The following is a 144,179-nucleotide window of genomic DNA, read 5'->3' as shown; positions in this document are numbered from 1 at the left end:
AGTATCCGAAAATAATGAAATGTGTTTGTATATAAATGATTTTGAGGTTTATGCTCAAAACACTTTGTTAACTGAAAGTGTGGTTTAGTTATTAAATAAATCTTTTGTTATGAAAAATAAAGAATCGGAACTTGATTTTATTAAAGAAAAAACAACGAAATAACAAACAAAAATTTCAACTAGAATTTGGTTTTAAGATCAGTTCCGAAACCACCCAAAAATACAAAATCGCACACACACACATAAATGCGACATAAACAATCGAACCGGCCCAAGACCCCTAGCCTAAACCGAGGGTTCGGATCATGGTTAGAATCAGGTTCTATTGGGCCACATAATTTATATATGTTTATATTTGTATTTGAATCCAATAATGGGCTTAATACAATTTTCATCGACCAAAATTTTGTAACACTTTTACTTTCTTGTTTGATTTCATTTATCTATGTTGTTATCATAAGGATAATCAAATTTTTTATCCTAAGTTTGTTACAATAGTATATATCATATATGTATATATAGGTAGGTCAAAAGGTAAATGGACGGTTGAGATCAAATCAAATCCCTTGATAAGGAGGTTGATATTCAATCTCGCGTGAATTGGGCCAAAGAGTATGGGCCATTGAATTTGGGTTGGACTTTTAAAAATGTGATTTGGGCTTCTATCAATTCATCAGCACCAAATTGAACATTGTTATCATAGAACATTACAAGTAGAACCCATCTTATAAAATTTTGAGGAAATAATTTAGATGAAAAAATTGGAAGTTTGTGAAAAAAATTACTGTTAATTATTAAAAATTATAAAATATTTTGGAAAATTATGATATTCTTAGGAATAAAGTAGTTTTAATTATTTTTGTAAATATTTTGAAAGAAAAACAGAAATATGGATGGAAAGATTTATTAGTAGTTTATAATATAAATGATAAAAGAACACATGTAATGTGTACTTAGTTTGGATGATAAATTTATTTTTAAAATAAATTTATTAAATGATATAAAAATTGTGATGTTTGGATTTAGCATAACAAAAAAGAGTCATTTAAAAAAAAAAAAAAACAAACAAAAGAATTCCGATAAATTTTTCAATGGAATATCATTATGTAGGTTTGATAGCAATTGTAGATTCTACATCATTTTTTTAAAAAAAAAAAAAAAAAAAAAAAAAAAAAAGAAGAAGAAGAAGAAGAAGAAAGAAAGATATATATATATATATAATCATTAATCAAAATAAATTTTATTAAATATTCTTCTATATATATTTCTTAAAACAAATATTTATAATTGATAAATTTACATAACTCTAATAAATGCTCCCAACTAAATAAAAATTAACGTACCAAATTTCATTCTCACCAAATTCAAAATTTTAAAAAATAGCCGTTAAATAATTTCTTCAGTTTTTCTCCCAAATTAAAATAGCAAATCAGTAATGAGCCTATCGAAATCAAGCAAAGCAAAGCAATGGAGCGGAGTGGAGAAAATGGCGAAGCGAGGAGGAAGATAAGCATTGAATTCGGCATGGCGGGTGACAAGTTTAATCTAATCGATATTCTATCAGAGGATGATGAGTTTCTATCTGCTTCGCCATTTGCGGTGGATTCTTTCAAAGGTAGTTTTGATCTCATTCTTTTTTTATTTCTTCTTTTGATTATCATCAACATGCACACCAATTGTTCGACAAAATTCCTTTATTGATTTTACCTTTTCTTTTTCGACACTTTTTTGATATTTTATATATTTGATTTGATATTCGTGAAATTATTTGACTATTTGATTTGATATTCAATTCATTTCGAAATTTAAAATGACATTTGTTTTCAATTCAAATTAATTTAAAATTACTCTGACTTTATTCAAGTATTTAAATTCGAATTTCTTAAATACAATTTTAACAATAATATTAAAATATTCGATTCATTATAATTTTAATTATATATATATAATTTTTGAAAAGTAATATAATAAATAAATTTGATTTTCTTTATTCAATTTGAAAAGATATATATTCTATATTTTATTATAGAACCAAATATTAAAATTTTGCATTTATATTCATTCAAATTAGAATTATACTACAATAAAGTTTTCAAATCGAATTTCGAATTAAATAAAATTTTAAATCGAATAAAATTATTTGATTCATTTAGAACTTTAATTACGCGAATACAGGCTTTAGGTTATCAGGGATAGGGAGTCATCAAGAACTAGAGCCAAATGACCAAAAAGAAGAGAATCTGTTACCTGTCGAATTTACGAAGCCATCAAGACCAAGTTTTTTGAGGAAAAGTTTAGCTTGGGACAGTGCATTCTTCGACAATGCCGGTATGTCCGATCAGCTCCTCGATTCAGACATTCTTACAACATCATATCTTCTTGTAATATTTCTTTCATCTGCAAATGCAATAGGTGTTCTTGATCCTGATGAGTTATCCTACATTAACAAGGGATTTAAAAAAGCTCCCGATGCGCGCGAACAAAGGTCCGAGTCGATCACAGCCACCGGCAGCAACAAGTCCTGTCGAGCGACGAATCCACAACATCGATTGCATCGCGCTCAAAGCTGTAAGAACAACAATGGCTCCAGTAAGTGTCAAATTTGAATATTGCATTTTACTCTGTCCGACTAGGCCAAAACTTTTTAAAAAATTAATTCTAGTTATATTTTGCGTAAACTTTTTTTAATTAAAAAATAAATTATATTAATTTAAATAAATAAATTATAGTAAAATAATTTTTTAATAATAATAAATAATTTGAACATTAAATATATAATTAATTTTGTTATTTTCATATGTCCCGTTGTAGATATTCGTTTCTTTTTTAAATAGAAAATATATTTTAATTAAAAAAGAAAATATTTGTCCTTATTTTTCTAATTCCACTAATAATACTCTATTATCATTCATATTTATAAATATTAATGTCCTCGAATCAGCGTGTACAAAAGTTAAATAACTATTTTAATATATTTTTTAATTTATTTATAACCTTAAATTTTTAGCGGTCTTGATCGAATTTTTTGCAAACTCTAGTTAAAAATTCTAAACATACATTCCGGAATTTCGGTTTCTTTCCTCTCCTATTCGCGCCTATCGTTTAACTATTTCTATACAGGTTTCAGAAAACTCGGAAGATCTTCGAGTAGCATGGTGAGTTTAAAAAAATAATTACCGCGCTCTCTTCGTAAACATTTTTTGAGCTTAGATCAAATCGTTTGTTTCATCTGATCAATACAGGTGAAATCCGATCAAGCGACACCGGCCGCAAAAGTGTTAATGTTCATAACAAAGAGAAGATGAAGGAGGTTTGTCACTTACCATTTTCGCCACAATTTTTTCGTAAGAAACTTATCGATTCCTCTGTTTTCTTTAAGACAACGCCGGCGAGGAGCAGCGCAACAGGGTCCAACATCGGCAGCTTGTCCGCGAAATCTAGTGTAAGAAAAGGAAGTCCGTCAGCTGCAGCCACAGCTGGTTTGGGACTTTCAGACAATACGAATATTGCCGACTCATCGCGGCTTCGCCTCCCATCGCCTCGGCTAAGGTTCTTCGACGAGGTTCGTTCTATTCCCATTTTTCTCTTTTCTTCTTTCTTTCTGTCTGAGAATGTTGTAAAACTTCGTTATCCACAGAATACCCCGTCAAGATCCAGCACGGCGTCTGAAAGAATTCCATTCGATCAATCAAGAACCTTAAAACAATCGAGGACTGTTGGTTCGAGTTCATTTCTTACAGCCGAGAAAGAAATTTTGTCAAAAAGCAAGAGCATTGTCGATCAAAGGTGTAGAAATTCAACGAACCAACTCAGCATCGTCAATTCGTGTCCTAAAGAAAGTGCGGCGAAAAGGGATGCACCGAGGGGCCGAATCGGCAATCTGAGCCAACAATTAATCGAACCCGTCGATCTGAAGAAACGAGAGAAGGTCGAAGAAATCAAGAAAGGGAAGACGTACAGAGCTTCTCCATTGTTCAAACAATTGAAGAAATTGTGTCCATCACTCGATAGTTCAAGAATGCCTCTTGCAGACAAGACAGGTAAGTACGACCTTAATGGAACGAAATCGACATCGTATGGATCCAAGAAAGACAAGTTGGGGAAGCTGCAGGCAATCATGAACCTGTAGTTTCTTCTTCCGGATCGAATGGTCTCAGCCAATTTTATATTTCATTTGATCACAAACTGTTACTATGCTAAATAAATATCAATGTTGGCAACATCTTAAATAAAAATTGACAAACACATAAATATAAAACTTTTTCAGTCGAAAATTTATGTTGATATAATATAAAATTGAATATTTATGTTGTAACGAAATAAGATTTAAACATACCAACAATTTTTATGTTGTAACGAAATAAGATTTAAACATACCAACAATTTATCTTATTATGTTTAAGTTAATATAATAGAAGAGGAAGATTAGGATTCTCCAAATCAGCACATATACAGTATAGAAACAAAGGGTAAACAAAAGGGTCTTTATTACATAGAGCATGTGTTTGTAATAAAAAAATATGTTTGTTAGTTCATAATTATAATGTAGTTTGATGTGCTAAAATATTATACGCAAGACTATATGATGCACTTAAAATATAAGCTATAATTAGATATATACTTGCTGATTATCCTTATACTATCGTATGTTAAATATAATATTCCAAATAACTATTTAAATATAAAATAATCGTTAGATAAATATATAGATTGGATAACTTCTATCGAATAAATAGCCTGTGAATCGATGATATAAATAACCTGTCTCACTAAAAAATTTAGATATCATTTATTTATTTAAGTTTTGTTCATCAAACATCGTATTATTAAGCTGCAGACCATCTTCAATCCCAAGAAATCAAATCAAAACTTAACAAAGTATAAAACTTATGAGAAAAAGATCAAAACAACAAGAAGAGCAGAATAATCTCTCTCTCTCCTCTCTCTCTCTCTACATAAATTCCAACTTGACAAACACAGAATATAATTCATAGCAAGTCATCATCTGCAGAACAGCCAGCCAGCCAAGAACAAACAAACAAACAAACCCTAATTTGGCCCTCTAAATAAAAATTATTAGCATTAATTAATGTGATAATTATTCATATTCGATGGATCGAATAGTACTTCTGCTGCATAAGATCGATCATCCCACCAAGACATAAAGAGCATATATAATCCCTGGAATATACCCCAAGATTGTCAGCAGCAAATCAATCCAGAACTCAACCTGCACACCAATCCAATCAAAAACCCCCCAAATCAATCATTCAAATAACACAAAACCCTAACCCTAATTATATATATACATATAATTAGCAACTGATTATATATATATTAATTAATTAATTAATTACCGACCCCACATCCGTATCTGAGAAAAACACCGACGGGAGGCAGCAGAATTGCCAGAATTACTTCAAGAAATGTTTCAGAACCCATTAATTCTTCTCTCGATCTCTCAACACTTTTTTTCTGGTTTTTATGGAGAAATTTACTTAAAACGGTGGAGACGACAAGAACATGAAGACGAGGGAGGGTGGGTGGTTGTTGGGAGGTGGGGGTGGGGTATGGGTGTCAAGTTTCGAAGAGATCAAGATTGGAGAAAAGCCCACGTGGCATCCCACGTAGCTACGTGGCCTCGATGTAGACATAACTATCATTAAAAAATAAAATAATAATAATAATAATAAAAAAAAAATGTAGACATATAAAACTATCTCTATGCATACATCACCTAAGGCCACGTTTGGTGTAAGAATCACGGATGAGAGTGACATTTCATAACATAGAAGAACATATATTTATATTATATTTATGCACATGAAATTATTAATTAAAAATAAATTTATAAATACATTTTAAAATAATATATATTAAAAAATAAAATATCATATATATTCAAACGAATTTAATCGAGTCGAATATCAACACAAGTTAGAACAATAAAATTATTAAAGAACCGAATTCGAACACTAAAATGAGTTTGGATGTTTAACGAATGACCACGAGTCTTATCTGCTAATGTTAAGAAATGAATCCAAATACTTAAAATTTTGTTCGATTTGACTCCATAACGCGATGATTCCGAATTGATCGAAACCCTAGGACCCCTATTCATTTAATTGGGTTTGATTAAATAAATATTGGGTTGATATAAATAGGGTATATATTACTCTTTGTATTGGATCCAAGGTGTAATAGTGGATTTGGACTTGCAATTGGATTCGACCTATTAACATATCTATGATATTTAAGGAAAAAAAACATTTTGTATTGATTCAATTATTTCTAAAATATTTTGGTTGAGCTTCAGTTATTTGTTTGTGACAATTTAATTATAATTTCTGAAATAAATATATAGAATTTGAAGTTGTTACTTAACATATTCGAACAGAACTTTAACGGCTTTCGATTTAATATTCGCGAATAAGACTTGTGCTGCTTCGTTAAGCATTCTATATTGATAACGTGAAAACACAGTATGTTTATTTGGTAAATGTTTAGGAAAATTAATTTGAATTTAATGTTAAATTAATAATTGATGGAATATTTTATTAGATATTTTTTTTCGGGAAATATAGAGTCAAAATAATAAAATGGGAGAAATTTTAGTTAAAAAAAATATTGAGTTTGATGACAATATATATCTTAGAGCTGTCAAAATTGGTTGAGTTTGATTCGCCTTATTTTTAAAGAGGACTGATATTTAATATTTTAGATCGGATAAAATGTGAGCCTAAATGAGTTAATTGACTAGGATTGCGGGTTAGAAGTGGGTTAGCCAGTTGGCTAAAAAAATATATGTATAATTATATTATATAGTTATTATTTCAAATAAATCTACCTATTTTGCCATTTTAATTTGTCCAATATTAAAAATTTATTTTATTTTAGTAATTTTACTTACTACATAACTTTAAAAAATTCTTATAACTTGCATATCATTACAACAAAAATCATCGTTACTGTATAATGCTAATATTTTATAATGGTTTTGAAAACATTTTATATTAAATTAAATCAAATAATTAAGTTATTAAAAACTTTGATATTATGTTAAACTAATTAATCAATATATATTGTGTGTGATATTACTCTCTTTAATAACTGTTTTAATCGATATCATTGTCTTCTTTATTTTAATTTTTTATTTGTTTTAGTCATTTTTCATTTTTTTGTAAATTTTTTTCTTCTAAAATTGATTGAAAAAATTATAAGAATAATACATATTTATTGTTTAAATATTTTTATTAATAAATTTTAAAAAAATAACGATCAATAATATTTAAAATTTTGAATCAATTTATGCTACATATTTATTTTTAAATATTTATTATTTAACCTCTAAAATATAATATTTTTTATATTAAATATATATATATAATATTTTTAAAAACTCGTGGGTTCATCCGCTTGGCTCGCCACCCTCGGGTGGGTTGGGTTTGGTTGCCTTTTTTAGCATGCTCTGCCGTGTTAGCCCACAAATAACCCGCTTATTTGCGGGTTATGGTGAGTTGTGGGCTAATTTGCCCGTCAATCCATTTTGACAACTCTAATATATATACATATAGGGTGTGTTTGTTTGGGGGATTGGATTTTTAATCCATTATTCATCCCATTTTTTTCCCCCAAAAAATATCAAATCAAACACCTATTTTTTATTTTTTATATTATATTAAAAATTAATTTTACATTCAAAATATTACATCAATACCTATTTATATCATAGCATATAACTATTCAAATTCAAAATTTTTACTATATAAATTTCAATTCAAAATCCAAACTCCCGAACAAACACATCATGTGTAATAGAAATAAGCCAACAACTTATAAAGGACCTACAGTCTAACTTGCATAAGACTTTGTTTAACCTAGTGTGTTTACTAAGGGTGCATTTCCTTTAAATGATTGTATTATAATACGAAAAATTATTTCAAGAAATTATATAATCATAAGATTAATTAATATAGTGTTTGCTTTGATTGATTAAACGTTGAATCAAATTGTATTATATATAAAAATTTCTACAAAAATAAATTTATATTTCAAAAAGTCAAATAAAAATACATTTTAAATAAATATTTAAAAAGTATATTATAATATTTATGTAAAATGATTCCAAATGTCTAAAAAGTTAGATAATTTCGAGATTTATTAGGTGAGATTAAATAATATTAGGGGAGAAATTGTACTAATAATTCTGTCAAATGTTACTATTGTATCTGGCCCGTAGTTATCTCGCGCTCCAATATATTAAAGTAAAAATGGGATTAAAGCGGATAAAATAATATTATTCACACCAATCATGTAGTAAACGCACCCTAAAAGCATTAAACTCTAATATATTTTCAAACTTTTTAAATTAAATAGAAGGCTTTGTAAAAAGTTTTTTTTTTTTTTTTTTTTTTTTTTTTTTTTGCCTTTCAGACCGGTCTGTTTATATATTTATAGATATCTATCTAATATATATAAATATTATATTTTAATTGTTTATTATTCATAAAATTTATGTTTGGTGATATTAAAAAATATAGAAATTAATTTATTTTAATTGACTTATTATATATAATAAATAATTGTATTTACTTTTTTACAAATATTAAGTTTGAAAAATTAAAAAATATATATATGTTGATGTAATTTTTCAACAAAAATAAAGTAAAATTCAAAGATATAGAAAATATCCTTAAACTTGATTAATTAGTGCCTGAGATTAGGAATCTCTAAACACTGTATGGTACAGAAAATAAACTGGAAAATAAAAGACTGAAATTTAAAGTGGTGATCCCCAAATCTGACTTTGCTTTGTTGAAGTTGATTGAAGATACCCTGCCAAATGATTATCCAAACCTTTAAATATTCTCTGGGAAACCGTACTGAAAACTGTCACCCGAACGGTTACAACGTCTCCTTTCCAACCGTCTTCCAATCCTTCTCCTGCTGACACGTGTCCTCAGCAGACCAAAATTATCCCTATATTCCACTCTTTGAGCTGGCCACAGACCTTCCGCCTTTTAGGCCCGACTGCCAAACTACAACAGTATGGGTCCGATTGCCAATCCTCCCGACTTGCAAACCATCTGACTTGTTTGGTTTAGCTACAGACATCCCGACCAACAAACCACCCGATTTGTTGGTTCTGCCGCAGAATTCCGTCCTGATAACTTCCCGACCTGAGGGCCCCCCGACTTGCGGACTTCCCGTCCTGAAGGCCCCCCGACCTGCAGACTTCCCGTCCTGAAGGCCTCCCGACCTGCGGACTTCCCGTCCTGATGACTTTCCATCTTGAGGACCTCCCGACCTGAAAACCTTCCGACCTGAGGTCTTTCCGTCTTGAGGACCTCCCGACCTGAAGACCTTCCGACCTGAGGTCTTTCCGTCTCGAGGACCTTCCGACCTGAGGTCCTTCCGTCCTGATGACTTCCCGCCTTGAGGACCTCCCGACCTGAAGACCTTCCGTCCTGAGGACCTACCGACCTGAGGTCCTTCCGTCCTGAGGACCTACCGACCTGAGGTCCTTCCGTCCTGAGGACCTTCCTTAGAAATAAACCTATTTTTCCTTGATTTCCTCACGGTGTCCTTCAGCCAGTTCAATCAACTCTATTGCCAGGCCCATTCTTCTTTTTACCTTGGGCTTTTAACCTAATTCTAAATTTCGTACGTAACAACTTGCCCGCCGCCAAGGGACTTTCAAACGCCAGTTAACAATCAATGTTTGGAAGTTCATACATCACTACCCTTTTGAAAAACTCCCTTAGCAACTGCAACACTCCTGATTAACTTCCTTCCCCGCAATACGAGCATTTGTGAATCACAATCCCAAAACACTCTAATCATGGCGAATCAATGCATTCCTGCCCTTCCTTTCGACGGAAACCTCCCAGAGGGCCCGTTTTCCGCCTCGAAAGTACTAACTCCGACGATCCGCCCATACTGCACGACTCCTGAAGACTCAAACCGGATGAGGGAAGTTTTGGAATCCCGAAATTCCTTGGCTATCAACAACCCTAACTACCAAGCAGTTCGCATTCGAGACAGCATCAAAACCCATCTCACAGACCCAAAAGATCCTTACCGCGCTTGGTATCGACGGGTAGCAGAACACTTCCAAACCCAATGGCGATCTCAAAAAATCGACCAGGCCATACTATTGTCCACCATGCCTATCAACCTGCATGAGAAGGTGCTGTTGGCCATGTCTGCCTTCTGGAATGCGGAAAATGGGACTTTCCTCTTACCATCGGGCCCCTTTGGTCCAACTCTTATGGATGTGGCAATGATCGCGCATCTCCCAGTCGTGGGTGAAGACCCTGTGATGGGAGCCCTAGATGGGCAGGAGCCATCAGAAGACCATCCAGGGTGGTCTTTACAAGGTGTGAAGGAATGGGGTTGGACAAAGTTCGCAACCGACCAACAAGGGGCTCCAGGGACCCCTGTAACCGACCGGGAGCATACTGCCTTTATCCTTTTCTGGCTTTGTAGATATGTTATTGTTTCCCCTTCCAAATGTGTTCTTCCTTCTCATCTCGACCTGGCCATTCATATCGCGTCAGGTCGGTTCTTTTCCCTTGGCACCCTGTTTTTAGCCAATCTGTTTGAAGGACTTACTAGAGTTAGCCTTCGTCTAACAGATAATGATAGTAGAAAATTAGACACTGCCGCGTCGGGTCCTTTTTGGTTTTTAGAACTTTGGTTCCGTCTTTACTTCCCCAACGCGTTTAACTTAGGATCTCCACCCACTATGCCGACATCTGAAAAACATTTGGGATTAGCCCTCAACCGACTCTGCTCAGGACGCAATAAACTCCAATCTTCCGATCCAATAATAACCGCAATTTTAACAGATACCCGCAGTAACTCTCGATTTTCTATGTATAAAAAGTATGCGGGTTATGCTCCCGACCATTTCTGGCCCTTTCCGGCACCAAATCCTCTTCCGACTCCTGAGCCTTGTCCTCATCCCACCTATTCTTTTGCCTGGGATGTTGCCCTCAAACCCAGGTCTCTTTTTAGTAGCAAAAAACTTGATAATAAGGGGCAGAAAACCTTTTACACTTTTAATTATGAACCTCAATTCATGGCGTGCCAGTTCGGCTGCTGCCAAGGTATCCCTGGACCCGTCGCTTGTCCGCATATAATTTTTCAAAGTCCTGACCGACGAGTCCTACCTAATTCAATCCCCTCTTATATCTCCCAGCTCACCACGTATATAGTTTCCAATTCTTATATTCCTTTCCGCTCCAACCCTGAGACTGTAGATACATTCAATGAATGGTGGTCGGTTGTATGGCCCCTGATTTCCCCTGATGAGGGTCGGTTACTGAACATACTCCTTCCCCCCCAAGGATTGGTTCTAGGGGCGGCTAGACATACTAGCACTCAACAACAAACAGCCGCCCCGGGAATCGGATCTAGTGTTCCCATGCGAAAAAGGAAGGCTTCCCAGCTGCAAACACCCCCGACCTCTGGGGCTGACCAGCAAGCACCAGCAGACCTTGGAACAACTAGGACGTCAGCAAGGACCCGACCCCGAATTGGTAATTTTTCTTAACACCGTGAACCAATTCACTATATCGTAACTTTGATTTTACTCATTTCATTCACCAGAACCAACCTTGGTGACACCGACCACACAACCGACGCCACTCCCAGCCGACCATTCAACCGGACCTTTGGTCCAGACCGATTTGCCAATGAGCAGTCGGGCGGAGGACCCGACAAAGAGGCAAACTCTTCCTCCCGTACCGAGGAGTGGTCGGGCCAGGCACCCGACCAGGAGGCAATCTTTATCAGCAGTGCCTATAGAACCAGTAAGTTTTCTCATAAGCAATACTTAGGATTCTAATGACCAACCTTGAAATATTTAACAACGACATTTCCATGATTTTTCACAGACACCTTCACCCATCGCATCAGCAGTAGGGGTCTCTTCTGACAGCGAGGGGACTACTTCCCAGATGGGTCGACCGCCATACATGGCATCAGACTCATCCATGTCGAAGGAAGGACCAACTGCCCCTGCCGAAGCAGACCCTCACAACAACATATCTGCTGCTGGTGATCTCGAAATAGTCCAATTGGATGCAGCCGCACTGGAAACCGAAAGTGTCCCGGCTGCGGCTATCCCAGATGCTCCAGAGATCCCGGCTGCAGTGGCTCTAGATGCAGCCGCCCAACCTGCAGCCGCCCAACCAGCAGCAGCGTTACTTCCAGCAATCGAGTGGCAGGCAGAAGAACCACCTGTGGCAGCCCAACCTCCAGAAATGGAAGAAGTTTCTTCATCCGATTCGGAGACTTCTGTGAATTTGGTAAGATTAAACCAATCCATGCCATAATTTTTCTTTCGAAAAACACTCACTGTTTCAAATACTACTTTCCATAGGGACCCAGGTCGGCACCTCAGCGACCATTCGCAGCAGCCGACGAGTCGGCTGCTATTATACCAGCTGTCTGCCCTACTCGACCGACCTCATTGCTGCCCCCCTCACTGACAGCAGTCCGCCCAGAGGTAACACATATCTTAGATGAATAAATTTGCACCTCCCTTGGAATACTTATTGACACTGTAAGACTTGCAGGGGCCTTCGGACTTAGCTATCCTTTCAACTGTTCGAGTTCCAGCGGAGGCTCAAACTATATTCACTGAGGCCATTAACCATCCTCTGTCAGAATTAAGATCCGATTTATTGGACAAACTCATTCAGACGGTTGGTGGCCTTCTTTTTTACATTCCGACGGAATCACCAGCCGTCTCCATTCTGCATCGGCTGATGGAAAGACTTACAGAGCTCAAAACTGAAGTGATAGTTATTGGACTCCTGTCAGCCGAAACCCCCCAGCCCGACTTCGATCAAACAACACTGGAGAATTCTTTGGCCAAGACCCGAGAATCCCTTCAGCAAACTACTGGACGGTTGGGCGGTCTCCTTAACACGAAGGCTCAAGTTGATGAAGCCATCCAGAAAAAGGAGGCAGAATTGCGGGAGCTAAGGAAAGAACAGTCTACCCTGGATAAGCAAATTACCAATGAGCAGCGTCTGCTTGAGAAGTATACAAAGAACGAGGCTGAATTGGATCAAGAGCTGAAAACCCAAGCTCGATCCCAATTCATCAGAAGATACCAGACGGCTGCCAATACCAGAAGGCTATCCAGGGATGAAATCAAATGGACACATATAAAGACTGCTCTAGGGGCACTTTTGTAATACTCCCCCCTCTGTAACAACAATTGACTTAGTAATCCATTTTTCTTTCTTCTCTCAAAATAAGGATCACCTTTCAATTTCCAACTCTGTAGGAATCGAAACAAACTCCTTCTTTAAAAGAACACTGTTTCTCACATTTTAAGAAACACATTCTAAGGCATATTTTGAAAACCAAAACACTTGAAGTGTTAACAAACATGGCGAATGACCGACCTCATGTTCCATCAAGCAACTGGGAAGGTGTTCTTCAACCCTTCTTTGTAGGTAATCACCCTATTGGAGGCCATGCAGAAGACTTGTTACATGTACTCAAGCAACTAGACTTCAAATTCCGATTCTCCCAACGAGGTAGAAGAACCATTCATCGCGTCATCCGCCTGATGGAAAAAATCATTGAGGGGTATGAACCTCTTCGTGACATCCTTGGTCGCATTCCTGACCTCCATCATCACATGGAAATGATCGAAAATCACGCAGCAACCATACTTCCAGATCTTGGTTGGGATAACATCTTTTCCAACCAACGAAAAGTCTTTTCAAGATTGCGTACCATTGTTGACCGTGAACATCAAGCCATAACAGACATGCAAGCACGTACCAATCAAGATCTAGACGAAATGCAAAGCCAATGGGAGAGGTACCGACCAGATTTGGAAGATCTTATTGAAGAAGAACCAGAGCTAATATCCACTCACTGGGATGAAAAGTCTGATTCAGAGGCAGAAAATTTCTCACAAATACATGACTAACAGAAATGAACCTTTAAATAGGTTCGAACCCCACAAATGGGTTCTGAGAATAATATTTTACTTCAGGCAGTTTTGTTATCTGAAAAGGCAGGATAATACCTCTTCAGATATTTAGCATTAATACAATCATGTACTCTCTTACCTTCATGATTTACAATAATGAAAGCACCATTCCCAATATCTTTTTGAATAATGTATGGTCCCTCCCAATTCGGTGACCATTTTCCCAATTGGTCCGTTTTCTTATATGTAGGAAGAATGGTCTTCCAGACTAGGTCTCCTTTTTGGAATGTCCTGTGAAGAACTTTCTTTCCGTAACTCCTTGCTCTGATTTCACTCTGTTTCACACTTCGACTTATTGCATGAAGTCGGCTAACATCCAAATCCTCCAATTGTTGCATCATGAATTGTTGGTACTCTTTTGTAAGATCACCATCAGTAAATTTTGTTCGGCTAGAAGATACTCGGATTTCGGCTGGTAAAACAGCATCTTGGCCAAACGTGAGTTGGTAAGGTGAGAACCCTGTGGCCGTATTCCTGGTATTCCTATGTGCCCATAAAGCCTGAGATAATAACAAATGCCACTTTCTTGGGTTCCCTTCAACCATCTTCTTTATAATCCCAATAATAATCTTATTTGCTGCTTCCGCTTGTCCATTGGCTTGGGGATAATAAGGTGACGAATGGTGTAATCGAACACCAAATTCTGCTAAGAAACTAGAGAACTTTTCCCCTGTGAAAACCAGGCCTTGGTCGGTTGTTATAGACTGAGGAATGCCATATCTGTAAATAATTTGATTCAAAACGAAGTCTATCACCTCCTTCTGGTCTACACTTTTCAAAGCAACCGCTTCTACCCATTTGGTAAAGTAGTCAGTCGCGACCAATATGAAACAATGATGTTTCGATGAGGCTGGATGTATCTTACCAATAATATCCATAGCCCATGATTTAAAAGGCCATGGTTTTGCCAAGAATTGCAATTCGGTTACTGGCAAATGGTTTAAATTTCCATGTCTCTGACATTCCTGGCAGCCTTTAGCAAATTGTATGCAATCTTCAAAAATCTTTGGCCAGAAAAAACCCAAACGATGAATGGCCCATCTCATATTCAGACCTGCCCGATGAGCTCCACATATCCCACCATGTACTTCTGTCATTACCTCTAGAGCTTCTTTAGATCCCAAGCATTTCAAAAGTAAACCTTCAAATGATCTCTTATACAAAATTCCATTTATCAATTGAAAACGTAAAGCCTTCAATCGTGTCGCAATTGAAACACTCGCACCTGGATTCTGTAAATACAGGATAAGCTCTGTTCTCCAATCGGGCACTGTTTCGCCGTCGGACTCCTGTCCGACAATAACTTCGCAGTCGGGCTCCTGACCGACCGTCTCCTGCCCGACAGCCTCGCAGTCGGGCTCCTGTCCGACAGTCTCCTGCCCGACCACTTCGCAATCGGGCTCCTGTCCGACAGTCTCCTGCCCGACCATTCGATCACATATTGGGTCTGTCTTTTCTTCTATGCCCGACTTGACCTCCGACCAAATATCCTCCAGAATTCCTTTACAGGCCCTTTGAGCCAACTCATCGGCACGCTGGTTTTCTTTCCTCGGAATGAACTCAATTATTACTTCTGAGATTTTTGTCAGTAACCGACCCACAATGTCCCTGTATCTGCGAAGATGAGGGTAATTGCAAACATATTGATTGTTTACCTGGTTGACTACTAATTGAGAATCCCCCCTTATGATTACAGACTGGACCTTCCTGGCTATTAAAGCCTCCAAACCCAAAATTAAAGCCTCATATTCTGCCGAATTATGGGTCATGGCTTCCAATCGTAGTTGTAAGTTGATCTTTTGACCGTCAGGTCCTTGCAAAAAGACCCCTGCCCCTGACTTGTTTCCAGAGGTAGAGCCATCAAAGAACATCAACCATGTTCTGGTACTTATATAAGGTACACATCCGACCTGTAGATTATTCAAATATGATGAACAAACAAGTGGTCGGACGCTATCACAATGAGAGTACCCGACTTGTGAAAATTCTGCTAAGAAGTCGGCTACTGCTTGTCCCTTGACTGCCCTCAAAGGGGAATGTTGAAGATCAAAAGGAGCCAATTTGATGGCCCACTTCATGAGTCTGCCCTTCATAGTAGGTCTCTGTAAAATCAATTTGATGAGATCCACCTTTGATATGACCTCAATTCTTCTGGGCAGCAAATAATGCTCGAGTTTAGTACAAGCGAAGACCAATGAATAACACATTTTTTCTGGCATAGTGTAATTCAGTTCAGGTCCTGTAAGGGTTTTACTGAGATAGTAGATTGCCCTTTCCTTCCTGTCATCACCATCCTGTGCCAACAAACAGCTAACCACTTCATATGTATTTGCCAAATAAAGTTTGAGTGGCCGACCTTGTTTAGGAGGCATCAAGACTGGAGGATGAACCAATGTCTGCTTGATAGCATCTAAAGCCGTCTGTTGGTCGGGACCCCATTCAAAGGCATTTTTTCCAGCTTTCAACAATTTAGTAATGGGTCTGACCTTGCCAGCAGCATTAGAAATGAAACGCCTCAAATAGTTCACCTTACCCAAAAGACTTTGGATTTCTTTAACCGTCTTGGGTGGCCGGCTGTCAAGAATGGCTTTAGCCTTATTGGCATCGATTTCAATTCCTCTCTCATGAACTAAAAATCCTAAAAAACTCCCGGCTGATATTCCAAAAGCTCATTTGGTTGGATTCATCTTCAACTTGTATTTCTTCATTCTTTCGAATGCCTCTTCAAGGTTTCTCAAATGTTCATCAAAACTGGCAGATTTAACAATAACATCATCAATGTAAACTTCCATAGATTTGCCAATTAAATCATGAAAGATTGAATTCATGGCTCTTTGGTAAGTTGCCCCTGCATTCTTTAACCCGAATGGCATGACTGTCCACTCATAAATACCTAAAGCCCCTGGGCATCTGAATGCTGTCTTAGGAATGTCTTCTTCTGCCAGAAATATTTGGTTATAACCTGCATAACCGTCCATCAGACTAAGGATTTTATGCCCTGCTGCTGCATCTATCAACATGTCGGCCATAGGCATCACATATTCATCCTTAGGGGTAGCTAGATTCAAATCCCTGAAATCAATGCATATCCTTATCTTACCATTTTTCTTGACCACTGGCACAATGTTAGCCAGCCACTCCGCATAACGGCAAGGCTGAATGAAACCCACTTTGAGAAGTTTTTGGATTTCTTCCTTGATTTGAGGCATCAGATCCGGGCTCATTCGCCTTGGAGGTTGTTTGTAAGGTTTGCAACCTTCTTTGATAGGCAATCGATGCTCTATTAGGCTTCTTGCCAAACCAGGCATCTCTGAATAATCCCATGCTAAACAATCAATGTTGTTTCTAATAACTTCGAGCATCATTGTCTGTTGCTCCTTAGACAAATAACCACTCAGCCTGATCAGTTTTGGAACCAATTCGGTTCCTAAATTAAACTCCAATAATGGGTCTTGTGAGGAAGCTGTTGGTTCTGTTTTTTCTAATAAATCGGGCCAACGAAATTGTTCATCTTCCTGGAGGTGAACATCCAGAATTTCTTTACTATTTTCTGCTTTATGTAATAACTGCTTTAGATAGAACTCATTAATAAGAGAACTACATACTTCTAAGCTTGTATCATCCATAACAAACAAATTATATGGGAATGGGCGTGGCTTTATCATGAGCCATACAATAAAAGTGTTCTTTTAATAGAACATCGAGTTCTGGCCAGTGACTTTATAACCCTTGTATGGGTATTCCCTGGCCATATACAACTGAGACATTAGAGCCAAATGACTGGAATAAAACACTGACTCTTCAACTTGTTCTGTTACATCGAATGGGTTGTCATTCGCTTCCATTTTGAAGACCTGATTTCCTTCCCAGAACATTAATTGTTGGTGCAAGGTTGATGGCACACATTGAGAGGCATGAATCCAGTCTCTTCCCAGCAAGAGAGAGTATGTAGTATCTGCGTCCACAATAAAGAAAACAGTAGAGATCTTCTTTGGTCCGACCTCGATTGTGGCAACCATCATGCCTTCCGGCTCTGTCGGTTGCCCTGTAAAACTTGTCATTTCGAATTCCACAGGAGACAGATCATGAATTCCTTTCCCTAGCTTCTTGAGGGTCTTCAATGGCATAACATTAAAGACTGCTCCATTATCCACGAAAACCTTTGTGATTGGTTTCCCACAAATATGAGCATTAACATACAGAGGTTTCAAATGGGAGATCGCACCCTCTGGAATAGGAGGAAACACAATCGAAGGTGCCTCCGTCTGAGGCTCGGAATCCGAAGTCTTTGCCCACTCTGTTTCCTCTAATTCGTCATCTGCCAAAAATGCCCATAAAGGTTCGTCCATAGTATCATCTACCAGACTCGCCCACATCGGTTCATCTCTAATCTGATTAATCTCTGTCATTCGACAAGGGATTCGTGGTCCCAGACGAGATTTAACAGATCTTGAACTTTCCTCTGTAGTTACAACTTCTTCCTTCGTCTTATTCCGAGATTGAACCGTCAAAGATTCTATTCGGAATTCTTCAAGAGATGGATTGATGTTGATCCGTTCACAATGTTGGCATCTAAAACCTTTAATTATTTCATCTGCCATTCCTTTACCTTTCCCCTGTCCCGACGAACTTCTTTTGGTATAGTCGGAAGTGCCTAATCCGTCGGTCGGTTGCTCCCCTGAACAGACCCGACTGGACCGACTTTTTGGAGATTGAATGGCTACTCCCTGCTCGTTGGTCGTCTGTTCTGTAAAGACTCTAATGGACTGATCTCCTGCCAAGTGGTCGGCTGTTTTTAGTTTGTCGGTTGGTTGTTTTACAGCAGGAACTCGTTTCCCATACTTTGCAGCATACCTGCGTTTGGCATTGCGAATCTGTGTACGATTCATACCTGGGAAACGAGGATCTATATCAACGGGTAAAGGCTTTTTATTTCGAGCCCAATTGTGCCCGACTGAACCCGTTTTTCTGGTCGGGTGATCACGCACTAAAACCTTTTCTTTCACCTCCACATTAAAAGAACCGTCTGAACGGTCCCATTTTTCAGCGACTGGCCTTTCAACAATTTTGAGTCGTTCTTCCGGTCGGCCACTGTTTGGCCGACTCCCTTTTTTTGTTTCGGGGCTTGGCTGAGTTTGTTCCCCTGTTTGTCCATCATTGGCCGAACTTTTCCTTGTTTCCGGTCTTGGTTGGATGTCAACCATTGCCGTTGTTACTTTCGGAAACGGTTGCTGGTCTACACCTAGAGTGATGTATTTGAGTCGACCTGTCTTGATGGCCTTTTGAATTTCCTTCCTGAAATGAGTACACTGACTTGTATTGTGTGTGAAAGAATTATGCCACTTACAATATGGTCTCCCTTTGATTTCTTCTTTAGTGGCCAATCTTTGCCCCTTTGGAATACGGATCTGCCCATCAGTCAGTAGGATATCAAAGATTTCATCAGCTTTCGAACTATCAAAGGTCGGTTGCTCCTTTCCTTCAGATCCTGGTACTGGCTTCAATTTAGGGCATACATAAGGTTTTCCAGAAAGGATTTCGGCTGCCATTTCTTCTGATTGATTAAAATCAAAGTCACATGTTTCTGTTCCCATACTCGCCATATGTTGGCCTCTATTACGCCTGTTATGCTGATCTTCCTCTCTGAACAAAGACTCTAAACGTCCTGCCTTGGATGCAAGACTTGCCAAATCCTCAACATCCAGGGCAGTGAGTGCCTTTCGTAAACGAGTATGCATATTCCGGACCACTAAATTGGTCATCTCTTTCTCACTGATTACCGTAGGACATCGTCCCTTCATCAATCGCACCCTTTCTATAAACTGTGAAGCAGATTCTTCTGGAAACTGTCTCAATTCTAGCAGATCCGTTAAAGAAACAACTGGTAAAGGATTGAAGAATCTAGCGTGAAATGCCATCTCCAGTCCTTCCCATGTCTGAATTTGTCCAGGAGGTAGACTTACAAACCACGAAAACGCCGTTCTAGTAAGAGATAAACCAAACAGCTGTAACTTATAAAAAGGGTTATTGCCAACTTCTCCTAATTGTGCTGTGAACCGACCAACATGTTCTATGGTGGAAGATCCGTCCTCCCCTGAGAATGCATGAAAATCGGGTGGTCGAAAATTCCTTGGGAGAGGGTGTTCATTAATGATCCTTTCTGGGAAAGGTCTCTGATATGCAGGGCGGTTAGCCATCTGAGGAGTTAATCCATACTGATCCCTTAATATATGTGCAATCTCATCAGGATCTACATGAAAGCGTTGATGATCAGGAACATGGAACGGATCCTGCACAGGAATATGAATAGGATCATGTATATATCCTTCAGGCCTGTCCTCCCTTGTATTGTTTGGCTGTGGATTGGTAACCCTTGGTCCCAGCGGAACATTGTTGGGAAAAGTCAAAGGAGATTTTCCCCTATCCATTCGGTTGGGATTTGTGGCACTTGGGAATGTACTATCCACGAATGATGGCCCTGCAAAATTTGCCTGTGGTCTGGACGGTGACACTCCTGGTGGCGTTTGAGTGGTTTGAAGACTAACCCTTGATAGTGCTTGATCTATCATGTTCTGCATCAGACTCTGTTGCTCACGCAACATGTTCGTTTGTTGCTCACGCAACATATTCTGCATAACCAGAGTATGCTGGTTGTTCATTTGTTGAACATAAGACCACCAATCAGTTGGTGGTTGTGGGATTTCCCCGGCATTTGGCACAATAGGTGGTGGAACGGATTCTCCCACCGGTGCCGAAGATGATTGTGGTTGTGAACCTGCCATATGGACCCTTCCGATGATTCGGCCGGATCTAAGACGTATGAAATTATCGCCGGAATTGGAATGAGCAATTGTGTCTTACTCCCACTGTGGTCGCCAATTTGTTGATGTAATTTTTCAACAAAAATAAAGTAAAATTCAAAGATATAGAAAATATCCTTAAACTTGATTAATTAGTGCCTGAGATTAGGAATCTCTAAACACTGTATGGTACAGAAAATAAACTGGAAAATAAAAGACTGAAATTTAAAGTGGTGATCCCCAAATCTGACTTTGCTTTGTTGAAGTTGATTGAAGATACCCTGCCAAATGATTATCCAAACCTTTAAATATTCTCTGGGAAACCGTACTGAAAACTGTCACCCGAACGGTTACAACGTCTCCTTTCCAACCGTCTTCCAATCCTTCTCCTGCTGACACGTGTCCTCAGCAGACCAAAATTATCCCTATATTCCACTCTTTGAGCTGGCCACAGACCTTCCGCCTTTTAGGCCCGACTGCCAAACTACAACAGTATGGGTCCGATTGCCAATCCTCCCGACTTGCAAACCATCTGACTTGTTTGGTTTAGCTACAGACATCCCGACCAACAAACCACCCGATTTGTTGGTTCTGCCGCAGAATTCCGTCCTGATAACTTCCCGACCTGAGGGCCCCCCGACTTGCGGACTTCCCGTCCTGAAGGCCCCCCGACCTGCAGACTTCCCGTCCTGAAGGCCTCCCGACCTGCGGACTTCCCGTCCTGATGACTTTCCATCTTGAGGACCTCCCGACCTGAAAACCTTCCGACCTGAGGTCTTTCCGTCTTGAGGACCTCCCGACCTGAAGACCTTCCGACCTGAGGTCTTTCCGTCTCGAGGACCTTCCGACCTGAGGTCCTTCCGTCCTGATGACTTCCCGCCTTGAGGACCTCCCGACCTGAAGACCTTCCGTCCTGAGGACCTACCGACCTGAGGTCCTTCCGTCCTGAGGACCTACCGACCTGAGGTCCTTCCGTCCTGAGGACCTTCCTTAGAAATAAACCTATTTTTCCTTGATTTCCTCACGGTGTCCTTCAGCCAGTTCAATCAACTCTATTGCCAGGCCCATTCTTCTTTTTACCTTGGGCTTTTAACCTAATTCTAAATTTCGTACGTAACAATATATTATACAGATTTTTAAATAAGCTTAATAAGTTAGGCCGACTTTAAAGTAGGTCAGACCTAAACTTTAAATATATTTCTTAACAGGTCAATACGTCAGAATTTTAGTTTTATTAAAAAGAAGTATACGGAACTTGTACATCCATGTTCAAACTGTTAAGGAAACACATCATTAATTATATCACCGCGGGCGAGAGTCCTAACAAGATAAAGTCTAGTTTGGTCTAATGTAGCTATTTCCATATATTTATCTATGTATATCTAGAACTTGGACAAAAGGTTGATGATCGAATCATTGTATTTGTATAGTAACCGCAATTTATGAACTCACAATTGATTTTTTCAGTTTTTTATTTAATTTTTATCTAAATAATATTTTAATATTTTTTTTATCCTAAAATATTTTTTGGGATAAATTTTATTTAATTTTTAATAATTTATTAATATATTTAGATAAAATAAAATCTTAGTTAAATTTATATTTGGTAGGCAGCAGTGCAGAGAAACAATGGACAAAGTCCTCCTCTCCTCTTCTTTCTTTCCACAAATTTAATTCTATGCAATTTTATTTACTTTTATTTTATTTTACTTGCTTTATTGTTCTTTTTATCTTCTTTATCTTGGTTTTGCTTTCTTTAAATTTTTTGTCATCTTCCTTTAACTTCATTGCTTTCTTTTTACTCTTTTTATATTTTCTTGATTTATTAGTTTTGTGAACACGATTTCGGATTCTTTTTAAAGGAAGCCGGACAACTCATCTGATTTTCGGTCGATTTTGTTAAAAATTTTAGAAAAAAATAATAAAATTATTTTATTGATCGTAAAAAAAAATAAGAGACAATACAAAATAAATTCGATATACTCAAATCTAAATAATATAATCGATTAGATCTAGGGGTTGAACAATGTACACATTAGATCTTCAGGGGTTGAGAAGTGGCTGCGCCCAGTGGGCTTGCCCTTGAATTTGCCCCTTCCCATCGCACCGACTCGAGTCGACTCTCTCCTCGCCTCCTGAAGTGCTTCTGCGTTATAAGTGTCTGTCTGATCGAAATAGGCAATTGAAGAAAAAAGGCAAAATTTCTCTGATTTTTGGAATGTGTTTGGTATAGAGAAATGAGGCCACGGAAAGGAAATAGTCTCATTTGTCTTTATTTGTTTAAGTCAAAAAAAAAAAAAGAAATTTGAAAAATAAATTATTTTTATTTCTTTGTTTTTATTTTTCTATCGTATTTATCTCGTTATGCAAAGAAATTGAGAGAAATAGTTGTAGTATATATATTGTACTATTTAATTTTATAATTTTTTAAAATTATATTATTTCAATTTTACAAAAATCAATTTTAATTTATTGGTAAAATATATAATTTACTAAAATATAATTTTAAAAAATATAGTATATAATTTATAATTTTTTTAAAAAAAAGTAACCAAAAATATTTTTTTATGAATTCATTAAAACTTTTTTTTTATCCGATTAATCATTTATTATTGATTGATCCATTCCTATATCTGCATTTTTTTTACATTTCTAAACTGAATTCTCTATTTTACCAAATAAGAAAATTAATTTTCATTTTATATTTGATTTCTTTTCTCTCCAATTTCATTCTCTACTCTGATTTATCTGCAATTTCATTCTATTCTATGTACCAAACTACACCTTTGAATTTTACTTGTGTCCTTTGTTGGGATATTGTCCTTTATTTTGGGGGAAATTATTAGGATGGAGTTTATTAGCGCTGACGGCATTTGAAGCCCTTGATTTGATTTGGTTGTTAGTTGTGGTTAGGGTTGTCTTTTGCCTACAACTGAATAATACTCTCTCCGTCCCAGATATCATGTCTACGTTGCCGTATATGTCTGTCTCACATACCATCTTACTTTTTTTTTTGAAAAATAATTACACACTTTAATCTCATTTTAAATTTTTTAATTTTATTTTTTTAATTTTAATTAAACCAATTAGTTATCTTAATCTTAATTTATAATTATTTATATTATAAGATAATTATTTTCACTAATACATTCTTAATTATCTACTAATTACACTCCTCCTAAAATACCGTGTCGATAATGTAGCAGACAAGGTATTTGGGAAGAGGGAGTACTATTTCCATTTACGATTTTCCTTTGTACAGTGAATTATGAACAGCTGATGGTCTTAATTATCAATATAGGGGATTTCTTTTTCTTTTTTTTAAGGAACATTAATAATATTTATAGGGGATTTCTTTTTTTTTTTTTTTTTAAGGAACATTAATAATATTTTCGAAACTTCTAAATTGGCGTATTTCATCTGTCCCATAACAAAGTATCCATTTTTTCTATTTTAGTCTGTTCCGTAACAAAGTATTCATTTTTTTTTTAGTAATTGTATTGTATACCTAACATTACAAATACTCTTACAATTTACAATATATTATACAATTGTCATTACCTTTATATCACACGTACTAATAAAGTTATATTAGTCATTTCTATTTTATTCCTACTACATCCCAATATAATATTAATATTTTTAAAATTACGTATAAAAAGCAAATAGATATCTGATTATGGGACGAAGGGAGTATTATTTTGTTTGCTTTTGATTTGAGTTTGAATTTTTATTTAATTTTTACTTAAATAATGATATAATATTTTTGCAACTTGTAAATTCAGATGTTCTTTTACTTGGTTTTATTTGAATTTGAGTTTTTTATATAATTTTTATTTAAGTATTATTTTTATATAATATTTTATAAAAAAATAATGTACTAATTTTATTAAAAGTTGTAAGACCGGTGGAGATTTGAGTTTGAAATCTAAATTTGTTTGGTTTTAATTTTTAGTATGAGTTTTTTCCAAGAAAAAAACATATATGGCCAATTTGTAGATGATCTACCAGGATAGTAATTAAGGTTTTAACTAAATAATGTTAATTAATACTAATATTTAATGACGATGATTTGGAATAAAAAATTCTATTTTCCTCCCAAAAGAATAAGCTTTTTTTTGCCCACAAAATTAATTTAAAAATATTGATATTATATCGGTAATAAATATAATTAAAAGAAAGACTATTTTTGCCCTTTTGGATGTATTTCTATTTAAATATAAAAAATAGTAGCATTTTATATAATAATAATGAAAAAATAAAAGTTATTTTATGATAATATAATTGTTTATGATAATAGAAACTAAACAAAATAGTAAAATAAAATTATTGAATTGTAGAGAATACATGTGTCACCCTAAATATTATTTTGAATAAAATAATATTTAATTTTGGATAAAATAAAATTTTAGGCAAATCTAAATTTGGTAAGTAGAAAGTATAAATAGAGGTAAAGACCCCACTCTATACACTTCCTCTCTTTCACACTTATTTTCTTTCTCTTCAATTTACTTTCTTCTTGTTTTTATTTTTTTTAACTTTTTTTATTTCTCGTCATATTCTTTAATTTTTTTACTTTCTTTTCATTTTTATATTTTTCTTTATTGATTTATTACTTTTGTCTATTTTTCTCTGTTATTGATTTATTACTTTTGAGAACATGATTCCAGATCCTTTTTGGGAGAAGCAGGAGAACTCACCCAAATTTTGACAGGCTCGCCCCAATAAGTCGAAAAGTATTTTGAGTGACAACAACATAGGATTGTATGTTGATGATTGTTAATTAAGTTTAGTTTGAATTAATTCATTTAAATTCCATAATTAATAATGCATCGTGATAATCATACTATTTAAATAAAGAAAAGAAATGGTTGTAATTAGGTTAGGCAGCAGTTTTTAGTAGCTATACATATATAAATTAATATGATTCCCTTTTAAGAGTTAAGACAAAAAAAAAAAAAAAAATTCGATTAGCCACATCCAAGAAAAATGTACTCTCTCCGTTCCAAACAAGATGGAACATTTGCTTTTGACACGAATTTTTAGGTGAATTGTATTAAGTTGGATAATTTAGAAATTAGGTGATGTGATGGAGAAAGAAATATATATTTAATTTTTTATTTGAATGATGTGAGGGGATAAAGTGTAAGGTAGAGATAAATATAATTAATTATTTTCTATTTTGAAAATATTGCAAGGTGTTTAGGACATAAAAATGAAATGTTGCAGAGTGTTTAGGACGGAGGGAGTATTTTTCTTTTGTCTTTGTTGAGATATTTTATATTTAGATTTAATTTTTATTGATTTATTTTAAATTTGATAGTTTTATATTATGATTTGATCTTATCCATCAATAATAATGCAATTTTCCATAGTCTATTTTTTCTATTTGACTAAGCATAGCCTATTGATCCACAATTTTTCTGGTACATCAAACCTATAATGTACCCGGAGGTTTCTTGATTTTGAAATTAGTATGTAATTTTGTGTTCTGCGATTTATCTGTTATATGTGATTTATCTGATATTTCGATCGGTCAAATGTCTGTTATCTGCGATCTATCGGGAGGTTTGCGATGTCTACCCGGAGGTCTGTGATCTGTTTGTTGTTTGTAATTTGTCCAAATTTATTTGACTACAATTTGTCTTATATGCGTGTTTGCGATTTGTTTACTGTTTGTCAACTATCTCTTTGTTGTCAAGTTTTTTTAAATATATATATATGTTATATGTAGGTCTGCTTATCAGTGATATGTTCTGTTGCGTATATAGGTTGTCTGCATATCGGTATCGGTTATCTGTTTGCTTATCTGTGATCTGTGATATACCTGGAATCTGTCTAGTGTATGCGATCAACTCCAATTCCCAGTCAGAGTTATGTCGGTGTATCCTTCTCTGTTTGCATTTGATTCTGATATGAATCAGAGTTCTATATGTGTTTGATTCCGATTCTGCCTACTTCCGACTCATTTTGTTCAGGCAAACTCAAGTTAATACTACGACACTACACTTGAGTTTGAAAAAAAATGTTTAGATATTATAAATTTAGATTCAATTTAATATTAATTTAAATTAGTTTTAATTGATTTTTTTAGATTTGATTATTTTATATTATGATTTGACCTTATCCACATATATTAGATTATTTTGAGTTTATTGAGTCTATTTATGATCATAATGCAATTTTTCAATTTTTGCAAAATATTTTCACAGTTTTCTTCTCATTTTGATTATGAATATCAATGCAATATTAATAATTTCCGTAAAATTTAATTTTAACAAAGATAAATTATTTCTCCCTAAAAAAATCTTGAATTGTTAATTAATGAGGTTCTTGAATCCCATTTCGATTCTTTCATATTTCTCAAGCTTTGTTAAGATATTCTTGTTTCTATTTGACTTGTTCAAAGGATGTTTAATATGACAGATTATTCAAGATTTTGCACAAAATTATTTTGCAAATTTTGTGGATTAATTACTAAAAGGATCAAGATTTTGATAATATGTTGTTTGTAGTAAATAGTGAAAATTCTATGTATTTATTCTTTGTGTTTGTCGCTCTTTGTTTTTTCAGTTCAACGATAAAAAAAAAATATTTATTTGAACTATAGTTCAACCAATGACAAATTTTGGCTGTTGATTTTTCTTAATTTTGATTCTTGTTAGAGTTTGTAGTCTTCATTGGTTAATTGATCATAATTGGTGCATGTTTATACTAATTATTGTACGACTTGATCAGGTGCCCATTTTGTAATTATAATAGATTTTATTTATTTGACATGGACGACTGTGGATTCTTTTTTTTTTATATATAATTTATTTGTCGCATACTATTAATTAATGTTCCTATCATATACAAATTGAGGAAGGGGTTACATAAGCAATTATTCTATTTTGATTGATTTTAAGAGAAATATTTTGTCTAAATTTATGTTTACAAAATATCATAGTAAAGTCAATTATGTAATTGGTTTCATCTCTTCATCTCAATTAACACTCTAACCTGAAACCTTATTTACATATTGAATAATTGCTTGTGCAACTTCTTCCTCAACTTATGTATGACAAGAAAAAGGAACATTTATTATTTAAAATTATTTTATATTTTTAGTTTGTGTTGGTTTTTTTATATTAAATATAAAAAAAATATATCGTTAATATAAAAAAATAATATTTTATATTAAATTATTAATCTTTTATATTGTATATAAGTGTGCATATATATTATAGTTTTAGTGATATTAATAGAAAATTGTGTCAAAAGAAAAAAAAATAATTGATTGAATAAACACACTTTCTATTTGTATAAAAATTGCATTGGTAATTATTGGATCGTTGTGATTGATTTTACTAGAGATCTTTGGCTTAAAATTTTTGTTCACAAAATTCTTCTTCTAAATCTCTTTATTTATTTTTTTCTTAAGTTATTTTCATTTACCAAAACTTTAGGCCAATGATCTCTTTTAAAATCAATTGTTGTGGTCAAATAATTTATTGTTCTTGATCTAGTACCGGATCGGGTTTGGAATATGTTTTACATACCTGAGAATCCGTCCCACTAAAAAAACCTTAGACCCTAAAACCACATCGCCTTGCTTTGACCCTGCTCCAAAACCTGCCCGTCTTACAAACTCTTAACATTTTGATTCTTTTTAGAGTTTGTAGTCTTCATTGGACGATTGTGGATTTTTTTTTATCTCGAAAGGTTTACATATTAAAAATTATCATTTTTTTTTCTATATTTTATCTGTGTATATTATTAGTTAATGTTCGTATCATATACAAATTGAGGAAGGCGTTACATGAGCAATTATTCTACTTTGATTGATTTTAAGAAAAATATTTTGCCTAAATATATATTCCGCAAAATATCATAGTAAAGTCAATGATGTAATTGGTTTGATCGCTTCATCACAATTAACACTCTAACCTGAAACCTTATTTACATATTGAATAATTGCTTGTGCAACTCCTTCCTCAGCTTATGTATGACAAAAAAGAGGAACATTTATTAATTAAAATTATTTTATATTTTTAATTTGTGTTGTTTTTTTTTATTATATATATAAAAATATATCAAAATTATTAATTTTTTATATATTATATTAACGTGTACATATATATTATAATTTTACTAATATTAAAAAAAATGTGTCAATCTTTTTTATATATTATATGAATTTATACATATATATATTATAGTTTTAATAATATTAATAGAAAAATGTGTCTGAGAAAAAAAATAATTGACTAAATAAACATACATAAATATTTTTTGAAATGACGTTTTCTTTGGTACTTGTATAAAAATTGCATTGGTAATTATTGGATCGTTGTGATTGATTTTATGAGAAATCTTTGGCCTAAATTTTTTGTTCACAAACGCCTTCTTCTAAATCCTTTTATTTATTTATTTTTTTCTTTAAGTTATTTTTATTGACAAAAACTTTAGGTTAAGGATGTCTTTTAAAATCAATTATTGTGATCAAATAATTTCTTGTTTTTGATGTAGCAACGGATCAGGTTCGGAATATATTATACATACCTCAAAATTCGTTTCGCTAGAAAATCTTAAACTCCGAAATTCACCTCGCCCCGCTTTGGCCCCTACTCCAAAACTTGCCGGCCTTAAATCCATCGGTTCAAAACCAATCGGAAAAAAACTTTTGTTTGGAGGTTTGGATTTTGAGTTGAGATTTGAATAGTAAAAATTTTGGATTTGAATAGTTGTATGATGTGATATAAATAGATGTTGATGTGATGTTTTGAATGTAAAATTGATTTTTAGTATAATATAAAAAAATGAAAAATAGTTGTTTGATTTGATGTTTTTTGATTGAAAAAAATAGGATGAATAATGGATTTAAAACACACTTCTTTTTTATCTGTTATTTAACATAATATAATAAAATATCAAATATTTAAGAATTTTAATCACAATAACCATAATATATCTTCAATCACAGCCACACTACTGTACCACAAAAAAATTGAGTTGAAAATAAATACGTCGAAAATTATGAAAAAAATAAGAATTAAAAAAATAAAAACAAAGGTATAAAATTACTAATTTAACAGAGTTCGAGGCGGAACTAAAATTGGAAAGGGTTTTTTAGCAAACCCGTACCACCCCCCCCCCCCCCCATTACACCGGAGCCGGGGTGAGACCGCCCAACTGCAATCTCCAATAATAATATTAAAATAAATAAATAAATAAATAAATAATAATAATAATAATAATAATAATTAAAAAATATTGATATTATAATAAAAAAAATTTTCCATAAAATTAATTAAAAAATATTGATATTATATTGTAATAGATATAATGTTAAAATATAGACTCTTTTTGCCTTGTAAGTGTATTTATATTTAAATATAAAAATCAGTAGCATTTATATAATAACAAATGAAAAAATAAAATAATTTTATGATAATATAATTGTTTATAATAATGAAACTAAGAACAAAATAGTAAAATAAAATTATTGAATTGTAGGGAATACATATGTCACCCCAAAATATTATTTGGGATAAAATAATATTTAATTTCGGATAAAGAAGATTTTAGGCAAATTTATATTTGGTAGGTAATAAGTATAAATAGAGGTAAAGACCCCTCCCTATACACCTCCATTCTTTCTACACTTATTTTTTTTCTCTTCAATTTATTTATTTATTTATTTATTTTTTCTGTTTTTATATTTTTATTTTCTTTTAACTTTCTTTGATTTATTGTCACATTCTTTACTTTCTTCTTCTTATATCGTTGTCTATTTTCTATTTATTATTTTTGGGAACGCGGTTCCAGATTCTTTTGAAAAAAGTCGAAGAACTCACCCGAATTTTGACATGCTCGCCACGATAAGCCGTAAAAAAATATTTTGAATGACAACAACATGATTCTATGGCGATGATTGTTAACTCAATTTTGTTTGAATTAATTAATTTAAATTCCATAATTAATAATGCATCGTGTTAATGATACTATTTAAATAAAGAAAAAGAAATGGTTGTAATCAGGTTAGCATCAGCTTTTAGTAGATATATATATATATATATATAATAAAATGATTCCCTTTTAAGATTTAAGACAAAAAAAAAAAAAAAAAAAAAAAAAAAGAAAGAAAAAATTCTATTAGCCACGTTCAAGAAAAATGTATTTTTCTTTTGGTCTTTTGTTCTTTATTGAGATAATTTAGATTTAAATTTAATTTTGAAATTTAATAGTTTTATATTATGATTTGATTTTATCCATCAATAATAATGCAATTTTCTATAGTCTATTTTTTTTATTTGACTAAGCACACACTGACTCACAATTTTTTTGGTACATCCAACCTGTAATATACCCGGATGTTTCTTGATTTTGAGATTAATATGTAATTTCTATTGTCAAACATCCCTTGTTATAACAAATTATTCAAAATTTTGCAAATTTTGTGGACTAATTACTAAAATGATCAATATTTTGATAATACGTTGTTTGTAGTAAATATTGGAAATTCTATGTATTTATTCTTTGTGTTTGTGACTCTTTGTTCTTTCTGTCAAACCATAAAAAAAATAAAAAATAAAAAATAAAAAAAATAAATAAATAAATAAATTATTTGAACTATAGTTCAACCAGTAGCAAATTTTGGCTATTGATTTTTCTTAATTTTGATTCATATTAGAATTTGTAGTCTTCATTGGTTAAATGATCATAATTTTCGCATATTTATACTAATTATTGTAGGACTCGATCGCGTACCCAATTTTTAATTATAATATTTTTTTTTTCTTTGATATGGACTATTGTTAATTTTTTATCTCCAAGGATTTACACATTAAAAATTGTCATTTTTTTATATATAATTTATTTACACATACTATTAATTAATGTTCCTATCATATACAAATTGAGGAATGCGTTACACGAGCAATTATTCTACTTTGATTGATTTTAAGAGGAATATTTTGCCTAAATTTATGTTTGCAAAATATCATAGTAAAAGTCAATTATGTAATTAGTTTAATCCCTTCATCTAAATTAAGACTCTAACCTGAAGCTCTATTTACATATTGAATAATTGCTTGTGTAACTCTTTCCTCAGCTTATGTATAATAAGAAAATGGAACATTTATTATTTAAAATTATTTTATATTTTTAGTTTGTGTTAGTTTTTTTATATTAAATATAAAAAAATATATCGTTAATATAAAAAAATAATACTTTATATTAAATTATTAATCTTTTATATAGTATATAAGTGTACATATATATTTATAGTTTTAGTGATATTAATAGAAAATTGTGTTAAGAAAAAATTAAATGATTGAATAAACATACTTCCTATTTGTATAAAAATTGCATTGGTAGTTATTGGATCGTTGTGATTGATTTTACGACATCTTTGGCTTAAAATTTTTATTCACAAAATTCTTCTTCTAAATCTCTTTATTTTTATTTTTTTTCTTAAGTTATTTCCCTTTACAAAAACTTTAGGCCAATGATCTCTTTTAAAATCAATTGTTGTGATCAAATAATTTCTTGTTCTTGATCCAGTATCTGATCAGGTTTGGAATATGTTTTACATATCTCAGAACCCGTCTCACTAAAAAACCTTAGACCCCAAAACCCACCTCACCCTGCTTTGACCCTATTCCAAAACCTGTCCGCCTTAAAAACCCTAAACATTTTTATTCTTTTTAGAGTTTGTAGTCTTCATTGGACGATTGTGAATTTTTTTAATCTCGAAAGTTTACATATTAAAAATTATCATTTTTTTCTATATTTTATTTGTGCATATTATTAGTTAATGTTCCTATCATAGAGGAAGGCGTTACGTAAACAATTATTCTACTTTAATTGATTTTAAGAGAAATATTTTGCCTAAATTTATGTTCGCAAAATATCATAGTAAAACCAATTATGTAATTTGGTTAATCCCTTCATCTCAATTAACACTCTAATCTGAAGCCTTATTTACATATTAAATAATTGCTTATGCAACTCCTTCCTCAGCTTATATATGAGAAGAAAAATGAACATTTATTATTTAAAATTATTTTATATTTTTAATTTGTGTTGTTTTTTTATATTAAATATAGAAAAATATATCGATGATATAAAAAAAATAATACTTTATATTCCCTCCGTCCACTTACAAAGTTTACATTTACTTTTAGGCGGTGTTTAAGAAATAATAGTATTTTAATTATAGTGAGTTGAGTAGTTAAAAGTAGTGTAATGACATTTTTGCCTTTACTTTTTTGTATAAAAGTAATGATGTGATGTAAAGTAAAGGTATATGTGGAAAAAAATAAGGTATTTAATGAAATATTAACTTTGTAATTGGACGTTCCAAAATAGAAATATGTAAACATCGTAAATGGACGAAAGAAGTATTAAATTATTAATTAAAAAAAAAATTGATTGAATAAACACACTTCCTATTTCTATAAAAATTGCATTGGTAATTATTGGATCCTTTTATTGATTTATGAGAAATCTTTGGCCTAAAATTTTGTTCACAAAATTCTTCTTCTAAATCCCTTTATTTATATATATATATATATTTTTTTAATTTAATTCCATTGCCAAAAACTTTAGGCCAAAGATCTCTTTTAAAATCAATTGTTGTGATCAAATAATTTCTTGTTGATCCAGCAACAGAACGGATTCAGAACATGGTTTACATAGTTCAGAACCCATCCCGCTAGAAAATCTTAAACCCCGAAATCCACCTCGTCCAGCTTGGGCCCTACTCCAAAACTTGCCCGCCTTAAATCCACTAGTTCGAAGCCAACCCGGAAAACCCGCTTGGTTTTATAAAATATTTTTTCTTTTTTTATTAGTAATTTAACATGATATAATAAAAAAATCAAAAATCAAATATTTAAGAATTTTAATCACAATAACTATAATATATCTTCAATCACAGCCACACTGTTGTATCGTTGGAAAAATTGAGTTGAAAAATAAATACGCTGAAAATTGTGAAAAAAAAAAACAACCAAAATGTACTTAAAAAACAAAACAAAAAAACACTTAACCCCAACAAAAGAAAAAACCGAGGGATCAAATTCTTGTAGATCAAATGGTAAAGACATCCGTAGCTTGAGAGCTAGATCATAAATTCGATCTTGGACATAAATAAATAAACCCCCGATATTTTCATGTAATGTAATATAATGTCGGGTGTGTTTGTTTGGAGATTTAGATTTTGGATTAAAATTCGAATAGTAAAAAATTTGAATTGAAATAATTGTATAATGTAATATAAATAAATATTGATCTCATTTTTTAATATAAAATTGATTTTCAGTATAATATAAAAAATAAAAAATATATATTTAATTTGATATTTTTAAGGAGAAAATTTTTGTATAAATAGTGAAAATCTTTAAAAATCTTCCAAACAAACACCCACCTAATAAACAACAATTGGTCTTTCTAACAAAATACTGAATAAATGAAATGATTCAGTGAGGTCCATAAATACAGACAGACAAATGCATGCCAACTTACCAACGCTACACTACACTGCCACTGCAAGAACCATTCGAATTGTAAGAACATCAAATTAATTCTCATCACACCAACCTACAACCCTAAATGATCATACCTTGTCACAACTACTACCTTCTCGAATCGAATCTACGACTGTTCTACCAAGGTTACAGCCTAACTACACGGCCATAATGTACACAAAAGTTCTACAGACAAGTCGCGCGAAAACCGATTAATCACCACAAAAATATTACAATGCGTACCTTTCTTACATGCAGATTTCTCGAACCCCTGCGCAACGAACATGTCGTCGATCTTTATCCAGACTGCGAAGAAAAATACATCAATATATATATATATATGTATATATATATATATCGATAAACGAATTGGTTAAACGGTAATCGAATACCATTTCGTGCAGCTATATAACCATAGCCTCGTCTCCTCGTAGCTGCTCCAGCTGAGGTACAGAAACCGGCAAAATTTTAACCGAGATCACGGGCGCGTATCCGATCTCGTAACTAACGATCGCCGATCCAAATATGCCGAACTTCTCGGCACTATTGCGCGCGACTTCTGCGTCGGATCCCCGTTTGAAGATCACTTTGGCACGTCCCGATTCATGATCGACATGGGTCTCGGATTCCATCAACGATCCGAACCGTCGAAACATTTTGTTCAGGTTGATTTCCGACGGGATACGTCTCGTCTCTTCGAAGTTCAATATCAGCTCTGCCGGCGACGATAGTTGCTTCTTCCGTTTGGCGATCTCATCGGATTGCGGGGTTTCCGTCGAATTATTCCCGGTGGAGTATCGCTTCCTAGAATGCGTTTTACGTCCTGATTTTACAGATACTTGAAGATCTTTATCGCCATTTTCTTGGTTGTTCGACAACTGCACCGCAGGATAGTTATGGACGATCCTGTCCGTCCAATATGAATCATCCTCTGCGTCGAATTCGAATTCCTCGCCGGATACTGATCGATCAGATTTCCTCTTCCGGCCCCTTCGATTTACTAAAATCGAGCTTCGGAAACCCAGGAAAAAATTATGAATAAAACCCGGAAACGTTCCCTGTTTCTTCGGATTTATCGCCAACGCTTCGAGTTGCGACAAAATCTCGTTCGTGGAGAATTCGTTTACATTTTGAGCGCCGTCGATTACTGCTTCATCGGCGATACCTTTTACAACGGCGCCCGGCGCCGTAAGCTGGCTCGCAACTCGCCGGATGCATTCGCCAATTCTAAACGAAGGCTTAGGAGATTGGTTCATCGACTTCGCCGATCGTTTCTCGGATTGAGCATCTAGAGCATCAAGCGCTTTCCGTTTCCTTGCAGAAGTTGTCAAATCGAATTGTTCTTCGTCTTCAATATCCGGGTAATATTCCCCGTCGCCCATTAACTCCATCAAACTCCTCTCCTTCCTCGGACCGGAACCCTCTTTAGGAACACGTCTGTGTTTCTCGGAACTAACCATTTCGTTTTCGAGCAGCTCCCCGGAGGAAGAAGATTCAGACGGTAAACGATAACCTTTGAAGCAACAGAATGCGGACAGCTGCGCCTCGACGATCACTAAATCGAGCTGATCGACATAAGATGATGAACACAAGCTTAAGTCTCGAATGTAGTTTAGGAATTTATCGGGATCAAACGCATCGACGTGGGTCGACCGGTCCACACCGTATCTGCGGCTCGATTCCTCCCGTATTCCGCTGTTCTCCACAATTTGGTACTCGATTTTCTTGTACGCGTCTTTTGGAATGCAAGAACAGGCCAAGCCTAGCTCGACCCGTCTCGAAACCTCTTCCAACGCACAGTCGACGGCATTTTGAAGCGCTTCGGAATTACTTTGCTTCTCGATTTGTGGGAAATGTGATCGGAAAGGTTTCAGTACCGATGCATCGTTCCAAGCAAAGGTTCGATCGCCAAAATAAGCCACCAAATACGAGTCTTTCTTGTGATATTTCATCGCAGCCTCAGAAGCATCCTCTGCGTCGAATATTTGCCCGGGCCACCATGGATGGCTTCGGACTTTGCCCCAGACTAAATCTGATTTGACGAAACGATCTTCGTCTTCTTGAGGCAGCAGACAACTAGATTGATTTATTTCCTCAGTTCCCGCTTGTGGTTCCGTACAATCAATTTCCATTTTTTCATTGTTGTTTTCAGATTTCTTATTCCCCTCGTCCAAATGTACATTGTTCTGAAGAACTGGAGCCATTTCCCCACTTTCACCAAACGAAGCTTCCTTGCTCGGATCATCCATTCTGTGATTTGGCTCAGCAACTATACCGTGAGACTCGTCTAAGGAACCATGATTTTCTTGAACAATAGCCATTGGATCCTCAGTTTCCACAGAAAGACCTTCAATTTTAGGATTAGCCGTTGGGTCGTCAGTTTCTGCAGCAAGAACCTCATTTTCAGGATTAGCCATTGGATCGACAGTTTCCACAGCAAGAACTTCAATTGTAGGACTAGCCAATGAATCCTCAGTGTCCACAGCAAGAACTTCACTTTCAGGATTAGCTGTTGGATCGACAGTTTCCACAGCAAGAACTTCATTTTTAGGATTAGCCGTTGGATTGTCAGTGTCCACAGCAAGAACTTCATTTTTAGGGTTAGTCGATGGATCCTCACAGTCCACAGCAAGAACTTCAGTTTTAGGATTAGCCGTTGGATCGTCAGTGTCCACAGCAAGAACTTCATTTTTAGGATTAGCTGCATCTAAAGCTTCACCCTCGCCATTGTTCGTCGTTTCCTTTCCTCCAACACAACCTTCAACCCCATCAATCACTCGACCACTGTCTGCTGCATCAGTCGCCACAAAATCTCCACCCGAGTGATCATGACCTGCAGCACTGTCATTTGATGGCAACACCTCTTGTTCATCTGCAGAAACAGCTTGGTCCAAATGCTCAGACATCTCTAAATCGGCGCAACTTTCTACTGCCTTCTTTTCCTCCATTTCCACTTCGTTTTTTTCTGACACAGTTTCTACCATAGATTCAATTCCAACATTCGATGCCTCATTATCCAAATGCTCAGACATCTCTACATTGGCCGCCTTCTTTTCTTGAATCTCCACATCATCTTTTTCAGGCACAGTTTCTACCACAGATTCCATTCCAACATTCGATACATCTTTACCCCCATCATCAAATTCTAAATGCTCAGACATCTCTACATCGGCGCAACTTTCTACAGCCTTCTTTTCCTCAATCCCCAGATCATTTTTTTCCGACACAGTTTCTACTATAGACTCAACTCCAACATTCGATGCCTGATTATCCAAATCAAGAACATCTTTACCCCCATCATCAAATTCCAAATGTTCAGACATTTCTACATCCTTGCAACTCTCTACCGCCTTCTTTTCCTCAATCTCCACATTGTTTTTTTCCAACACAGTTTCTACAACAGATTCAATTCCAACATTCGACGCCTCGACATCCAAATCACCAACACGACCAACCCCTTCATCTACCTCAATTTCATTCCTAGACCCTTTCTCCAACACATCCACAGCAGTAACCCTAGTTTCTTCCCCATCCAAATCCTCGGCTACTCCCAACCCCCCAACCCCCTCTTTCCCACCCTCATCACCATCAATTGGTCCTCTAGCACCTACATCCTCTTCTTCAGCTACCTCATTTTCCCCAATTTTATCACCATCCCCTTCATTAACATTAACCCTAAGTTCCCCTCCATTCTTGTCCAAATCCCCACTCACGCCATCAACAAATACATCAGAGCCCATAACTTCCACCATCACTTCACCACCCTCCTCGGCCCCCAATTTTTCGACAGGGGACTCACTCTCAAGTTTAACCTTCGTCGAAGAATCCGAAACCTCAACACTACAATCTGCAGCCACGCCACACTCTTCATCCCCCATAACTAAATTTTGCGCCCAAGAATCACGACTTCATTCAATTAAACGACTAAAACCCTCGCCTGAAAAAAAATCTGGAAAGAATCAACCGCATACACATCTTAATCTAAGTAGCCCATAGATTCCCCCAATACGAAATCCAGAAAGTTGCACGAAACATCGAATTCGAAAAGCAATAATCAAAACCCTCGTTCGCGAAAACAAAAAAAAAATTAAAAACAGCAAAATTGGTACCTCAAACTAGTGCAGAGCAGAGCAATCTTGGATGGCAGGCAGGGTGATTAACAGTGGCGGACTTTTTGAGAGAGGCGGGGAAAGGGAAGGAGACAGAACACAGACAAGTAATAAGCAATGTTGAATCGAGAGAGACGCGGAGTAGAAAGCGACGATGGTTTACCCAAAAGCGAGGATGGTTTATATTGACAGTAACAGTAAAAAACAGCTGGCGTGTCGTTTTGGGATTTGACTGTCACTGTAACTTTTAGGAATTATCTGTCACTCTAATTATTTACTTTCTTTTCTTGCAAAATTGCAAAAACGTTTACGCTTTTGTCTGCTTTTAACCTTTTTAGAAAATTTTTTTCTTATTTTAAATAGCTATTATAGTAATACATTTTTTTATCCACTATGTATATATAATAGAAAAAAAAAATTATATATTTAATTATATTATATTATTTTATTGTATTTAGTTTTTTATAAACTCTCTCCGTCAGGCTTAATTGGATTTTTTTATTTAAAATAATACTCCCTCCTTCCTACATAATTTGTCCGTCTTTTTCTTTTTTAAAAATTAATTATACACTTTAATCATATTTTAAAATTTAAAATTTAAATTTTTTTAATTTTAATTAAACTATTTAGTTCTCTTAATCTTAATTTATAATTATTTCTACTAAATAATAATTATTTTTTACTAATACATTTCTTAATTGTTTACTAATTATATTTTACCTAAATTCCAGTATCTACAGTACAATAGACCCATATTACATGGGACGGAGAGAGTAATATTTAATTAATTAATAATAATTTTTTATATAATTAATAATTTTAAAATAAAATTAAAAATGTATTCTCAATGAAAAGTATCAAATTGTTTTTTTATTAATAAATTAAAAAATAATAATATTTTATTAATTAATAAAAATGTATAAATCAATTTTAATAATTTTGACATTGCAAATATAAAGAAAATATTTTTTTTCTAAAAGCATTATGAATATTTTAATATTTATATATTCATTATTAGAAATAAATATTTTTGAATAAAATGAATAAAAAAGATAAAAGTAAAACATTAAGTTTTGACGAAGAAAATATTACATCTTTTGTATTGGATTTCTGTCTATATTTGAAGGCCGATGAAGAAGAGATTGTCCCAACTAATCAAATGTCACAAAATCTAAAATGGGAAAATTTTAATTTTAATTTGATCGGCCCACAAGCCCTAAGGTCCAAATCTCATTTTTAATATTAATTTTTAATATTTAATATTGCATTTGTAGTTGAAAATTACACTTATTTAATTGGATACAGGTTTTTAATAAAATATGTAAATATACACTTACACAATATCTATCACACAAAAAAATATTAATTTTTCTAACCAATGCATAAAAAATCGTGTATATTCTAGCAAATGAAAGTAAACTATAACATAGAAAATTTGACGGATATGAGATATTTCTACGAAAGAAATAGTAATAACAAAAGTAAATAAATACATAGAAAATTGACCGATTGAGCATATTCTTAAGAAACAAATAGTAATAATAAAAATAAACTAATACATAGAAAATTAACGGCTAGATATATTTTTACGAAAGAAATAGTAATAACAAAAGTAAACTAATACTTAGAAAGTCGACAGATAGAGTATATTCCTATAAAATGGATAGTAATAACAAAAGTAAACTAATGCATAAAAAATCGACGGATATAGTATATTCCTACCAAACAAATAGTAATAACAAAAAGTAAACCAATATATAGAAAATCGATGGATATAGCAAATTTCTATAAAACAATTAGTAATAAGAAAAGTAAATCAATACATAGAAAATTAACCTATAGAAAATATTCCTACGGAAAAAAATAGTAATAACAAAAGAAGACCAATACATAGAAAGTCAACAGATATAATATATTCATATAAAATGAATAGTAATAACAACTAATACATAGAAAATCGACGGATAGAGTATATTCCTACTAAATATATAGTAATAACAAAAGTAAACCAGTGCATAAAAAATTGAGAGATATAGTATATTCCTATAAAACGAATAATAATAACGAAAGTAAATCAATATATAGAAAGTCGACTAATAGAGTATATTCCTATAAATCAATAGTAATAACAAAAGTAATATAATACATAGAAAATCGACGGATAAAATATATTCCTTCTAATCGAATGGTAATAACGAAAATAAACCAATACATAAAAATTGAGAGATATAGTATATTGCTACGAAACACATAGTAATAAAGAAAGTAAACCAATACATAGAAAATCGACCAATAGAGTATATTTTTAGTTTACTAAGCGAATAGTAATAACAAAAATAAACTAATACATAGAAAATTCACGGATAGAGTATATTCCAATAGTAATAACAAAAGTAAATCAATATATAAAAAACCAAAGGATATAGTATATTCCTACTAAGCGAATAGTAATAACAAAAGTAAACTCGTGCATAAAAAACTGAGGGATATAGTATATTCTCATGAAACGAAAAATAATAAAGTAAATCAATATATAGAAAATCGACAGATAAAATATACTCCGGTAAAACGAATAGTAATAGCGAAAGTAAAATAATACATAGAAAATCGACAGATAGAATATATTTCTACTAAGCGAATAGTAATAACGAAAATAAACCAATACATAAAAAATTGATGGATATAGTATATTGCTAGGTACAAAACGAATAGTAATAACAAAAGTAAACCAATACATAGAAAATCGACGAATAGAGTATATTATTACTAAGCGAATAGTAATTAAAAAAAAAAGTAAATCAATACATTAAAAAAAATAGAGGGATAGAGGATATTTCTACGAAATAAGATAGTAATAACAAAAATAAACAAATACATAGAAAATCGATGGATAAAATATATTCCTACTAAGCGAATAGTAATAACGAAAGTAAATTAATACATAAAAAACTAAGGAATATAGTACATTGCTTAGAAAAGAATAGTAATAACGAAAGTAAACCAATACATAGAAAATCAATTGATATAGTATATTCCTATTAAGCGAATAATAATAACGAAAGAAAATTAATACATAAAAAACTAAGGAATATAGTATAATCCTACGAAATGAAAGGTAATAACGAAAGTAAACCAATACATAGAAAATCGACGCATAGTATATTCCTACTAAACAAATAGTAATAACAAAAGCAGACCAATACATTGAAATTCGACGGACAAAGTATATTCCTACGGAACAAATAGTAATGTAGAATGAATAGCGCAAAAGAAATTCATATAATAAAAACAAGCATGTCGTACTCGCCAAAATTTGTTAATCCCGGGGTGTTCTTGCTAACCATTTTGCCTTGGCTTGCAAGAACAAAAACTGGAAACTCATCAAAAACGCCGGCCAAACACATAATAGAAGGGTGTGTTTGTTTGGGGGATTGACTTTTAAATACACTATCCATCCCATTTCCCCCCCCCCCTCCCCCAAAACATCAAATCAAACACCTAATTTTTTATATTATACTAAAAATCAATTTTACATTCAAAACATGACATCAACACCTATTTATATCACATCATACAACTATTCAAATTCAAAATTTTTACTATTCAAATCCCAACTCAAAATCCAAACCCCAAAACAAACACACCCGAAATTTATCCGTCCTCAAAGACAAGAAAAGGCGAAGACAAATTACAACAACAAGAAAAAGGCCATGAACATCATCAACATCAACAAGTACAGATTGTCTCCCTGCTCTACAATGTAGTATATGCTATTCATCCAACAATGCTAATTTACTCTACGACAATCGATATCACAGCCCTAAATGATCTTACCAATGTTTGAAAAATGTCAATAAGATAACACAGGAAAGTAGCTTTAAAACACAACAAGAATGTCAAGTAACGCCCCAATTTGAATCTCGAACAAATCCTAAAGAAATCGAATTAGCTTGCATTGTCTTGTCTACGATCCAAGTTTCCACCAAAATCGGGTCAGGATGCGATTAAATAAGGTGTTTCTTCAAGATAACTCTGCAGTATAAAATTAGAAAATCAAGATAAATCACACTCAAAAGTATAATAATACAAATCCCGTCTAAAAGAACTAACAAGAAATCTACAAACGAACCAATGAATGACCAATCATTTTGTTAAGTCGGGATAAGGACCTTAATTTAAACCAATTTTCTTTATTTGATTGTCCGCTAAACTTATACATTGTTTATTTATAATAAAAACTTTGATCCACATATATTTATTACTATACTTTAACAAGTAATAATCAATTTGTTACTATTTTTTTACAAGGAATTGAATCATATGCTGACGTGCATATGAATTTAGCATATATTGAATTCAATCTCAACCCCTAATTTTAAATCTAATCATTTGAATTAAATAAATAACTTAGTAATTAAGGATGCTAATCAAATTCAGCTATGTTGAATTAGAAATCCATCCTATTTTTCTAATTACCGGATTACTTTCTATTAACTTTATAATAATTTTCTCGTAATACTCCATTTTATTTTTTATTTACTTCATTTTTATATTAAAATATTATTATCTCATAGTCGACATGTTGAAAAAAAAGTGGCATAAACATTTCGAATAGAGGGAGTATTTTGCAGCATGTTTGACGCAAAGTATGATAACCATCCGTAAAGAGTTCAACTATGTAATTTAAGGCAGAAGGTTATTACCATATTGCGACGCTACGGCTGAAGCTTTGTGTCTTTGGAGTTTTGCGGCGCTGAAAGGGGCGATACTTTCAATGATATCATCGACAAATAGTTTATCTCATAGTCAACGCGAACTGATCCAAAAACATTAAAATTTTTGGAGCTATTCAGAGCAACTTCCGCATCGGATCCGCGCTTAAAGACCACTTTGGCATGACCCGAGCCATGATCAACTTCTGTCTTGGACTCCATTAATGGCCCAAATCGTCTAAACATTTTGTTAAGTTTCATTTCTGTCGGTAGGCTCTTTGTCTCTGCAAATCTCAAAATTAATTTCGCCGGCAACGACCCCCAATTCTCACTCCGTTTAACTGTCTCATCCATTTCCACCTCTTCTGTAGGGTAACTACCGTCCGAAAATCTTTTCCTAGAATTACGAATCGGCATAGTGCTATTTAAGAAATCCGTCGCAGCCCCAATTCGAAGATTTCCAGCTTCTTTCATATGATCCTGCAGAAATTGCTCGGAGGGGTAGCTCTGCACAATCCCTTCCGACGAGTGAAAATCAAATTCAAAATCTTCACAGGTTATCAGATCATCTAATTTTGTTTCTGTCGACACAATTGAACTCCTAAAACCTTCGAAGAAACTGCGGACATTGTAGTGAAACTCAGGGCCGTTATTTGGACTCCGCGCCAGCGCCTGAAGCTGCGAAACCATATCGTCGACAGAAAACAATTTTGCCGAAATAACAACGCTACGCCTTTCCGCAAGCTCGTAAATCTTCTGAAAACCATTCATTCCCACCACATTGCTGTCACTATGCAAGATTACCGACTTTTCCGGAAGATTAACCCTACGATCCTTCCGTTGGTACGTAATTCGGATTTCTTCGTGAACATTGTCTTCGTCGCCGTCCAGTGGATCAAAAGAATGAACATTGCTCAACGAATTCGCCATTACTGCATCTGCCTCAACACCATCACCTGCAATTTCAGCTGCCTTCTGATACTGCTCTGAAATTTCTTCCCCATTCACAACATTCCCACCGCCACCGGTTAACTCGCCGGAAACCACACTTTCCGGAAAATCTGCTCCGCACCTAGAATTTGCAGCGACTTCAGAAGCACAAAAATCAACAGATTCTTTAAGCTTCGAAGCCTCCAATGCCCTAATTTGTTCATCCCCAAAATCGCCCTCTTTGTGACCACTACTGACTCCATCGACATACACATCCGACCCGACAATCTCCACCATTACCTCCTCTCCATTCCCCTCTTCATAACACGCCTCGTCTTCCATAACAGAAGCTTCTAGATCGAGCTTCGAATAACTTAAAAACAACAAAAACGAAACGAGAACACAAACACACAATTGACAATTCGCTTGCCCTAGCCCAGACGAAATTCGAAATTTAAGGAAACGCGTAATCCAAATTAAACCACAAAGAAAGATTCAGATAGATACGAATCGACGTGCCCTAGCCCAGCGAGACGAAGTAGAAGCGCAGAGTGAGAAGTGAACCCACCCAGGTAGCAATTAATTAATTAATCCCAATAGCGAGTTCAAAGCAAAGCAAAGGAGAGGGGAGATAGTAAACCATAATAATACCTTGAGGGAGGTTTGAGTGAATGAAGAATGGCGGAGGAGAAGGGTTAGAACGCAGACAGACATGGCGGTCGGTCGTCCTTCCTTCTCTAACTCAACTCAGCCCCGAAATGGAACTGAACTGAACTGAGCCTATTGTGTTGTGTTAATTGCAGTAAAGTGATGTTAATATTTATAGGATTTTGACTATTACTTTTAACTTTTAATAAAAATAATTTATTTTCAATTACAAAAATTAAATACTCCTATGTTCTACTTCTTGAATATTATAAAAAATTTATTAAATAATTAATAGATTAAGTAAAAATATAATAGTAAAAATAATAAAATTTGAAATCAATAAAATTTTTATTACAAATGAAAATGTATAAATTAAAAGGACTAAAATAAGGGAAAAAAATAATAATAAGTACATAATTTGGATGGATCGAGAGAATACTATTTAATTCAACATTTTAATAAATTACTATGCATTAATATTACACTTGAAATTTTATAGTATATTAAAAAATAATAGAGTAATATTTTATTGATGAATAAAAATATTTAAGAGGTTTTGACAATTTTATCATAAATTAATAGTATGTTTAATTATATTTTTGTAATTTAGGTCAAAATTAATAATATTTTAGTATTATTGTATAATTATTTTTACCAAAATATAAATATATATATATTTAATGAAACATAAAAAATAAAAATAAAAATTACTTTAAATTGAGACCGGAAGGTGTATGATAGGTAAAAAAAATACATCAAATAAAATAAATACACTAATAATTCAAAAAAAAAAAATCAAATGCTTTTACAAAATTTATATCTTAATTTAGATTCAAAACTAAAATAAATATATAAAAAAAAATCATACTGAGTAAACCCATGGAACCCATGACTTTAAGATCACTCGTGGAACCCCTACCACCAGATTATCCCTTAGGGGACTACTTTTGAATATGTATGGGTGTGTTAATTTTGTATTTTTAAATTGATATATTTTTTTATGTTGCATATGAAAAACTATATTGATAATATAAAAAAATAATATTTTGTGTTGAATTATTGATTTCTTCGTATATTTTTAAAGTATATATATATATATTATATACTTTCCCTGTACACTTTGAAAGTTTACATTTGTTTTTTCTTATATTTTTAAAGTATATATATTATATACTTTCCCTGTACACTTTGAAAGTTTACATTTGTTTTTTTCGTGTTGATATTTGAATATTAATTATTATATCAAAACGTAAATACAAATCAAAGAAAGATGACAAAAATTATTTTCATTAGTGTCTTATAATACAAATATAATAATATTTGTATAAAAGATATTTTTAACGTACAGTGACGTAAAAAAAAATATATAAACTTATTAACTGGACAGATGGAGTTATATATAATTATGTGTAAATATTTTACTTTTTAATTAATATTATAAGAAATCGTATCGATTAAAAATTAATTGAACGAATATAGTAATATTTATTCAGTGTTTTGTTGGGATTTTACTTGCATATTGTCTTTTAATAGGGTGTTCTTTTTATTTTTTTCTCTTATATATTTTTTGAAAAAATGTAATATATTATACATATTTATTATTTTTATATTACCTATATAATTTTCACGTAAAAAAATATCTTATTTCTTTAAACAAACACACCCTTGTATACAAAACTTTACAATGATTATGGAGTAAAATATTAGAAGGAAGGATGGGTACGAGAAATTGTCTTCGTAATATAAAAAATACTCCATTCGTCCCATATTTATTTATCCAGTTACTTTATGCACAAAATTTTAAAAATATTAGTATTATATTGGAATGTAGTAAAAATAAAAGTAAAAAGACTAAATTACCTTATGATACAAAGATAATATCTTTTGTCTAATATATTGTAAATTGGAAAGATATTTGTAATTTTAGGTAAATATTACAGTTACTTAGAAATGAAACGAATACTTTGTTATGATAAAAATAAAAAATAAAAAAAATTGATAGATTGTGAAGGACCGAGAAACTAATATTTTGTGTAATGATTGACTTTTATAAATGAACAATGTATATATTATAGTATTAATGCATGTGTATAGTTGTATTTTTTTAATAATATCTATAGATAATTGATTCATTTAAAAATATTGAATGAACAGACTTGGATAGGTATAAATAAGATTTTTAACTTAAAAAAATACTTAAAAATAAGAATTAGTGAATTACAATACTACTTTATTTATTAGTTGCGAGTATCGAAGAAAATGACACACCAAATAGAAGTACATAATTTTAAAACTTCCGACGCTATGTGTTGCTTATCGTATATAGTTCTGCGACTTGTCTTATCGGCCTACTTTACAGAATATTAAATGTGATCGAAAATTTAACCAAAGCGTACTTGAAGAGTAGCGATTGCAAATTCTCATGTTATTTATGACAATCTATCAAAATTAAGCATTGAGCACCATTTATATAGCCAAATATTGCACAATTTTATGTGTAATGATTCTCAATACATAATATATATATATATATATTTTATTTTCTTAAAAAAATAAAATTCAACACATAATATTTAAAATATTAAACAAGCATACTCTAACTCGCCAAAGAAGATTTATAAATTTGATGAAAGTAACTGAAATATGACATATCTAATTCATACAATTTCTTGAGTCTATTTCTAACATTTACATATTTATGTTTTGATCCGTCTGATTCAAAGATTTACGTTTCATTTCTTACTAACTAAATGTGACACTACCTCTAACTACTAATATATATATTTTTCTACTTATTTATCATATTATCTTGACTTTATTATATATTTATATCTAAAAACAAACACAATGTGATTTTTACATTACTATATCTACTCACTATATTAAAATACTAATATTTATTAATCGGAGTACAAAAAAATAAATATAAATCTTAGAGGCGGACGTTGAAAGAGCATTATTTTAGCAAAAATCTTCAGCCAAACTATTTCGTATCCATTCATGAAAAGTAGCATATTAAAATCAAGAAACTTAACACACAAGATGTGAAAATGCCATTTTTAGAAGTGACCAAAAAAAAGCCGAAGAGTCGAAAATATATGGAAATACATGGAAACGAACATTTTTGGCGATTGATATGAGCCGCAGTTATCGAAAACAGTACATAGGAGAAATATATCAATCAAGAAGAGCATTCAACAACATACTTGAGTCCAGTCGAATTGGCTATAACTTTATTACCTCGACACAAGATTAGTCCAAGGTTGTCCATTAGAGGGGGCATGCTTTCTCAAACTCCTTTTGCTCCTTGCGACACAAATCGAACTCATTTGTGTGGTAATACATGCACCCGGCGTATGCATCCAGTTCTTTGTTGCAGCTCTGGTGCAGATCTCGCAACCTAGGCAGACACACAGCCATTGTAAGAAGTTTTGGAGATTTTGAGGTGTTCGTGTAAGGATTATTTACCCTTTTCGTAGTAGTCTAGTCATCATCTATTGATGTTTCAACTGTAGGCGCTACACCTGATACTACGGCATTGTATACAAACTCTAGTACATTGTTGTTTCATGTAAATATAAAAGAAATCAACAAAATTAGTACAATTAGTTTCGGATATAGAGTAATGATTTTGTTTACATATATATTTTCGAAAGTTTTGACACTATTCATCATCAATTGTAAGTTTTTCAAAAAAGCATCCAATCAAGTACATATTTTTTTTCACAAAATATTTCATCAACTATTCAAATTTTTATTATTTTCAAAATTTTTCAAATCTCTAAAACTTCTATCCAAAGTCTAAACACAGTCTACTCAATCATTACCCCTCTATTCGAAACTGATTATATCATAAAAAGTTTATTCTAAATCTAAACATCAATCATAATCTTATATTTAATCACACCATCGAATTATTGTATAATACTCTAAATCGAATCAAATGTAGGTTATATATATCAACAAGAAAGCACGCACAATCCATGTGCATATATGTCCAAACATAGAGGCCTTCAACTGCAAGGGGTTGGGTTTTCGGCTTAAAGGGTTCTATCATTCTCTTTTTCCACCCCACGTTGTTTTGATTTCTTGCATTTTTCCTTTCTTGATACGCTCTTGTTGAGTTATACAAGTTCGATTTTTCATCCTAATGCAAATTCCAATTTACGAGGGTATTCCATCAAGTCAAGTGTTCTTCCTTACATCAACTATAACAATTTTTCTTGACTAAACTTCTGTCGTGTAGAGATTATGCAAAGGGCTTCGAAAGGAGTATAAACAGTGACTTGGAGTGAACAAAAAATTTAAGATAGGCAATCGAAATAAATATTAAACTACAGTCTACAAAAGATTGTGGAGTACAAACAAAAGATAGAAATGTAATTGCCAATTTAACAAACTTAGAAAATTTCATAGAAGTACTCCTCTTTGAAAAATAATCCAAAACCCTTTGCAGAATTATTGTATGCTACCTTGTGGAAGATGGATGCAGTGGCTGTAAAAAGGGGCTAATTTTCCAAACTTTCAGAATAACACAATCTATTTCTTGTCGGACTATTTTACTCTTCAAGTTAGCATATTTAAAAATGTTTTTAAAATAACAAACTACAGTAGCTACAACAACTACATATTGCAAATATTTACTTTTCGTATTGTTTGAAATCGACAAGTAGTATAGTTACTCATTAGAAGAAAATTTCACTCTTAAAGAATCATCGAAGATTGTCTCTCTTTCCCACACCTGAGGTTTTTAGCATTTTTTTGGTTCATTCCAATTTTTTCTATATATATACTGTTCTGCCTCGGCCACTTCCTATAGCATAACTAACTTAACCAATCATGCACAACCCACACTGAATAAAGAGCACGGTTTTCAGTAGCTTCCAGAAAAAAGGCTCAACCACTTCGAAGGCCATATTTAACACACAACACAAGCAGCATGAGAAAGCAATAAAATAAGTACTTCATACAATCAACAAACGATGAATTTTAACTTACAGATGGAGCACACATTGCGTCACTTGGCGCCCTTTGTCAAGGCACTTCTCAGGGTTCGGATCATCCTTCTTGCACTTCAAATATGCCAAATTCTCGCCACGGCATCTAGTACCAATATGCTTCGCTGCAGCCATCAATACTGATGAAGTTGGGACTGGTTCTCCCGCATCCACAGTGCTTGCCATCCTTCACAAAACAATTACATAAAAGCATCTTCAGCAAAGATCAAATATAGTTTCGATACCACAAAAAATGCCATTCTTTTCTCAATCCCAAAATGTATCTTCGTCTACTTCCAAATTTTCTAAATAAATCAAATTACCAATGAAGATTGCAAGCTCAACATAATCCTTGAATGCATAGTGTCAACTATAATTTTCCATCAATCTTAACTATTTCAAAATTCTAATGGAACTATATGAGCTCAAATCGCCATAATGTAACAACAAACTTTCAAATAAAACTAATTTTCTTCACATAAGATAGGGTTATGAATACTTCTAAAAGAACCAAAATGACAAATTAACTGCACATCCCAGAAGTTCATATCCTATTTATTTCAAACCCTAACTATCACAAATTCGAAGTTCCCCATAAAAAACCATATAGACACACAATATTGCTACATTTCATGGTTAACAACAAAATGCTAAATTCCAAGAGGCCAATAAACAACCCCAAAGGCCTCAAAACACCCAATTATAGATTTCGGCGTCGTAATTGCACTAGAATGAATCTAATCCGCATCAGTACAAACGGAACCTGTTAAAAACTTATGATTGGATAAAGATGAAAACATAATACCTTTTTCCTACGGAACAAAACCAAAACCGTCGATAGATCAGTGAAAACCCATCCATTTGTAAACACAAAAAAACTAAAAGAAAACTGTGCATTCCGTCATTTCCCTTCCATCGAAAGTTCGAAAATTAAGAACAGAATCAAAATTGTCGGCCGAAAACGCACCTTTTCCCCCTCTTTTCTAGTAATCCAGTCGAGAGTGATTGGGATTCGAAATCGATCAAGTCGGGTCTCAGCTCAGGCAACGCAGCTTCCTTCGTAGTCGCCCATTCTTTCTCGCGTAATTAGGACCTTTTGCAGGGGTAAATCTGCCATTGCACTTTACAAATATGGGCCTTTTTGGGCTTAGCAGTTTTTTCTTTTAATCCAACTCTTCATTTGTCATGGGAAAAATGTATTTGGCAGCCAAACTTATTCCCTTTTTTGTATCTAGAGTTTGTTTGTTTTGTGTTCGATTTGAAGAAAATATATATATATATATATATATATATTTGTTTTTATGTAAAATATAGAAAATTGTGCATATTATATTAATATAATGAGTGTATGATATATTAATTTATTTTTTTAAAAAAAGTATATAAAAAAAGTTTTAAAGACAAAAAAAAAAAACAAATCCTATTCCTTACTATTTTTTATAATATTTATATTTATATTCATTTATTTATTTTTATTTCCCACTATTTCACCTCTCCTCTTAATAATGCTAAGCCCATCAACTTTTAAAGTAATAGTTTTTGTTTGATTATAATTTTAAATTCATTTGAAATAAAATATAAATATAATTTTTTTTGTTTGAAGTAATGCTTTTATTGTAAATCTTAGAAGTGAATAGTGATAATTTTATTTTGAAATTGCAACAAAACATACAGGTAATTAAAAAATATTGATATTTTTGTAGTATTAATACTCTTTAGTTTTGTAGTAAATTAAAAAATAATAATATTTTATTAATCAATAAAAATAATAAGAAATTTTGATATTTACTGATGTACAGAGTACTTGTATATCTAATGATATTTTTGCATTAGAATAATAATTATTTTTACCAAAATTGAAAAAAAAATATTTTCAAGTGGGACCGACAAAAATGTAAAAAAAATACTTATTGTAATTTTACATTATGATATATAATTACTAAAATTAAAAAAATGGCTAGACCAAAAGAAAATAAAAATTAAACCTAAAAGGTAGACTTAAAGAGTATTACATTGAAAACACAAATCATTAAAAAATCACATACAATATTATTTTTCCTAAAAAGTTTAAATTTAAAACATTCCAAAAATCTATTTATTTATTTTATTCAATTTCTCATTTTCCTTTTAAAAACATTAAATCCGAAATATATATATATATATATAACAAGTTGATTATATAATTTTATTTAACATAACAATAAAAGCATATGTTGTGATGTATATGGATTTACACGTATCTGTCACAATAATAAACGAGTCGGGTTAATATTGAAATTCTCAACTTGAATCTGACACGAAATTCGATTATAATATATTAATATATATATATGTAAAATAATTATAATTTAATTAATTAATCAATATATTACTTTAAACTAAGTTTAACTTCAAAATAATTCTTAAGATAATTATTGTAAACATTACACTAGAACCAACAAAAACTAATATAATACGACAACATGACAAAAAATAATTGAATTTAATAAAAAATTTCAACTCAATTATGTATACTAATTAATATAAACCCAATATGATAATAAACAAATCGAATTAAAATTAAATTATTTAATCCATTTAAAATATTCAATTAAATACGAATCGACCATGTTGGCAACTCTACTTATAAACTAATTATAACATGTGACACATGAACATTATACTAACATTTGTATTATGTGCTTTCATCACTGCTAAAATTGTATAATTCAGCCATGTTATACATAGATCAATGATTTTATCTATAAAAATGACCAAAATTCAAAACACAAATCAGCTAAATTCAATAATTGCGTACCTTACAAATACAGGAATGAACTGAAGGAGGAGCACTTGCACTGCATCATCAACTGCAGTGTCACGGCGGCAGCACAACTTTCCGGCAGAGTACGACATCGGAGATACTCTTCCCGTGCCTGTCGATCCTCCGAGAACAGTTCACTCCGCCGTCCAGGATGTTGCGGACGACAACATTCATCGAATGGATCCCTCTAACCTCGTAGATCTCCACCCTAACATGCTCCTCCATCCATTTATCTCTTTTTTCTATATCTTCCGAGCTCGGAAAGGATGTCGGATTCACAAGTGTCGACAGCGCTTCCTTTACCCATTTTTCTGTCACAAGTGACTTAAGCCTCCGAAGATCGGGTGGATGGTGGGGAATAATCGAGAAGTTCAGGTCATTTCCTTTGTCGCCGGCCCGGCTATGAGCTATGTCATACAGAGGAATTTGTTGGCCAGCGGGAGCAGGAGATTGGCGAGTTTCTGGAATGATCGGCTCGTGGATTGAATTTCCGAGGACTGTTGTGGACTTCGATTCTGTTGTAGGATTATTCGGCTTCGTAGGTGCAGGGTAGTTGCTTGAAGCAGTTGAGCTGAATGGTTCGCTTTGGGCTGCCGATATTTGCCAATGGACGGATTCGCGCTCTACCTGTATGATCGAAATTCAGGTTTGTAAGTGCAGAGTTGTATAATAACCATCTTTATCATGCTAAATCAAAGCAACCTTCGATTGATGAGACAATAGTCAACTCGAAAAACACGAGATTTAAGATGTAAGGATATACAATGTCTTGCAACAAATTGCGAGGAGAAACGATAGGATTTAGTAGTACTAGTAGAAACATGGATTTGCCGGTTTCATAAGATCCAAATAAAACATGCACGCTAACCGTCACTCGATGAAAAAATAACAAATAAAATAGCTATTATCGTAACATGCTGATTAGCCCCAATCAACATATAAAAAATAAGTAGACCTCAAACTAAATACTCCTTTCGTCCCAATTCAAAGTACCATTTTATCATTTTTGTAAATCTCATTTCAAACTATCTATTTCCTATTTAAGAAAAAGTAATCGTACACATTTACTCGTGTTTTGTCTATTGTTCGATCGTGTGTTGTCAGCACTGTAACGGCCGTTTATTCATATATTTATATATATACACATGAAGCTGCAGAATACCGGAACACAGAAACACATACAGAGAGAGGGAGGGAGAGAGAGGAGGTGAGGGGCTTACCAATTCCTTTTCAAGAATCATCTCTTTCTTCCATCCAGTGCTGCATCAAGTTTATTTAAAGAATAAAGGTAAGAATACATCGAAGAATGAGAATATATATATATATATATATAGATAACTAACTGTAGTAACATCTCGATTTTATTTGATGAAAGATCATTCATTTCAGGAATCTGAAATCCTAAACTTCACAATATAAACTATGAAATAAGGAACAAAGAGGGTCTGGAAAAACATCACACAAGAGAGACTGAAAAATAGTGCAGGAGGAAAATTTTCGATGTCGCAAACTAATTCTCATCTACAGCTTTAATTAACACCACCTGCTAAAAAACACTATATGAATAAATTTCTGTACTATAGAATCACTATCATCTCCTTCAGACTTGAATTCATTCCAACACATATCAATGTAGCTACTGGTTAGACGATATAGTATTTTCATTAGAAAAATAGTATCAATTTTAAGATATTTCGAAAATCCCTTAGGCATGCCAACAACTCAGATGATATAATCTTTTCTAGACAACAACAACAGACTGTTTTCTGAAAATGAAATCAAATGGCTAAAAATACAAACATTAACACAGTCGAGTGCTGGTGCTCACTGTGACTTGTTTAACGCAGACTTGTAAAAAACGTGCAGAAAAGAACCAAGCACAACTTAAAAGGGAGCGAAAATAGAGACCTGATACCACCCCCACCAGCAGGTCCATTGGTGTATAAAGCTATGAACTCCTTCGTGAACTGAATTGCATGCGCCTCGTTCTCAAACAAGCCATCCATTCTTAATCTAATGTCATTGCTATGCTCTGATATGACATCACTGATGCATGTTGCTTTTATGCTATCCATACCTATAATATAGGAAATAATAAGACTGCTTGTACCAGGGTATGATTCTTCCATCCATGACCTAACCTGAAGCCAGAAAAGATTTAACAATACCATGGCTATAACCAAGCATAGTAATATCTACACACACACACATATATCATATATATGTGTGTGTGCGTGTTGGTGTATGTATTCTGTTGCCTTTTTATGATCCTACAACATAAAGTATATATTTGTAAAACTGTATCTGTAAGTTCTCCTTATATTCAAATACTTTGACGAAGAAAAGACTACAAACTCATGATAGATATATGTGGAGATGCCTACCAGAAACTCTGCAGCTTTTGCACGTTGAATAGATTTGAGACCTCCATAGGATATCTCACCCCAGCCTTTCCATCCACAGTCCTACAAACAACAATAACAAGCATGAAAAGCTAAAATTGTCACCTTTCTACATCCAACGGTGGAAAAAATCAATTAGAAAGATAAATACATAATGCCACGAATTTCGCTTTTATCAATTTCTTCCATCTGGTACTTTGCAGGAGGGAATGGGGAGGCTACCTTTGATCTTAGTAGCAATAATTTTTTAGGTACTGATTCAGAAGAAGGCTTTGCACCAGAACAGAGAACTCTGCTATTTGACAGCGGATGAAATGTAACATCACAAAAATCGACAATCTGTGGATAGAATAAAAAACACATTTGAGGTTCATTTGAGTCTCTGCTACCCTTAATCAAGTTCAACAACAGTTGTAGTTAATTCTAATTTAGAACCCAACCTTACCACGTCTGGGGTTATATATGCACTGGGATCCCCAACTTCATAAAGAAGTTGTTGAGCGCACGTGTTAAAGTCGAGATATCCTCCACTGCCTTCTGATTTTGCTACACAAACTGTGCCATCATAGGTAACTTCAGCAAATGGAAGGGACAAATTGAGGAGTTCTTGGAAGGGCATGTTTCGGTGTTTATCACCTGGAATATATACATACAAACATTTATTTATTCAAATAGTACAAAGTAACAGAAATGTCAAATGCAGCTTATCCATTCCAGCTTTAGCACGGCAGCAGGCTTAAGTATAATGTACCTGGATGCATATAATATCCTCCTGTGAGTTGACAACCACATTCCAGAAGGTGGCCTGCAAGCGAACCTTGTGCCAAGAGGTGCAACTCATCCCAGTTCCATCCTAATTCGAAAACCTGATCACAAAAGAAGCCATTCATTTGGCAGAAGAACAAAATTTGGAGCCAAAACAAAAGCTACACAATAAGCCTAAAATGCTCGTGCAATAGCAATTTTTTCGCAAGATAATGCAATTAAACTTTATACCATTGGAGCTAAGAATAATGAAGCATCAGCAACCCTAGAAGTAATTATAACATCTGGTGTGTATTGCTGCAGACATTCAACAATAGGAGCTGCTCCGAGATACACGCTAACTTCCTGCACAGAGAGAATGTTTAGATACAAAATGTAAAGGCCATGAAATAACAGTAGGGAGCTATCCTCTCCTTAAGGAGTTTTCTCTAGTATCTTAAAACTAGAATTTCCTAGGTATAAAAGACTCAGCATTTAACTATAGAGAAAGTGTAAAAGATCATAATCAGATGCAACAACGATGGATGTGACTCACGGACAGAGTAAAGAGTGCCAAAATCTTACACCGTCTACATCTTTCTGTTTATTGTCCGGTCCTGAAGGTGTGAACAATGTTAGTAACATAAATCTAAAATTTCACATTATTATTCATATCTTTTGCAAAGAAATCAATACCTATTTCAGATACAGATGATTGATATGCCACCCCAACGCTTACACTAATTCCTAACTTTTTTGCAATTTGTAAAACCTCTTCTTGTGCACCATATGGACTCTCTGCCGAGAAATACAATTTACAAAATGTATGATCATAGTCAACAGATTGATAGGCTCAGAGTGACACAATTCCAGAACTATGAACACACCAAATAATATGGAAAAATACTGGAAAGAAAGAAAGTTAGTTCAGTCAGAATTGAAAGATGGAACACTTGATACTTACTAGCACCAATGTTAGTAATAATGCGGACACCCCTCTCCACAGCTAGAGGTAAAAGCATTTCCATCCACTCCGAAACTGCATAATCGTCAATAGTTTTCATCACTACATAAAGGCACACTAGCACTTTAATACAACTCGATAATACACTAGCACAATGGCAGTGAAATGTCCAACCATCAATATTCATTTCTCTTCATTGTCAAATATTCAGTCAAGCAACTCGAAAATCAACACACTTTACTACCAAGGAGCCAAGAATACACAATAAATCATATACACATATACAAAATAAACCATATACACATATACACAAGATCTCATCAATTGCAGAAACATTTGCATATGCATCAAAGAATAAAGAACTTTCAGCTAAAACCATCCAATTTTCATAACAGAACAATCTCCTAAAAATAAGATTCTGAAACTTTAAGCCATAAATCATCGAATTGAAGCAACAAACAAAACATAAAGAATAATTCAAAGTCCAGAAGTTCAAATTTGAAAATTTAAACATACCGCGAGGATCATAACCTTTGCCGCCGGATTTCACAGCAGCGCAGCGCTCCGCCAGCGTGCGTTCCGCCAAACATTCCAGCACCAAATAGTCCAACTCCTTCACTCGTTGAAGCAATTTCAGCGCGGCGGGTGGCCTATCGCCTCCGAAACCAGCTCCGCACCCTACAACAACCTTTTCCTTCCTTCTCCGCGGATTCAACCTCTGCAGTTGCCAAAACAGCCGAATATTCGCTAAAAGCTACGAAACTGAGTCCAACAACGCAAGATTAAGTAGAAAATAGGTACAAACAAACCGGCCTAACAACGCAGTCGTGAGTCTCCATTACAGTGTCCGCCATCAGCCGCAGCCAATCCTGCAAACATCGACAAAGAAGGATGCTCCGGAAATCTGATGGAACAGGAGAATTACATCCCGCAAAATTAATACTAATACATAGACGGAGCGCCGCCACATCGCTATCTGCCATACCAAACCAAACCAAACGTGCTTCTGTTCTGTCATCGTTATCCAATCATCAACATGGTTCTCTTTACACGTATATTTATCATTTTTGTTTTTAATTTTACTACTCATCATTATTATTATTATTATTATTATTATTATTATATTACTCCTGCGTCCTATTCAAACAATGACATTTTCTATATTTCGAATAGGCCCAAAATAAGGTTAGCATTTATTTAATAATTGTATTATTTATCTAAAATAAATATCCTTATAATTTATATTATATTACAATTCATTATAATAATATTTAAAAATCTATGTCAATTTTGCACCAGAATAGAGAAAATATTTTTTTTCTTATGACGTGAGACGTGCTACCACGTGGATATGAAGACATCGATTACATAGTGATAATATTTTATATATTACATTCCTTCACAGCCAATTTATATTAAGTTTTTGTATGTTAATTTTGAATAACAAATATTATATCGTAACGTAGTACAATATTTTTAATACTAAATGTAATGACATTATAAAAAAAAAAAAGTACATAAATATAAGAATATTTTTTAAGCAAAATACTATAAAATCCCCATGTTGTTTGGTGAATTTGCTGAAAACTTGTGTGATTCAAAAATTTCATTTACTTGTGTTTTCTAAAATATTGCAAAAAAATACCCCACCTTTAATATTTAACGGAGATTGTATTGCATGCGCAATCAATGTGTGTATTATTGAAAATTTACATAATAAAAAAAGAAAAAGTACAAAATTACCCATCATTGTCCTATAATTTATCTAATTATCTTTCCTTTCTCCTCTGCACGTGAATTTGAGAATTTTTCAATCTCACTGGATTTTCTTCATCTTCTGATGATAAGTCAGGTTGTGTCGTTCCGCTTCAGCCTCTTCTCTCCACCGCCCGCGCAGTCTCAATGTCACCAGCATTTTTTTTTTTTCACTTAGGCCCAAAAACCGACTCGCTCAAACTGCTAATCCAAATTTGCTGCAGTTTTGTGTTGTTATGGGTTGGATTACGGGTCTGATCGGGTATGGTTTTTTCGAAATAGGGTTGGCAAGACCTCGACTAAACGGAATTGGAAATATGCGGTAAGATATTTTTGGGTGATTTTCATTACTTTTATTTTTAAGAAATTTATTTGATTTAATATTAATTAAAATTTATTGTTTCAATTTGATTTTTTTTTAATTCTTAATCGAGTATGAGCATTAATTTATTTTTCCTTCTTAAATTTTATTTTTGTGTGTTTGAATTGAGGATTTTTAGACATGCTATATATATATATATCTGTGTGTTTGTGTGTGTATTGAGGATTTTTAGACATGCTATATATATATATGTGTTTGTGTGTGTCTATACGTTGGAGATGCAACTTGCTGATAGGGCTACTTTTGTTATTATTTACCGTATTTATTTTAAATTGAAAATTTATGATATATTTTTCTAATTTAGATTGACACCAAAAATTGATGTTATAATGCAATTTAAATAAGAGGTGAGTTGCAGAGTATATTTTACACAAATTGAGAGAAAAAATATATAGATAGAGAAAGTGGGGAAGGAAGAGAATAATTAGGTAGATAGAGAAAGAAGAAGAAGATGCGGAAGCGAGGGAAGAAGAATACGAGGAAATAAGGGAAGAGAGAGAAGAAAATATGGTGCAACGAAGAACATCATGTACAAGAAAGAAGAAAGGTAATTTATACAAGGGCATAACGGTCCGTGCATATAAAAATTTAACACCATTAGTGCAATTTAAAAGGAGGGGGCAAATATACAACATTTTAAAAACGACAATTTTATGGAATTTTTGGAACACGGGGATTTTATGCTATTTTGCGTTAAAAAGTTTTTGGGAGATCCAGCAAGAAAGTATATATATTTCTATTTTGGGACGTCTAATTACAAAGTAAGCATTTCATTAAACGCCTCATTTTTTCCCCAAATACCTTTACTTTACATCACATTGTTACTTTTACACCAAAGAAATAAGGACAAAAATGTCATTATTATTTTTAACTACCAAATATTATTAAAATATTATTATTTCTTTAACACCGCACCAAAAGTAAATGCTTACGTGAACAGAGGGAGTATTATAATTCTAGTATTTTTTTCTTTACCCGAAGTTATTGTACTAAAGATAATCGAAAAAGACGACGTCAAATTAGTAGTAATAAATTAGTCGTAATAAATTTGAATAGTAAAAATTTTGAATTTAAATAGTTGTATGATGTGATATAAATAGGTGTTGATGTGATGTTTTGAATGTAAAATTGATTTTTAGTATAATATAAAAAATAAAAAATAGGTGTTTAATTTGATGTTTTTTGGGAAAAAAAATTGGATGAATAGCGTAAATCCAATCCAATCCCCAAACAAACACACCCATAAAAGTATATCATGTAGTTTATTAGAGCATGTGTTGTATTATTAGTTCGTATGTTGTATTTATATTATATTAATATAAAGACAAAAATGTACAAAACCGAGAGGTGGTTTCACCAAATCTCTTATTATTTCAAAACAGTATAATCAGATTCCCTCGTAACTTCATAAATTCTTTATATAATTGATAACTATTGATTTTGACGTATTTTATCATTTATAATTAATTAATTATTTATTTATGTCGATTTTTTATATTTTTTATATTAATTTATTCTAATAATTGTATTTATTGCATATTGTTTGTACAATATTTATTTATTAGTTTTTAGGTGTATTTTATAATTATTTTGGTGTATAAATAATTTAATTGATGTGTTTATTGAATTATATTTTTAGATATTATTTACGTATTTTTTAAGTATTTATAATTTTGGTTAATTAATATTTATAAGTTGGTATGTTTATGTAAAATTTTTTTTTATTGAGTGTTTATTTTTTCTTAAGGTAAATTAATGCCTCAAAACTGTTATGAGAATCCAAATTTGGTATCGAGAGGTGAAAATGGCTTCTAGAGCCAAAAACATCTGCTAGCAAAAAGTTAACTAAAAATTTCAACACAATTGACAGAAATGTGAGCCTATGTTTATTTTTCGGCAGCATTTGTGTTTGTTTGGAGATTTGGATTTTGAGTTGGGATTTGAACAGTAAAAATTTTGAATTTGAATAGCTGTATGATGTTATATAAATAGGTGTTGATGTGATATTTTGAATGTAAAATTGATTTTTAGTATAATATAAAAAATGAAAAATAGGTGTTTGATTTGATATTTTTGGGGAAAAAAAATTGAATGAATAGTGAAAAAAAATTTCAATCCCTCAGTCAAACACACCCTATTTATTCTCCTTTGTTAAATCGGTACTCCGTAGCTGCAATTACATTCCTTCCAGCTATACCATTTATTATCCCAGTGTATTTTTATTCGACGACCTTTTAGAAGATAGGTAATTATCGCTAAATTAAAAATAATGATTTTAAAGGTAATTATTTATGGGTGATTGTTGCTAAGCTCTCTTGCTCATCATTTTGTACACTCAAAATATTCAATTTTTCTTTCGAGCAGTGGCTGTGGGTTCCCGCATCATAAAAAAAAAAAAAACACTCGATTTCCTCCATTTCTTCCCTTTCACATTTTTATCCAGTTTAATAATACGAGAATTTCAACTTTGATTCATAAACAAACTTCTTTTCTCTCTCCCTCCCTTTTTTTTTCCCTTTTAATTCCTTAATCTAGAGTATAATTTTATATCATGTTTTTCATTTCACTGTTACCCAAAATTTTCATGTTCACGCTTGAATAATTTAAGTTAAATTTTCTACAAATGTTGTTGAAGGGCAATAAAAGGGCAACTATTCATGCTTATGCTTATGATTGTGTTGTATTCATTAACATAGATGATGAGGTGGTTTGTAGCATCTAATGCGCAGGAACTTTGTTGACTTTTTTATTTGTGACCCAAATTTAATCCCAATGAAAGGGAAGTATCAAAAAGGTAGAATCACTAATGAAAAGGTTGGGATAATGATTTATTGGACATATGTGCTTGCCTATCGGGATGACAACGAATTTTCTTTTAATTAATGTTTTTCGTCAAGTGTCACCGAAGGTTCATTGTAAATCTCATAAGATCAAGTATATCAACCAAGTCAAGAGTTGGACTTATGCGAAAAAGTATGATCATTCTTGTTCCTCCGAACCGTCCTGCAATTCTATATGTATTATTCGCTAGCACACCATTGTCATCCCGTTCATTTTATCCATAAAAAAATCTAGCTATTAACAAACACACAAGTGAGATACAAATACTTCCTTCCATCTTCTCCTATATACATATATTTTATAGTTGTTTAAGTTAGATTTAATTTATGCGAATTTACTTCATAAGTTCATTGCATTTTTCTTAATTAAATATAAAATTCGACCCGAACATTCACCGGTCAAAGTGATTATCAAACACCGAGTCAAACTATAAATGGATTCTTGAGTCACATATGTCTATTATTAATAAATTTGTACAACCACACTCTAAATTTGAATAGGAAAGTCACACAAGGTAAATCTGATACTTCATTGAACACAAAAACACTAGCAGAGCATTTGTAATTGCAATTTTGCTCATGCCGTTATAACATTTAATTTTCACATTTTGTTATGCCATAAACAGAAATAAATAACTAAAAAAAATAAAATAATAAAAATAAAAATAAAAATACAGACCTTTGAGAATAATAGCTTCAACCATTTCCAAGATACTGGTTGTATTTATGCTGAAGCTACCATTATCCTCCCCTTTGTTGTTATTATTCGATATGGCGCTGACAACACATCAAATATAAATAGGCAGTGAATGAACTATAAATCAACAACAGTAGTTTTTCTAAAAAATATCACCTCAAATGCTTATATTTTCAATTTTTTTCAAAATTCCAAAACTTTCAAAATTTATATCTAAACGAAAACGTTGTTTTTAAGCGCACTGCACAGAAAATTACCTCGCAACGGTTGAACTGATCGATCCTTCAGCCTTGGCGCAGCTGCAGTATTCCTCGAACATTTTGTGTCGAGCAGCTTCACCGAGATCTTTACTGAAACTCATGAAGAAGGACAGTCAAGGACCAATAATAAGCTCCTTCAATGAAGCGATAGGCGAACTGAGTCCATGAGCTTCCATATCTTTCCAGAACGCCATTCCTGAGACATCACGAATTCATTCATTAAAGTAAAATTGTACAAACAATGGCGTGAACGAAGGAACAGATAAACATTATAAGTACCTATCCAGGCAAGAAAAGCGACAGTTGAAGCCCAAAAGAACTCTTTACTGATACAGTTGAAGCTATAGCCACAGCAGACAAAAAATGAGAAACAGAGCAAACCAACCAAAATTTTACACAATGATCGTAAATTACCAGTACAAGCATACGAGATTTCCCCATCCGTAGAAGAAGGATACCCAATTCGATCCGGCAAACCTACAAAAGACTCATAGTTAATTCCTATCACAAAATATCTTACAAACGGAGGAAGGAAAAACTAACCAACCACATTAAATCGCGAATGAACAGAGAGCGTGGGATAAAAAGTCCATTGCCAATCAAGGCCAGCAGCATCGAGACAGCTGATAAACCTTTTATATTTTCGGGATTCATGAGATTTGTCCACTGAAAAATCAAGAATAAATCTCAATTGTTGGAAATTATCGACAAACCACAATGAGAGTAACATTAACATATCTTTGAAGATGAGAAAGGTCACCATTTGAGCAACAGACATCCACATTAAAAGAAGAGTGGCAGTCCATCCCGACACCATTCCAAGAAACTTCACAAATTTCTCGGAGAGCTTACCCATACGATGCTGAAAAAGTTACAAATAATAACAAATATTTTCGATTTGAGCAACTATTTCCCCCAATTAGCAATCAGCTGTGTAATGCTCACCATAACAACAGCAAGAAGAGCAGTAGCAAATGAGATTATCGAAGGTAAGACAGTGTTAGGGACGTAGGGGACGAAAGTCGACCACATGACCTGAACAAGAACAGTGCACATGAAAAACCATCGAAAGAATTGTTCTACAACAAAACCACATTTCGAATACAAAATTTTACTTGAGGAAGTGTGGAGAATCCGATTACTGTAACAGCATCTTCCCAAATGAGCCAGATTTCCTCATCAAGCAGACCAAAATATTTCAGAAAATTTAGAATGAGACCAAATGTAACCATTACAGAAACAACAATGAACTGAAGAAGAGGCATAGCTTCTGCCATGGCGAGCTGCAGCAAAACGATATATCTAGAAATGACTCCCACAGTCTGCACCGCCATTGTTTCGATCTCCATCTTATTGAGAAAGTACAACGACAAAGAGAGATTCGCAATCAATCCAGTGAGCACGCCCTAGGTTAAAATTGCGCGATTCAGCCCTAGGTAAAAGCAAATACCTAATTAATAACAAAGGTATTGAGCTCCATTACCAGCCAAGGAACGGCGAGAAGCGCAGACTTGTTCCCTGCCAGAAGATTCCGAGCATTCAATACGATCTGCGGCAGCTGCATCAATAAAATCGGTAGATTCGCAGCTCCGGAAAACTTCGCCGTCATCGAGTTCCATTGCTCGAAAGTTTCGCCTCTTCGAGAACGCGCTGGCTCCTTCATTGTATTTTTATCATCGATTGATTAGCAATGGTAACTGCACCAATATTTTAGTGGACGATTAAGAGCTGAAATTATTGTTCGAACTTGAAGTTACCTGACTGATGGAATTGGCATCTTCTGAGGTTAGACATGAAAATGTTTTGAACGCCTCCTTCGAGTGAGGTTTGCCAGCTATGGCGAAGCTTCGTCTCAAATTTATATGAGAAGAGGATGCCAATGCCAACTGCTGAGTGAAAGAGAAGGTGTTTGATATTCGACAAGGAGATGGAGGCAACCAACAACCCAAGAGCGACAAAGAATCCACCATTGGAGAAGTAAGATTCAGCAAGATTCAGGACATTCAGCTATTTATTGACCCCCCTCTGTTAGATACGCATTTTATCCATAATTAAAGTCCATCTCTCATTATTATCATTATTACATGCGACACCTTTTCCGGTCTTTCCTCGTAACTTAGGCATTTTTATTTGGAATAAAATTTACTAAATTAAAATACACTTAATAAGTTTAATTAACTATAATAAAAAAAAATTTATTTTTATTTTAATTTTATTTATCTTTTCAAAACAATAAATATTTTTATTTATATATTAAAAATTTCTATCACTTTTATAAATTAATTTATCTTAATTATAATAAATAAAAATATTTTTTAATATTTTTTATTACAATATAATTTTTAAAATATTTAAATATATATTTTAATTTTTTTTATCATATATATTAAATTTATTTTAAGATTATTAATATTACTCTATTCGTTCTATAATTAAATTTTTATTTGTTTTTAAAAATATTAGTATTATATTTGGATGTAGTATGAATAAAGTAGAAATGACTAAAATAACGTATTAGTACGCGTGATATAAAGGAAATGACATTTGTGTAAGTATTTATAATATTACGTAAATAGTACCGTTAGTAAAAAAAGAAATGGATAATGGAATAAATTAAAATAAAAAAAAATAGATAATTTGTTATATTAATTATATAAAAAAAATAATATCATAATTTTATTATTATTAACTAATTAAATATTATTTTTTTAAATAGCACGTGACAAATAAAATAGGTCAGTATCTTGAAATGAAAAGTGTATTATTTTTTATTATTTGTTGACTGATAAAATGCAAGACCGAAAATGAGTAACTACTTGTATTGAAGTGAATGTAAAGGTATGTTGAGAAGAAAGGAAAGATTTGCAGATGGATGCATGTTAGTTATTTTGGTATAATCGAGAATTATTCTCAAGCCCCGGGATGCGATGTCCTCCATCTTAATACAAATAATTTCCGGTTTTTTGGCCTTCCTGCTGCTGCATCTCAGTTCACGTAAATTCAGCACATGATGTGCATTAAATAGGAGAATCCTTTTCGATTTAATAATCATCGAATATGAAATTCAAACAAAAAAAGAAAAGAAAAGAAGTTGATATATAGATGTTCTGTATCACATTGTATCTGGTAAGCATAAGCATAACGATAATCTAAAAAGTAAAAGCAACATTCTATGACCGCACAATGATCTGCACATGTTTATGGTTCAGTCTCATATCTCGCTGCAACTGATATATGGATAGACGGGAACATTGTATTATTTCCAAACGTTCCAAAGGTATATATGGACACTCGTCCATATCAATTTCCCGAAGGTTGTCTAGGTTTGCAAGGCAGAGGACTTTGAGACGCCAAAAACCACGACCAAATCTCATAATATCATCCCTGTAGTACTGTGTACGAACCAGTTGCAGGTGTAACAAATTTGGTATCATCCCCAGCATTGGCATCGGGTCTTCATTGAATTCACTATCGAAGAAGCTCAAGCTGGAAAGACTCGCCGGAAATTGAGGCAACGACAGTTCTACTCCTTTAATGATAACAAGTTTAGTTAGCTGCTGCAAGTTAAGAATCCATTCCAAGGAATATTCAAATGCTAACTCCATAGAAACAAGATCCGTCAACTCGAACAACAAGTTGAAGAGCTCGCTGGCATTATCACCCCTCAACAACTCCAACCCCAGTTCGCGTAGACTTGTCAATTTCGCAAGATGCTCAACCACAATGTCTTTAGTCGAAACAAAAGCAAGGGTCTGAAGATTCTTCAGCGTGTCCAATCTCAAAGGCTTCTTGCAACTGATGTTTCTTGGCATGTAAAGATGCCGCAAGCTATCCAATTTCCATAATATATTTGGGATTTTCATTCTTTTGTTTATGGACAAATCGAGCGTTTGAAGGTGTCCAAGCTGGCCTAAGGATTCCGGGAGCTTTTGTATTCTGTTGTTGCACAGTCCGAGGTACGTCAATCCAATCAGCCTGCCAATATTCTCAGGTATAGTTTTCAATCCTAAGCCTCCAAGATCAAGTACCTGAAGATCATCTCCAAGCCTCTCCCAAAAACTCGGTGGAATTTCATTATCACTTTTCCAATCAAACGGTGCAATATCTTTCAAAAAGATCCATAAACACAGTGGCATATTCTTTGTAATGAAAACAGGATAATCCATAGGAGCGTCCCGCAGGAAAAGCGAGCGAAGGTGTGGAATTGGAGTAGTGCTTAGTGACATCAAGCTCTCATTGTTGCTGTTGATGACAAGATGGCGGACTTTATCCAAAGATTGATTGGAACAAGTCTCATTGTTTATCATGTCAAATCTTTCTTCTTTCGCTATTCTGATGGATAGATCATGAAGAAGATCATGCATTTGGTAGAAAAGAACTTGACCATCGTAGGATAATTTTGAGGCAGAAACCATATTTCGGTTTTTCAGATCCTGTAAGCAGCTCCTTGCTCTCTCCTCCATTGTCAGATTTTCTTCCTGTGCAAAAATGCCTTGTGCAACCAATAGTTTTATCAATGTTCGTGCATCGATCGAAGAACCTTCCTCGAAAATACTCATGTGTAAGAAACAGGACTTGAGTTGCAGAGGCAAATCCCAGTAACTCAAATTCAAAATTATATCAACAATATCTTTCGAAGATTCCTGTAGTGTAATTTCTTCCAAAATTCTTTTCCACCCACTCACAGATTGTTTTTGCTGCAACAGTAAGCCTGCAATCAAAGTGATTGCTAATGGCACACCATGACACTTCTCCACAATTTGGTGTCCTATTTCCTCCAGCTCATAAGGACATTTACCATCATGCTTTTCTCTGAAAGCTGACTTCATGAATAATTGCCAACTTTCATCGGGACTGAGGCCGTTCAATTGGTGGACATAATCAACATTCTTTGAATTTTCAGGAACATGTCGACTTGTCATCAACAATATTCTTGCCGGACCTGTTTCTGAAATGCATAAAATTTTACTGTGTCAATCCATTTAACTTCATCCTAATAATACTAATAGCAATAAAGACAGGAATGACAAAACGATATTAGAGACAACAATTATGACGCATACAATGAGGGCTGATGGAGTGTTCTAAATAGTCATTTGAAACTAATTCCATTGTTAAACTAATCAATGAAGTTCAGCTTTAAAGACTTTGTATCTATCTATCTGTTAAAGGTTTGTAGAGTGGTAAAGATAGCATATTAGAAATCAATCAATAACTAATAGAGAAGCACTAACCATTAGCTTCATCTGGAAATATTCTCGTGAAGCATCCCCAATCTATATGTTCTGGAATATTGTCGATTACTATGAAACAATTATTTCCCCGCAAGATTCGACGAACTTCATCCTCTAAATCATGTGAATCGGTCTGACTACGTTGCAATTGCCAGATCAGCTTCCTTAGCAGTTCATTATAGCTGAAGTCACGCGACAAAGTAACCCATGCTCGGTAACCCTGATTGAACTGATGATGATTGTACAGTTTTCGGGCTAGCGTTGTCTTTCCAACACCACCCCTCCCTACAATGCAACTTGTGGAAAGGCTTTCTCCTCCATACTTGAAAATTTCTCTGAGTAGAATATCAAAATCTTCTTCCAAGCCTTCCATGGTTTCGTCTAGTTTAAGTTGCGCTGTAGGCATGCCGGCTCCCTGATCAACGCCAAATTCATATGTATCTGTCGAAACCTCATTAAACTTCAAATCCAATTTCATACGTCTTTCAGCGATGATGTTGAGCCTTTTGTGGATGGATTTGATCTCCTGGCCCACTTGGTACATATGGTATGCATGCTTCGGAAATGAAGCACAATGGCTCACAAGTTGTTGTCGCCTCCTTGGAGTGTCGACTTTGAGATCCAGAGTGTCAGATGCTACCTCTCTAATGTCGGAGATCCACTTGCGTATCTCCTCATTCTCTGCTTGCTTTTCAGCTGCATCTTTTATGAAAGGTACTATTGCCAAGAGCTCATCTTTCAGATATTTTGCCCGTGCGTCGATGTGCAGCAGGGATGACAGCTTGTTGATTGCCAGAGAGTCTAGCTTCTCCACGGCACGTGAGATGGCTGCCTCCACCACACCTGGTCCCAATTTACTTTCAATCAGTAATGTAATATATCAAGAGATAAGCTACAAAAGTTTATATTTTCTATCACAAAATCATTTCAGTTAAAAGTATTCGAAATTAGCATTACCTTTGAGCTTGGATGCAATTATGCTTGTCCCTGATATCTTTAAATTTTGGAGATTAGCCTTTATTCGTTGATCTTCATCTTCAGGAAGAATCCTTAGATCTCCACAGTCTCTTATTTTCAATTCTTCGAGCATTAGCAATCCTTCCGTTTCTACAAATATTTGTCTCAAATTCGAGAGGCCCACAAGGCTGAGGATTTTGAGCCCAGGAAATCCTTTATTCACAATAACCATCTCTTCACCAACAAATGAATCCGAAAATAGTTTGAGGCACGATAGATCTTGTAGCCTCCCGAGTATTGGCATCGGATCCTCACTGAGATTTGTACTAGACAATTTCAAGCTGCAAAGCTTCAGCGGAAAACTTCGGGGGAACTCTGCTAGTTTTCCAAATATTTGAAGTAGTTTAAGATGTTGCAACTTACTAATCCCATCCAAAGACAAGGCATGCCCAAGTCTCCACGATAACGCCAAAGAAGCCAAATTTTCTAACTTAGCCAATGTGGAAAGGAGTTTGCTAACATCGACATCTCCAGCTAGCTCTATTTTCAATTCTTGTAGACTCACCAATTCTCCAAGATGTTCCAAAGAAATGTTTTTGGATGAAACATTCCATAGAGTTTGAAGATCTTTCAGTGTGTCTAACTTCAATGGTTCCTCCTTACAAATGATTTCCTGAGGCATGTAAAGATGACGCAGGCTACGCATCTTCCATAGAACATTTGGAACGATCATATTCCTATTTCCAGATATATCAAGTGTTTGGAGATGGCCAAGGCAACCTAACCATCCTGGAAGCTTTTGGATTTGGTTCTTGCACAATCCAAGGTATTTCAATCCAAGTGTAGAGCTAATTTTCTTAGGCACTGTTGTCAGTCCTAAGCCTCCAAGTTCGACTACCCTAACGCAATCCCCAATCCTTTCCCAAAAACTCGGTGAAACACAATTATCACCCCATGAGGATGCTTGCAAGAAAAGTGAACGAAGGTGAGGAATTGAACTCTTCGAGGACATGAAACTTTTGTTGTTGCAGTGGATGGAAAGATGGCGAGGTTTATCCAAGGACTGATTCGAAGTATTTTCAGCGTTCAAGATGACATCAAAATTGATTTCTTCCTTTGCTTTTTTGAAGGATAGTTCCCAAAGAAGATCGTGAACTTGGCAAGATTTAACTTGATCATCTTTGGTTAATTTGATAGCTTGGACCATGTTCCGGTTCATAAGCTCATTCAAGTAGCTCTTTGCTATGTCTTCCATGGTTTCCTTTCCCTTTCCTTGTGAAATGATGCCTTCAGCGATCCACAACCGTACCAATGTTCGAGCATCAATAAGAGCATCTTCCTTGAAAAAGCTTAGGCACAAGAAGCAAGACTTGAGGCGCGGAGGCAAGTCCCAATAGCTCAACTCTAAGACTGAACTCACACTATCCTGCCCAGTTTCCAAATGAGATTCGATGTCTTTCCATGCTCTCACAGACTCTCCTTGCTCCAACAATAGGCCCGCCATTACAGTGATCGCCAATGGTAAACCATGGCACTTTTCTACTATTGTTCTTCCAATATTTTCCAATTCCTGTGGACATTTGCTTGCTTTCTGGAATAATTCCCAACTTTCATCACCGTCTAAGCCAATTAACCTGTGGACATAACCTGGACTTGGATTCATGATGTTGGAAGTGCGGCTTGTCATTAACAATATGCTTCGTTTATCTGTCAACATGGCATGTTCATCACATTAGTGTCAAGATTTTATAATATAATCCCAAAGATTAATTGATATTCTTTTTTCTGAAAAATATAAGCAAACTTTTGCTATGCTCTCCCGACACTAATTTTCAATCGTGATTTTCCAATAATAATAATAATAACACAAAATATTTTACACAAAAAGTCAAAAAGTCATTACAGAAAAACAAATATTCAACCTAAAATAATATATAGTATATTTTTGACATAATTTCCCATACTACACAATAGAACTCATTTCATCCAAAAATGCTGCGTGAACAGAGCCTTCAAGTTTTCATGTTTTATTAAAAGAATATATATGTGGTCTTTAATTTTTCAACTTTTATTTGTCAATGTAATATCTAGTCAATTATTGTACATAAATTTTAGGATAAATATAAGGATTTCTCCATAACCTCAAGATCGAAGAAACAAAATGTTTCACAAAGAAACAATATTAAACAAAATGATCCTAAATATATAGGATAGGTACATTAAACAATATTCTATTTTTACAACAAATCAATCATAATTATCTAATCATATCCTAAAATTATCACAAATCAATCCTAAAATTTATGTACAATAATGGACTAGATATTATATTGACATTATTAAGTAAATCACAACCGTGATATTTTGTTGGTAATTTTAGGATAATTTGGTTTTATTTGAAGCTGATGTATAATGAGACTAACCAAACACCAGGATGAGGATGCATGAAGTGCGTGTTTGGTGAAACTAGTATCAATGTTGTAACTTACAAAAACATATAATAAAAGAATGGACCAATTCTAGAAAAGTACATGCCGCCAAACTTGAGAGAGGTGACACATTCCAAAAAGGTCTATCATTTGTTGAATCCTTGTATCTATTTAATTTTAAATTCAAATTTCGTACTTAAGAATAAAAGTATGCAACTCTTATTCCAAAATAGAACTTTCTTTTGAAATTTCAATTCAAAATTGAAACTTGAATTGAACCTCCAAGTTTTTTAAGCATCTTACTATGTATCCAAAATTCTTGATACATGTGGCAAGACATATGGTGGAATTATCATATTTAGAGAGCATGGTCAATGTTATTCAAAGAACTATCCATTTATTATCATGGTTACCTTACAAAACACTATCCTCACAATCAAATATCGTAATTAACTAACTATCCTGGCGAGTGAGACATTGAGTGACATGCCAACTAAGTTTGAAAAGATGAAGGAGGTGGATTTTCGAAGATTGCAAAATAAAATGCGTTTTCTTCGCACCACTTTGAAGGATTTGTAGAATATCGTCCTAAAAGGATGAAAGATGAAACCTGGGAGGTTGCACACTTTAGGAGCAAATAGGAAAACGATGACTACATTTTCCGTCGCCATATCTTCAATGCAATGCCGGATATTTTATTTGACATCTACAAGAATCTTGGATTTGCAAGAAAACTTTGGGAAGTACTGGAATCCAAATACATATTCGTAGTGATTTCAACAATCATAAATGACTTATGCTCATCTTAAGATGCAACACCACAATAAGTTGATAATGATTTTGGGGTAATTCAAAGATAGATGAATCTATATTTGTGTCCTCCATTATTGACAAACAAGTCGCAATCGTGTATGTTAACTGTTGAGATATTTTAGATATTCAGTTTTAGATTTAGTAGATTTATATCTAGATTTGATCTTATTCATAGATTAGATTAGTTAGATTTGAGTCTATCGAGTCTGTTTTGTATTGCCTATATATAGACTCCTTATTTTGATAATCAATAACACAATCTTATTATTTTCCCTCAAAATTTCTAACATGGTATCAGAGCTTATTTTTCTTATGCCGTAGATATAGCCTACCAACCTGTGTTTCTCCGAGTACATTGAACCTGGATTGTACCCGGAGGTCTTGTGATTTTGAAATCATGCATTTGCAAGTATGTCTTTCTGCAAATCTGTCTCGTCTACGATCTGTCATCCGCTGCTTGTCTGTTCTTGGCGTACAATCAGAAACCTGTCTGTCTGCGATCTGCCATCTTTCATTGCTTATTTGTTGCCGGAAATCTGTCTATGATCTGCCATCTGTCTGTTGTTTGTTCATTGCCTGCGTGAGATTTGATTTGTCCAATGTTTGCGATTTGTCTGTTTTCGGCTCCGGTGGTCATATGGTTTTCGACTCCGGTGGAGAGTCATCTCGTTTTCGGCTCTAGTGGAGCGTCATCTCGTTTTTTGGCTCCGGTGGAGTTATCTCATTTTCGGCTCCGGTGGAGCGTCATCTCGTTTTCAGCTCAAGTGGAGTCGTGTCATTTTCGGCTCTGGCGGAGTCATGTTGTTTTCGGCTCCGGTGGAGTCATGTCGTTTTAGGCTCCGGTGGAGTCATCTCATTTTCTGCTCCGGTGGAGTCATCTCGTTTTTTGCTCCGTGGTGGAAAGTCATCTCGTTTTCGGCTCCAGTAGAGTCATGTCGTTTTCGACGGCTCCGGTGGAGTCATGTCGTTTTCGGCTCGGGTGGAGTCATCTCATTTTCGGCTCCGGTGGAGTCATGTCGTTTTCAGCTCCAGTGGAGTCATGTCTTTTTAGGCTCCGGTGGAGTCATCTCGTTTTCGGCTCCAGTGGAGTCATGTGGTTTTCGGCTCCCGTTGAGAGTCATCTCATGTTCGGCTTCGGTGGAGTCATGTCGTTTTCGACTCTGGTGGAGAGTTATCTCATTTTTTTGCTCCGGTGGATGGAGAGTCAACTGCTAATTTTAATTATGTTTTCTTTTTTGCGTTTATATTCAAATTTCTTATCAAACTCAAGTTGGTTTCTGTTATACCATTTGAATTTGAGGGGGGATGTTGAGATATTTTAGATATTCAGTTTTAGATTTAGTAGATTTATATCTAGATTTGATCTTATTCATAGATTAGATTAGTTAGATTTGAGTCTATCGAGTATGTTTTGTATTGCCTATATATAGGCTCCTTATTTTGATAATCAATAACACAATCTTATTATTTTGCCCAAAAATTTCTAACAAATGTCACCATCCAACTTTTCAAAGAATTTACTAGACAATTGAAATCTTCAATTAGTTAATAGTGATTTGGGTGGTTATGATACCTCCGGAGTTGGGCCGTTGCTTGGCCAACTTTCGTGTGTACATGAGCCGGTATTAGGTCATTCAAAATTGATTAGAGATTAAATGGATTGAATAGACTACTCATGTCAACAATCCCGACATGCTTGGCTTGGCATGGCTTGTGGGCCGGGGTGTCACAGTTGGTATCAGAGCCAACCTGCAACAGGCCACAATCGTTGACCTGACTATGGAGGGGTCTAGCAGTTGACGATCCTTGGGGTGCAACGTGGACGTTGCATTCTAAAGTGAGGAAGGTTGTGACACCCCCAGAGTTGGGCCCTTTCTTGGCCAACTTCCGTGTGTGAATGATCCGGTATTAGGTCATCCAAAATTGATTAAAGGTTAAATAGATTGAATAGACTACTCATGTCAACATCCTTTTCGGAAGCCTTACTGAAAAAACTCTAGAGTTAAGAGTGTTTGCCCTAGAGTAATTTAAGAATGAGTGACCCCCAGGGAAGCCTCTGGGTGCGCGTGAATAAGGATAGAAATGACTCGTGTTGACCTATGAGACCAATCTACAATCCCGACATACTTGGCTTTGTATGGCTTGCGGGCCGAAGTGTCACAGTGGTTTTCATTCAACACCTTGTTCGGATACATTCAAGATCTATAAAATAGAAATTTAATTACAAATTGGCATTGTAGTAAAAATACTGCACATTGATAGAGATGGAAAATAAACATTATGACCCTTTGTTCTTTCAATCTATAGGAATCATTCTTATACTATGGCCCCTTAAAAACTATAACAAAATGGTGTGGTTGGATGTTCTATGCTAACTTAGACTTTTTTGGAAGGATCCATGTTAATGGCTTGTTATTTATTGAATAGGGTTTCTAACCAAAAGAACAAGACTGCTCCCTATAATTATAGTACAACAGACGACTCAACTTGTCATATTTAAGGTGTGGAGTTGTAGGACAGTCGATAGGGTTTCTGAACCTAAAAGAAACACATTAGATGAAAAGAGAATCCATTGCATATTCATCGGATAAACCAAGCATTGTAAGACCTATTAGTTCTATGTTATAGAACTCAATGACTATGTGTTTATACACGCCACATATCATTGGATGGCATGATGCTATCTTTGATGAGGCACACTTCACATTGATATCTAGACTGTCTACTAAAGTTTAATCCACTAGGTATATGATGACCATGAGGGCAATGACCACTACCTTTAGATGTCACTTTAGAAAATGGATAGGAAAAAAGTCAAGATGTTTATAAAAGCACTTAATCAATTGAGCTTCATAGATGCAAAAAGGACAAGAAAATCTACGTCATTTGGTCCCAATTTTTAGTAATATCTACTTTAAGGATTGAGACATAAGATTGGATCTCTACATTATTAGTATTATAATTTTGGAGATGATACAAGGATGTTTGAAGAAGAATTGAGATATCATGATGTTCCTTATTGAAAGGTGCGATCAATGATGAGATGTTCTATTTTGGAGAATAGCACTTGAGTGTTGTCATATTTGCCTCATAGGATGTACGCCTTTGGTTAAAATATGAATTTTTAAGATGAAAAATAAATTTGATTGAACTATCGACAAGTTCAAAGTTCAAACTTGCTTCTATTATACTTACAAAAATCAGGTTGAGCGAGTCTAAATAAATTTAGATGGCCATGAATAACTGGCTATAACAATTAGCACTCTTAAGACAAGCTAATAACTCATACAGTGGTGGATTTTGATAGAGTGAGCCATGGTGGGGATAAATGAATTTTTTTTCAATTCAACCCTAATTTAAGGTGGTGCAAGAGCCAATCCAACTAAGTTATTTTGACAACTTTAAACGCAATTTCAAAATAATTTTATGCTATTTTGTACAAAAAATTTCATACTTTTCAAAGTCTTTAATCTTATGTAAAATCAAAATATTAATTTTCAAACTGCCTCGAACAAAAATATTCAAACCCGACGCCTCCCTACACATGGTTCGTCTAGTGTGACTTTTATGTCGGACCTAGTTTGCAGGGTATTAGGTTCAGCGGGTTTACCCAATGCGCCTTTTTGGGTAGCGGTTGCGAGTTCCCACGTTATAAAAAAAAAAAGCAACTCCTAATTATCCTTTTCTTCCGCCTTTGATTTTAGAGACTTCTTTGTATAGTTCCCGTCCCTCTGTATTTATTCCTTCTCTTTTTTGTAATTGATATAATCAAAAGGCTCTTCTTACCACGGAATTTATGAATCTAGTACCTACCAAACTAACTATTACTCAAACTATCATTCGAACCATGAAGGGATAGGGCGAGCCAACCGGACGAGCAAGTCATTTTGACTATGACCAATTGTATATTAGTTAGTTATAATATTTATGCTTAGAAAAGGTCATGTTTGTAAAACCAATAATCATTATTTTATCATATATAGAAAAAGACTAATAGAAGCATTAAATTGAATCTATAAAAAATATTATAATATTTACTTTTAGAAAGAATAAGATTTTAAAATATTTAAGAATATTATCATTAAATGAATGTAGTAAGGCCAATGATAAATTAAAATCTAAAACTATGAATTGAAGTAACTTCAATAATAATAATAAGCAAGGTCAATTTTTTTAAATAATAACACATACAAAGTAGTCCCACTATTAAAACATGCAAAAAGGAGAGAGAAATTGATCATTGAAAGTGAAAATTGGGACAAGATTTTGGAAAGACTCAAAGAACATATAAGATAGATGTTCTTTGATAAGATAGATATTCTTTGATGTTTTGCTATTATTCATCAATAGTAACATTTTTAGAAAAACATCACATTAAATATATTTTTATTTTCATAAAAATCTTATAAAGTAAATTTTTGAAAACTTCAAAAGACTTTAAAACTTTCAAAAACTTGTATCTAATCGGAGCCATGCATTCCCTTTGGAAGTCGCATGCAATAAATAATTTTAAATGGATAACTTAAAGTAGATAACTAATACATACCTTGATTGGGAAGAACATCGCATATGTATTGCCAATGTTGTTGTTCCCACACATCGTCCAACACTATCAAGTATGGTTTCCCCCTCAGCTCTTCTTGCAACTCTCTCTCCAAGAACATCTCTGATGGATCCGTCATACTTGTCTGAAACAACAAATCCTCCATCTTTGTTTCTTCGATTTCGCGAGGTCTCAACTGCCTCACCATCTCCTTCAACACTTCCTTCGCATTGAAGCTACGAGACACGATCACCCAAGCTCGCCTCTCGAATTCCTTCCTCACTCTCTCATGGTTGTACACTTTCTTTGCGAGTGTCGACTTCCCCACACCGCCCATCCCAACAATGCTGGCAATGGAAAGTCCCGTCTTGTCGGCAAGAATTGCCTTTTGGAGTAGGGTTTCAACATGGCCTTCAAACCCTACCACAATTTTGTCTGCTTGCCAAGGAGACACGCGACGCTTCCTCTCAACCCCCTCCGACCAGGCCATCCCTGCAGCCTCGTCGAGACTTCTGATCCCAAACCTCGCACGTCTTTCATCAATTTCTTTGAGCTTTTTTAGGATTGCCTCGATCTCTTGGCGCAGCCTATCCAGGTGGTACAGATGCTCCGGAAGGCAGACACACCTGGTGAACAGACCCCCTTTGGTCTCGGCCTGTAGTGAGAAAGTGTCGATGGCATCTTCAGCATCATAAGCCACCTGTCTGATGTCGGATATCCATTGACGCACACTGCTGTCCTTGGTCTGCCTTTCTGCAGCGTCTTTGAGGAAACATTGCATTGCTCGGAGCTCATCCTTCAGCTGTGTCACCTGCGACCCAACGTTTCGCAGGGAAGACACCTTCTCGATGGCAAGATTGCCAAGCTTCTCCACAACGAATGAGAGTGCTGCTTCCGCCATTGTCGTCCTAATACTTTCTTTGTCGACCAATGCATAATTATGGTAAATGGTAAATGTTTGTTTTTAGAGTGAAGAATAAAGGAGAAAGAATGTGAACTCATTTAGCATAATTAAACTAGTAGGCAGTTGTTCGAAGTTGTCCAAAGTATTATTACAAACTTGAGATTATTATATTATTTAGGGATATACTTAACCTCTTAATTAAGTGTATTCTCATGCCATTATTCTTTTCGTGTGATGATGATATTGGCCTAAGATACTCATTAGAACTGTAATACAAAAGTCTGAACAATGTGTGGACCTTGACAAAAAAGATGAAGCGAAACCTCGATCTGTGGAAACTGCTAATTGCTGAAGCATCTCAGTTACGATATAGAGATTGGAAATAGCCATACTACATTTTCCATAATCCTATTACCAAATCTTGTGGACCTATTCTTTTTTATTTCATAATTTTGTTTATACTCAAAATTAGACTACTCGTTTGTCGATAAATAATTAATGACTGTGTTTTCCTAACATTTTGAATTTTTAGATGAGACGGTCATTTTGCATCTGACATGGTACTCAAGACCTACCGTCACATTTGCGGCATATGTATATACAAATTTCGGATACCTCCATAATAGACATCAAAATTTGAAAATATAAACAATAAATATTAATCCTTAATAGAAAAGAAGTACATGTAGCAAAGCATATTACAAGTACATATATAAATATTTTCAAAATATCAAGCAATCAATTTAATATTCAACTTCAAAGTCTTCATCCTTATCTAACATTGCGAGAGGACAATTTTTTTATACATTGTCGAGGTTGTAGCACCTAATTTAAACTATATAAATATATGTATTATTATAATATATGTTCTACTCTATAACCAATGTGAGCATGCCTTAACACAATAAGACTTAACCAATTTTCCACTAATGCTAAATCTAGATTCACAACAACAGTTGAAATAGGAATAAACCTTTGGGATGAGGACTAACTAATCTCCGCTAGTATTAGATTTCAATTAAAAAATGTTAGAACATGAAACTGAAATTCTCGGTTTCAATCATAAGGATCCGTACATATTTATAGTGATAGGACAACTAGTATAAATATAATATATTGCTTCTAAATATATTTTAACATCTCTCCTTAAGTTCAAGATATGATCGAACAAACTTGAATTTGTCAGAAGTGACCTAAAATAATATAGCCGAGATCTTTTACGTACGAATTTGAATTTGCCAAGATTGACTGAAAGTGGTATAACCGTCTACTGTATCAGAGTCAAAAGCAAAACTCTCAACCATTAGAGTTGGAAACAGGACTCGCTCGCTCACAATGGAACTAGAGTCGAAAACAGAAGTCACTCACTCTTAATAGAGCTAGAGTCGAAAACAGGATTCGCTCGTTCACAACAGAGCTAGAGTCGGAAATATGACTCCCTCGCTTCCAATAGAGTTAGAGTCGAAAACAAGATTCTCAATGGCGTTAGAGTCGAAAGTAGACTCTGTATTAGAATAGTAGAGACGGAGAATAAAAAAGAGTATATTTTTAACTGAAAATGATGTTTACCTTCTTTTTGGTGGAAGTTATAGTAAACTACGCTGTTTTCAAACTCTTGAGTTACTCTGTTTTCCTTATAATGAGAATCTGATTACGCTGATAATACTACTGACACGCAAAGAATAATATTACAATCTCAAGTTTGTAATAATACTTTGGAAAAAACTTTTAGCAACCGAATGAGTTCACATTCTTTCTCCTTTATTCTTCACTATAAAAACAAACATTTACCATTTACCATAATTATGCATTGGTCGACAAAGAAAGTATTAGGACGACAATGGCGGAAGCAGCACTCTCATTCGTTGTGGAGAAGCTTGGCAATCTTGCCATCGAGAAGGTGTCTTCCCTGCGAAACGTTGGGTCGCAGGTGACACAGCTGAAGGATGAGCTCCGAGCAATGCAATGTTTCCTCAAAGACGCTGCAGAAAGGCAGACCAAGGACAGCAGTGTGCGTCAATGGATATCCGACATCAGACAGGTGGCTTATGATGCTGAAGATGCCATCGACACTTTCTCACTACAGGCCGAGACCAAAGGGGGTCTGTTCACCAGGTGTGTCTGCCTTCCGGAGCATCTGTACCACCTGGATAGGCTGCGCCAAGAGATCGAGGCAATCCTAAAAAAGCTCAAAGAAATTGATGAAAGACGTGCGAGGTTTGGGATCAGAAGTCTCGACGAGGCTGCAGGGATGGCCTGGTCGGAGGGGGTTGAGAGGAAGCGTCGCGTGTCTCCTTGGCAAGCAGACAAAATTGTGGTAGGGTTTGAAGGCCATGTTGAAACCCTACTCCAAAAGGCAATTCTTGCCGACAAGACGGGACTTTCCATTGCCAGCATTGTTGGGATGGGCGGTGTGGGGAAGTCGACACTCGCAAAGAAAGTGTACAACCATGAGAGAGTGAGGAAGGAATTTGAGAGGCGAGCTAGGGTGATCGTGTCTCGTAGCTTCAATGCGAAGGAAGTGTTGAAGGAGATGGTGAGGCAGTTGAGACCTCGCGAAATCGAAGAAACAAAGATGGAGGATTTGTTGTTTCAGACAAGTATGACGGATCCATCAGAGATGTTCTTGGAGAGAGAGTTGCAAGAAGAGCTGAGGGGGAAACCATACTTGATAGTGTTGGACGATGTGTGGGAACAACAACATTGGCAATACATATGCGATGTTCTTCCCAATCAAGGTATGTATTAGTGATCTACTTTAAGTTATCCATTTAAAATTATGCATTGCATGCGACTTCGAAAGGGAATGTATGGCTCCGATTAGATACAAGTTTTTGAAAGTTTTAAAGTCTTTTGAAGTTTTCAAAAATTTACTTTATAAGATTTTTATGAAAATAAAAATGTATTTAACGTGATGTTTTTCTAAAAATGTTACTATTGATGAATAATAGCAAAACATCAAAGAATATCTATCTTATCAAAGAACATCTATCTTATATGTTCTTTGAGTCTTTCCAAAATCTTGTCCTAATTTTCACTTTCAATGATCAAGTTCTCTTTCTTTCTTGACTGTTTTAATTTTGGCACTTCTTTGTATGTGATATTATTTAGAAAAATTGACATTGCTTATTATTATTGAAGTTACTTCAATTCATAGTTTTACATTTTAATTTATCATTGGTCTTACTACATTCATTTAATGATAATCAGTCTATTCCTTTTTAGGTGAATTGATTTTTTTTTGGTGTGGTATGTGAAACTGTGTTGGTAATATAAAAAAAATAATAAGTGTTGAATGATTGACTTTTTATGAGTGAATAATATATATATTATATTAATGTGTGTATATTTGTATTTTAAATAATATTTATGAAAAAATATTGAGTGAACACACTGAATATTTTTAAATATTGTAATATCTTATTCATTTTAAAAGTAAATATTACAATATTTATTATCGATTCAATTTAATGCTTTTATTAGTCTTTTTCTATATATGATAAAATAATGATTATTAGCGTTATTATTATATATATTTTTTCTCATACGATATAAGATTGAATAAGATGACTACGGATTCAATTTAAATAAATGTTTTATCATCATTTAACTACAAAGTAAACTAGTATAAATATTACATCTATGGGTTCAAGGAAACCTTTTACATGTATAAACATGACATTATCTAAGCATAAATATTATAACTAACTAATTTACAACTGGTCAAAGTCAAAATGACTTGGCTCGTACAGTTGGCTCGCCCTATTCCTTCATGGTTTGAATGATAGTTTGACTAATTGTTAGTTTGGTACGTACTAGATTCATAAATTCAATGGTAACAAGAGCCTTTTGATTAGTTTAATTTATTTTTCTATGTCAATTACAAAAAAAGAAGGAATAAATACAGAGGGATGAAAACTATACAAAGAAGTCCCTAAAATCAAAGTCGGAAACAAAGGATAATTAAGAGGATGATTAGGAGGATAATCAGGAGAAGATATCTTGTTTCCAATATTCCCCCTCGAGTTGGTGCGTGTAAATCCTTCATGCCCAACTTGTCGAGAAAGGACTTGAGTTGTTTTGTTCCTAATGCCTTTGCGAGAAGGTCTGCAACATGCATGTTTATATCAATAGCCTTTGGTTGGATTTCTTTTGAGTCAACTCTTTCGCGAACAAAGTAGCAATCCATTTCTACGTGTTTAGTTCTTTCGTGAAAAATGGGGTTGTTGGCGATATGTCTAGCTGCTTGGTTGTCACAGAACAAGGGGGTCGGTTCGTTTGAATCGATGTCTAACTCTTTTAGAAGCCATCTTAGCCACAAAACTTCACTAACCGTGGACGCCATGGATCGGTATTCAGCTTCAGCGGAAAATCGTGAAACCACAGATTTTTTTTGGTTTTCCAAGAAATTGGCGCCCCACCAAGTAAGGCTAGGTCTCCTGTTTGTGACCTCTTGGTAAAGGGGCATCCAAGCCAGTCAGAGTCGCTGTAAGTGGTGAGGGCATAACCTTTTTTTGGGGGTAGAAGTATACATTGTCCTGGTGTTCTTTTTAGGTATCGTAAAACCCTATGTACAACATCTAGATGGTCTTGTCTTGGATCAACAACAAACTGACTTAAGACGTTAACAGGGTAAGCGATGTCAGGTCTAGTGGCTTGTAGGTAAAGGAGTCTTCCCACGATGCGTCGATATTGGCTAGCATCAACTTTAAACACTTTACTGTCTTGGTTTAGCTTTAGATTTTGCTCCATTAGGAAGGAACTTGGTTTGCACCCTTGTAAGCCACAGTCCTTCAAGATGTTCAATGTATACTTTCTTTGACTTAGGACTAGTCCTTCGGATGTGCGTGCCACTTCAATGCCGAGAAAATATTTCAAATTTCTTAAATCTTTAATACTGATTTGCCTACTGATGCTTTGTTTAGTATTGTAAATCTTGGAGGAATCATTGCCAACTATGATCACGTCATCAACATAAATAAGTGCCGCCACAAATATGCCGTGTTGTTTGAAAATAAAAAAAAGAGTGATATGCCTTAGACTGCTTGAAATCGAGACTCAGGAGAAAAATAGTGAACTTATGATACCAATTATGATATGCTTGTTTCAACCCACATAGGGATTTCCTCAACCTACATACCTTTGTCTCACCATCTTTGGAGAAACCTTGTGGAATTTTCATATACACTTTTTCATGTAGGTCTCCATGTAGAAATGCATTGTTGATGTCAAGTTGGTGTATTGACCAACTTTTTTTCACAGAAATAGCAAGGAGTGTTGCTATTCTAGCAACGGGTGCAAAGGTGTCATGGTAATCCACTCCTTCCAGTTGGGTAAAACCTTTTGCAACGACACGCGCCTTGTAACGTTCTACTTTTCCATTAGATTTGTACTTAATTTTGTACACCCGTTTTGAGTCAATAGCACGTTTTCCTTCAGGCAGGTTTTCAAGAGTCCACGTCCCATTTTCTTAGAGGGCCCGTATCTCCTTCACCATAGCCTTCTTCCATTTTTCATCCTGCACAGCTTGATAAACATTTCTCGGCTCATCGTTAGAATCGATGGCTGCTAAGAAGACTTTATGATTTTCAGAAACTTTTTGGTATGAAACAAAATTAGAGAGGGGGTGTACCGTCGAGGATTCTTGAGTTGGTGCAGGATTGGCATGGTCAACCGATGGGGGGAGATTAATATCGTAATTGGTGAGTCGAGCTGGTTGCACCTTGGTTTGTTTCGGCCTTATTGGTTCAGAGATTGGATCTGGGTCTTTGTTCTCATTTTGAGTTGTTGTCATATAGTCGGTGATCAATTCTTGGTCATTTCCTTCCTGTTGTGATTACTCGTTTGAACTGTTACCATGAGCTACCACTTCCTCATCTGTCTCAATTTTGGTATTAATTTTCTTTGTGCTTTCATCGTCACAGTGAGGTATTTCAAACACATCAATCTTATCCTCTTCTTGTTCAAGGTTCTCGAAAGGGAATTTTTTTTCATGGAATCTGACATCTCTAGAGACTATTATTTTTCCCTTTTCAATGTCTAGGATCTTGTAACCCTTGGTTCCCTGTAAGTATCCTAAATATACACCGGGCTTTCCTCTCTTTTCTAACTTGTCCCCATTCATATTGATGTTCCAATAATACGTTAAGCAACCAAAAACCTTCATAAAATCGTAATTGGGTTTTTTATTGTTCAATAACTCAAAAGGGGTTTTGTCATTAATGGCTTTAGATGGAAGTCGGTTAATGATTTAGGCTGCCGTCAGCACGCACTCACCCCAAAATCTCTTGGGTAAATTTGCTTCGAAATGAAGAGCCCGAGCAATTTCAAGTAGGTGTCGATGCTTTCGTTCCACAACCCCGTTTTGTTGGGGGGTGTAAGGGCAAGTGGTTTCGAGCAAAATCCCATTTTCTTTGTAAAATTGTGACATGTCGTTTGAACCGAACTCTACTCTCTATTGTCACATCGTATTTTCTTAATTTCTTTCCCGAATTGCATCCTGACCATTTTATGAAACAATCTTAAGCAACTGTTTGTCTCATGTTTGAACTTTAACAAAAATAACCATACACTCCGGTAAAATCGCCCACAATAGTAAAAAAATATCTTGACCCCGAGAAGAAGACACACGATATTCTCCCCAAATGTCACAATGCACTGAGTCAAAACATTCATTTGACTTTTTGGTACTAATCTGAAATGGTTTTCTAATTAGTTTGGCTTTGGAACAGGAATCACAAACCTTATTGAAAGTAGCCTTTCTAAGAAAATCAATCCTATTGAGTTTTTTATCGGAAGCATGTCCTAGCCTTTTATGCCAAGTATTACCAATCGTCAACATAGGTTTTCTTCTATTATTTATCATCTCTATTCGGTATAGACCTCCTCTCATTTTACCCGCACCAATCAAGCTCCTCATGTGGAGTTTCTGCATGACACAAAATTGAGGGAAAAAGGTTACAGAGCATTGGAGATTTTCAGTTAAATGACTCATCGATAAAAGATTACAATTAAAATTGGGGACATAAAGAACATCCTTGAGCTCGAGGTCTTCCATTAGAGTACAATTACCTCTCCCTTTAACAGGGATGGTATCTCCATTTGGGATAGTGACAGGTTCTTCGCCTTCACTCTTTTTTTATTTTTTTAGAATTCCGATTTCATGAGTGATGTGTTCGGTGGCTCCCGAGTCAACTACCCAATCATTATTGTGATTGTTTTTACCTGCCATGGTGGTCGTATGTGGTGTTCTATCCGTGGAGCTATTGACATCACCTGTAAGATGTTGTAAAAGAATTCGATATTGGTTTTTAGTCAGGCCTGGTATAGGGCATGAATTTGCCCCAACACAAGCTGATTTGGGTTTGGTCTCCTCTCGTCTTCCTTTGTTTCCTGGCCACCAGTCTGGGTACCCAATCCTCTTGAAACAACCATTTTTGTTGTGTCCATCCTTATTACAGAAGTCCCAATGCTCAAACACCTCTCCACATTTGAATTCCTTCAATCCCGATTTATCACGTCGTCCAGGCACATGGGCTTTGAGGGCAATTGTCTCAATCCCGGATCTCTTTTCTGCGGTTATAAGTCTTTTCCGCTCGTCTTCGGCCACAAGATGGTATACATTACACAAGGTAGGTGTAGGTTTTAAGGCAAGGATTTGGGTTTTAATAACAGAAAAACTGTTGTCGAGTCCCATAAAAATTGATACAATTTTTCTTTCTCAAGATGTTCATTTAGCTTCTTTCCTACCTCGCATGTACAGCCACTGCAGGTGCATCGTGGTGTCGGTTGAACGGAGTGAATTTCATCCCAGAGACTGCGAAGTCTCGTATAGTAAGAGGAGACGGAAGTCCCGTCTTGTCTCACCATAGTGAGCGTCTGCTTCAATTCATATGCCCTCGGGGCGCTCTTTTTTCCAAATCTCTCGTAAAGATCAGAAAATATTTCAGAACTTGTATGAGCATATTTCACACTACTTCGGATGTCTTTTTCCATTACGGTGGTCAACCATCCCTTCACCATGACATCTGCACGCATCCAAGCCATGTAAGTGGGAGATGCTTTGTCTGGTTTTTCTATACTACCATCAACGAGACCAACTTTGTTCTTGGAAAAAAAGGAAATTAAGCATTTCCTGTGACCAATTAACATAATTTGTTGGTAAGATTTTCGTTGACGTGCAACTGCTTCAAGTAGTCAGACGGATGGATGTACATGGGTGAAGTCGTGTCCACAAGGCCATCATTCTTCGTATCGTTTTCTTCTTTTATCTTCGGCCATTTTTGTGAGGGTGAAATCAATTAGGGTTTTCTTACAACTGATACCATCATAAATTCAATGGTAAGAAGAGCCTTTTGATTAGTCTAACTTATTTTTCTATGTCAATTACAAAAAAGAGAAGGAATAAATACTGAGGGGTGAGAACTATACAAAAAAGTCCCTAAAATCAAATGCGGAAGAAAAGGATAATTAGGAGGATGATTAAGAGGATAATTAGGAGAAGATATCTTGTTTCCAATATAGATTAACTGTAGGCTAGCTACTTTCTCATGCCACTCAATTTGCTTCTTTTTTTTTTTTTGATAACGTGGGAACTCGGCTACCCGAAAGGGCGCACTGCGTAAACCCGCTGAACCTAATACCCTGCAAACTAGGCCCGACATGAAAGTCACACTAAGCGAACCATGTGTGGTAGGTGGACCCGGAGGCGTCGGGTTTGAATATTATTGTTCAAGGCAGTTTGAAAATTAATATTTTGATTTTAGATAAGATTAAAGACTTCGAAAAGTATGAAATTTTTTGTACAAATAGCATAAAATTATTTTAAAATTGCGTTTAAAGTTGTCAAAATAACTTGAGTTGGATTGGCTCTTCATGCACCACCTTAAATTAGGGTTGAATTGAAAAAATATTTCATTTATCCCCGCCATGGCTTACTCTATCAATATCCACCAATGTATGAGTTATTAGCTTGTCTTAAGAGTGCTAATTGTTATAGCCAGTCATTCATGGCCATCTAAATTTATTTAGACTCGCTCAACCTGATTTTTGTAAGTATAATAGAAGTAAGTTTGAACTTTGAACTTGTCGATAGTTCAATCAAATTTATTTTTCATCTTAAAAATCCATATTTTAACCAAAGGCGTACATCCTAGGAGGTAAATATGACAAAACTCAAATGTTATTCTCCAAAATGGAACATTTCATCATTTATCGCACCTTCCAAAAAGGAATATCATGATATCTCAATTCTTCTTCAAATATCCTTGCAAATGCATGATTTCAAAATCACAAGACCTCCGGGTACAATCCAGGTTCAATGTACTCGGAGAAACACAGGTTGGTAGGCTATATCTACGGCATAAGAAAAATAAGCTCTGATACCATGTTAGAAAGTTTGGGGGAAAATAATAAGATTGTGTTATTGATTATCAAAATAAAGAGTCTACATATAGGCAATACAAAACAGACTCGATAGACTCAAATCTAACTAATCTAATCTATGAATAAGATCAAATCTAGATATAAATCTACTAAATCTAAAACTGAATATCTAAAATATCTCAACAGTTAACATACACGATTGCGACTTGTTTGTCAATAATGGAGGACATAAATATAGATTCATCTATCTTTGAATTACCCCAAAATCAGTATCAACTTATTGTGGTGTTGCATCTTAAGATGAGCATAAGTCATTTATGATTGTTGAAATCACTATGAATATGTATTTGGATTCCAGTACTTCCCAAAGTTTCCTTGCAAATCCAAGATTCTTGTAGATGTCAAATAAAATATCCGGCATTGCATTGAAGATATGGCGACGGAAAATGTAGTCATCGTTTTCCTATTTGCTCCTAAAGTGTGCAACCTCCCAGGTTTCATCTTTCATCCTTTTAGGACGATATTCTACAAATCCTTCAAAGTGGTGCGAAGAAAACGCATCTTATTTTGCAATCTTCGAAAATCCACCTCCTTCATCTTTTCAAACTTAGTTGGCATGTCACTCAATGTCTCACTCGCCAGGATAGTTAGTTAATTACGATATTTGATTGTGAGGATAGTGTTTTGTAAGGTAACCATGATAATAAATGGATAGTTCTTCGAATAACATTGACCATGCTCTCTAAATATGATAATTCCACAATATGTCTTGCCACATGTATCAAGAATTTTGGATACATAGTAAGATGCTTAAAAAACTTGGAAGTTCAATTCAAGTTTCAATTTTGAATTGAAATTTCAAAAGAAAATTCTATTTTGGAATAAGAGTTGCATACTTTTATTCTTAAGTACGAAATTTGAATTTAAAATTAAATAGATACAAGGATTCAACAAATGATAGACCTTTTTGGAATGTGTCACCTCTCTCAGGTTTGGTGGCATGTACTTTTCTAGAATTGGTCCATTCTTTTATTATATGTTTTTGTAAGTTACAACATTGATACTAGTTTTTCACCAAACACGCACTTCATGCATCCTCATCCTGGTGTTTGGTTAGTCTCATTATACATCAGCTTCAAATAAAACCAAATTATCCTAAAATTACCAACAAAATATCACGGTTGTGATTTACTTAATAATGTCAATATAATATCTAGTCCATTATTGTACATAAATTTTAGGATTGATTTGTGATAATTTTAGGATATGATTAGATAATTATGATTGATTTGTTGTAAAAATAGAATATTGTTTAATGTACCTATCCTATATATTTAGGATCATTTTGTTTAATATTGTTTCTTTGTGAAACATTTTGTTTCTTCGATCTTGAGGTTATGGAGAAATCCTTATATTTATCCTAAAATTTATGTACAATAATTGACTAGATATTACATTGACAAATAAAAGTTGAAAAATTAAAGACCACATATATATTCTTTTAATAAAACATGAAAACTTGAAGGCTCTGTTCACGCAGCATTTTTGGATGAAATGAGTTCTATTGTGTAGTATGGGAAATTATGTCAAAAATATACTATATATTATTTTAGGTTGAATATTTGTTTTTCTGTAATGACTTTTTGACTTTTTGTGTAAAATATTTTGTGTTATTATTATTATTATTGGAAAATCACGATTGAAAATTAGTGTCGGGAGAGCATAGCAAAAGTTTGCTTATATTTTTCAGAAAAAAGAATATCAATTAATCTTTGGGATTATATTATAAAATCTTGACACTAATGTGATGAACATGCCATGTTGACAGATAAACGAAGCATATTGTTAATGACAAGCCGCACTTCCAACATCATGAATCCAAGTCCAGGTTATGTCCACAGGTTAATTGGCTTAGACGGTGATGAAAGTTGGGAATTATTCCAGAAAGCAAGCAAATGTCCACAGGAATTGGAAAATATTGGAAGAACAATAGTAGAAAAGTGCCATGGTTTACCATTGGCGATCACTGTAATGGCGGGCCTATTGTTGGAGCAAGGAGAGTCTGTGAGAGCATGGAAAGACATCGAATCTCATTTGGAAACTGGGCAGGATAGTGTGAGTTCAGTCTTAGAGTTGAGCTATTGGGACTTGCCTCCGCGCCTCAAGTCTTGCTTCTTGTGCCTAAGCTTTTTCAAGGAAGATGCTCTTATTGATGCTCGAACATTGGTACGGTTGTGGATCGCTGAAGGCATCATTTCACAAGGAAAGGGAAAGGAAACCATGGAAGACATAGCAAAGAGCTACTTGAATGAGCTTATGAACCGGAACATGGTCCAAGCTATCAAATTAACCAAAGATGATCAAGTTAAATCTTGCCAAGTTCACGATCTTCTTTGGGAACTATCCTTCAAAAAAGCAAAGGAAGAAATCAATTTTGATGTCATCTTGAACGCTGAAAATACTTCGAATCAGTCCTTGGATAAACCTCGCCATCTTTCCATCCACTGCAACAACAAAAGTTTCATGTCCTCGAAGAGTTCAATTCCTCACCTTCGTTCACTTTTCTTGCAAGCATCCTCATGGGGTGATAATTGTGTTTCACCGAGTTTTTGGGAAAGGATTGGGGATTGCGTTAGGGTAGTCGAACTTGGAGGCTTAGGACTGACAACAGTGCCTAAGAAAATTAGCTCTACACTTGGATTGAAATACCTTGGATTGTGCAAGAACCAAATCCAAAAGCTTCCAGGATGGTTAGGTTGCCTTGGCCATCTCCAAACACTTGATATATCTGGAAATAGGAATATGATCGTTCCAAATGTTCTATGGAAGATGCGTAGCCTGCGTCATCTTTACATGCCTCAGGAAATCATTTGTAAGGAGGAACCATTGAAGTTAGACACACTGAAAGATCTTCAAACTCTATGGAATGTTTCATCCAAAAACATTTCTTTGGAACATCTTGGAGAATTGGTGAGTCTACAAGAATTGAAAATAGAGCTAGCTGGAGATGTCGATGTTAGCAAACTCCTTTCCACATTGGCTAAGTTAGAAAATTTGGCTTCTTTGGCGTTATCGTGGAGACTTGGGCATGCCTTGTCTTTGGATGGGATTAGTAAGTTGCAACATCTTAAACTACTTCAAATATTTGGAAAACTAGCAGAGTTCCCCCGAAGTTTTCCGCTGAAGCTTTGCAGCTTGAAATTGTCTAGTACAAATCTCAGTGAGGATCCGATGCCAATACTCGGGAGGCTACAAGATCTATCGTGCCTCAAACTATTTTCGGATTCATTTGTTGGTGAAGAGATGGTTATTGTGAATAAAGGATTTCCTGGGCTCAAAATCCTCAGCCTTGTGGGCCTCTCGAATTTGAGACAAATATTTGTAGAAACGGAAGGATTGCTAATGCTCGAAGAATTGAAAATAAGAGACTGTGGAGATCTAAGGATTCTTCCTGAAGATGAAGATCAACGAATAAAGGCTAATCTCCAAAATTTAAAGATATCAGGGACAAGCATAATTGCATCCAAGCTCAAAGGTAATGCTAATTTCGAATACTTTTAACTGAAATGATTTTGTGATAGAAAATATAAACTTTTGTAGCTTATCTCTTGATATATTACATTACTGATTGAAAGTAAATTGGGACCAGGTGTGGTGGAGGCAGCCATCTCACGTGCCGTGGAGAAGCTAGACTCTCTGGCAATCAACAAGCTGTCATCCCTGCTGCACATCGACGCACGGGCAAAATATCTGAAAGATGAGCTCTTGGCAATAGTACCTTTCATAAAAGATGCAGCTGAAAAGCAAGCAGAGAATGAGGAGATACGCAAGTGGATCTCCGACATTAGAGAGGTAGCATCTGACACTCTGGATCTCAAAGTCGACACTCCAAGGAGGCGACAACAACTTGTGAGCCATTGTGCTTCATTTCCGAAGCATGCATACCATATGTACCAAGTGGGCCAGGAGATCAAATCCATCCACAAAAGGCTCAACATCATCGCTGAAAGACGTATGAAATTGGATTTGAAGTTTAATGAGGTTTCGACAGATACATATGAATTTGGCGTTGATCAGGGAGCCGGCATGCCTACAGCGCAACTTAAACTAGACGAAACCATGGAAGGCTTGGAAGAAGATTTTGATATTCTACTCAGAGAAATTTTCAAGTATGGAGGAGAAAGCCTTTCCACAAGTTGCATTGTAGGGAGGGGTGGTGTTGGAAAGACAACGCTAGCCCGAAAACTGTACAATCATCATCAGTTCAATCAGGGTTACCGAGCATGGGTTACTTTGTCGCGTGACTTCAGCTATAATGAACTGCTAAGGAAGCTGATCTGGCAATTGCAACGTAGTCAGACCGATTCACATGATTTAGAGGATGAAGTTCGTCGAATCTTGCGGGGAAATAATTGTTTCATAGTAATCGACAATATTCCAGAACATATAGATTGGGGATGCTTCACGAGAATATTTCCAGATGAAGCTAATGGTTAGTGCTTCTCTATTAGTTATTGATTGATTTCTAATATGCTATCTTTACCACTCTACAAACCTTTAACAGATAGATAGATACAAAGTCTTTAAAGCTGAACTTCATTGATTAGTTTAACAATGGAATTAGTTTCAAATGACTATTTAGAACACTCCATCAGCCCTCATTGTATGCGTCATAATTGTTGTCTCTAATATCGTTTTGTCATTCCTGTCTTTATTGCTATTAGTATTATTAGGATGAAGTTAAATGGATTGACACAGTAAAATTTTATGCATTTCAGAAACAGGTCCGGCAAGAATATTGTTGATGACAAGTCGACATGTTCCTGAAAATTCAAAGAATGTTGATTATGTCCACCAATTGAACGGCCTCAGTCCCGATGAAAGTTGGCAATTATTCATGAAGTCAGCTTTCAGAGAAAAGCATGATGGTAAATGTCCTTATGAGCTGGAGGAAATAGGACACCAAATTGTGGAGAAGTGTCATGGTGTGCCATTAGCAATCACTTTGATTGCAGGCTTACTGTTGCAGCAAAAACAATCTGTGAGTGGGTGGAAAAGAATTTTGGAAGAAATTACACTACAGGAATCTTCGAAAGATATTGTTGATATAATTTTGAATTTGAGTTACTGGGATTTGCCTCTGCAACTCAAGTCCTGTTTCTTACACATGAGTATTTTCGAGGAAGGTTCTTCGATCGATGCACGAACATTGATAAAACTATTGGTTGCACAAGGCATTTTTGCACAGGAAGAAAATCTGACAATGGAGGAGAGAGCAAGGAGCTGCTTACAGGATCTGAAAAACCGAAATATGGTTTCTGCCTCAAAATTATCCTACGATGGTCAAGTTCTTTTCTACCAAATGCATGATCTTCTTCATGATCTATCCATCAGAATAGCGAAAGAAGAAAGATTTGACATGATAAACAATGAGACTTGTTCCAATCAATCTTTGGATAAAGTCCGCCATCTTGTCATCAACAGCAACAATGAGAGCTTGATGTCACTAAGCACTACTCCAATTCCACACCTTCGCTCGCTTTTCCTGCGGGACGCTCCTATGGATTATCCTGTTTTCATTACAAAGAATATGCCACTGTGTTTATGGATCTTTTTGAAAGATATTGCACCGTTTGATTGGAAAAGTGATAATGAAATTCCACCGAGTTTTTGGGAGAGGCTTGGAGATGATCTTCAGGTACTTGATCTTGGAGGCTTAGGATTGAAAACTATACCTGAGAATATTGGCAGGCTGATTGGATTGACGTACCTCGGACTGTGCAACAACAGAATACAAAAGCTCCCGGAATCCTTAGGCCAGCTTGGACACCTTCAAACGCTCGATTTGTCCATAAACAAAAGAATGAAAATCCCAAATATATTATGGAAATTGGATAGCTTGCGGCATCTTTACATGCCAAGAAACATCAGTTGCAAGAAGCCTTTGAGATTGGACACGCTGAAGAATCTTCAGACCCTTGCTTTTGTTTCGACTAAAGACATTGTGGTTGAGCATCTTGCGAAATTGACAAGTCTACGCGAACTGGGGTTGGAGTTGTTGAGGGGTGATAATGCCAGCGAGCTCTTCAACTTGTTGTTCGAGTTGACGGATCTTGTTTCTATGGAGTTAGCATTTGAATATTCCTTGGAATGGATTCTTAACTTGCAGCAGCTAACTAAACTTGTTATCATTAAAGGAGTAGAACTGTCGTTGCCTCAATTTCCGGCGAGTCTTTCCAGCTTGAGCTTCTTCGATAGTGAATTCAATGAAGACCCGATGCCAATGCTGGGGATGATACCAAATTTGTTACACCTGCAACTGGTTCGTACACAGTACTACAGGGATGATATTATGAGATTTGGTCGTGGTTTTTGGCGTCTCAAAGTCCTCTGCCTTGCAAACCTAGACAACCTTCGGGAAATTGATATGGACGAGTGTCCATATATACCTTTGGAACGTTTGGAAATAATACAATGTTCCCGTCTATCCATATATCAGTTGCAGCGAGATATGAGACTGAACCATAAACATGTGCAGATCATTGTGCGGTCATAGAATGTTGCTTTTACTTTTTAGATTATCGTTATGCTTATGCTTACCAGATACAATGTGATACAGAACATCTATATATCAACTTCTTTTCTTTTCTTTTTTTGTTTGAATTTCATATTCGATGATTATTAAATCGAAAAGGATTCTCCTATTTAATGCACATCATGTGCTGAATTTACGTGAACTGAGATGCAGCAGCAGGACGTGCAAAGAATGGTTTGAGAAGGCGAAAAAACCTGAATTTATTTGTACTAAGATGGAGGACTTGTGGCTTCAAACAAGTATGATGGATCCATCAGAGTGGTTCTTGGAGAGAGAATTGCAAGAAGAGCTGAGGGGGGAATCATATTTGATAGTGATGGATGATGTGTGGGAACAACAGCATTGACAATACATATGTGGTGTTCTTCCCAATTAAGATATGTAATGAGAAAGTTAGTGCTTCAATTAGTCTTTTCTTAATACAGATGGAGTGGATGTGTTTGTTCTTCATGCTGCAAATTGATGGATCTTAATTATAACTACTCCGAATGTTATCTTATCCTGAATTTGTCCGAAGATTTTTCTTTGGTTTTCTTGCAACGATGTTTTATTACACTCGATCCGTGTTTCTTCAACATCATTACTGCTTATGCTTTGTTGTGTTTTTAGATCATTCAGCTTAATCCTAGAAATCGATCCAATTTGAGTACCTCTATATATATGATAGGCCTAAAAGAAAACCGGCAGCAATTAATTGAGTTCAGTAGCTTGATTATAAACTTATCGACTCTACAGATATATAGTAACTGGGGAGAAGATAATGTAGTTTATTTTGGAGCTGTATATGATACATGGGATCCAAAATCGAAGAAGTGAGATGCCACATAAATGTGATTTATTCTATATCAAATAACCATTTCACCTAAAAATTTAATCTTATATAGAAAAATATTTAAAAGTTAAAGAATATATATATTTTTGTTAATATTATAGATATATTATTATTTTCATATTTTGAATTATAATATATAATTTTTTCTTAAGTGATTGAAAATTCTTTGCACGCATCCTATTTTTCAAAATATCAATATTTTCACTAATACCTAACTAGAAAATATTATTCCAAATGAATAGTCCATTTGACATTTGTCGAGTATTTGAGGATAGAAATGGGAGTTGAAATGTTGATGCCAATGGCAGTGAGAGATACTACCGAGACGAGGAGGATGATGGTAATGACTACGAAGACGACGAAGAAATAATTCCACAAATTCAATATTATTAAGATTTTGTATTATTTCAATTTTCTAGTAAATGTATTTTGGATTGACATCAATAATAATTTGATTATATTATTGTTCATTTTATTGCTTTACAATATTTTATATTTTTGTAGCATAAAATCAAAAAATCGTAATTCTTAATAATTGAAAAAATCATGACAATAATTATTTATATTGTTGATACATAGTCGTGTAAGATTTCCACGGTTAGTAGTTACATCATTGCGGAATATTACGACAAAGGTTGCAACAATTACTATTTCATCACAGTTGCCACAAAGGTTGCCACAATTATTACTTCATTGTTGCCAATTAATAATTATTTTGTTGCAAAAAGCCGAAACAATGAATATATATATTGCTGATATGCGACAAATAATAATTACTTTGTATATTTTCATTGTTGCGGTCATCCGCGATTGCAAAAAGCCGCGACAATTCATATTTATATTGTTACAAAAATATGTGATAATTTATATTACTATGTATATATTCATTGTTGTGGTCGTCTGCGACAACTAATAAATGTTGTTGCAAAAAGTGGTGACAATGAATATTTATAATTTTGCAACTTCCAACAACAATTCGTCGCATTTTTCTGCGACAATCATAATTAGCACAAAAAATCCGGTGCGAAAGCACTTCCGCGAAAGAAATAGATATATTTCGCAACAATTTCAACTGCGACAAAATGACATTTTTCTAGCGGTGATAGTAAATGCATCATTAGCTAGGTATTATGTAGTCTTTCAACATGTTGGAAGGAAAACAAAGCTCTTGATTTAATGCTTTACTCAATTTAAATAGAGAATAAACTTGTATAAATATTACAACTATAGGCATAAAGAGGCCTTTTAGAGGTATAAACATGACACTACATAAGTGCAAATATTATAACTAATGTGACTTCCCTGTCGGGCTTGGTTTATAGGGTATTAGGTTCGGTCGGGGGTTTACTCAGTGCGCACTTTCGGGTAACGATTGCGGATTTCCATATCATTAAAAAAAAATTATAACTAATGTGTTGGGGTGCAAACTCAAATCCCACATTGGTAGATTAGAAGAAAATCTATCAGCTTATAAGTAACTGAAACTCCACAAGAATGAGGCGTTTGGAGCAGGTCCAAAAACAAACACTCAAAGTCGCAATACCATTTGTCTATTCAATTATAGATATCATTCTCCGATCAAAAAAATTATAGATATCATTCGATCAAACATCGAGAAGAGTGACATTCTTAACTTCAATAATTCCTTGAAACCCCTTTGTAGAATATCCCATGCTTCCTTACAAGATTTTTGTACTGATGTTTTGCATATTTCTTCCATATACCTTCTTCATGTTCCATCTCTACATAAAACTTTCTATAAGTTATTTATTCTTTGTATTAGTTATTACATAGTAACAATAACAACAATTCATAGATGTTTGGATTGAGAACAAGAACAAAGGAAGGGTAACTTTATTTTCCTATCCAGTTTGAGTTGAAAATGTGCATATAGTAGGGATCAACAATGTATCGGAATTTGGCGAAAGGATGGTAGCTGTTGGCGTCGTTCTTGTGACAAAAGATAAGATTGGTAGTATGATCTATATATATATATATATATATTAGTGCTGGCAAAAACTAACCCGACACGAAAATCCGACACGAAATAATTGGGTTTGAGTCAAATATTTCAACCCGATTATGTATACGGGTTGACACGAACCCGACACGATAGTAAACGGGTCGGGTTAGGATTGAGGCTCTCAACTCGAATCCGACACGACAACCCGATTATAATATATTAATATTGATTAATATATTTATTATATATGTAAAATAATCATAATTTAATAATTTTCTTATAAATTAATTTAAACTAAATTCAATTTTAAATAATTCAACCTAATTTGCGTTCAAACCAATAAAAACTAACGTTAACATGACAATATAACAAAAAATTATTTAATTTGAATCAAGAAATTCGACTTAATTATGTATACGGGTCAACACGAGTCAACACGAACCCGACACGATCATAAACGGGTTGGGTTAAGGTTGAGTAATTTAACCCGTTTAAAGTATTCAACCCGATACGAACCCGACACAAATCGACTCATTGACAACTCTAATCTATATATATATATGTGTAATGCTGACAGTTAAATATTTTTTGATATAACCATTTTTTTTTTTCAGGCAGGAAGAATGAGAAATGAAAAAAGAATATAACTGAGATGCTTCAGCAATTAGCAGTTGCATAGATTGAGGTTTGGCTTCATCGTTTTGGTGGAGGTCATACAATGTTCAAACTCTTGTAAGATAAGCAATTAATTTTTAATTTAATTGAAATATATGGCTACAATACCCAAATAAATTAAAGATAATTAATTATTAAGATCGAAATTATATAAATACTTATCAACCAATAAAATATTATAGAATCAAACCAAGTCAAATCTCACAAATGCATACAAAGTTGTTTTTTATACCTAAACTAGAAAAACTAAAATATTCGCTAAACATAGAAAGAAAAACAAATTTAACAAAAAGCGAAATCATGTGAAATTGATCAATCAACGAGATCTAGAACTTGAAATGTCCTTGTAAGAATATTGTTCTCTGCCATATGATATCATAAAACACACCCCCTACTTTTATCTAAGAATTTAATCTTTTTTTTTTTTTTTTCTATATTGTGTATCTATATTTTCAAAACAAATTCTTCTAATTTTGGTCATATTTACACTTTTGTCTCGGACACTAAATTGTACTCCCTCTGTCATCCAATTGTGAGCTCATTTGACATGGTACGGGTTTTAAGAAAAATATGTAAGAATTGAAATTTTTATTTTTTTGTGGTAAAGAAAAGTGGTATTTTTTATTAAAAAATAAAACGAGAAAAAATTTGAATGACAACCAAAAAATGAAGTGATAATAGATTTGAATTTGACAATTTTCTCCCACTTTTAAAAGATCATGCACTTGACACCAAAAATAGCACTTTAAGGAGAATTTATTGTCAAAACAAGTATTAAAACAAAAAAATATACATGAATAAATTCTGATAAAGTACATCTATCAACAATAAACTTGCAAAATACAACATAGGACATTGTAAGCCAAGCAAAATACAACATGAATATACTTATGATCATCCTTTTTAGGGAATTTTAGATTGTATACCAATTTTTTATCCCTTTGTGATTGAGTTCTTCTTTGTTGAATAAAATATCTCAAATTGTGTTCTTACAAAACTTTTAACTTTCTCTCAAATTCTAGATATTGAATGATTGATTTACTTGAATTTTGATTTTTCTAGCATCTATTATAACAACTATACATAGATTCAGCTAAAATGGACACTTAATTGATCTAAAATTTGATCACAAATCTACAACTTGATCGTAATATACTGCAATTATTTTCAACAGAGTAATTGTTGTTAGCGGGTGTCTCTCCTTTGATGTTTTAAAATCGTACAAATATTGAATAGATATTAGTAACAAATATATGTGGGCACATATCTCACGCTGATCCGGCCAAATCAGCATGTATACAGTTAAATAGCATGTACATTATATATATCGCAGCATATTTATAATACAGCATATACTATGTTATATCACAACATATGATATCTTATAACACATTATATGTTGTACTATACAAAAATATATGTTATTTATCTTTATAGCATATGTTGATCCGATCAAATCAATACCATGTTGATTTAACCGGATGAGCATAGGACCCAATATGTATATATGGAAATAATAGCCGAAAGATCATTTCTCAACCGTTATTGCAAATGAGGTTGTTGTAAATTACGAACTGAAGAAATGATTGAATAAATAATAGATTACATTACAAAACAAAATTGTTAGCTCGGCTCCTTTTGTCGTCCGGCATCCGTCACTCCAATGACACCGAGAACTAATCCATCACCCTTGTTCGCTACATCCCTCCTATGTTATCATTTTTTTAATGAAATTCGAAGATATATGAGCATAACGTAATCCAATGTACAAGCCAAAATGTGCAATACCAAAGCTCGGCTCTCTTCCCATTTAAATTGAAATTTGACTATGTACAAATATAGGCTACCTATTTCTTGCTACTTTCATCACCTAAAAATGTGCTCAAACTTTTGGACACAGATTTTAATATGAGTCGTATACTTTTAATTATTTTTTTATTTTTGATAAAAAAATATAAAGTGATAATATTTTGCTTTAAAAAAATGGGAAACAAACATTTTTGAACGACAAAAAAAAATTGAATATAAATTTAAATGACAAAGAGAGTGTAAAATAATTTAAAAATTGTAAATATATTTTGAAATTTCTAATTTTAATTTGAATACCATAAATTTTTTTCTTGGTATTAATTAAGACATTTTGCAGCAAAGATGATTCCTAAGAATCTATAGCATCATTAATAATAGTTGAAGAAGAAGATAATATCCATCATAGTGAACAAGAAAGAGGATTGTACCAATCTATACATACATGCATTATATATAACTTGGTCAATTTTATTCAATTCTCTCTATTTTAATATATATATATATATCATATCATATCATATCATATTATGTCATACTAATTATCGAGAAAAGTCGAGTCGAGCCTCTCTGATTGGCCTCGGCCTTCTTTAGGTAGCCGGGCCAGAGATATCGAGGATGGCCACGATGCACGGGGGGCGACGGGTGGGTCACTGGAGACCATGGAAAGCAGTCGCGGGAAACTGCAACGGTCTCGATGTCAATGGCACGACGAGGGAAGAGAATCCTGATGATGCTGCAGAAGACGGCAAAAGTGGAGCAGGGGGAGCCACCGCGCCGTGCCCCGGCATTTTCCATTGCCAGTTTGAGAATCCGGGCACCGGAACACCTTCACCATTCATGCCCGTCGCTCTCTCCTGTTTTCAAAAACATCAAAACGATCTCTTCAGACTCTATACAATTTTTTTACTATTTGAACTCCACATTTTCCGAAAAATTATATAGTGAGATTGGCTTCTATTTTAAACCAAAATTAATTCCAATAAAAATACACTATTTTCTCTCAAACGTCACATCAAAATAAAACCAACCAAACAAACCCTATCAAATTTTTTCTCATAAAACATTACATCAAATATTTTTTTCTCGTAATGCATATCCATTGCTAGCACAATTTTTTTGTTTTCAGTTCTTGGGAGAAATTTGAAAAGATTCGCCGTAGCTTGCCGTGGCCTTGCGACAGACAAACTTAACATAAAGAAAATAACCGATTTGAGGTAAAAGAATTTGTACGTAGCAACTCAGCCCATCGGTAAGCATGAAGATAAATCACAAGCATGGGCTCATAAGCTTTTAAGCGCGAAAATTCACTTCCAACAGAAACTTAAAATGATCGACTGCAAAATCGCGCAACTTGAAATGTAAAAACAACAATTACCTTACTGTTGAGGGCAAGACCAGAACAGATTCCAGCCAACATGGGAGCACAATTGGTCGATAGATCTTGCAATGTATCAGAGTTCATTTCAACCTGTCAAAACATTCGAGCAAGTCATCCATCCGTCGAGCTAGATCATGGTCTGTTTAGTAGAAGTTTTGGAAGCTTTGGAGTTTTGAAAATTTTTTAGAATAGCAAAAAAAACGTAAAGTATTTGATGTACTATTTTCTTAAAATTTTACTGATAATGAATAGTATCAAAAATTACAAAGCGAGCTCTTCATCTTTTCGACACGGTAGGTAAGAATGTATCTCACAAAGGAAACTATCGAAGAATTGGAACAAGCATAGGACTATAGGAATACCTTTAATCTCTTCCCGTCGGGCAATTTGGTGGAGACGTTTAGAAAATGCAATTTTGTCGTAGTGTCATTTCTCTGCAGACCGTCATCCGGTAAAGAAATTCCCAAGTTGAGATCAAGATTGCTTCCGCTGCCTGTAGACATCATAGTTAGCTGTCAGATACATTACCTTACTATTTGATTCGATTTTAAAGAGCAAAACAAAGAACGTCGATCACTAATAGGTCCCTCGTGTTTGCACTTGCGTCACTATGTCCCCTCAACTATTAAATGCAGCTTCGATTGTCTCCGACATAAACAACACAGCGAGAAAATTTATCCTTATAAAACTCTAGAGACTTTTTCCAACCGAAAGAAAACAATAATTGACGTATGTAAGAGCTAAACAATAAATAAATCGAACAAAGAAAAAAATGATATATATATATACATATATCGTATACCTCCATTCGTGGGGATGATATTTGTATCTCTTTTGTAGTTACCGGGCTCAAAGTTAGTGACAGCTTCTCTCCCGTTGCATTTGATGGCGGCTTTATCGTAAGCCCTGAGAGGAAAACAAAAAAAAGAAGACTCATCAAAAATCGATGGCAATCAAAAATAACTAAACTAGTCGACAAAAGAAGTAATTTGTCCTATCAAGCCGTATGAATTCAAGATCGATCAAAAGGACCTTGCAGCTTCTGCTTCGCTGTCGAATAATCCAAGATACACATACCTGCAACAAATCCATTATAATCTTGTCGATAAAGGAGGGCTACGAATCTCTATTCAACGTGCCCTCCTCAACTCATTTTCGATTCCATACATGAATATAACCATTTCTCGACAAACAAATTGTTCAAGTTCGACAAACAAATTGTTCAAGTTCAACAAACCAACATTTACGATTACATTATCAAGAACAAATGTTCGAAAATTATCCTTACTTCTTCCCGAGGAATTGCCCCATCCGCGCCTCCCACCGGCCACATTTGTGCAGGGTCACCCCCCGGTACTTCGAGCTTCCTCGCGAGAACCCCGTGCTTTGGCGACGAAGGACGTGAACAAACTCTTCTTTCGACAAATCCTTCATCTGCAACCACCTAAACCAATAAGTTCCCTCTAAAACGTAAAATTTCGAGCAGAAAACTATAGTTACGACTAGGAAACCTGCTTCATGTCATCTTCATAATCACTTATGGTGAAATTAATGTCGGCGTCGACTCCACGAAACTTTATCGCGGCACGATCATAGGCTCTAAACAAAGCATCCCAACGGATTTAAACAAACTTGTTCTACCAAGTAATGCCCAAAAATCTAGATCGTGAATCGAAATTCTTACCTAGCAGCAGCATGAGCTGTGTCAAATCCACCTGAATTGAAACCAAATTCAATTACTAAAACACACAACAAGAAGTGATCTAATCACAAAATTCGAAAGTTTCGAAAGATTGCAATGAATTGCAGAGAGTTCTTACCGAGATAGACTTGTTTGCCGCAGTCCCTGTTAGAATATACACCAAAAATTTCAGAGAGACGATCGATGAGTCAGGAAGCAGAATTTGTAATGGAGTTAATGTATTGTTGGAATAACGATGGTGAAATTGGGAGGTACAGCAAGTGAAGCATAAGGTACAACAACAATATGCACGGCCATGCAGTATGCGTGTAGAGAGACGAACCAGATGTGCGATTCCCATCTGCCGGTTCTCCGGTAGAAGGTGACACCTCGATATTGGGAGCTCCGGGACCGTGGTCCACGCCTGCTCTTCTTCACCTGAGGCTGCTGTTGCTGCACTTGTACCTGCACCTGGAGGTCCTGGACCTGGTTGCTTGTGGCCTTGAAAATTCCGGCGTCTTCTCTGCCGCCGCCGGCGACCTCAGGGCCGGACAAGTTTAACCAATACTTAGACCTAACGGTAGGCGCGGTGGTCATCGGAAAAAGCTGGAGCTCGTTTCTATCACCGGCGAGTTCAGTAATATTCTCGTCGTCTTCAATCTCGATCACTTCCTTGTTGAGGATCGAGAAATTGAGAGTCGGCGGCGGCAGCGAGGTTTTGCTCCGATTGGAACTGTTGCAGTCGACTTCATCGGCAGCTGCGGCGGCGGCGGCGGCATTGTTGGTGGTCGATGTGGTGGTGGACGCCACGGAATCGGCGGTCGCCGTCTTGTGAGGCTCGAACTCGCCGTCGCCGTCGCAGGAAGCGGAATTCAGAGAGAAAACCGCATCAACATTCAGATCCAACATTTCACTCCACGAATCGAGACGCACTGATTTTATATATCCTCTTAAGAACACACAATCGAATCGAATCGATCGAGGCTAATCAGTCACAGAAATTTCCGCCATGAACAGCAAATAAAACCAAACAGTCCCAAAACAGACAGACAGAGACGCAGAAACGAGATTCCGTATCCAAAGAAAGGAAAAAAAATCAGAGGCCCAAGCAAAAAACCTAGAAGAAACCAGACACGGAAATCGATGAGTTGGGGGTTAGAGAGAGAGAGAGAGAGATTGGGGAAATCGTTCCAGGTGTGAAAAAATGGAAAAGTCAGAGGTCTTCAGAAGAGGTGCATTTTAGGACTTGTAGGGGGTGGGTAAGTTAGAACTTAGAACCGCCATGGATGAATGAAGGAATTCATTCTTGAACAGTGATTGATGGATGGAATAGTGATGGAAATGTGAAAAAGGTGAGTGGAAGAGGATGAGCATATATATGGTTGTTAAGCACTTTGATGGTGTTGTTGTTGCTGTTGTTCTTGGTTCGTCTTCTTCGTCTTCTTCCTCTGTCTGTCTGTCTGCAACTGTAACTCTGCAACTTGCTTCTCTTCGCCACTCCCTCTTTAATTCCCAATTTTGACCTATTTTTTTATTTTTATTTATTTATTTATTTTATTTAACGCCCTCTTTGGGGAATCACATAGGTTGCGTTTGTTTGTTTATTTTTATTGTTTTCTTTTTCTTTTTATTGTGAGTATTTTATTATTTAATATTTTTACAAATAGGATGTGTTCTTCTCAAATTTGTCGCATTTTTATTATTCATTAAAAAAAAATTAAAAAAATATAGTATCAAACACTTAGGTATGTTTCTTTAGATGAATTCGGAAAAATTTTGGTTTAACTTTGGTATTAAAATAATATATGATTGGATATTTTGTGAAGTATATATTTTTCGAAAAACATAGAGTAAATAGTAAAAATTTGATATTTTGTGTAAAAGAAACATGTCTTTATTTTTTATTTTTTATATTATATTAAATATTAATTTTATATTAAAAATATTATATTTTATTATTTATTTATATCACGTCATATAACTATTCAAATTCAAAATTTTTATTATGCAAATCCCACACCAAAATTCAAACTCCAAACAAACACGGCAGGATGTTCTTCCACAATTGCCTAAAAACATGTTTTCTCAAAAAAAATAAAAATTAATACTTTCTCCGTCCCTATCATATATTTAATTATTTAATTAATATTTGATTTATGACATAATATATATAATTAAAATAAATTTAAAATAAGTATTTAATTATTTAATAATTATATTTTAATATTATTTGTAAAGAATAAAATTGTTATATAATACAAACAAACAAAAAATATATAAATATTTATTTATAATTAATATAAATTAATTTATAAATAAATGAAAAATTTTGAATGTATATAAATATATTTGTTTATAAATAAGAGAAATAAAAATAAAATTTTTGAATAAATTTTGAGTGAGTCGTATATGATATGTATTAATATTTTGAAAATAAAAAGTGAGAGGATAGTGTTAACTTTGGCCGAAAACCCAACCAAACACACGTGTTTAAGTTATTAATAGTAAGTTATGATATTATTTTACTATTTTTTTTATGTGAATAATATTGTTAGTATTTTAAATATTTTTAAGATTATATCTCAATAAAATATATACAATATGATTATATTTTGTAGATAATAAAATTTGATATAATATAAATAAATAAATATATATTTACTTATTTATAAAAATTAAAACTAATTTTATAAAAAAAATAAAATATTAAATATATAAAAATAAATGAATTTTAAATGCATCGTACAACTTAAGAAATTATAAATTCAATTAAAATAATTTATATTTTTTTAAATATGTTTAAAAAGAATTCCTAAAATTATAAAGAGATTTTTTTTAGCGTATAGATAAAAAAAAATAAAAAATAAATTATAGGGACGAATGAATGCAGTATTAAAAACTTATTATTTTTTTATATTATTTATATGCTTCACATAAATAATAATAATAATAATAATAATAATAATAATATAGAACAATTTAACTAAATAGACACAAATATATAGAAATTGTATTGTTGGGTTTTGGGATTTCTTTTTAGATTTAGGATTTTTTTTAATTTATTTCAAATTCAATTGTACATTTTTTTTTAGTAATACCATTTTTAATAAAAATGTATTACACTATTTTATTATACAATATTAAATTCAAATAATATTTAAATTCAAATTAAAATTAAAGACACAACTTCTAAGGATTTGTTTGTTTTGTAAAGTGATTTGAAATAATATAAAATAATAAATATATATATAATATAATAATTGTTTCGGAGAAATATGTTAAATTTTCTTAAAAAAATAAACAAACTATTTATCTTTTTTGGTTGAGTCAAATAATTGGGATTGAAAAATAAATTATTTTTTTATTTTTTGGTTTCATTTATTTGTCACATAAATGTCGAGAATTGAATATATATACAATATATTTATTTTAATTTTAAATTTTTTTGTATTATTTAATTTTATAAATTTTAAATTATATTCAAGTTTATAAAATATCCCATATAATTTTTTATTTTAGTTGAGGGCACGGAGTTTTATGTAGTAAATAAGTGATTAAAAAGTTTATTAGTAAAAATAATTATGATATAATAAAAATAATTATAAATTAAGCTTCAGATTACTAAATAGTTTAGCTAAATTAAAAAAAAATTATAAATTATAAATTTTAAAATGTGATTAGAGTGTATAATTATATTTTTTAAAAAAATGACAAATTATATGTAACAGGCCGAAATAAAAATAGTGAACAAATTATGTAGGAAGAAAAAACTATTAAAGTATTTGGTTTTTACGAATTATTTAAAAAGAATACAATAAAATATAATCTTAAAAAACATCATATCTAATTTATTATTTAAACAAAAAACAATTACCATTATTCTTATCGATTCATCACGTAGCTGTATTTTTTTTATATTTCTCAATTAAATATTTTATTTTATTAAACAAAAAGAATCAATTTTCATTTTTTACTAAATTCCCTCCCTCTGAATTTCGGCCAATAAGTTCTTGTTATTTACTTTTATGTCTAATTTTTTATGTGAATATTAATTTTTTAAGTTATACTCCCTCCGTCCATTTACAAGGATTACATTTACTTTTGTCACGGTATTTAAAAAATAATAATATTTTAATTATAGTGAGTAGTTAAAAGTAGTGTAATGATATTTGTACCCTTACTTTTTTGTGTAAAAGTAATAATGTGATGTAAAGTAAAGGTATTTGTGAAAAAAAGTAGGGTATTTAATTAAATGTTAACTTTGTAATTGGACGTTCCAAAATAAAAATATGTAAACTTTGTAAGCGGACGGAAGGAATATTTTGTAAGATAAAATTATGTATATTTTTATAAATAATTGCAATTATGTATATAATAAAAAATTAATGTCAAATTTCAACAATACAACTAAAAAGTTATTTAGAAATTAATAAAAATATAATAAATAGAAAAAATAATGATAAGTTTATTATTATTTGTTAAAATATAATTAATAAAATCATGGGTGAATAAATTATTAATTATAAATTAAATAAACATAAGTTTAGAGATCAAAAAAATAAATAGTTATATAATATTAACAGATGAATGAAAAAATATTTTAATTTAATATACACTCCCTCCGTCTCATATACCGACTACGCCGTAGACACGGTATTTTAGAAGTGGTGTAATTAGTAAATAATTAACAATGTATTAGTAAAAATAATTATTCTACAATATAAATAATTATATATTAAGGTTAAGATAACTAATTAATCTAATTAAAATTAAAAAAAATTAAAAAGTTTAAATGATATTAAAGTGTGTAATTATTTTCTTAAAAAAAAAAAGAAAAGTGATATGGAATGTGGATTGGATAGAAACGGCAACGTGGACATAATATGTGGGACGAATGGAATAATAGTTTATCATATTATCATTCAATATATTAATATTTTTTAAATTGATACTTTTTATTGATTATTACTATTCAAATAAGTTTTTGTATAAAAATTTATAATTTATGTTTCAGTTGGACTAAATTGACAAAAGTATTATTTGAATAAAAATAATGGGTAAATTGTTTTTTAGTCCCGTAATTGGACCCCTTATCATTTTAATCCCGTAAGTGGAGCCTGTCGCAAACTAGTCCCATAAGTGAAAAATTTTCGTTGTTTTAGTCCTCCGGCGCCAAAGACGCCCGCGTGGCTCGCTGGAGGTGACGTGTCCACCTAGGGGTGTGTTTGTTTGAAGGATTTTGGAGGATTTCCACTATTCATCCAATTTTTTTCCCCCAAAAATATCAAATCAAACACCTATTTTTCATTTTTTATATTATACTAAAAATCAATTTTACATTCAAAACATCACATCAAACCCTATTTATATCACATCATACAACTATTCAAATTCAAAATTTTTACTATTCAAATCCCAATCCAAAATCCAAACCCCCAAACAAACACACCCTAGTGTCGCTGACCTGGCGGACACGTGGATTTTTTTTTTTTCATTTTTTAAATTTTTTTTAAAAATTATTTTAAATTTTATTTGTATTTTTTTATTTGTAAAAATTTAAAAATAAAAATAAAATAAAAATAAAAAAGTAAATCCACGTGTCCGCCAAGTGTCGCTAACCTGGCGGGACACCTAGCGGACACGTCACCTCCGGCGAGCCACGCGGGCGTCTCCGGCGCCGGAGGACTAAAACAGAGAAAAACTTTCACTTATAAGACTAGTTTGCGACATACTCCACTTACGGGACTAAAACGATAAATGAGTCCAATTACGGGACTAAAAAACAGTTTACCTGAAAATAATAAATTAGGTATCAAATTATGGATTCAATGAATGGGGAAAAAATGTCAACTAAAATGATCAAAAATTAATTTTACCCTAATGTATAAATTAATGAATTATTGTATGGATTAAATATGCTTTGTGTCGATCAATAACAAACATAACTTTATTCTTTTTTTTTTTTTCGAAAAATGATATAACTTTATTCCCAAAATTTGACTGATTAATTCAATATTTCTAAATTTTTAAATAAAAATGAAAATTGCATATAATATATTATATTATTATTTTTTAATATTTGTACCCAATCAAACTTTTATAATTTTACAGACCGGATAGGCTATAATACTTTAAGTAAGAAGTTTTAAATATAATATTTTATTCCAAATTTATTATTACTTTTTTATTCTTTTTATTAAATTTACCTAAATATTATATTTGAAAAAGTAAAAAAATAAATAATAACATTTAACTATTATATGCAATTTAATACTTTTTTTTGTCGACTTTGAAAGTTTACATTTATGTCATATGTCATTGTATTTAACATTAAAAATATCATTATATTTGTATAAATTTTTATATAAATGTCATTATATTTGTACGATAAGACACTAATAGAAGTATTTTTGTTATTTTTACTTAATTTATATTATATTTTGATATAATAATTAATATTCAAAATCAATACGCAAAAAAAAATGTAAACCTTTAAAGTGGACGGAAGAAGTATTTATATACAATAAATGTCTTTTATTTTATTACACTCTTTGTTACTTTATTTTATTTAATTACTGTGTAAATTTTAAAAGCTTGGTCCGAACATAAATGGACCGACCTCCGTTTTATATTTTTAAATTTTTTTAATAAAATACTACCTATGTCCTACTCAAAGGTCTTATTTACTTTTTGCTCGTTAATTTTTGAATATTAATAATTATATTAAAACGTAATATAATTAAAAGAAATTACAAAAATATTTCTATTAATGTTTTGTAATACTAATAGAAAGATATTTATCCAAATATAAAAATATTTTAAATACTAAATATAATAACGCAAAAAATAAAAATAAATTACGAACAGAACTGTAATTTATTTATTTTAAATACATAAAATCACTAAAAAGACAAACTTGAAATTATTAGAAAGATACTTGCTTTGGACACGTGGGGTACTTTAGAACTGTGGATTAAACTTTATGATGTAATATAGTATTTAATAATTTATATTCTAAATAAAATAAATAACACTATTCAAATCTTTTACTGTATATAATAAATATTTCTTCAGTCTCATCAATATAGTTTTAATTGAGTTGGTCACCAGATTATTTAAGGAATATTGATATTATATTGATAATTGATAAAAAATATGGATAAACTATTTTTTTGTCATTGTAAGTGTATTAAAGTAAAAAAAAGTAGTAATTGTGTAATAAAAATGAAAAAGTAGGGATAGTTTTACGGTGATATAGTTATTTATGAAAATAAAACTATTATTTTGAGATGGATAAAAATAATATACAAAACTATTGTATTAGGACGGAGAAGTAATCAATTAATATGTTAAAATTACAATAATTATTGCCAAACTAATGGTCCTTCACCTGTACTACGACTTTCCCTTTTTTAATAATTTCCTAAGAAAAAGGGAGCGAATAGGGACGTTCCACGTGGTCGATTCTAATTGGCTATAAAACACTGTTCGCTGCTGGATATCTTCTTTCGTTTCTTTTAATTCGTCTTTGAATTTGATATTAAAATAATATTTGATGGGATATTTTAGAAGAGAAAAAATATATTTTTTTTCGAAAATACAGAGTTTAAATAGTAAAATTTGAAAAATTTTGGGTAAAATTTATTTTAAAATATTTTAATTTTAAAAAAAATGGATTATTATATAATTCTTTGTGTAATTTTTTTTGTTTCTATACGTGCAACCTACCCCGTAATTGGTAGATATCATTTTCATTTATTTTTACAACGTTTTTATTTAATAGTAGCTATTATATAATTTCCAGCTCATATATAAGAAAATTAGATTTTCTGATATTTTTACATTTTATAGTTAAATTAATAAATTAACTTTATGTAATGTAAATTAAAATATAATAAATAAAATATAAATATTTCATTGGATATTTTTGGTGGAAAATATACATTCTGGTCTTACTACCCCTATTTGGCGTCATTATTTTTAATAAAAATATTTTTATATTTCTATAAAATTTTTTTTGTATAAATGTCATTACATTAGTATTATAAGACACTAATAAAAATATTTTTGTTATTTTCTTTTAATTTGTACTAAATTTTAATATAATAATTAATATTCAAAAATTAACATTCAAAAAATAAATGAATAGATTGACTATGGATGAATCACGGATGTAATATTATATTCACTAAAACTCGAGTAAAATTCAAATGAGCATATATTTGGTCGACGAAAAGAATAATATTTATTTCATTTATTGGGTTGAGTAATAATAATAATAATACTCTGTCCGTCCCAAAAGGGTTGTCTTGTTTTTTCATTTTTGTCCGTCTCAATACAATTGTGTTGTTTCTTTATTTAGTAATTGTGATCCCCATTTTCTAACAAAATTATTCCTATTTTTCCAAAGTATCCCTAATTATTACTCTAATCTATTTTTTTTAAATCCTTCAAAGGGCATTATAGTTTTTTATATTCTACATTATAATCACTTTCAATTAAATACTATTATTTCTTAATTCTAGTGTCAACTCCCAAGAAGATATTTCTTCTGAAACGGAACGAATATAATTCATAAAACTAACTAGCTTAAAAAAAATAATTATATAATATAGTACATTATAATAAATATAAAGTTATACTTAATACTTTTTTCGTATTATAAATATTATATTAATATCTAATTTAATCTAAAATTTTGAACTTAAGAAATTCAATATATAATGTTGAATATATACATCTTTAATTTAAGAAAATGAAAAGAATAAAAATAAATATCATTTAATTTAAAAGTACATATTAATGTCATTGTTGACACTTGTACCACAAAGTACAACAAACACGTGCATAATTCTCTACAGGAATAGTATTTCTTTTGGGTTCAAAAGTAAAAAAAAAAAAATAATAATAATCACCTATAAATATAAAAATACTTTAAATTTTTTATATAAAAATATATCATTACACATTACAATCAAATTATACATAGAGAGTAAGTAAAAATATACAAATTATCTTACACGTCATAAAAATATATATATATATATGTAACTAGATTAAATTTCTATTATTATTTTTTTCAGTGCACACTTTCGGGTAGCGATTACGGGTTCCCACGTCATAAAAATAAATAAAAAATAAAGCATTGTTATTTTTAATTTACTACAAAACTCAAAATTATTCATTTGAATTGAAACGGTGAAAGTAATTAAAATATGTAACTAGATTAAATTTCTATTATTTTTTTTCTAAATTTTATAGCCCGGATTACTTAAACAATTTCTAAATATATTTTTTTTTCCTCACAAAAGATTACGTTTTCCGTCCCAAATTTTGTGTTCGATTTACTGTAAATATAATAATTTACGAATGGATGATTACTACATAATTAAAAATATATTAATAAAAATAATATAATATAACACAAATAATTACTGATTAAAATTAAATATTTCATTAATCTAATTTAAATTAAAAAATTTAAAATATGATTAAAATTTATAATAATTTTTTTTTTAAAAAAATGAAAGTTACATGAGCCGTGGGATATACAGAAATAACAATATAAACACGAGACCTGATACGCAGGGAGTATACTGAATATTTATTATTTGGCGTGTTTGATTTATATTTGAAACCAAAATCATTACTATTCTATCCCATCAATTTTTTAAAAAGTATACTACTTTTGTCCACATAAAGTGTATTATTTAGTTTTTACGTCATTGTACATACTTTAATCCACAAATATCATATATTTGTATTATAAGAGACTAGTAAAGATATTTTCATCTTTTTTTTTTTTTTATCTATTTGTATTATATATTATATAATAATTCATATTCAAATATCTATACGTAAAAAAAAAAAAAAAAAAAAAAAAAACCACCAATGATATTCTTCTTTTGAAATAGAGAAAATATTATTTTTCTGAAAAAATATCAAATCAAAATACTATTCAAATTAAAATTTATAAAAAACTCTAACTTCCTACTACAACAAAACACATTCATTAATTTGTGGGTTATATTTTAAAGTTTAATTTTTACATTTAAAATATTATATCAATATATATTTATTTAACATTAAACAATTATTACAATTTAAAATTTTACTATTTAAAACTTAAACACAAAAACAAAACTCCACTAACAAATACAACCAAAATCTCTTAAAACTTCAAAGGGACGTTTACTTCAAAAAAAAAATTGCAGAAAAGTTAGAGTAAAAAATAAAATTGCAAAAAAAAAAAAAAAATTCAATAGAGAATGATAATAATTATTATTATTATTTATTTATTAAAATAGATAATTCAACTGATAAATGTAAAAAATACAATTATTTATTTTAGTATAATTTTTTTTTAAAAAATCTTAAAATCTAAATACTTGAATAATAAAATTAAATGTAATATTTTGTATAATTGAAATAATACAGTTTAAGAAATTATAAATATGAAATAATATAAAAAATTATTATAAATATACGATGTCATTATTTATTTAATATAGAAATAAAAAATAATTTATTTTTATATTTTATTTATCTGTTCAAACAAATAAAAAAAAATGAAAATTGTTCTATTTTCTATTTGTGCTCTCAATTCTCTATACGAATCTTTATTTCAATTTTTAAAATTTTACTATTTAAACTTTTAATTTAAAAAATATATGTATACATAAAATATTTAATTAGATATTATTTAAATACAAAATATTTCCTACATCCCTTAACAATATATCTATTTTTCTATATTGGTCCATCCCATAACAAAGTATCAATTTTTTTTAGTAATTGTACTTTCTACAAACATTAAAAATACTTTTACAATTTACAATTTATTACACGAATATCATTATATTTATATCATACAATACTAATAAAGTTATTTTAATCTTTTTATTTTATTCATTTAACACTCTAATATAATATTCCATCCGTCTCATATAAAGAGTAACATTTATTTTTTACACGTAGATTTTTAAATATTTGTATTATTTTGGATTGTAGTTAGAAAGATGAAAATATGTAATATAAAGGGGGTGACATTTGTATAATATATTGTACTCCCTCCGTCCCAATACAATAGTCTTATTTACCATTTTTGTCTGTCCCAAAACAATAGTCTTATTTCCATAAATAATCATATCACTATAAAACTATCAATATTTTTTTCATTTTTATTATACAATTGTCACTATTTTTTACACTAATACACTCACAAGGGAAAAAAAGTCTTTTATCTATACTTTTTACCGACTACCAATATAATATCAATATTCCTTAAATCTCGTGCTCAACTCAATTAAGAATATAGTTTTGGGACGGAGGGAGTAAGTTGTAAGAATATTTATTATGTTAGGTCGGTAGTACAATTACTAAATTAGGAAATTATACCTTTGTTTTGGGATAGACGAAAATAAAAAATGAAATATTTTTTATGGAACAGACGAAGATGAAAAATAAAATAATTCTTATGGGACAGATGAAGTACTAATATTTTTAAAATTTTGTACAAAAAATAAACGAATAGATAGATAAGTGACTGAGGGAGTATAAATTTAACTTTTTCAAATCAAATACAAAAATTAAAATTTTCTAAACCAACCTAAATAAAAAAAACATATCCCAACAATTCCATTGTATTTATTGGCTATATTAAATTTTCATATAAGAAAAGAAAAGAAAAGGTGGACCAATAAAGAAAGAGAGTTACACTAGTTACGGTGGGGTGAGAAGCAGAGGATCCCTCCCAGCCACAGCATCAAAACACGTGGGCCCCAAAAATATCCCACATGTGACTTAGAAAAACGGTTGGCCTTTCTCTTCTACCAAAAGGCATCCAATGACACATATTTATTTATTTATTTTATTTAAATTAATAATAATAATAATAATAATAATATTATTATTATTATTATTACATATGAAGTGATGATGGTGTTGTACTATACTTAGGTTGTGGGCATCTCCAATGTCTGCTGCTTTCTTGTACTACCCCTCCAATCATTACATATTATTTTTAAGGTTTTCAATCATTCTCTAATACACATCCATTTATCTATTTATTTAATAATAATTACTATCTTCATTTGTCTGAATTCTCTTTAAAAATATTTACTTTCTCCGTTCCAATACAATAGTTTTGTTTATTATTTTTGTCCGTCTTAAAACAATAGTCTTATTTTCATAAATAACCATATCACCGTAAAATTATCTTTATTTTTTCATTATTATTACACAATTGCCACTACTTTTTACACTAATATACTCACAATGACAAAAAAGTCATTTATCCTTACTTTTTACCAACTATCCATGTAATATCAATATTCCTTAAATTTCGTGCCCAACACAACATCACTATACTTTTGGGACGGAGAGAGTATAATAAATTTTTAGAAAATACTATTTCCGTCCGATTCTAAAGCTCTCATTTATCTTTTTATGTCATTTTCTTCAATATTAAAAATATCTTTATATTTGTATAATTTTTTGCACAAATGTCATTATAATAGTATTATAAGACACTAGTAGAAGTATTTTTTACATTTTCTCTTAATTTGTATTTTTTTTACATATATAATAATTTATATTTAAAGATGAATAACTAACGATAATAATAAGAGGTGTTCATTTATTTAATTATTTAATTATATTTATTTTATATTATAAGTATCACTTTGGTGTGATACGTTGCTGTAAGAAAGCGAAGACATGCTTATCAAGAAAGTGTACTACCATGTAGAATTTAAAATAATTATTGTAATATTTAATAATTTATATTGTGATCCCATTCATTTATTTACTAAAATGAGATTTTCTTTATTATTTAACTGACCATGAGATATGTCACGAGTGATGTCATTAGGGAGGGAAATTAATTAAATAATAAGATGAACTTATTTATATATGTACATGAATCATTTTTACACATATGTATATTTAATACAATTTCTTATTCTATGTATGTCTCATTTTCTATTTTCTTTTTAAAAAATAGGGTAAATTGTTTTTTTAGTTCCGTAACTGGACCATTTTATCATTTTAGTTTCGTAAGTGGAGCCAGTCGCAAACTAGTCCCATAAGTGAAAATTTTTCACTGTTCTAGTCCTCCGACCCCAGAGACGCCCGCGTGGCTCGCCGGAGGTTACGTATCCGCCAGGTGTCCCCCCAGGTTAGCGACACTTGGCGGACACGTAGATTTATTATTTTTTTCAGTTTTTTAAATTTTTTTTAATTGGACCAAATAAAAAAAATATAAATAAAATTAAAAATAAATTAAAAATAAGTTTAAAAAAAAATAAAAATAAAAAATCCACGTGTTTGCCAGGTCAGCAACACTTGGCGGACACGTCATCTCCGGCGAGCCACGTGGTCATCTCCGACGCCGGAGGACTAAAACAGCGAAATTTTTTCACTTATGAGACTAGTTTGCGAAAGGCTCCACTTACGGGACTAAAATGATAAGGGGGTCCTGTTACGGGGCTAAAAAAACAGTTTACCCTAAAAATAATATATTTTTATTGAAAATTTTACAGTCTGAATAATATTCTCTCTGTTCAACAACAAGAGTTACATTTTATATTTTTTGGTTGTTCACTTACAAGAGTTATATTTTACCGTATAGTAATTATATACACCACTACCTATTACAAATACCATTGCAATCACATTTATTTATACAAATATCATTTCATTATAAACATCAAGGGTAAATTTGTCTGTTAGTCTAAATACCGCTAACTATCATTAAAATATAATATTTATTAAATATGTGTCAAAAGTAAATGCTATTATATTGGTTTGTAGTAAAATATATGATATATTATAATACAATATATGTTATCTTATGTAGAAATTTATATTGTTTAATTCGATAAAATCAGCATAATATTGATATGTAGAAATTTATATTATTTAATTCGATAAAATCAACATAGTATTGATTTGACCAGACCAATATGAGATCCACGGCCATATTTTTAAATAAGAAAAAAGTTAAACATATTGGGTTATAAGGTAAATTTGTTGAATACATAAGAAAATAAATATATTTGATTATAGATAATTTAATATAATTAAATAAAACATTAATTATGAAGGTGAAGAAATAATAATCTAAATTTATTGAATAAGTCCAAAATATATTTAATAAAAAGATTCAATAATTGACTAGTCCGGGATCCCGATCGTTATTTTTATTTTATTTATTATTATTAGTATGTAGTTTTTGGAAAGGTCAAATGTCAACATCCATTTTAATATTAGAATTGGACATTGTGCATATCCTAAACTATGATGCCAAACTACCTTAATCGTAGCAAAATTTAATATTTCATTGTGCCCTGTTTGTTTACGATTCTTCACACTTAGAAAATTATTTTTCATTTTATTTTTATTTTCTTAAAAAAATATATTAAAGACATGGATAGTAATTGGTCAAAGATTCCACGTGATGTGTGACATGGAATATTTGTAATAAAATTATAGAAAAGATTTGGAGAAAAATTATACTCCCTCCGTCCCATAACAAAGTATCTATTTTTCTATTTTAGTATATCTCATAATAAAGTATCCATTTTTTTTTAGTAATTATACTATCTAACTAACATTACAAATACCCTTACAACTTACAAATAAAGTTATTTTAGTTATTTCTATTTTATTCCTACTATATTTCAATATAATACTAATATTTTTAAAACTACGTGTAAAAAGGAAATAGATATCTAGTTTTGAGTCAGAGTGAGTATTATTAATGAAGATGATTAAATTAAATTATAACTTTTGTCCTAAAATAGGTCGCTATTTATTGTTGTAATTTAAATTATTATTTTTTTTCTTGTTTGTGCCATTTTTTTATTTACTTAATTGCTTTAATTTCTTCCTACAAAGGCATAATTGTCATTTTATTATTTTCATCTAAGCAAAAAATATATATTATAATAAAAAAGTCCTTTAATTCTACATAATTTGCTATTTTTTTTTTAAAAAAATTATAAATAAAAACATATTTTAAATTTTATAATTTATATTTTTTAAAATTTTAATTAATTATATTATACAATAATTATTATTACTAATTGAATATATTTTTAAATTATTTACAAATTATATTTTATCTAAAATTCCATGTCTACAGCAATATGGACATTTTTATTGGGACAAAGGGAATACTACAACATATTTGCAGCGAAATTTAAGAAATACTCCATTTGTTCAGTTATAAAGGTATCATTTAGTTTTTGCGTTATTTCGCTTAACATTAAAAATATTGTTATATTTGTATAATATTTTACACAAATATCGTTATAATAGTATTATAAGACACTAATAGAAGTATTTGTTATTTTACTTTAATTTGTACTATATTTTCATATAATAATTAATATTAAAATATCAATACACAAAAAAGTAAATGAGACCTTAGAGCCAGACAGAGGTAATATAATATTTAAATGATGGTAAATGTATTTATATATTTTTATTTTAATTTGATATAATTGTATTGATATAAATAACAATAACTGTGAAATATTCATAATATGTAATGTTGTCAAATTTACTATTTCTTCCGTTCCAAAATTATAGTTTGGGTTGTATTTGACACAAGATTTAAGGAATATTCATATTATATTGATAGTGGGTAAAAAGTACGAGTAAAAGACTTTTTTGTCCTTGTGAGTGTATTAGTGTAAAAAATAATTGCAATTGTGTAATAATAATGAAAAAGTAAGGATAGTTTTATAGTGATATAATTATTTATGGAAATGAGACTATTATTTTAGGACGAACAAAAATGGTAAACAAGATTATTGTATTGAGACTAAGAGAGTATTATATATATATACTTTATGCTTGGACCGATCGAATATATATCTACCAAGAGAGTTTAGAGTATTATTATTATTAATGTATTTAAAAACATCATTATTGTATCTTTATTATTTTATTTTATTTTTATTATATATATATTTATTCAAAACATTAAATATAATACATATATGCATTAGTTATATATATATTTTTTTAATTTAAATTTTTTATTATTTTAGAAACAGTAAAAGATCCGAAATACATACACGTATGTGTTCTTTTAGGATGTGTTTTGTTTGAGGTTTGGATTTTGAGTTGGGATTTGAAAGTAAAAATTTTAAATTTAAACAGTTGTATGATATAATATAAATAGATATTAAAGTGATGTTTTAAATGTAAAATTGATTTTTAATATAATATAAAAAATAAAAAATAGGTATTTAATTTGATATTTTTGAAAAAAAAAATAAAATAAATAATGTATTTAAAATCCAATTCCAAAACAAACGTTTTTAGAGTTTTTATATATTTATTTATTTATTAAGCAAAATTGTTGTTACGTGTATTATTAAAAATGATGAATAAAATATCATACTCTCTCCGTCCCGCAAGAAGGTTGCCATTTAGTTTTGCGTCATTGTACTTAACATTAAAAATATCCTTATATTTGAATAATTTACTCGACAAATATTATTGGATATGTATTATAAGAGACTAATAAACATATTTTTGTTTTCTTTTATTGATTTGTATTACGTATTGATATCATAATTAATATTTAAAGATCAACATGCAAAAAGTCAATGGCAACCTTCTTGCGGGATTGAGGGAGTATGTAATAATATTTGTAATTTAGTTTAAAAGGATAAAATATCATCTACAAAAAAATATTATACAATTCACACCCATATATATGATATACTAATAATAATAAAAAAGAGATAAAAATAATATAGCATTTTATATATAAGTGAAATTAAATTTAAAATTTTATTTATTTATATTGTGAAGGTATGTTGGCACCCATACATACCACATGATAAAAATAATATCTAAATAAATAAAAAAAGCAAATTAGTACTAATGTCAACTTTGTTACAAAAATAGTGTCTTCGAAGGAACAAAGGACATCATGGATGATGTCAATTTGCGGGGTGATGTGAAGGGCAGTTTCGTCATTGCACATATACATAAATTAAATGTCAACCGTTCATTTTGGTAACGTCCCACAATAAAATATCTATTTTTCCATTTTAATCCGTCTTATAATAATAAAGTATTCATTTTCTTTTTTAGTAACTGTACTATTACCTAACATTACAAATATCCTTACAACTTACAATATATTACACAAATGTCATCACTTTTATATCACACGTATTAATAATATTATTTTAATCGTTTATACTTTATTTCTATTGCATCCCAATATAATATTAATATTTTTAAAATTATATAAAAAAAAGTAAATACATATCTAATTATGAGACGAACGAGTAGTTTATGTTTTACAATATGTTCTTTTATTTTAAGTTAATGATTTATTTTTATGATTTATTAAGCCGCAGTTGTTATTTTTTGAATAAACAAAATATTTATAATAAAAAATATTTAAAATTATTATATTTTTTAAAAAGAATAATAAATACTAAGGGTACGTTTGGTTTGGGGTTTTGATTTAATCTTTTTTTAGAATTTGAATAGTAAAAATTTTAAATTGAAATAATTTTGTGATATAATATAAATATATGTTGATATGATATTTTGAATATAAAATTAATTTTTAGTATAATATATAAAATAAAAAATTAATACTCCTTCGTGAGGCTTTAATGTCTCATTTACCTTTTGTGTCATTGTACTTAACATTAAAAATATTCTTATATTTTGTATAATTTTTTGCACAAATATCATTATAATAGTATTATAAGACACTAATAGAAGTATTTTTATCATTTTCCCTTGATAATAGTCTTTGAATTGATATTTTATTAGAGAGAGAAATTTTAGTAAATAGTAAAAATTTGATAAAAGAATACACTTTAAGAAAATAAAAATTTATTGAATTATGATTTGAAATTTATTTGAAATGAATTATCGATGAAATTTTTTGTTTAAATAAAATTTTCTAAAACAATAATATATTTGTATTAAAATCCATTTAACGATTACTCCATAATATATTTGAAATTGTAATTAAAAAATCCCAAAATTTGAAACATAACTAAACAAGTGCCCATTAGTGGGAATAATTTACTACAAAATCATGTGAGAAAAATTACATATAAGACTAACTGTGTTGTGAGATGGGGGGGGGGGGGGGGGGGGGGGGGGTTAGGGGGTTAGGATAGGGTAGGGGTAGGGGGGTTTATGGGTAGGGTGCAATGAGGTGACATATCGATTGACAAGTGACAACACATTTAATAAATGTTTGGCAAATTGTGTTCAACCTTAAAATTCCCCTTTCGGTTAAAAATTTTAAAAAAAATAATTATATATATATATGTCACAATCCCAGCCATTTTTTTTACCAATCAAAAATACCCTTTTTCCACTGTCTACATTTATTTCTATTGTTAGGCATTGTTTGGTTGTTGTAACGGTTGTTGGAAATGGGTAGAAAATTTTATTTATTTTATAGGGTAAACTGTTTTTTTTTTTTTTTTAGTTCTGTGACTGAACCCTTTTATCATTTTAGTCCCGTAAATAGAGTCTGTCGCAAACTAGTTCCATAAGTGAAAAATTTTCGTTGTTTTAGTCTTTCGGCGTCGGAGACGCCCGCGTGGCTCGCCAGAGGTGATATGTCCGCCAGGTGTCCCGCCAGATCAGCGACACCTGACGGACACGTGATTTTTTTTTTTTTTTCATTTTTATATTTTTATATTTTTTTAATTAGACAATAAAAAAAATACAAAAAAAATTAAAAAAAATTAAAAATAAGTTTTAAAAAAATGAAAAAAATCCACGTGTCCGCCAGGTCGGTGACACCTGGCGGACACATCACCTCCGGCGAGCCACGCAGGCATCTCCGGCGCCGAAGGACTAAAACAGAGAAAATCTTTCACTTATGGGACTAATTTGCGATATGCTCCACTTGCAGGACTAAAGTGATAAGGGAGTCCAGTTACGGGATTAAAAAAACAGTTCACCCTATTTTATAATATAATACTCCGTCTGTGTCTGTCTCAATACAATAGTCTTGTTTATCATTTTTGTCAATCCCAAAACAATAGTCCAATTTTCATAAATAACCATATCACCATAAAACTACATCCATTTTTTCATTTTTATTACACAATTGCCACTACTTTTACACTAATACACTTACAAGGACAAAAAAGTCTTTTATCCATACTTTTTACCCCGTACCAATATAATATCAATATTTCTTAAATCTCGTGCTCAATCCAATTAATACTATATTTATGGGACGAAGGGAGTATTATATAAATTAACTAAATTTAAAATATGTAGTATATTTAAAAACTTTAAAATTATACTCATTTAGTTTCAATTCAAAATATTTTTTTTATCATATTTGTTTGTCCCACTTCAAAATATTTATTTCATATTTTTAAAAAAATAATATTACACTAATATCAAAATATCTTTAATTTTTATTTAAATTATAAATATATTATTACACATATAATTACTTTATATATAAAGTCAACAGATAAAAATGTCAAAATTTTTCACACATTTTCACTAATTATAAAAAAAAATTAAGGATTATGTTCTTTTACTCCCTTTGTCCCACATGATTTATCTATATTATTTATTTTTGTCTGTTTCATATGATTTGTCATTTTATTTTTTTTAAAATATGATTATACCATTTAATTACATTTTAAATTTTAAATTTCATATTTTTTCTAATTTTAATTAAACTATTTAGTTATTTTAATCTTAATCTATAATTATTTTTACAATATAATAATTATTTTTACTAATACACTGCTTATTTATTTAATAATTTTACTTTACTTAAATTCTTGTATCTAGGCTAATATTACATCAGACGGAAGGAGTAGTAACTATCTTTTCTTTTTATTTCATTTCAATTCAAATTTTATTCTACTTAAGTAAAATATAAGATAAACTGTTTTTTTAGTTCCATATCCGATTTTTCTTTATCATTTTAGAACTTTAAGTGGACTCTGCCTGAAAATAGTCCCGTAAATAATTTTTTTTCACTAAAATGGTCATCCGGTACCGGACTCGCCACACTAGCCCACTGTTGCTGATGTGGCGCTGATGCGGCTGACATATCGGCGCCACGTAGATGTCAGAAGACTATTTTAGCGAAAAAATTTTACTTGCATGACATTTTTTAGACAAAACTCATTTAAAGTCCTAAAAGTTTTAAAGAAAATTATTTACAGGATTAAAAAAATAATTTACCAAGAAATTTAAAAAATAAAAAAAATTTCATTTGTAATTGACGTGACATCTATGTGGCGATGACATATCAGTCGCTTCAGCGCCACATCAGCACCGGCCGGCCAATGTGGCGAGTACGGCAACAGAGGACCATTTTATCGAAAATTTTTAATTTACGGGACTATTTTCAAATATGATCCACTTAAAGTCCTAAAATGATAAAGGAGGTCGCATGCGGGAATAAAAAAACAGTTTACCCTATAAAATTCTAAATTGTACTATTTTTATCCAAAAAGACAATGAGTAGGACTAGATCCGAGACTCAACCTAGACCCTACTAATTTATTTAGGATCGGATCCAATTATTGGATATTGAATCGAGTATGGGTCGGATCTTTAATAAATTTTTAGGGTCGGGTCGGGTCCATTACTCCCTCCGTCTCAATACAATAGTCATGTTTATCATTTTTGTTCGTCCAAAAACAATAGTTTCATTTCCATAAACAATTATATCACTATAAAACTACCCTTACTTTTTCATTATTATTACACAATTGCCACTACTTTTTACACTAATACACTTACAAGGGCAAAAACGTTTTTTATCCGTAATTTTTACCCACTCCGTCTTATAACAAAGTATCCATTTTTCCATTTTAGTCCGTCCTGTAACAAAGTATCCATTTCTTTTTTTAGTAACTGTACTACCTACCTAACATTACAAATACCCTTACAACTTACAATATATTACACAAATGTCATTACCTTTATATCACACATACTAATAAGGTTATTTTAGTAATTTCAACTTTATTCATACTATATCCCAATATAATACTAATATTTCTAAAACTACGTGCAAAAAGCAAATGAATACTTCTTTATGGGACGGAGGGAGTAATAATTATTATTATTACGAGTGTTGGTAGTGGCGGCAGAGGGGTCAAGACGATACGAGTGAAGATTTATATTTGTCATATATATTTAATTTATTTTTTTGAGATAAAAAAATATGTTTTAATAAATCGGGTCGAGTCAAGCTTATGTTAAAATGTTTTGAATTTGGCAGGTTAGGCGGGTCTTACAAATATATCATAGATAGGGTCCGGGTACATTAGAGTATGGGTAGGATATTGGGTTCAATAATATACATATAGGTAGGATCTCAGATCCCATATGTAGTCGATTCATACCCTACCCATTGTCATTTTTATTATCATTCTTATTATGTACTGCTATTTTTAATTTTGATAATGTAAGGTATGTTTGGCACGTATTTTTGTATATGTATAGTGTATTTGATTTGTATTTTAAATCAGAACCACTATTATTCATTCGATCGATACATTTTTCAATAAAAATATATTACTTTATTTTATAAAATACTAAGTCAAAATATTATTTAAACTAAAATTGAAAGAAATAATTACAACTCAAACAAAAACCAAACAAATTTATAATGTTTCTTGAAAATGAATAATATATTGGGTAAACTGTTTTTTTTTTTTTAATCCCGTAACTGGATCCCTTTATTATTTTAGTCTCGTAAGTGGAGCATATCGTAAACTAGTCCTATAAGTAAATTTTTTTGTTGTTTTAGTCCTCCGGCGCCGGAGATGCCCGCGTGGCTCGCCGGAAGCCACGTGTCCGCCAGGTAAGCGACACCTAACGGACACGCGAATTTTCTTTTTTCTTTTTTTTTTTTTTAAAACTTTTTTTTAGTTGAACCAAATAAAAAAGGCAAATAAAATTAGAAATAAATTTTTAAAAAAATGAAAAAATGAAAAAAAATAAATAATAAAATTCACGTATCCGCCAGGTCAGCCTGGCGGACACGGAGCCTCCGGCGAGCCTCGCGAGTGTCTCCGGCGCCAAATGACTAAAACAGTGAAATTTTTTTTACTTATGGGACTAGTATGCGACATGCTCCACTTACGGGACTAAAATGATAAGAGGGTCCAGTTACCGGACTAAAAAAAACAGTTTACCCAATTTTATAAGGTTCTATTTACACAGAAGTTTTGAATTTTTTTTTTTTATTTTTTATAATAACAAAAAATAAAAAATAATTTTGTGTAAGGGTGGAACAAATGCCAAAATATCGCACATATGGCACAGTAAAATTATCGAAATTTTGATATAGTATCAATATAAAAGTTAACCTACTAAAAATTTCGGTACAACATATGGTATAAATTTCAGTATATTATACCAATGAATGGTAAATAATTATTTGGAAGTTGAAAATTTAAAACAGACTTTTCATGGAATTAAGTAATTTTTATTCTTAATTTTATGAAAAAATAATATTTAATATATATTTTTTTATAAAAATAAATAATATTTAAAGTTTTCAAAACATTCAATAAAAGTTGAATTTGAATATCAAATATAATTCCACTAGACCTTTTGCTAGACCTTTTGCCATCTATAATAGAACCTTTATTTCGATAAGATTATATATATATATATAAATAAAGGGTTACGGTGTTCATTGATTTGAAAAAATTAACACTATGCAACATACGTAATATTTAGAAATAATACATATTTTTATTATTTATAACACGTTCTGCGTATTATAAAAATATATGTTGTTTATTCATAATTACAATATATGTTATAAAAATATATCATTTGCTAAAATATTGCATGTTTTGTGTGATATTTAATAATGTATTGTTAGTTTATATGTTGTATTTGTATTATATAAATATAAACAATGTACTGAAAATAGTAATATTGTTTCCTGTTTACAAGCACATTGCATCCTGTTAAACACAATTCTGAATTTTAAATTCAGCATTATAACAGCAAATATATATATCTTAGTAAAATTATCATCATTTAGATTTTAGTTGTTTGTTGTCCATAAAAATATTTGTATAAAATTTCTACTTGGAAAACATAAAATTAAAATGTGTAAACTGTTTTTTTAGTTTCGTATCTGATCCCCTTTAACATTTTAGAACTTTAAGTGAACTATATTTGAACATAGTCCCGCAAACAAACTTCTCCTAAAATGGTCCTCCGGTGCCATACTTGCTACGTTGGTCCGCCGTTACTGATGTGGCGCTAGCGCGGCTGACATGTCATCGCTGGCGTCAGTGACACGTCGGAGGACCATTTTAGCAAAACTTTTTTACTTGCGGTAGACTATTTTTAGACATGGTCTATTTAAAATTCTAAACTGATAAAGAGAGTCAGATACGAGACTTAAAAAAATAATTTACTAAGGTATTTTATAAAAATAATAAAAAAAAAATCTTCCATGTGCCGCTGACATGACATCTACGTGGCAATGACATGTCAGCCACATCAGCAACGACAGAACAACGTACCAACTCTGGTTACGGAAGACCATTTTAGCAAAAATGTTACTTATATGACTATTTTCAAACAGGGTCATTTAAAATTCTAAAATAATAAAGGGTCAATACGAGATTAAAAAACAGTTTACCCTATCTAAAATTAATTCACTTATTTAATATTCAACATTATGATTTACTATAAAAACATATCCAATTTTCAATATAAAATATGGCTCCATTCACTCAATATTTTTAAATGAAATAATTTTTTGTACTACTCCCTCCGTCCAATAACAAATTATCCATTTTTTCATTTTAGTCTGTCTCATAACAAATTATCTATTTCCTTTTTTTTAGTAATTATACTATCTACCTAATATTACAAATACCCTTACAACTTACAATATATTACACAAATGTCATTACCTTTATATCACACATACTAACAAGGTTATTTTAGTCATTTCAACTTTATTCTTACTATATCCCAATATAATACTAATATTTTTAAAACTACGTGCAAAAAGCAAATGAATACTTCTTTTTGGGACGGAGGGAGTATGTGGTATGAGGAATTGCGTAAAAAAAAATATAAAATATGCTATCTTCATCCTACATAAAATGTTAACTTTTTTTATTTTCTTCTATCTCATATAATTTGTCTTTTTTTTTTTAAATGATTATACATTTTAATCATATTTTAAATTTCATACTTTATATATATAGTTTTAATCTTAATATTACATCTGTCCGGTTCTATGTGTCTCATTTACCTTTTGCGTATTGATATTTGAATATTAATTATTAGTGTCTTATAATATTAATAGAAGGACATTTATACAAAAAAAAATTATACAAATATAAGGATATTTTTAATATTAAGTACAATAACACAAAATATAAATGTGACATTTAGACGCAGATGGAGAGAGTATTATTTAGTCATCTTAATATATAATTATTTTTATTATTCCATAATTATTTCTACTAATACACTTCTTAATTACTTACTAATTATATTTTTTCTAAATTCATATGGTTACGTTAAAGTAAACAAATCTTTTGGCACGAATGAAGTATTATTTTAGGTTGAACATTTGACTTTTTTTTAACTTTTTGTAATTTTTTTTTTTACTTTTTATAATGAGTATTTAAAGTATTTTTTTACTTTTGATTTTTGTATAAAATATTTTGTATTTATTGTTTTTATACTTTACTTAAATTCTCGTGTCTACAGTAATACACCCATATTACATGGGATGGAGGGAGTATTATTTATTATTATATTTGTGAAATTACAACTGATTAATAATATTAGGAGATTAGAATATATATATATATATATATGTACAAACAACTTTTTAAACTAAATAGTTGAAATAAAAGAAAAAATATAAACATGAATTAAACATAACTTATAGGGTAAACTGTTTTTTTAGTCCCGTAACTGGACTCTTTTATCATTTTAGTCCCGTAAGTGGAACCTGTCGCAAATTAGTCCCATAAGTGGAAAATTTTCGATGTATTAATCCTTCGAAGCTGGAGACGCCCATGTGGCTCGCCGGAATCCACGTGTTCGCCAGGTCAATTTGCGACAGGCTCCACTTACGGGACTAAAATGATAAAAGAGTCCAGTTACAAGATTAAAAAAACAGTTTACTTAACTTATATTGTTATATTAAAATATGGGGTGTTTTTAGTATTTGTCATATATAAGATTTTTCATAATTACTATAAACAAGGAAAACAATATGAATATATGGGGCATAAATATAATAATAATCGTCGAACAAAAATATACTTATTTCATTCAAAAGTAAAATTTTCATTTTGTTATTTTAGTCATTGCAAATCAAAATTTTATTTATTTATTTATTTTAATAAAAATAATTATCAATCAAATATTAAAATACTTATACCTTTTACTTTTTCAAAGGTAAAATAAATATTATATTCACTATCTAACCGGAAAAAGTATAAATATTATTTTTCATAATATACATTTGTAAAACTTTTATTTTAGAATAAAAATATCTAAAACTATAGATATTAAATAAACATACTCTAATATAAAATTCAAATACTACTTTATTATTATTATTATTATTATTATTATTATTATTATTATTATTATATTCAATTATTTTGTTTTAAGAAGAGTTTAATTTATATCAAAATAAATTATATTGCATTAATATTTCTAATAAATATCAGATATGAATATCCAATAGTTTGTACATTTTTCAACATTAATTTTTTTGTAATTATTAATAGAATCTATTTTTAGTTTTAATACTATTTATATTTTTATAAAATAAAATGTCACCATTTCTAATTTTATATAAAAGGATTAAATTATAAATTTTATTTTGAATTTTATTCATATAAAATTAGAATTAGAATAGAAAAAATATTTTTCAAGACCACAAAAAGTTTACATAATAATATTGAACCAATTGTCAACTGATGAAAATTTGAATTATGATGAAACATTATGAAGCTCTAATTGTTGTAATTAATTTGGTGATTAATGAAATATTTAGGTACAAAAGTTAAGTTGCTAAATTTAGCCACCTATAGGGAAGTATAATTTCTAATAGGGTAAATTCTATAACACTCCTTGTGTTTTAGTAAAAATGAACAAAACACTCTTTGTTTTATTTATTGAGTGAAACCCCCTTGTATTAATGTAAAATTTGCACGAAACACCCCCGTTATTCAAAACTGATAATCGATTTTAAATAAAGACCTAAATTATGCAAGTTTTATAAAAATAAAAAATGTAAAATATCTTAAATAATTTTTTTGAATAAAATAAATAAATAAATAAATAATTGATCAATAATTTATTTTTACAATTTCTGTAAAAATCAGATAACAATTTGTGTTCGAAAAGTATAAAATGAAGAATCATTTATTTATTTTATTCAAAAAAATTATTTAACATATTTTACATTTTTTATTTATATAAAATTTGCGTAATTTAGGTTTTTATTTAGAACCGAACATCAATTTTGGACAAGGAGGGTGTTTCATGCAAACTTTATATTACCACAAGAGAATTTCACGCAATAAATAAAACACAAGGGGTGTTATATAATTTACCCTTTCTAATATGATAATTATACATATTAATTTGCAAGACAATATTCTATAAAAAATTATAAAAATATATATATAAATAATTAATTATATGTTTGCTGGATTTATGTTTTAAATAAATATATGTTGTTGTTTTTTTGTTTATTTTGTTTTTCTACTATGTCATTCAAAATATATAAATATATATATATATATAAACATAATATTATATTTCACAAAATATCACAATAATTTATTTAGACAAAAAAAATTAAAAAAAAATGCAAATCTAAAACACAAACCAAACTCCTTTCTTTTAGATGTGATTTTAGTTGTTATTAAAAAATAAAATAAAAATATAACTTTCATTGTTCCGTAAGGAATGATCTGATGATGTACGAATATATTAGTGACCATTAAGTCATGGATTCAAATTTTTGACGCTTTCAGAGTTTCTTTGTTATATATGGTTCGCTTAATCTTATGTACGATTGACTTGTATTTGAATGATTCAATTATATAGAGCAATGTAAAAACATGTGTTTACTGATGAAGTTTTTATTTATTTATTTACAATATAGGAATCTGCATCCGCTATTTTTCAAGTTCGCTCTGGATAAATTTATTTATCCGTAACCACATAGTCAAAAGTTCACTCCACACTATCAAGTCATCCCTTTGGGACTTGTGGATATGTTCTTTTTAAATGCTTACTATCTTTTATAAAAATATATACTCTTTTCATCTCGGCTATTGTGTCTGAGTTATCGTAGATACATAAATTTAGGAGAATTATAATTAGTAAATAATTAAAAATATATTAGTGATAATAATTATTCTATAATATAAATAATTATAAATTAAAATTAAAATAACTAATTAGTTTAATTAAAATAATATATATATAAATTAGAAAATTTAAAATTAGATTAAGGTCTTTTAAAAAAAATTAACGTCAGATGTGAGACGAATAAAAACAAAAATTTGAACATGATATGTGGTACGGAGTGAGTAAATTTTATAATTATTAATAATTAATTTGTCATTATATTTGATACTCGTCATACTATTTTATTACTAATTCTTTAATAAAATTTTAACACATATTTTATTTTTACCTACTATACTTTATATTGAAATACTATTATTTTTTAATTTTTGTTCGAGCATTGTGATATAATTAGCTCGGACGAAAGAAGTACAAAATTTTTTTAAAAAAAATTAAAAATAGAGCATTTTCATTTCTTCACCATTATTACTAGAGTGGGCAATATGTCAGGTCGGGTTGAGTTTTTGAACGAGTCAAATTGTCCAACCCAAAGCCGACCAACTTAAACTTGTTCAATTCGAAAATGACCCGTTATCCCGTTTAATAATTTTTAAACAATGAGATGATCCGAATCTTACCCAACTAATACGATTTAATTTTTTTTAAAAAAAAACTATTAAATTAAAATTATTTTACATATATATAATAAACATATAATTAATATTCATATATATATATTATAAACGGATTGTCGTGTCGGGTTTGGATTGAAAACCTTAAATTATAATTCGACTCGTTTATTATCGTATCGATCTGCATATATAAACGGGTCAAAAAAATCTTATAACAAATCCAATTATTTTGTATCGCATTTGCGTCGAATTATCATATCGGATCAGTTTTTGCCACGTCTAATTATCATAATAAGCTTGATAATTATCTTCACAATTCAACTCGTCCAACTAATCAACCTAAAAAGTAGGCCATAAGAAAAAATGTACATAGTTCATCTCCCTATAAAAGAAACCTTCTTATTTAAGGCCACCTATAATCACTTTTCCTTTATAGGCCATTTATTTCTTCTTCTCAATTTTCACATCTCATTTAATTAAATTAAATAAAATTAAATTAATGCCCTTTGACAATGTTGTTCAATTGTATATTTTAATGTCTACATAGTTATCACAATAGTCCTCTATTATTATTATTATTATTATTATTATTATTATTATGTACTATGTGATATTATTTTTTTCACATTCACAAAATCAAGGGTGTGTTCACTTGTACTTTTACATTGATATAAATATTTCCACTTTTAATACAAAGAATAATCCCTCCATCCCAAACAAGATGCAACATTTATTTTTGACACGAGTTTTTAGGTGAGTAGTATTAAGTAGGATAATTTAGAAATTAGGTGATGTGATTGAGAGATAAATATATATTTTACTTTTTTATTTGGATGATGTGAGTGAATAAAGTGTGGAGTAGAGATTAAGTATAATTAATTATTTCTTATTTTGGAAATGTTGCGGGGTGTTTGGGACACACCAAAAAGAAAATGTTGCAGGGTGTTTGGGACGGAGGGAGTATTATATTTAATGTTCAATTTTCTTTTGAAATATAGTATGTATTTTTTTTAAAAAAAAAAACATCACACTATAGATTCTATTTATTTTAAGATTATTATTATTATTGTTGTTTTTTTTTTAATCTTTATGATTTCTTGTGAAAATAAAAATTATTTTATCTTATAAAATATTCCCACCGTCCTTTAACAATCTATCCATTTTTTCATTTTAGTCCGTCCCATACAAAGTATTCGTTTTCTTTTTTAGTAATTGTACTATCTACCTAACATTACAAATACCCTTCTAATTTACAATATATTACACAAATGTCATTACCTTTATATCATACAATACTAATAGAGTTAATTTAGTCTTTTTTACCTTTATTTTTACTTTATTCCAATATAATACTAATATTTCTAAAATCTCGTGCATAAACAAAATGGATATATAGATTGGGGACGGGGGAGTATCAGATTAAATGTTTGCTTAAAATTCAGACAAAAAAATCACTAAGTAAACACAATGATATTTTCTTTAAAAAAGGACTTCAAATATAAATCATACAGTAGATATAAAATACTAATTCGGGTCCATTTCAAAAGGGTCTTTTTAATTTTATAATAGATTAAGAAATAATAGTAGTATTTTATTATTTTGTTGAAGTGTGTAAAAAAATTTTAATATTTTTGTCATTTGACTTTATGTATAAAATAATTGTACGTGTAATAGTATGTTTGTAATTGAAATAAAAGTTAATAGTATTTTATTATTAGTGTATGATTATTTTTTCTAAAATAGGAAAGAAATATTTAAAGTGGAAGGTACGAAAATGATAAAAATGATAATTTAAATTAGGACGGAGTAGTATTTTTTCTATGTATAATTTAAAAGAAAAGTCTTTTTTTTTTTTTTTTTTATCAATAAGAGTATATACTATTTGTATTTTTTATCAGTATTATTTCAAAAAAAAATGGCACAGTGGTAATTTTCTAAATCAATTATTATGTAAAATTTTTTATTTTTTTTCCCGATGCTTTCTATATTTTAACTTGAAGTTTTCTAATAAAAAAAAAAAAATTTTTCAATATGATCATGAGTAAAAGAATAAAAGATATGTATTTTAAATTTTAAACCCAATTTATCAATGCAATTATTATTGTTTTTTTTTTTTTATTAATTGAATGTAAGTTCAAACAAAATAAATATTTCTTAGCAAGTCGAATGGAGTTGAATAGAATTGAACGAAGACAAAATAATTTATTTAAAAAGAGGAGCTCAAACAAAATTTTTAACTTATACCTTTTAATAAAATAACATGAACTAAACTCGAGTACTTAACGTTCCAATTTAAACTCGACTCGACCCGTTAGCCCATTATAAGTAGATTCAGCAATAAGTCGAGTCGCGTCGGTTAAATACTATAAATGATTTAAATAGTTCAATCTTAACCCGATCTATTTATTATAGTGTCGGGTTTGCGTTGACCCGTTTATTAATTATCATGTCGAATTCGTGTTGACCCATATACATAATTGAGTCGAAATCTTGATTTAAATCAAATATTTTTTGTCGGATTGTCGTATTATGTTAGTTTTTATCGGTTCTAATGTAACATTTACAGTGTTGTTTGAATTATTTAAAATTAGACTCAGTTTAATTAAATTAATATGTGGACTAATCATCAAATTAAAATTATTTTACATATCTCAATTCTAACCGACTCTCAATTCTAACCGACATATTTATTATTATGTCGAATTTATGTTAACCCATATATATATATAATTGAGTTAAAATTTTTAATTCAAATTCAATTATTTTGTATAGAAATGTTTTTTTTTTTTTTAATCAAACTCTATTATAAGCATTGACTTAAATTAAGATACATTGCATACACTCATCATTCAAATGTGTACTTGCAATAAATACTTACTTACACCATTTAATTGAAATGAGCATCGCCAAACTCTATTTATTACTTAGGCTTCATTTAGATATACTTTTTTGTTAAATTAAATTTTTTTTAAAATAATAAAAAATTAAGTATATAATAATGTCTGCCTCCCCGTCCACTAAATATATTTTTATCCAGTGCGCACTTTCGGGTAGCAGCCGTGGATTCCTATGTCATCCAAAAAAATATATATGTTTGATTTTTTTGTTAATTTATAAAATATATACACTTTCTATTTATAGCAAATAATTATTATATGCTCATTAATTTATACATTTTAATATTACACTTATTTACAAAAATATCACATATTCAATTTATTGATTTTTTTAGTTGCATTTTCTAATTTATATATTTTTCATAATATTCTTAATTTATATCACAATAAATCAATATAATATTATATTCAAAATCATATACAATCCAAATAAACATATATTTGATGAACGAACTAGAGAGTAAATTATTTTATAAAAAAATAATATATATTTCATAAAATATATATTATTCGCTCCATTCACCATCCATGTAACTATTTTTTTTATTTAAATATGTCAAATTTCAATATATATATACTAATAATTGTACAATTTATTTTATTATAAAAATTATCATTATACTTTAGAGAATATTACAAATAATGTTTTTAAAAATAAATATGTTTGAAGGTAAAAATATTTTTTTATTTTTTTATTGTATTATTCTGTATAAAATATTAATATATTAAAATTTATGCGTTAAAAATAAATAATTATATCTGTGCCTGAGCGGAGGGAGTATATATATTTTTAAAATAATATTATAAATAAATAATATCAAAAACTAATTTTATAGTAGATGTGAACAAAATTTATTAAACCCACAATTATTATAAATAGGTGTGACACGTGTCACGACCCTCTCCATTCGATTACATACTTTGGCATCAATTTTAAACTCATGTTTTTTTTTGTTTTTTTTTGTTTTTTTTACCTGTGATTTGTTTATAGATTTTTTTTTTTAAAAAAATAAATATTAAAAATATATATTATTTTATATATTTAAAATTTTCAAAACTTCTAAACCGAGTTTAATTTAATATAATATCTTCATCCGATTTTAAAGTCTCATTTAATTTTTGCGTGTTGATATTTGAATATTAATTATTATATCAAAACGTAATACAAATTAAGAAAAATTGTAAAAATACTCAATTAGTGTCTTATAATACTAATAGCACTAATTGAAGGACCTTTGTACAAAAAAAAAAAATACAAATATAAGGATATTTATAATATTAAGTACAAATTAGTTTATATTAATCATAAATAAATATTTAAATTTTATTTTATCTATTTATTTGTATTATATAAAACAAATTCTACAAAGTGATATTTAAATATCAAGATATAGTATTTAAAATATTTAAATACATATTTTAAATTTCTTTTAATTATATATATTAATTCTATTTTTAAGATATCAACATCACTCATATAAAAAGTAATAAAATAGTATAATTTACTATTATTAATGTATAAATTTCATTATTTTAAATACAGCATCACTAATTAGTGTAAAAGTAATAATGCTATAAAAGTATTTTTATATTTATGTAAAATATAAATTTATTAAAAAAAATAAAAAGATTAAATGGACAGACTAAAATATAAAAAATAAAAGAAATTTGAGCAGCCGAAAATAAATATTTTTACTATTGATTAAATATTAAATTTTGAACTAAAGCCTAATCCAATAACATCCAACCCATTCCGCTAACTTATACGAGCATGTTCCTTTTACAATTTTTTTTAATTATTTAAAAAATACTTTTATTTTTTTATATTTATAAAGAAAGTAAATATAGTTATAATAAAGATAAGAAAAAATATATCCCTCCGTTCCCATATATTTTGGGTCTATTTTGAAAATATAATTAGTAAATAATTAAAAAATGTATTAATATAAATAATTACTCCTTCCGTCCCAAACACCGTCTAATATTTCCTTTTTGGTATGTTCAATATTTCTAAATTAGAAAATAATTAATTATATCTTCACATTTTATCTCATCACATCACTCTAATAAAAAAATAAAATATACATTTTTTTCTCCATCACATCACCTATTACTCAATTATCCTACTTAATACTTCTCACCTAAAATCCCGTGTCCAACTTAAATGTAGCACCTTGTTTGGGATGGAGGGAGTATTATTTAATAAAAATAATTATAAATTAAAATTAAGATAACTAAATAATTTAATTAAAATTTTAAAAATTATAAAATTTAAAATATGAAAAAAAGTGAATAATCATATTTTTTTTAAAAAAAAAAACAAATTATATAAACGAATGAAAATAAAAAATAGAAATAAATAATATGAGACGGATAAAGTAATATTTTTATAACAATACAATATTTTTTTTTACAAAATATTATATCTAAATCATTATTCAAATAAACATAACATAAAACCAAATAATCAACTAAACACACATTAAATTATTATTAATTAAAAAATAAAGTCAAATTATGAAGTTAGGTAATAGAATGAATATTAAAAATTCATTGTCACAAAGGGAAGACCGTCAAAATCACCGGCAATCAACTTGGACCAATCATAATGTGCCACGTGGAGGCCAGAGTGCAGATTCGGATAGGGTACTGTCGGCCGCTTCGCAGGTAGAGTGCGGTTCCTCTTTCCTGCTTGTTACTTTATTCGTTCGTTCCTTCCGTTGTCACCACACGCGCCGCTCCGCGCGTGACACTACCACGCCTCAAAGTTGGGAAGATCCAACGTGCTCTAATCGGACGATCCACATTTCATTCGGATACCCTATGAATATATTTTTATTTTTGATTTTTTTTCATTATATACTCCTCGTCCCATGTGTCTCTATTTTTATTTTTATTACAATTTAGTTACATTTTAAAATTTAAATTTTAGAATTTTTTTAATTTTAATTAAAATATTTAATTATCTTAATTTTAATTTATAATTATTTTTATTAATATAATTTTTAATTATTTATTAATTATATTTTACTTAAATTCTAGTATTTACAGTAATACATCCAAATTATACTGGACGAATGGAGTAATTCATAATAAAATAATTTTGTTAAAAATAATATTAATATTTAAAATACTCCCCCTATCATGAATCAATCTATATATTTTGCTATTTTGTTAAAATTAAATTCTAATTGTACTCCTCATAAATATTTTTCTAAAAAAGATTCTTACACATTATTATTATAACAATACAATGTGTTTGGATAAAATGATTTTTAATGTGTAGTATGATAATTGTGTGAAAAATATAAAATATATTATTTTAAGTTAAATATTTGATTTTTTATTTTTTTTAATAACTTTTTGACTTTTTATAATACGTGTTTTAATTTTTTTATTTTTGTATAAAATATTTTGTATTTATTATTATTTTTTAAAAAATCGTAATTGATAGATGAAGCTAAGAGAACAAGTGATAATTTAATTACATTAAATATTTATAAAAAAAAAAATTGTATATTAATTTTTCTGTCTCACTACATATGTATAAAATAGTAATATTTCGAAATTTTTTAGTGTAAAATTTAAATCTTTTATATAGTCTAAATAAATTGATGTTCTCATTTTTTTCTTGTTTTGTATAAAAATTACATAACTTTTTGTACTTTTATTTTTACTATAAATGATAAAATGAAATAATTACTATCTACTTTTTATTAAAATTTATGTCTAAATATTTAAGCACACAATTAAATGATAAAAAGAAAAATATGACAAAAAAAGTATCATTTAAGATACTCCATCCGTCCAATAAAATAGTCTTGTTTATCATTTTTGTCTGTCTCAAAACAATAGTCTTGTTTCCATAAATAACCATATCACCATAAAATTACCTCTACTTTTTCATTTTTATTACACAATTGTCACTACTTTTTACAATAATACACTCACAAATGCAAAAAAACTCTTTTATCCATATTTTTTATCAATTATCAATATTCTTTAAATTCTGTGTTCAACCCAATTAAAACAATATTTATGGGACGTTGTCAACATGTGGAGAGGACAAAGTATAATGATAGTGATCCTTAAAAACATATGCAATCTTCTTTATTTACACCAATAATTCATTCATTGATTCATTCCAAAATTGGCAACCTAAACATCAAATAAAATCAAATAAGAAATACTAAAAATAAACTTTATTTTATATACATTATTTTTACCTTAACAGTATTTTTTTATAAAAAAAAAATAAAATAAAATATTACATTAATTTTAATTATAAAAATTCCCTAAAAAGGCAAATTAAGTAGGCCCCACTTATTACATGACATTACTCAATGTTATCTTCAAAGTATCTCATGTTTTTTTTTGTCTTTGCCAACACACACACATATATATAAATAAATAAATAAATAAATATATAATATTATGTGGTGACAGTTGAATAAGAGCCCTTTTCTCTCTATCTCTCACATCAACAAAACAAACCCTCAAGTGGGTAAATGATTGATTCTCAATATGCATATGTATAAATATATTAAATATTAAATAATTAAATAATTAAATTATTGTTGAGATGTCACATTATTAATATTTAAATGTTATTTACAATAGTAGTGTTGTGAATGTGAAAGTTAAAAGAAAACGAAAGTGAGATTTATTTATTTTTATTTATAAAATTGTAGTAAATTATATATATATATGTGTGTAATAATTAGAGTATTAAAATAAATATATGATTAAAAAAATAGAAATATAAATAGTAAAAATATAAATAAATAAATAAGGAAATGGATAAGAAATGAATGAGTGGGTGAAGAGGTTGTACTTGAGTGTCGGCAGGGGTACGAGGTTTTACTACTTTTGCTTGTCTGTGGCGACGTGGCCTCTTCTTAGCCTTTCCTCTTCTCTTTTCTTTTCTATTTCCTAATTTACCCTTCCCTATTTTTATTTTTATTATAATTTTTATTTGTTCTTCTGCATATATTGATTGGGCTTTTTCCATCCCTAATGGGCTCAGAGTTTCATTTGGATTCACTGAGAGAGAAAAGAAAACTATTTATTTATTATTATTTTTTTAAATAATAATTTATGGATTTATTCTTGTGATAGTTTGGATTTTTTATTTTTTATTTTTTTTATTTTTTTTAATTAAAGACAGAACTCTTAATATTATTAAAGTTGAAAATATGTCTCTCAATAAAGTTAAAAATTAAAAATAAGTCTTTCAACATTGTTAGAGTGAAAACAAGGTTTTAAATAAAATTATTATACTCCCACCCTCCCATTGAAATATTGTCATTTTCCATTTTTGTTTGTCCCAAAACAAGGTTATCATTTCCTAATTTATTAATTGTACTTACCTACCTAACATAATAAATACCATTCCAACTTACATTATATTACACAAATGTCATTAATTTTATATTACACTATACTAATAGGATATTTTTGTTATTTTCACTACAATACATTATAATACTAATATTAAAAAATCTACGTGTAAAAAGCAAACGCCACCCTTGTTCCAGGACGGAGGGAGTAATTGATTTTATACTGAATATAAAACTTTATTGAAACTTAAATATAAATCTGAACAAAAATAATTGGATAGACTGGTAAATTAATTTTTGATCAAAATTAGTCTTTAATTTTAATAAAGTTTTATAATCGACATTCAATCTCCTATTATGATTTTGTTTAGAATCCTTATTCCAACTCTTACGACAGTAATAGTCGTATAGAACTTTCGACTTTAACAACGTTGAGAATTCTATTTTCAATTCTAACGATATTGAAAATTTTATTTTCGACTCTAATAATATTGATATTCATACTTTTTTATTTTAACTCTATTGAGAGTTTTGTTTTTTTTTTTTTTTATCTTAATCCAATGGACTATTTTAGTTGTATCATGTCAATTCTCTTTTGGCAAATTTAAGTTGATTTCTACAATACTTTGTGAAATATTTTAGATATTTTACTTATGCTTTAGATTATATTTTCATTGTTGTTGTGATATTTTAGTATTTAATTTTTAGGTTATACTCCTTCCGTCCCAAAAGAAGTGTCTTATTGAGAGTTGACACGAGAATTAATTAAAGAATAATAGTATTTAATTGAAACTTGGTGTAAAGTAGAATGTAAATGACTAAAATGCTTTGAAGGATTTTAAAGAGTACGTTAGAGTAATAATTAGAGATAATATGGAAAAATAAAAATAATTTTGTTATAAAGTGAGGACCACAGCTACTAAATAAGGAAACAAGACAATTGTTTTGAGACGGACGAAAATAAAAAAACAAGACAAATTTTTTGGGACGGAGGGAGTATCATTTAAAATAATAATAATTATTATTTGAATTTATCACGTATTATGCATGCAAATATATATTTGATTTCATTATTAATACTCTCTCCGTCCACCACAGCCTATCTATCCGTTTACTTTTTGCACGTAAATTTTAGTATATTAATATTATATTGATATGTATACATAAAAAAATTATTATACCTCTTAACATTTATGGTATTAAGTGGTGTTATTTGATGATATTTGTGTAATATTATATAAAGGGTGAGATAATTTTATATTTTAGTGGAAGGTACATTTACTAAAAAAAAAAAAAAAAGAAAAGAAAATGGATACCTTTGCGATGGACATACTAAAATTGAAAAATAGATAAATTGACTGTAGACGAGGGAGTATAATAATTCTAAAATTTACAAAATGTAACAATACTTACTTATAAAAATACAATAATTATTTTTAAAATACAAAATTTATCTAAAGCAATTCTTAATATTTCAAATTCGGTGAAATTTTTATCGTTATTTATTACAAATTATAACAAAAATTTATAAAAGAATGTTAATGTTACTAATTTTTATTATTTTTTAAAAAATAAATCATATTTATATTCTTATATTTAAATATTTATATTCTTATTAAGGAATATAAAGGCTGTTTTTGTAGGTAACGAACATATGCTTTGCATTGCTGATCTTCCTGCGTCGAAGAACAACGTAGGCTGCGTGATTCTTCAAAAATTTCCCTCCAATTGATCCATCAATCACTCAATTTCTCCATGAAGCGACACATATGGCGCTCGATCCTTGCTCAATCGACGATACGGCTTTTCTGGAGCTTCAGATTCCTCCATTCGGTATCCCGACGCAACTTGATCGCACTCCCCCAAATTCAATCCTCAGACTCGGAAGAAACTAGGGTTCCAGACCTAATTCCAGGTATAATCCACGATAAAGACCTTCTGAAAGCTACTCCGGACGGAAATCTTCTCGCTCTCGACCTAATCGACCGCGGCGCCATGGAATCCGACGCGAGGTTGTACATGGATCTCTTCAAGCAGTGTACTGCTCAAAGCAAAATCAGAGAGGCTAAAATGGTGCATTCTCATTTCAAAAACTCTAGATTCCGCGATTACATCGCTCTACAGAACACCGTGATTCACATGTACGCGAGATGCGGCGAAATGGAGCTCGCTCGGAAGGTGTTCGACGAAATGCCTGAACGGGACATGGTTTCCTTCACTACGGTAATCACTGGCTATTCACAGTGCAATCTCTTCAATGAAGCTCTGCTTGTTTTCGTGAATATGTTGAATTCGGGATTTAAGCCGAACGAATTTACTTTTGGTAGTGCTCTGAAATCCGCCGGAGGCTCACAGAGTGATGCAATCGGTAGGATCATCCATGGATTTTGTTTAAAACTCGGATTCGAACGAAATGTCTTCGTCGGGAGCGCGCTGGTCGATATGTACGCAAGGTGCACGAAGAAGGAGGCGGCAAAGGTCATATTCGATGCTCTGACGGATAGAAATGAGGTTTCTTGGAATGCATTGATCGCATCGTACGCGAGGGACGGCGAGGGGCACAATGCCGTGCGCCTCTTCGCGGAGATGAAACGGGAGCGGTTACGACCGTCGCATTTCACGTATTCGAGCGTCTTCTCCGCCTGCGCGAGCAGCGGCGCTTCGGAGCAGGGGAAATGGGCGCACGCGGATATGGTGAAATCGGGGCTGAAGCTCACCGCATTCGTCACGAATACTCTTGTCAATATGTACGGCAAAGCGGGAAATATCGACGACGCGAGAAAGGTTTTCAATTTCGTCCAAAAAAAGGATATCATAGCGTGGAACACGATGCTTACAGCTTTTGCCGAGCATGGGCTCGGCGACGAAGCCGTCGATTTGTTTGAAAAAATGCGTCGAGTCGGAGTCGAGCCGAACGCGATAACGTTTCTCTGTGTTTTAAAAGCTTGCAGCCATGGCGGCCTTTCGGAGAAAGGATTTTACTACTTTGAGCTGATGAGAAGGTACGAAATCGAACCCGATATTACGCATTACGTAACGATCATCGACCTACTCGGTCGAGCAGGTCAGCTCGATCGCGCCATGAAGTTCATACAACAGATGTCGATCGAACCTACCGCCGTCGTTTGGAAAGCGCTTCTCGGAGCGTGTCGGATGCATAAGAATATGGAGTTAGGTATTTACGCGGCGGAGCGCGTTTTTGAGCTCGATTCGAACGACACGGGTCCTCGTATATTACTCTCGAACATCTACGCGTCCGCCGGGAGATTGATCGACGCGGCGAGAGTTCGACGGACGATGAATTCGAGCGGGCTTAAGAAAGAGCCCGCGTGTAGCTGGGTCGAATCGGGGAATGTTATACATTTATTTGTCGCGAATGACGACGCCCACCCGCGACGGGACGAGATTCGGAAGATGTGGGACGAGCTACGCGACGGAATCGCAAAAATTGGATACGTCCCGGATACGAGCAACGTGCTTTGGTATTCGGATGAGCGCGAGAGAGAAGAGAGGTTACAATACCATAGCGAAAAGCTAGCGCTCGCGTTCTCGATCCTTGACTCGCCGTCGGGAGCTCCTATCTCAATCAAGAAAAATCTTCGGGTTTGCGGCGATTGCCATACGGCATTTAAGTACGTGTCGAAGTTGGTCGATCGAGAAATCGTCCTACGAGACACTAGCCGATTCCATCATTTTCGTCATGGTTCTTGCTCTTGTCGCGATTATTGGTAGCGTTTATTCGCTCGCTCGTCATTGGCGTCGATAGACGTCGAATATGGATGGAAATAGGGGTGGATCTTGCCCGGGAACCCGACCCGGTTCGGATGTTAATGGGGCGAGTTTGGGTTTGGATTTTTATAATCGAGGCGGGTTATGAATTTTGAAAATTTTAAACTCGGCTGGATTCGGAGTCAGGGACAGATTACGGATTTGATCCAAAAAAATTTTTGAATTTAACTCGCACTGAATCTCTTTAAATTAATCATTTTAAATAGTAATATTATATTATTTTTTCGTTTCATTTAATTTGTCCATTATTCCTATTTCTATCTTTCTACATAATTTGTCATTTTATTGTTTTAGAAATATAATTATACACTTTAATCATATTTTAAAATTCATAATTTTAAAATTTTTTATTTTAATTAAACTCATCATAATCTTAATTTATAATTATTTTTATTAAATTATAATTATTTTTACTAATACTTTTTTTAATTACTTACCAATTACACAATATTTAAAACTCTGCATAAACTAAAGTAGACAAATTAACTAGAACAGAGAATATTTATATTATTGTTTATAGTGTTGTTTATAGTGTTATTTATGTATTTATCATTTTCATTAATTTTTCAATAATTTAAAATTTTCAATTGTTTTGTATTTTTCGACTCATCATTTTCACTACTTGGTCGTCACTGCACCATTATTATCACAGTTGAAATCATTTTACTTCCCTGTTCCACTGAAAAGTTACTAATTTTTATTTTCATCAGTTCCAAAACAAGGTTACTATTTCATAATTTAGTAATTGTACTACTTACCTAACATAATAAATACCCTTTCAACTTACTATATATTACACAAATGCCATTACTTTTATATTACACCATACTAATAGCGATATTTTTGTCTTTTTTTACTATAATCCAATATAATACTAATATTAAAAAATCTACGTGCAAAAAGTAAAAGTCACCCTTCCAACGGGACGGAGAGAGTATTTTATATTTAATATTTGAATTTTTTATTATCTATCGTTTTAAAAACATTATGTTTTACAAAATAAAACAAAATCCAAAATTGATCCGTTTAAGGAGGGGCGGGTTATTTTCTAGCGAGGAGTTAAGCAGAATCCATGTGTTTTGTTTGGGTGTTTGTATTTTGAGTTGAAATTTAAATAGTAAAAATTTTGAATTTGAATACTTGTATAATGTGATATAAATAGATGTTAATGTGATATTTTGAATATAAAATTAATTTTTAGTATAATATAAAAAATAAAAAATAAGTATTTAATTTGATTTTTTTTTAAAAAAAAGGGATGAATAATGTATTTTGAGGAGAATACTCCAAACAAACACACCCGAGTCGAAGATTATTATGATATAGATGTTAGTCCACAAATTTGAAGGCCCAATTATATGTACCGGATATGAATGTATTTGGTACATATAATTGAAAGCAAAAATATAAATTTTGACAAATAAATTATTTTTTATTTCTCTATTTTTATTTATCTCTAATATCTTGTTTTTGTTATTTTTTTATTTTTTTATTATTTAATTTTTATAATTTTTAAAATTATATTATTTTAATTTTATAAAATATCATATTTAATTTATTATTTAATAATTTAATTTTTATGATTTTTAAAATAATTATATTAAAATTTGATTTTACAAAACATTATGCCTAATTTATTATCTAAGCAAAGAAATCTAACAAAAATATTTTTTTTTTAATGATTTTTCACTCGTTAGAATTCTCTTTTTGTCCTATTAGTCATTTTCTTGATTAATTCATTAATTTTTTTATTTATATTTTCAACTAAATTTTTTGTTTTACATTTTTTTTTCTTTACATTTTCATTATTTATTTTCATTCTTTATATCAAACTCTCTCATTTTTGGTCATATTTAGTTTTGCATGCTCTAATATTTTTATTAGATTAATTTCTAATTAATTTATTTTATTATCAAATTATAATTTTAAATCAATTTATTCTAATATATCCATCTTTAATAAAAAAAAACTATGTCATAGAAATATATAAAAATAAATTGATAATATTAATATTTTTATTTTTATTTTTATTTTTATTTTGCCTTTATTATTATAATAGATTTTAAAATTTTATAAATAAAATAATTTACATATAAAAAATAATAATTTCAATTACTTTAAATTTATAAACATAAAATTATGAATTAGTAGAAGAAAATACATTAAAATAATTAATAAATATTGTAATAAAAATATATTAATATCTATGAAATTGATGGTTGGAATAAAAAATTACAATGAAAAAACTATTTTGAAATAATGAAATATCCAACATTTAAAAAAATTAACTTTTTGACAAATTAAAAAGTTAAAAAATTTAATTTTTTTTTTTTTAAAACAACCTCTAAATAAAAAAGACAATTGAATATTTTGCTTTTTGTG

At 31.5% G+C, this 144,179-nt stretch overlaps 12 protein-coding genes across 17 annotated transcripts; 4 read left to right on the top strand and 8 right to left on the bottom strand.

Moving 5' to 3' along the window:
- The first annotated feature begins 1,460 nt into the window (after window positions 1-1,460).
- Window positions 1,461-3,305, top strand: LOC127251243 (uncharacterized). The gene is made up of 5 exons (XM_051274855.1): window positions 1,461-1,615; window positions 2,176-2,328; window positions 2,413-2,589; window positions 3,121-3,155; window positions 3,243-3,305. Exons 1-5 carry the CDS (start codon window positions 1,468-1,470, stop codon window positions 3,303-3,305), a joined length of 576 nt encoding a protein of 191 aa, XP_051130812.1. The 5' UTR covers window positions 1,461-1,467.
- LOC127251242 (uncharacterized) lies at window positions 3,302-4,133 on the top strand. Its single transcript, XM_051274854.1, has 2 exons — window positions 3,302-3,562; window positions 3,638-4,133. Exons 1-2 carry the CDS (start codon window positions 3,302-3,304, stop codon window positions 4,127-4,129), a joined length of 753 nt encoding a protein of 250 aa, XP_051130811.1. The 3' UTR covers window positions 4,130-4,133.
- Window positions 4,134-4,843: 710 nt separating this feature from the next.
- LOC127251272 (salt stress-induced hydrophobic peptide ESI3-like) lies at window positions 4,844-5,548 on the bottom strand. Its single transcript, XM_051274905.1, has 2 exons — window positions 5,362-5,548; window positions 4,844-5,230 (listed from the first exon to the last, which is right to left on the bottom strand). Exons 1-2 carry the CDS (start codon window positions 5,440-5,442, stop codon window positions 5,147-5,149), a joined length of 165 nt encoding a protein of 54 aa, XP_051130862.1. The 5' UTR covers window positions 5,443-5,548; the 3' UTR covers window positions 4,844-5,146.
- Window positions 5,549-34,306: 28,758 nt separating this feature from the next.
- On the bottom strand, window positions 34,307-38,600 carry LOC127251248 (uncharacterized). 2 transcript variants are annotated; one of them, XM_051274862.1, is made up of 3 exons: window positions 38,447-38,600; window positions 34,730-38,286; window positions 34,307-34,643 (listed from the first exon to the last, which is right to left on the bottom strand). In XM_051274862.1, the coding sequence occupies exon 2, from the start codon at window positions 38,213-38,215 to the stop codon at window positions 34,742-34,744; it is 3,474 nt and encodes a 1,157-aa protein (XP_051130819.1). In that variant the 5' UTR covers window positions 38,216-38,286; window positions 38,447-38,600; the 3' UTR covers window positions 34,307-34,643; window positions 34,730-34,741. The 2 variants fall into 2 exon arrangements, with proteins under 2 accessions (XP_051130819.1, XP_051130818.1); XM_051274861.1 differs by having other exon boundaries at window positions 34,730-38,274.
- A 3,534-nt stretch (window positions 38,601-42,134) lies between these two features.
- Window positions 42,135-44,893, bottom strand: LOC127251304 (uncharacterized). Its single transcript, XM_051274958.1, has 2 exons — window positions 43,150-44,893; window positions 42,135-42,478 (listed from the first exon to the last, which is right to left on the bottom strand). The coding sequence occupies exon 1, from the start codon at window positions 44,428-44,430 to the stop codon at window positions 43,162-43,164; it is 1,269 nt and encodes a 422-aa protein (XP_051130915.1). The 5' UTR covers window positions 44,431-44,893; the 3' UTR covers window positions 42,135-42,478; window positions 43,150-43,161.
- A 2,940-nt stretch (window positions 44,894-47,833) lies between these two features.
- LOC127251310 (NADH dehydrogenase [ubiquinone] 1 alpha subcomplex subunit 8-B) lies at window positions 47,834-50,851 on the bottom strand. Of its 2 annotated transcripts, none has more exons than XM_051274972.1 (3): window positions 50,701-50,851; window positions 49,735-49,920; window positions 47,834-48,136 (listed from the first exon to the last, which is right to left on the bottom strand). In XM_051274972.1, exons 2-3 carry the CDS (start codon window positions 49,917-49,919, stop codon window positions 48,007-48,009), a joined length of 315 nt encoding a protein of 104 aa, XP_051130929.1. In that variant the 5' UTR covers window position 49,920; window positions 50,701-50,851; the 3' UTR covers window positions 47,834-48,006. The 2 variants fall into 2 exon arrangements, with proteins under 2 accessions (XP_051130929.1, XP_051130928.1); XM_051274971.1 differs by lacking the exon at window positions 50,701-50,851 and adding an exon at window positions 50,539-50,685.
- Window positions 50,852-52,286: 1,435 nt separating this feature from the next.
- Window positions 52,287-57,660, bottom strand: LOC127251285 (uncharacterized). The gene is made up of 13 exons (XM_051274928.1): window positions 57,456-57,660; window positions 57,163-57,364; window positions 56,647-56,721; window positions 56,379-56,480; window positions 56,268-56,299; window positions 55,935-56,048; window positions 55,690-55,804; window positions 55,384-55,574; window positions 55,161-55,277; window positions 54,921-55,001; window positions 54,445-54,677; window positions 53,757-53,796; window positions 52,287-53,163 (listed from the first exon to the last, which is right to left on the bottom strand). Exons 1-13 carry the CDS (start codon window positions 57,627-57,629, stop codon window positions 52,591-52,593), a joined length of 2,049 nt encoding a protein of 682 aa, XP_051130885.1. The 5' UTR covers window positions 57,630-57,660; the 3' UTR covers window positions 52,287-52,590.
- Window positions 57,661-62,134: 4,474 nt separating this feature from the next.
- On the bottom strand, window positions 62,135-64,591 carry LOC127251262 (maltose excess protein 1-like, chloroplastic). Of its 3 annotated transcripts, none has more exons than XM_051274884.1 (10): window positions 64,338-64,591; window positions 64,064-64,237; window positions 63,696-63,986; window positions 63,526-63,615; window positions 63,341-63,442; window positions 63,128-63,246; window positions 62,995-63,057; window positions 62,860-62,921; window positions 62,578-62,776; window positions 62,135-62,400 (listed from the first exon to the last, which is right to left on the bottom strand). In XM_051274884.1, exons 1-9 carry the CDS (start codon window positions 64,548-64,550, stop codon window positions 62,694-62,696), a joined length of 1,197 nt encoding a protein of 398 aa, XP_051130841.1. In that variant the 5' UTR covers window positions 64,551-64,591; the 3' UTR covers window positions 62,135-62,400; window positions 62,578-62,693. The 3 variants fall into 3 exon arrangements, with proteins under 3 accessions (XP_051130841.1, XP_051130842.1, XP_051130843.1); XM_051274885.1 differs by having other exon boundaries at window positions 63,696-63,929; XM_051274886.1 differs by lacking the exon at window positions 62,135-62,400 and having other exon boundaries at window positions 62,630-62,776; window positions 63,124-63,246.
- Window positions 64,592-65,697: 1,106 nt separating this feature from the next.
- LOC127251241 (uncharacterized) lies at window positions 65,698-77,511 on the bottom strand. The gene is made up of 4 exons (XM_051274853.1): window positions 76,560-77,511; window positions 68,772-70,478; window positions 67,815-68,657; window positions 65,698-67,528 (listed from the first exon to the last, which is right to left on the bottom strand). Exons 1-4 carry the CDS (start codon window positions 77,455-77,457, stop codon window positions 65,751-65,753), a joined length of 5,226 nt encoding a protein of 1,741 aa, XP_051130810.1. The 5' UTR covers window positions 77,458-77,511; the 3' UTR covers window positions 65,698-65,750.
- A 1,774-nt stretch (window positions 77,512-79,285) lies between these two features.
- On the top strand, window positions 79,286-93,453 carry LOC127251240 (uncharacterized). Its single transcript, XM_051274852.1, has 4 exons — window positions 79,286-80,198; window positions 88,673-90,379; window positions 90,494-91,336; window positions 91,623-93,453. The coding sequence occupies exons 1-4, from the start codon at window positions 79,301-79,303 to the stop codon at window positions 93,398-93,400; spliced, it is 5,226 nt and encodes a 1,741-aa protein (XP_051130809.1). The 5' UTR covers window positions 79,286-79,300; the 3' UTR covers window positions 93,401-93,453.
- A 5,643-nt stretch (window positions 93,454-99,096) lies between these two features.
- LOC127251265 (APETALA2-like protein 1) lies at window positions 99,097-103,271 on the bottom strand. 2 transcript variants are annotated; one of them, XM_051274889.1, is made up of 10 exons: window positions 102,121-103,271; window positions 101,917-101,942; window positions 101,781-101,811; window positions 101,608-101,695; window positions 101,385-101,530; window positions 101,129-101,173; window positions 100,899-101,002; window positions 100,459-100,589; window positions 100,094-100,186; window positions 99,097-99,572 (listed from the first exon to the last, which is right to left on the bottom strand). In XM_051274889.1, exons 1-10 carry the CDS (start codon window positions 102,684-102,686, stop codon window positions 99,366-99,368), a joined length of 1,437 nt encoding a protein of 478 aa, XP_051130846.1. In that variant the 5' UTR covers window positions 102,687-103,271; the 3' UTR covers window positions 99,097-99,365. The 2 variants fall into 2 exon arrangements, with proteins under 2 accessions (XP_051130846.1, XP_051130847.1); XM_051274890.1 differs by lacking the exon at window positions 101,129-101,173 and having other exon boundaries at window positions 102,121-103,269.
- A 36,409-nt stretch (window positions 103,272-139,680) lies between these two features.
- On the top strand, window positions 139,681-141,966 carry LOC127251204 (pentatricopeptide repeat-containing protein At3g24000, mitochondrial). The gene has a single exon (XM_051274800.1). The coding sequence runs from the start codon at window positions 139,764-139,766 to the stop codon at window positions 141,738-141,740; it is 1,977 nt and encodes a 658-aa protein (XP_051130757.1). The 5' UTR covers window positions 139,681-139,763; the 3' UTR covers window positions 141,741-141,966.
- Window positions 141,967-144,179: the final 2,213 nt, after the last annotated feature.

This window comes from Andrographis paniculata, unplaced genomic scaffold (genome assembly GCF_009805555.1).
Source record: "Andrographis paniculata isolate CXL003 unplaced genomic scaffold, ASM980555v1 Contig43END, whole genome shotgun sequence".
In the NCBI taxonomy this organism is placed as follows: domain Eukaryota; kingdom Viridiplantae; phylum Streptophyta; class Magnoliopsida; order Lamiales; family Acanthaceae; genus Andrographis; species Andrographis paniculata.
This window is presented reverse-complemented; position numbering and strand designations above follow the sequence as displayed.

What these genes read in the sequence shown, in the direction of transcription:
- LOC127251243 (XM_051274855.1), top strand. Translation starts at nt 1,468, where the DNA reads ATGGAGCGGAGTGGAGAAAATGGCGAAGCGAGGAGGAAGATAAGCATT. An exon ending in TGCGGTGGATTCTTTCAAAG is followed by an intron (nt 1,616 to 2,175) that starts GTAGTTTTGATC and finishes ACGCGAATACAG; the next exon opens with GCTTTAGGTTATCAGGGATA. An exon ending in TGCATTCTTCGACAATGCCG is followed by an intron (nt 2,329 to 2,412) that starts GTATGTCCGATC and finishes CAAATGCAATAG; the next exon opens with GTGTTCTTGATCCTGATGAG.
- LOC127251242 (XM_051274854.1), top strand. Translation starts at nt 3,302, where the DNA reads ATGAAGGAGGTTTGTCACTTACCATTTTCGCCACAATTTTTTCGTAAG. An exon ending in GGCTAAGGTTCTTCGACGAG is followed by an intron (nt 3,563 to 3,637) that starts GTTCGTTCTATT and finishes CGTTATCCACAG; the next exon opens with AATACCCCGTCAAGATCCAG.
- LOC127251272 (XM_051274905.1), bottom strand. Translation starts at nt 5,442, where the DNA reads ATGGGTTCTGAAACATTTCTTGAAGTAATTCTGGCAATTCTGCTGCCT. An exon ending in TTCTCAGATACGGATGTGGG is followed by an intron (nt 5,231 to 5,361) that starts GTCGGTAATTAA and finishes ATTGGTGTGCAG; the next exon opens with GTTGAGTTCTGGATTGATTT.
- LOC127251248 (XM_051274862.1), bottom strand. Translation starts at nt 38,215, where the DNA reads ATGGGGGATGAAGAGTGTGGCGTGGCTGCAGATTGTAGTGTTGAGGTT.
- LOC127251304 (XM_051274958.1), bottom strand. Translation starts at nt 44,430, where the DNA reads ATGGAAGACGAGGCGTGTTATGAAGAGGGGAATGGAGAGGAGGTAATG.
- LOC127251310 (XM_051274971.1), bottom strand. Translation starts at nt 50,630, where the DNA reads ATGCACAGTTTTCTTTTAGTTTTTTTGTGTTTACAAATGGATGGGTTT. An exon ending in TTTTGTTCCGTAGGAAAAAG is followed by an intron (nt 49,921 to 50,538) that starts GTATTATGTTTT and finishes TGTTTTGTGAAG; the next exon opens with GATGGCAAGCACTGTGGATG. An exon ending in ACGCAATGTGTGCTCCATCT is followed by an intron (nt 48,137 to 49,734) that starts GTAAGTTAAAAT and finishes GTGTCTGCCTAG; the next exon opens with GTTGCGAGATCTGCACCAGA.
- LOC127251285 (XM_051274928.1), bottom strand. Translation starts at nt 57,629, where the DNA reads ATGGCAGATAGCGATGTGGCGGCGCTCCGTCTATGTATTAGTATTAAT. An exon ending in TATTACTAACATTGGTGCTA is followed by an intron (nt 56,481 to 56,646) that starts GTAAGTATCAAG and finishes ATTTCTCGGCAG; the next exon opens with AGAGTCCATATGGTGCACAA. An exon ending in AACAGAAAGATGTAGACGGT is followed by an intron (nt 56,049 to 56,267) that starts GTAAGATTTTGG and finishes CTCTCTGTGCAG; the next exon opens with GAAGTTAGCGTGTATCTCGG.
- LOC127251262 (XM_051274884.1), bottom strand. Translation starts at nt 64,550, where the DNA reads ATGGTGGATTCTTTGTCGCTCTTGGGTTGTTGGTTGCCTCCATCTCCT. An exon ending in ATGCCAATTCCATCAGTCAG is followed by an intron (nt 64,238 to 64,337) that starts GTAACTTCAAGT and finishes AATACAATGAAG; the next exon opens with GAGCCAGCGCGTTCTCGAAG. An exon ending in TTCTCGCCGTTCCTTGGCTG is followed by an intron (nt 63,987 to 64,063) that starts GTAATGGAGCTC and finishes ATTTTAACCTAG; the next exon opens with GGCGTGCTCACTGGATTGAT.
- LOC127251241 (XM_051274853.1), bottom strand. Translation starts at nt 77,457, where the DNA reads ATGGCGGAAGCAGCACTCTCATTCGTTGTGGAGAAGCTTGGCAATCTT. An exon ending in CGATGTTCTTCCCAATCAAG is followed by an intron (nt 70,479 to 76,559) that starts GTATGTATTAGT and finishes CCATGTTGACAG; the next exon opens with ATAAACGAAGCATATTGTTA. An exon ending in AATTGCATCCAAGCTCAAAG is followed by an intron (nt 68,658 to 68,771) that starts GTAATGCTAATT and finishes AATTGGGACCAG; the next exon opens with GTGTGGTGGAGGCAGCCATC.
- LOC127251240 (XM_051274852.1), top strand. Translation starts at nt 79,301, where the DNA reads ATGGCGGAAGCAGCACTCTCATTCGTTGTGGAGAAGCTTGGCAATCTT. An exon ending in CGATGTTCTTCCCAATCAAG is followed by an intron (nt 80,199 to 88,672) that starts GTATGTATTAGT and finishes CCATGTTGACAG; the next exon opens with ATAAACGAAGCATATTGTTA. An exon ending in AATTGCATCCAAGCTCAAAG is followed by an intron (nt 90,380 to 90,493) that starts GTAATGCTAATT and finishes AATTGGGACCAG; the next exon opens with GTGTGGTGGAGGCAGCCATC.
- LOC127251265 (XM_051274889.1), bottom strand. Translation starts at nt 102,686, where the DNA reads ATGTTGGATCTGAATGTTGATGCGGTTTTCTCTCTGAATTCCGCTTCC. An exon ending in CGGCAAACAAGTCTATCTCG is followed by an intron (nt 101,812 to 101,916) that starts GTAAGAACTCTC and finishes GTTTCAATTCAG; the next exon opens with GTGGATTTGACACAGCTCAT. An exon ending in GTCTTGCCCTCAACAGTAAG is followed by an intron (nt 99,573 to 100,093) that starts GTAATTGTTGTT and finishes TTTTGAAAACAG; the next exon opens with GAGAGAGCGACGGGCATGAA.
- LOC127251204 (XM_051274800.1), top strand. Translation starts at nt 139,764, where the DNA reads ATGAAGCGACACATATGGCGCTCGATCCTTGCTCAATCGACGATACGG.